The sequence below is a fragment of the Ptychodera flava genome, chromosome 14 (assembly GCF_041260155.1).
Source record: "Ptychodera flava strain L36383 chromosome 14, AS_Pfla_20210202, whole genome shotgun sequence".
NCBI lineage: Eukaryota > Metazoa > Hemichordata > Enteropneusta > Ptychoderidae > Ptychodera > Ptychodera flava.
In genome coordinates this window covers 16,066,882-16,194,355 of record NC_091941.1, presented here as the reverse complement: position 1 = coordinate 16,194,355, position 127,474 = coordinate 16,066,882, and the positions used below count along the sequence as shown (strand labels likewise).

Sequence of the window (127,474 nt, the reverse complement as noted above, 5' to 3'; positions counted from 1 at the left end):
GTATTTCACCTTGCCTTGTAGACTTAATCAAGAATGTCAAAGAGCATGCATTCCTACACGAGTCCCATGGGAAATCATTAATGAGTCTTCACAGGCCACGCTTGCTGATCAGAGGTAAAAGGCGCTCCCGGGCCGATCCGAAGAAAAAGTAACAGCGATTGGGGAATCACTGCCCATCTCTCTTCGGTAGAGTGTCGCAGCCAACATCATCATGACAAACACGAGGGTTAGACATGACTTGAAATTTGCTGAGGTAGTCGCATACATCTGGCAATAGGGAATCTCTTAATCGTTTGCTCTTCAAACGGTAACTCCTGTCGGTAAAAACTAAAAGGAATTACATAGAAGGACGGCGAAGGACAAAGAAGGCTGAACAGAGAAACCTAATTCAGTGCTGAAATATTCTATCTCTGTACGTAATTAGGCGAACGACAACAATTTCAGCGCAGGATAAAATGCAGAACAGTATTATCACCCTATTCTGTTAAGAAAATGCTGTCATTCAACATATTCTACCCTCATAACATTGCCCTTCGCCCTTTTTTGCAGTGCAAATGCTGTACAGTCTTTTTCAACCAGAATTTCTCAAGGACAGTCGTCTTTGTCCCGTTCTTGATCGATGTGCTTCCAGATGTTGGTCGCGGTCGGAGCTCTTGATATTTGATTTGTATGTGGATTTCATCACCATCATGTCGACGTAACGATGGCCTGTTTTGCTTCTTTTTGGACCTCTAATTTCCAAATCCGGATGAATATTTATTATCGCACATTACTGAGAGAATGGTGACGTCACTTGAAATCTGCCCCAATGGAATACCCACCAAGGGTTCAGATTTCCTTCAATGTAGTACATCACCTAGAACTTTAAGCTTTGAAGTACTGCAACAAAAATGAAAAGTTGATATACGTAACTCAAGACCACATTTTTCAGATAGATACAATTTCGCCCGTTTCTATGATAATATTATCCGCTACATCATCGGCGGTAATCCGGTAAATCCACTGATCATGGCGTGACGTCACGGGTATACCATTTCAATGATCTCTTGGTAATGGTCTCGTGTTCCACGTCACCCCACGCCACCTCATTCGCCCGACAGAGAGGAAAAAATTAACCCTTGCACTTATAGAGTCATCTTCTCCACGTACATTACATTAAAATGTGTTAAGGATACATAATAATGCAAGGAAAATATTTTAGGCATGAAAATTGTCCCTGGCGGTTGTAAACTGAGAAAGATTGAACAATTTGTTAGTAAAACAGCCTCCGTTCAAAGGATACTTTCATATACAACAAACACAATAGCAGATGTGTAAAAAACTGGCTTCGACTGACTTTGCGGGGATTCGTCTTCTATTTTCAATGGCGCTCTGCATTGTCGGAGTATTCCGCCAAACTCCAGAAGATGTTACCCAAGATGTAAAAACTCACTCTTTAATCGTCTCGGTCACACCAGATTCGCTCAAGGCAACACGCCTCCTTGCACAGTCGGAGGTTTCTTTACAACTGTCACTCGATTAAAAACTCTCAGGGACAGATCCTAGAGCTAGGGGACGTTACATTAAAGATAGACACGGTGCAAGTTCCCAAGGATAATCGATATTACACTCGTGAAAACATCGAGCGCGTATACAAAGGGTTTTGCAGGCGCGAGTACTGATGGGACGGTTTGTAAATTAGAATTGAGGTCTTAAGTAAAAGAATAGCCATGAGCCAATTTCTTTGCAACACGGCTCAGTAAACGCTCTAAGTAGGGGTATCTATTTAAGCACATTCTATTGCATGGGCGGATAGATGACCACACGTATTGGCGGTTGTGTGGATGGATGGATGGATGGATGGAGTGATGGACAGATGGATGGACGGATGGATGGATTGATAGACGGGTGAATAGATGGATGGATGGAAGGATGAGAGCGGTGGATGGATGGATGGATGGATGGATGGATGGATGGAGTGATGGATGGACGGATGGATGGATTGATAGACGGGTGAATAGACGGATGGATGGAAGGATGAGAGCGGTGGATGGGGATGGATGGATGGATGGATGGACGGATGGATGGATTGATAGACGGGTGAATAGACGGATGGATGGAAGGATGAGAGCGGTGGATGGATGGATGGATGGATGGATGGATGGATGGATGGATGGAGGGATGGACGGATGGATGGACGGATGGATGGATTGATAGACGGGTGAATAGACGGATGGATGGAAGGATGAGAGCGGTGGATGGATGGATGGATGGATGGATGGATGGATGGATGGATGGATGGATGGATGGATGGATGGATGGATGGATGGATGGATGGATGGATGGATGGATGGATGGATAGACGGGTGACTAGACGGATGGATGGAAGGATGAGAGCGGTGGATGGATGGATGGATGGATGGATGGATGGATGGATGGATGGATGAAATGAAGAAGGCAGGAATGAAGAGATCAATAGAGGGGAATGGAGGGAAGGAAAGGAGAGGGGTGTAATGGAATGAAATATAACATCTTGTATCTATAGTGTCCATCTGTGTAACCCTACGTTTGTCCATACATCGACCCATTTATCTATCTATCTATTTATCCGCATATCGATCGATCCATGTGTGCATGCACTATGTTCATATGACTGTCGGGTCGCGCTTCTCCCTTCAGAAATGCACCGTCCTGTGTACTTTGTGAATTGCCGTCAAGGAATTCAACCGTACGTGAGCCAACGAAGATAATTTAACTAATTATAAATCTATAAATACTTCTGTACACATGATAATTTCACCGCAGGATGTCCATGGTCTTTCACTGGGAGGCAAACGGCATAGTCACGTCAAACTATCAACCTTGCCAGTACAACGAGCACGAACTTGTACATCGCTCCGAGGATTAAAGAATACTAGGCGAGATAAAGTTTTAGGTTTTTGTCACAACTTTAGAACAATTAGGAGTATCAGTAACAATCTTGACAATACCACCTTTACAGGTATATATTGCAATACTATATTGTCGGCAAGGGAATGATGTCCTCTCGAACTTTGGGTTCGGTGATACATTTACAAAGTTGAACTGGCATGCATTCCAAATAATGCTCAGTCAAAGTCGATGGGACTTTTGGGATTGAGCAACCAATATAGTGTCTGCCTGTGTCTCATGGTTAGAAACCCAATAAACGAAGACTGGTAAGCTCCCCTCGCGTTTTAAGGCACATTGCAATATTTTGAAAGCTTTCCGTATTAAATCAAGGTCATCAAATCAGAAGCCAGTTTATTTAGCACTTAGTTCCATCTTTTTTCGAATTGCAGACGGCTCTGTAGTTTCTAAACTTCCTAGGCAAAATATGACGTCCATGCGACAGATATGTTCATGAAAAAATTTCATTTACGCGAGTTTCATGTAATATTAGAATCAGATAATAGAGTTATTTAAAGCTTTGAAACTAACGAATAATTACCACCAACATTATAGTTGCCGTCTACAACAAAGCTAAATCAAAGAGAAATTAATTACCAATGTGCATAATATTGAAAGAAATTTACAAAGCGCCAAGCCTTCAACCTTTCCCTATCGAACCGAAAATAGTCGATGATGATGATGTTTTTGTAAGTCAAGATATTAGATATTTTTGTCGTTATCTCATTTTTTCATCCATTGTTCGCTTTATTGATATTTAGTCAGCAATCTCCCCTGAAATATTTAAAGAGCTGCAGTTTATCATTGCAACCGGCCATTATCTGTTTGCCATTTTCCTTGTCGTCCTTTGAGACAGACGACATTTTCTGTTTACAATTACCCAAACTTCAGCGATTAAAATTCTGCCAGTGCGACAGCGCTTTTTCCGCTGACTGGCAAACTCCATCTTAAAAAGGGGAGCAGGCTCAGAAACGATGCCACTATGAAAAATTAAAACTACTTCGCGAACGTGTTTTCAGTAACGTTTGAAAGATGCAGTGTCACCTTCATGAACAAAAATGTATCCATTCTCGGCGCATCAAAACTGAGACATGCATTTCTAACAAAACAAGTCTTGCCTATAGCGCCTCCAGACCCTGTTTCCGTAATGCATCTTACAGGAAACGCGCCCTTCATTGCTTTGAGTCACTCCTGTACGAAGGTTTCTGGCGTACCGACAAATTTGTCACGTCTCGATTTTCCAAGTTACCGTCCTAGCCTTGCAAAATAATAACCAATGAATATATTTTCCGTTCAGCATGATCAAAAACTGTGCTAGTCGAAAACGTTGATATATCCTAGTAAAAAAATAAAACTTAGTGAACATTGAAATCTTCAAACACGATTTAACACCATTTTAGACCGTGAGGCGATGAAGCTGTATACCGACTTCGCTAACTTTGCGTCGCATATTGCAATCCGGAGCGGATTTTGTAACCGCGATTAGTGAAAAAATGCCTCAACCACCCGTTTCTTTTTCTGTGTTGATCCGTGTCCGATATGGTTTTGCCTGGACCAAAATGATGTAAAATCATTTATTAGCGAATCACTGGATGCCAATTCTACTTAACTTTACTTTCTGCCAAGTTATTCAATATATTCAGTTTCATGAATAGCATTTGTACAGCACTAGATATATTAAGCAATTTATGAACCGTCAAAATCAATAAGTGAAAAGCTTTCAGAAAAACTCCTCCATGCCAATACATGCAACGTGTCCTTCAATGAGCAAGAAAACAACGTGACTCCTAAGCAATTATGGCAGTACCACCTTTAAATTAAAATATTTTGATTTTTCTCAAACTTTCAGTGGGGAAACTTAAGCCACCCATAAACTGTTAGCCACTTCTTTCGAAATCAAGAGTGAAAAATCAGGGGTCACTTTGCCAAAGTTGGTACTACAGAAACAAAGTATCAAATATTTAACTACACTTCAACTGGGCTAACTATATGTGGGGAGAGGGGGGATAAAATTTTCCATTTTTAAAAAAATAAGCTGGTAAAACCTTTACTTACTCCATAAGCTTTAAAATGAACCAATACAAGTGGAAAACCAAGTATTGTAAAACAAGTAAAGTTTTGAGAGTCCGAAAATCTCTCACCAAGGCGAATTCTACCTTTGTCTGGTACCCAAAAACACAACCCAAAATTTTTTAATCCGCAATGGTTCATCCATTTTTCGGCTATCTTTGATATTCGGTGGCCATTTTGGATGAATAATTTATATAACGAATTATACAAATTCTTCAACCCTTTAAACCAATAAGGTAGTTTTTAAGATGCATTTTAAGTTAAGATATACATATACCCCGATATTTGTTGTGGAAACCATTTTGACGGCCATCTTGAATTGTCGGTATCCATTTTTGATTTTCATGGTAACGCCGTTGATTTGTACATTTAATATAACAAAGATACCAATTTTTTACCTCTAAAACCTGTCCAAAGACACCATAATCAGTCGCATAGTTACAGAGAAATGACTGACATATACTGAAACAGGTATTATGGTCGCTTGGATTTTACAGAAATTAAGGATTATACATGTCAGCCAATGAGAGATATTAATTCTTTGACCTCATTTACCTCTCACAGCATCTCATATGGCTGAGATATGACCTTTTACCTGTCACGGCGGTTATCTCAGCAGCCATCTTGTATTTTGACACAAATTAAAGATTGCACATGTCAGGCAATAAAAAAAATGAATTCCTTGACCCTGTACATCTAGCATATGACACAAAAACTACTCTCATATCATTTCATCATAGAGCTGAGATATTACCATTTACATGTATTGGCTGCAATCTTAGCGGCCATCTTGATAATTTCAAAATGCCCAAGGGTGCCAGGATGGCATCATGCAGATCTCGATTCCGTAGACTTTGAAGGCACAGAAACCACCAGGAGCTATTGCGTGGTAAACATTTTCGGGTTCGACCAAAATCAGGGCTTCAGCACCAGACTGTAAGTAGCAGCGTGTCACCATGCAGGCTACAAATGAAAGCTCGGTCGAAAAATGAATTTTTCGACAAATATTCTTATTTAACTTTAACACGATTGGAACTAATTTGGGATAATTGGATCTTCGTATTTTTCAAATTACTCAAAAGTTTTACGTTCCCTATAGCTAAATGTTGCAATATTAAAAATTACTCATAAAAAGTGTGTAACTTCAAAAGAAAAGCAGATGAGCTTACGTTTGCGGATTAAATTGACATTACATCACTATCTAATTATCCCAAATTAGTTCCAATCATGTTAAATTTTACATTCTCTTTCTTAATGGTGTATTTTTCACGACACGGGGCATGGGCGAAACTTTTGTTTCGCGAGACATTTGTGAACGGCTATTCACCACAAGTAAACTTCCACAAAAACTATGCGGGGTCATTTAGCTTGCTTCCCGTCAATGAAGTATCTGAATTACTGAATCTTCCTGCTAAATTAAGCACGTATACGCCGCTGCTTAAAAGAGCGTCTTTGTACTGGTTTCCTTTTTGATTTTTCCTCGCAAATTTCTCTTTGTAATTGAAGCTACGCTAACCTCGGGGATTTTTCGTGTCACACATTGTGGGTTTTCTCTCGACTGCGCAATTGCGCAAGTTGCGCATTTCGAACCATTTTCTGCCCTTTAAAAGTTACTGAAATCGCGCACAAAACACAGCAAGCAAATACGCCCATATGATGGTGACCCGAGAGTATAGTGTAGTGACCTTTGAATTTGCTGTTGTTTCTGCCCCTAAAATGTTAAGTCTGCCCCCCTGATTTTGATGAATGGGGCAGAAATTGCCCGATTCAGTGAACATGCAGAGAAAACATTGCACATTTGTGCGCATGCGGAGCACGAAGCTTATTGTGCGGTGATGGGGCATCCTTATTGCGTTCAATTTGCTTTTTGTGATCTTTGCAAGAGTAGACACTGAATTTGGCGGAGAGAGTATCTCCAACTAAATCCGCTGAATCTGGTCCTTGACTTTCTAAAATTACTCGAGTGGCGCATCATCTAAGACTCAATACTAGTTGCTGACGGTCAAGGTGAAAAGTAACAACTTCTACATGAAAATGAGGTGGAAATAATGAGGTCAACTGGAAGGTGTATTCAAAGAAGCACGTTTCGTGAATGGGTATAGAATGAAGAGGTTGTCAACTTTCAATTCAACCATTTCACTCCCGGTCATGACAAATTTACATGTCCGTTATCATCAATAGTCAACTAAAAATTATCAAATTTAGTCTTTGAAGGGGGGGCAGGCTTGGAGGTGACTCGAACGAAGACTCGACGCCAACATTATAAACGATTAAAAGTGACAATAGTGTGGATGCGGTAGGCCTATATACGTATAATTTTATAATATACGTATAACTTACTTAATTGCGACCGAAAATCTGTTTTGCCTGGGTAAACCATATGAGACAGTTCCGATTGGCTGTAGTGATGAACAGAGTAATTCAAATGTATTTCAATTGAAGATTTAAAATGCAAATCAGCACTTACGGCTCTGACTGAAGCCTCCGAGCTCGCTATAGTGCGAAGAATCATCTAAAGGAAAATGAGAATTCAAAGAAAATCAGATTATTTGTCCAGGACACTCCACAGTAATGCTAAATTGTCCCACGCTTTGAAATTTTGCACTCTGGTCAATTTTGGAATTCCTTTGAAATTTGCCCGAGCCCAGAACACATAACGTGTCGGGGGATAATTTTGAGTTAGTTGTCCATCAAACGGGCTCAGAAGGCATTCTGACAACAATCAGAAAGGTTTGAATTTACTTCTTTAAAGACCTTTATGTGAAGGTGTGAACCTTCGCACATCACGCCAGCAGTGCACTGACGCTTCTAGGCCCCTAAAATATATCAGGAAAGAGGGTAGGCCGGTCGGTCGGGAATTTTTTCATTTTCTTTCATTTTGTAATTGAGTGCGATACATCAAGAAAACAATAAAAATTGGCAAAATCGAGCTTGATTTACCTAAATGCATGTTAAAACTAGGGTAGGGGTGTTGAAGTAGGGCAGGTTAGATTACGGTAAACACACCTACTAGTATTTGCGTTATATGCCTGGCTCTAGAGGTTGATGTTTCATTAGCTATGTCATTTTCATTCGGTAGCTATAACCCGTTTGATGACATGATACCACCAATGTCGTTCATCTGTGAAGAGATATGTCCGGGCCAGACGCGCTTGAAATTTCCGAGCACATTGATCGTTCCTAAGATTTTGATGGGGGCTTTTCCGTAAGGTTGGGGCTGTTATCAGTGTTAACGATAGACGTGACGCCTGCCTGTCACCATTTTAACCATTAATTTCTATTCTAAAGCATCTTGTGAGTCACTAGTGATAAAAAAATTCCAGAATTGAAATACAGGGAATTGAAATACATTGTACCGTATCCATGAGATGAAATGCCAAGAGGATTTGACCGGTTCTTAAGAAGGGCTTGACACCGCGATTTCTGCGTAGTGAAGATTCATTACGTATTCATGGTAACCCCTGGCCAGCTGTCAATATCTTTGGGGGCTTTTGTCTTTGGGCCTGCTTTGCATATGACGTCGTTGGACACGACCTGCTAATCACCCAGGTAGTCAATTAAACTATGAATTGACTGTTCGCCGACCCAATTAACACTATCCACTAACAGTATCAGTCATATTTTAATCGCGTGGCCAGGCTGGGCACAACCAGGCACAACGTAGGAACGCGTGTATTTCTATGTGTACGTTTCACTTGTGGTGTTGTTTGTACCATCGTGCGTTTGAAGTCCTCGTTTTACCTACAGTATTACCTTCAAGGTGACAGGCTTACTATTAATGTTCAGTATCATGGCACCGAGTTCTGCCCACGGTAAAAACGACCTGTTTTGCCTACTAATTACTGCCCGTCGCTGCCCGTCCTGAGCTACAGTAATCAGTCAATATATAATACCCCGCGCCTTATACTTTTTATATAAATTTATAAAATCATAGTCCGAGCCGTAAAAATGTTGACGGTTTGTAGTTGACATACCCGTTGTTGGAAGAGCGCAAGTTAGCGTGTCCCCCCAAAATGAAACATGTCACTCAAGACATTTGCTCTTCAGACCCGACCCTTGGATTGTAAGAAATTTCTATCAACGTTTGACTTTAGAATGGCATGTATATACTGCAACCGTGGAGGAATGGAGCTCAACGTTTAAACCACAGAGGAACATGGACAGAGTGGCAACGGGTATTGTTTAAGGCGTGAAGCGGTTACGTAACCCATCCATGTTCGCCTCGCCTCAGGTTGCTCTCGCCTCTCTTTTCCGAAGAGTGCCGACCATGCATCCTTCGGTAATTTTCGGATTTTCGCCAATTGTTAAGCGAAAGTATATTCGGCAAAGTTTGTGTTGTTGTTGTCGTGTGGTGCTGAGCGGAATTGACGTGCTGGCGAAAACGGGAGTGTTTTGAGCTTCAGGAAAGTGAGTTTTACCGTTTTAAAAATTCCTCTCATAATTTTATGAATATATAATGAGTGTGTTTGAACCAAATTTGAAAGTCTTTTATCGATACTGTCTGGTTTTACTCAATGGTTTACGGTCAGTCATACCGTCTTTTACACGTACGTGCGTCAAGGAAGGACATGTTTATGAAACTGCTGGCGTGTTATGTTTTGATTGGCGTGAAGCAGTGTTTCTGGCCTGAGAGCTCACAAAGTAACTATGGTTGCTACGCGACTGGCAGTACGATGCCATCTCGTCGTATTTTTCGCATAATCTCGTGTAATTATCAACCACAAACAAAGCCTCCAAAAAGTTTAACACCTTTGAAGCTCATTTTAATATGAAAAGCCAATAGTCTACCGAGACGACCATGGAACAAAAGGCATGCAAGCGTTGCCACTCTGCCCATGTTTCTCTGTGTTTAAACACACATTTATTCTCAGTGAACGCGCGAGATAGGTTATCCAATACGTTTGTCAACTTTTTTATGCGGTGGCAGTCTTTCTTTCGCAAACTCGGTTCTCACTTCGGCCATTCACCGTCATTGAAATTGCATGGAATACAAAGTCAAGCCGTCTGTCCTAGGCATAGCACACATTCAAAAATTGCAAAGTTTCTCGAGCATTGACGGAGATTTCGGCGCGCAGCGATATCAGAGATTTGCCATTTGATACCGTCTCGAACGAGCGGACTGAAATCAATTTTCATGTACGGAAAACCCGCCTTCCGGCAAAAGGCGCAAAATCATCTTCCTTGCCCTTTTAATTCGCCCAGATCTACGTGAGAGTTGTTCTGCGCAAGCTCAAGCGGAAATTCGAGCCAAGTGCTCCCAATCTCCAAAGAACGGCACACTGAGCGCAATACATGTATTTTGTAATTGTACAAACACTGCTGAGTTTTTGTATCATGTTTTGGATATCTTCATGATCCTGCAATCGGTAAGGGGCGAGCTTAGACTTTACAATGACGGTTTCTAAAGTCGCTGAATATCATGCTTGGATGTTTTGCTATAAAAACGCTGTGCTCACAAATTTCACGCTTTGGGAAACGGGGGATGTTTTAATGACCCCTTTACCTGCTTCTAATAACGAGGCTGAAGTCTGTTTCCTTATAACCTTGCCCGGTATTTCCACGTACGTTAACATCTTCTCATCGTTTTCTATGGATTCAAGCCAGTCAGTAATCATTCATCTGTTATGGCTTCAGGCTGAATTTCTGAATTCATACATGTCATACCACACACGTGTTCAAGCCGTCTGTATATGTGAGGCGCAACGTATTGTCGTCGAATACAATCACTTTCACATTCATGTCTATGGAAATAGACAGTCCATGCCAGTTTCGTCAAAAAATGATCATTTCATCTCTCTCTTCGTTGTATGACACACATACCTATCCATGACGTCTACACTTAATCTGTCTCCAGGGACGGACTTTGCCTTCAGCTTCAACAATCGCCGGAAAGTCAGGCTTATGACGCTGACTGTTGACCTGCATGAAATGTCGCGTATTCGACTTATTTTGACTCCGTCTTCACACACACACAACTAGGATGAACTCTGTAAGATTTGATGTATTTCAATTTCCGCTCTGTTCTGTTATTATATTTTTCGTGTTGCTCCCACTCTATAAGTGAATGCTAATCTTGAAATCATATCAAATTTCCCGATGTTCCAGTTGTCAGTACAGCCAGCATAATTGCATGGCTATGTGTATCATAGTATGGCTTCGAATTCGTAAGCAAATATGAAATTAATACTTGTTTACTGGAGCAAAAATCAAAATGAAAATAACAAGTTACAATATTTTCTCTTCAAATTTCGACATTGTCTTCGAAGTTAGGCAACAAACATAATACTTTTGTGATAATTCTCTATCCATCTTAATAAAGAAATACCTTCTCTCAGAGATTTCTTTACTGATTGGTTTAGAATTTTGAGTGTGGTTTTAAAATTTCTCTGCGGAACAGCTGAATAGCCGTTACCATATCTCGGTAAACCACAGATAACACCGCAATGGAATGGAAGTGGTACACACGGAACGTGTCCCTGCCAGCTGGCGTCAACAGGTCAGGCGACCAGGTCAACTTGTAGGAGGGTTCGACGGGATCGAAGTGACTGGAAGGATACGGAGGTAAGCTTGGAGATGACGTTGAACAGGGTGACGACTGACTATGGAACACACGGGGCATGCCGGGAAATTCAAAGCTGGTTTGAGTGGAATCACTGTGAGAGTGACCAGTGTCGACTATACATCGGAGGTCGTTGTAGAACTGTCAGCGAATCGCGAATAAATCTGGACATGGGTATCTCTCAGTTTCAGCAACCTCTACACTATCGTTCCCGTACACGTTGATACCTAAACCAGAACTGATAAGAAAAAAACTGCAAATAAGCGCTGACGATGTACTTCACGGAGTGAATATGCCTACCGTTACATTCGATCTTTGATATTAGCACAGACTATCGTCCGCTCCACTGTCTGATATAAGTGTATCATTTTAAAGAGCTTTTGACATTCTAAATATAAGGGACATAAATAGATACGACAATACTACCCAAGGAAATTCACACCTTGCCCTTGTGCTCGATTTTTTTTATCCGCCCTCGGATGATTGCGTGTTAACGAAGTGAGCGGTTTCATATTAGAACACTACGAATAATTTTACCTGTACCTATTTAGCGGTAAGACAAACTATAGTCCCTCCCCACACGTGTATGGAGGGACTGTGGACAAGGCAATTCAGCTGTTTTCTTTACAAATGTAAAAGGGTAAAACAACAGGTAGGCCCAAATATAGCGACCTTGAAAATGTGACCAGATAATAAAAAGTGTTTGCAATGGTATTTTACGTACAACTCTTTCTGAGGTGCGTCAGCACCCTCGTCAATACGACCCTCAATGCTGAACAACTCCACCGCCTAAACACTTTATCTCTTCAAATCATTTTTGACTGATACCCACTTGTGCTGGAAAGTTATTCCGTTTCTTCTTATCATATTATGCACGGACCACATTCGTATCCTCTGTTAGCCTACAACAAAGCTGTAAGCACAGCGCCGCAAGGTTGCTGAATGCAAACCTATATCATCACCACGCTAGTTCGGTACAAAGCGCATTCTATCCTTATTTTAGGGCTTACTTGTACAAATTTCACCGATTTGTCGTGTTTACTTGCATCTAAATTGTTCGCCTGTGCGATGAGAGTCAAGAGTTTGAAGGGGTTGTTTTTGATTTACGTTCATCACGTCCCAGAGGGTCACCGTAAGTAGGGGATCATAACCTCCAAAGTAAACCTGTCGCGAGTGAAATTGCTCAGGGCTAGGGTACTTGAGCAAAAATATATTTTAGAATCCAGTTAACTTGGGCGAGCGGTCTAGTTGAGTTGAGCTATGGGGCCTAGTTGACCGGGGTCCAGTTGACCAGATACCATCGAGAATAAAGCAAAACAACAATCCCTAACAGCAGTCTTTGTAGAGACTGCACTATAAACTTTGAGAGCTTCTTAAATGACGCTATCACTCAGTAAACGTCAAATTACCATCTGAATTCAACCGAAAGAGATGGAACTTGCATTATCATAAATGACACGAAATATTAGTTGTGCAAAGACAACTGGAAGTAAATGCATTGATATGAGAGCTCTTAGGCGATATCTTCCATCGCTGATTGTATATGTATGCTGACATCTATCTCTACTTGCAACAGTAGGAAATATTGCGAGAAAATCGCGAGGGATGGACACTTTCTCGATTTTTTACGAGAATGCAGCGAGATTTCATTTTTTGTCGCTTTCAATGGGTGAGAATTTATTTTCTCGCCATGAATCTGCGAGAAGCACAATTCTCGCAATCACAGCCAGAATTTGCTTTTCTCGCTGTTAATCTGCGAGAAAAAAATTCACGCAAATATAAATTCTCACTGATTGATTGCGAGCGGTCGCTTGTGGTGCTTCCGCACCACATCTTCGCCCTCTTGTAAAAAACTCCTACGGAGAACACTGCATGTCATCAGAGCACTGGATACAGACCTGTACATCAGCCCCTGTCACAGCAATGGAACCTCTTTCCGACACAGACCTGTACCACAGGGTTTAATCAGGGTCTGTACAGGGTCTGTCGTAGCAGCAATCCATTTTACTGTATAGATATTTAACTTTCCCAATTTTTTCTTTTTTTTGGGGGGGGGGGGTCACTCAAAATTTCTGTAGCAGAGAGGGGGGGTTACTCAAACACGTCATGGTTGGCAGGGGGGGTTACTCGAAATTTTGGAGTTTCTAAAGCAAAATTATTCCTCCGACCCCACTTAGGCCGTAAATAATGACGGCTACCTAAATGGGACCTCATCATGCATGCAAGGACGGCTTCCAAAGATTGAATAGCCAGTCTGTGATGAACACACAACGGGCTTTTCACACCTCCAGTGAACTTCTACCGACGCACAGTCCTTCCACACACGTGTGTGTGGAGGAACTGTGACCGAGGTAAAAACAGTCGCCGTGCGTGCAACCATTGATCCGTTTGTGTTTAATTAGTGTCACCGCTTTCCTAATGAACATCCTATTGTCATAAAGACACAGGTTATCACAACTATCTGCCTTCGACGATACCTAATGACTATGGTGACACCTTCACACATCAACAAAAACAAACTTTATCTGACGGAAAGATGAAAGTTGGGGTGTTCATAAAAAGCGATTGAAGACTGGTGCAAATAACACTCTCTTTTTTGCGTTTGATTGGAGAACATTAAAATGAAAGCAGGTTACAACATGATCAGCGCTTGAAGTGATCACTTATATCCCGAGCGATTCTCACAGTGTCCTTTGGTAAGTTTGGTACCGGAGTTGTTCCGTAGACGTCAGCGACATAGCAGCCGCGTGTACGTCACCGACCAACATAAGAGGAACACCTGCTGAGGCAGCCTACACAGCGCCACCAGCCGGTCAACAAAGTGCAAACGCTGCTGCGTTGAGGACCGAAGGTAAATTGTAAAACTATGATTCGATACCGTAACTGAAATAACTTGACTTGAAATTTTGAGGGAAGCGAATACAGTATATTGATCATCATTGATAATACACTGACATTCTTCCCAACCCATCACTAAGTGCAGTCTATATTTCAGGGCAGTTCGCGTATGACTTTATTGAATACATAATATTAAAAAGGCAGAGACGCTGATATTATTGCACTGTTGTAATTAAAACCAATTGTAACCATTCTAAATTTGGTTTACTCTCACTTACAGATTTACCAAGAAGATGCAGGGAAAGCCGACTTTGTCCATTCGCCAGTGCTACGCAAGACGTGAGTCAGCGTGTTCCCGTCGACGTTTGCAGGGAAAGAACGCTGGATGAAGTTTTCAACTCACCAACACAGCATTCCTCTCACAGCCTTTGTCACCTGCTGGCGGCTTTGACAGATCTTCCCGAAGAAACTATCATGGTAATGGCGGTTACCCAGTCAAACTATTATCCGTCTTTTTATTTGCCCCCATCAAATATAGTGGTGTTTCTTTTTTTGGGGCAATTGTTTCTAAACATATCGAGTTTCATGTCTATGAACAAAAGCAAAAGTTGAGGGAAGCAGAAATACCGAAATGATGTCTTCCGTGTAACTCGTTTAGATTTAGTGATTATTTTCATTCAGATTAAGATTGCCCGTGCCATTGACGTCCATATACAGATTATTCAAAATCGATATTGTGTTCAAGAGATTTAAGCAAAATGAGTGTGATTGCCTAATTTCAAGTTTTCATTTCTCTTGCAAAGATGAATACTTAGTGCACGTCACAAACCATGACAACCTTAACAGAGCGATGTGTGCCCTCTACGGCAAGTCTTGCCAACGTGAAAGCGTGCAACAGCTATTACACAACTCGTAGCCTTTTGCTTCAGCTTGATACCAAGCCCAACAAGATTGCAGCCCCATCCTCGTCTCCGACAACTTCCCGGTTTCCGGGCAACCCGTGCAGATTCGCATCGCCATCTTCATCACCCATCACAACATCAACGCCAGTATCGGTTACATCAACACCTCATCCAGGTCGTCTTCCAACGCGTCAGTTCATTTCAGCAGATCACAATTTTCTCCGTTATTTCCTGACAGTCAGGGTAGTCATTCTATTCACTATGAAGTTCATTGATATGTTTGATCAGAAGGAGACACTTCAAAACATTTAGACTGGGGCATGTACTTTTGCATTCTCATTTTAGCCTGTACAATATATGAACATACAATTTTTTGTGGAATAAGAATTTTGTGATGTAATTCAATGAAATAATTTCTGTGAACTGATATGCCTTATGGTAGACGTGCCTCGTTTTCGAACGTTTCGTTGTCGACAGATTTATTTTATGCCAATAATGAATAATTTATACAATGATTAAGAGTCACTTTGTGGTCTTATCATCATCTGAAAGTAATAACGACCATTCGAAATAAAATTTGTGATATCAATCAACAAAAGAACAATAATTACGAAATATATCCTCTCATTTAGAGTTACATTTTGATGGAGACGTCACCTGAGCTTGTGCTCATGTCAAAGCAAAATAGACGTATTTTGGATGTCAACTCAGTTCAGTTTCAAAATGTGTATGCTATCAGTCAAACCGTATGTTCGCAAAAAAGCGCTTTACTTAACCGCTGTTGGGAATTTTATCCATAAGACTTTTTTAAACCATTTCCTATTCGTGACTTCGTATTGAAGTCAGCGACAGGTGCCCCTCACCGTGTTGACAACTGAGCTGACTCACATTACTTTCAAAAATCCCCAGGTTTTAAAACCACTTTCAAAACCTCCAGTTTCCTAAATTAAAGATGGAAGCCGAGACATCTATTGAGTAAGAGTAAATATCATCCTTCTCCGGTTATTGACAGTTGAGTGGCAGCATTCAACAATAGTTTCCCTCGTGAGAAAACTTACTCCAAGAAGTGTTCATCCCCCATTGCTGTTGAATATACAAACCTTCGTGTTCAGATTATAATGAAGTCCCCTAACCCCAAAGAAGATCGGTTATTATCTAGGCTTGTGTTAATACAATGATCGCATGCTTTTATATGTATACAACATAGAACACGGAAAACGTTTCAGGCTTATTAATTCTAATGGAAACATTAGAATCATGATTCGATACCAACAATCTGATAATGAGAAACTGAAAGAATTAACTACTCTCCGATAGTTTGAAGTTGACGAAATGGAAACAGTCTCACTCGATCGAATTTTTTTTTGAAATTTAATTGGCAGGTGTAACCTACATAATCGTTATACCATTTCAATTTCAAACTTGACGATTATCAGATCTATATGTCTATACTTCTTTCGGAAAAGTCACTCCGTACATCCACGGTAGATTGTTATAAAGTGGATCAAGTGTTGTAAAAACAGGTGTACATTTGTTTACGACTGTCGGTAAAATGGTTTTCGGTTACACAAAGTAGGCGTCGCCAAAACTGCAGTCACCCTACTGTTTATCCATAAAATTTGCACAAATTAAAATGGAAAACATGGTCTATTCCAAGTTCTGCTTGAAGATGGTTGGGCTCCACTTATCACATCACATCGTGTCGGTTGACTAGTTTGCACATTAAATCTACAATCATGACGTTTTGTTGCAACCACACATGCATCTTTCACTGAACGGGTCACTCAAACCCCAGAAAACGACAGAAAAGTTGGCCAAGTCAGCTCAAACGATCGAGGTAAGCATGGAACCATAGTTGTATAGGTCACGGCCCCTATGTTACCGGTGATTGAGGGACCGAGCATGGGCATGCAAGTACATCAGTGTGTTACGCGATTTGGTTTTCTTTGAAAAGAAAGAGCTGTAGACGGGGAGTTGACAAGTAAAATTTTTCCTAAAGTCGTCTAAGATTTTGAAATCAACCGTCCCCTCTCAGATCATTTCAAGAAATTCACGCTGATCGCACATATTAACACGGTTTTCACGGTTCAGTGTTTTAGTATTTGTATTAAAACACTACACTACGCCTTTTCTACACTGAACTGATATCATTATCAAGCACAGTTAATGCCAATCCAACGAGTGGGTATGTTCGTTAAGTTCTTATTTTTCTGCTGCAAAAACGGCAATTCAAATGTAAAAGTGAAGTACAAGTTTTCGAGTTTCTGAAATGGCAAAATCTGTGGTAATTTTAGTTAGGTAATGTATCATAGATGTTCAATAAGAGTCCACTTAGTCTAAATCTCCAGCGCCTCGCTATACTAATTGACACTACAGGAAAAGTCAACGATGTTTCTCAAAGCGTGACAAGTTTGTCGGCGCACCCTTTGTCATAATTACCTGCGAATACCCTAGTCTCCTTTGCAATTGCTGCAGCATTAAAGTGCTTTGAGATGGCCGAAAACGTTGTGTTCGACATCTGTAACTTGACACCTTCGTTGTTGTCGCCGCACCGCTTCATTTTCCAACTCATAGTAAGATCGAATGGTAAAATTGTAAATGATGACATGAACTTTTGAACAGTACTCTGTCGGTAATCACAGAAAAAACCCATAAAAATCCGGAAATTAGGGACTATTTCGCTTTTATGGTTAAGTATCTTTGAAGGCAACTAATGAAATGTGCATCAAGATCTATTAAACAAAACGATAGTAAATTTCAAAACGGACATGCTTTGGGGTCACAACGTTCACATTTCAAAACGTGTGCAAAATGCTAATGATCGCTTGAAGAACTTGTCAAAACAAGAAACACGGATTTGCATGTCGATTTCTATCGTTTACTGGTATACAGAAGAGTGCTGTAGCGATTCAGGCTTGCAGCCGTAATTCAAAGTCGGATTGCTCGCTTGATCAAAGGCGTGAAGCCTATTGTTTTCACGAATTCAGAAACCGATTGATAAATCTTCCTATTGTCTTAGGCGAGAAGTACTCGTCAGTATAGTGTCTGCCCGATGTGTCCAGGAGGCGGTACAACTCTATTAAGCTAATCACACAGTTTGATAAATGCACCGGATATACGCCAGAGATCAAAGATCATCTGATCATGTGATTTTGGAAAGGGAAAGGGTTGACGCTGTCATCTTGCAATAGTTTTGAAATGGAACAGCGCCATCACAGTGTGGCTGATCTACAGTTGTTTCATTCTTGAGTTAACTACCTCCATGGTATCAATGATTAAATATTGCTTATCATCCCTTGCAATTTGGAACATAGCGCGAATGAAGCTACTTTCAAAGAGGTCACATGTTGCTTTATCATTACTGGTACCAAACAGCCTGGAAGTACGTAGAGCACGTCGACCGACATTAAAAATGGGTCATAGCATTGTGGAATAGTTACTACGAACTTTGTAGGATATTTCAGTGAATATGTGTGCTTTGACACATTAAATTATCATAAAATCATATGATCTGTTGTCGGTCATAACAGAAATCGCCTTCCCTTTGTGGTCTTTTGACAGAGTTGACAAGTTTGTCACTTTCAAGAATAATGACGGACCATTGTAAAGTGCCATTTGCCGCACTCAAATCTTGAAGAAAAGGTGGCCGAGTACGACGCGGTCCACTCATCGGATTTGTCAATCATGCCGTCGTCGCGGCAACGCTTTTGTTCAAAAGTCACTACCATTTGAACAAAACTTGGCGGCAAATCAAAAGATGCGCACTCTGATAAATAGTGGCTCCGAGTTACCCTCGGCACACTCGTCCAACATCCGTTGAGAGTTGAACATCGTCTACAGAGCCAGTAGTCCAACAACGTTTCGTTCAGTCTGAGTCATTTTTGTCAGAGAAAACAGTCCATTGGAGAAGTCCTTCAAGTGACGACAACATGAGAAATCAACAAGACTTATCCACAGTGAACTCGTCAACAGTCCCTGTGACAGTAGATCTCACGTCCAATTCTCCAAAGAAAGGTAAGCGTTTTTCATCCATAACAGAGCTTGGACACCAACGATCCACAAGCGCTTATAAATGAGAAGCGATTTTATGAAAGAAATGCGATAACCTTACACGTCTTACACCCCAGGGAGGTCACAGACTATAAACCACTTGTCGTGCACATCATTACAACAAAGTTGAAGATGTCACAGTTTTGTTGCTATGGGACACTGTGGTTTATCTCATTAAAAGGAAGTGGAATTTTACGATTTATGAGTTACCATCAGACAACGAAGGTTAACACGAATTCTCAATCCCACAGGTACAAAGAAGTTGAGATACAGGCATCGGTATTTGAAGACAGAAGCTGGGCAGCCATCTTGTTTTCGAGGACCAGCGTTCAGTAGAGACAGAGTGACTGCATTGTTGCAGGTTTATAACGATTACACCAAGTATCCCGACTCAGAGCAAGTTAAGAAAACAGCGGAATTGCTCGGTCTGACCGCCAAACAAGTAAAGGTAAGGAAAACGTATGTTTTGTTGTTGTTGGTGGTGGTGGTGGTGTGAAAGCAAGGAATGGACGCGTTAAGTTGCCATCGATTCTTGCAATCGCCGGAAGAAAATGGAAAATATATAAATTTGTAGGATACTTGTTAGACATGTTAATTTGGCAACCGAGGAGTCGCAGTTGACTAACTTTATGAAAAAAAACCGGAATATTTCAATGTATACGCTCTGTCTATTCCAGGATTGATGTTTCCATATCATCCCCCTAAACACCCTTCACTGAATGCTCCTCACTGTAACACTCGCAACGTCATTTCTGGGAACACCTGATTTTTTGCCTGGTAAAGCCACTATTTATCCACCTTGACAAGAGCTATTTCAAAATGCTAGAAACGTTTAATTAGGGATTACGGATAATTGAAAACAACGGGGTAAATATCACTAACGATTCGTAATAAAGTGTTGCACTCACAGCCTATTTAACATTTTGTTTATATTTTCAGTGTTGGTTTCGGAATCGACGCGCACGGGAGCGACAACAGAGGAATTATATGCAGCGTCTGGAGCTGAAAGATACCTTTTTACAGTCATGTTCGCCACACGTCAGCAGCCCACAGTCCACCGACATTCATTCAACGGCGAATGCCACTCCGTATGATTCCAACCAAACCAGCTTTGAATTTCCCAGCATCTTTGTGTTCCAGTCTTCACCCGATTCAGCACTCTCTCCGAGCTTACCTCCGTCTCCGCCCAGTTACTTTAATCCCGTCGAACCCTCCTACAACTTGACCTGGTCACCTGACGCCGTTGACTACTGCTGGCCGGGACACGTTCCATGTGTACCACTTCCATTCCATTGCGGTGTTATCTGTGGTTTACCGAGATATGGTAACGGCTATTCAGCTGTTCCGCAGTTTCCAACTCCACCGCAGTCTCGCAGATATCTTCCTTAGAACTGTCAGTAGGGGACCCTAAATACTATAGGAGCTATCGTGCAATTGTTAACTTTCACTTTATTTTCAATGTTAATGACTAATGGATATGCGTCTCTTAACGTTTAGTTTTAGTAGAGATTTCATCAGCATAAATATTCCACTTGCTTCATACTTCTCTCTAATTCTGCGAAAATTGTAAATATCATTTTGTGTGTTCTTTAAAATAAATAAAACGTGGTTACAAAACGAGAATCTTGCACAGCAGTGTTGTTGTAATTTTTGAGTGTTAGGTGTGTGGGTCGATGCAACTGAAAAGCAGTGATATCAAGAAAATGTTACCAACAAATTCATCTCCATTACTTTGTAGGCCCTATCACTGAGCCAGAACACGACGATTTCTTTAAAGACGCTGACATCGCTTATCTGTCAGGACATTGACTCTGTGTAAAAAAGCCATGATCAAAAGTTTCGTCAGAAAAACTAAGCCCGTGAGAACAAAATATGTTACCAACGCTGTGTACTCTGTGCGCTTAAGGTAGTATGCACCTTGAAAGTAAAAGACTTAAACTTTTGCTCTAAATCATCAAGGAATCTTTCAATCATTTTCTTTCAAAATCAAGATTAAAAATAGGGAGTCACCGTGCAAATTTTAGTACTAGAGAAACAAATTACCCAAGATTTACCGATATTAGAAGTTCAAAATGGCCGCCATCCCTGTGTTAATTCTATGGAGAAAAATAAAAATATTCGAATTTCGAAAAACTAAGCCGGCAAAAAGTTTTCATTCACCAAGAGCTTTAACATGAACCTCCACATGTTGTTATACCAGAAGAAAATTGTAAAAGTTTGAGAGTCCGAAAATCTGTTCCCGAGGTGCGTTCTACCTTAGGCAATGGCATAGGCAGTGAAGTCTTCTACTGTCTATCTCTATGTGTCACGATGATGTCACTGATATTTACAAATGTCGTGAATTGGTATCAAATAATTGTTCCGGGGTTTTTGACTAACAAAACCCTCTAAAAGGTGCAGAGCAATTTACAGGAGCCTCTCAATCAGATTCCTTGACAGTGACCCTAGATACGTTGTTAGAAAGACGCTGTGGCACCACAGCCTCATCCAACATATCTGTCATACTTCCTGTAAAGATGAAAACTGGCGAATTGGCTAATATGTCTGCCACTTTTGTCATCTGTAATACCTCAATAGAAAATAAAATGCTTTACACTCAAAGACTTGCATAAGGGATTCGGTAGAACTGACGCAATATACACTAAACGTCTTGCAATACAGCTAATATTTTAAGTTTTAATGAAAACTTAGGATTGTAAAGACAGCGGTAAGTGTTCTACACACAGTGTTATGTAGTCCTTACCAGTGTCGTGAAGTATTGATACACTTGATATGTTTAACACAGAGTCGTCTGTTTCCCTAAAATTTCGCTCTGCACCTATTCGCCCTATAGACGTGTGTGTTATACGCGTGCAGGCGTACCGGGCAATATATACTCACGTCCATGCGGCGCGTAGGAGCAGAGCTGAATTTAGAAAACAGGCGACTGTGGTTTAAGGTAGTGTGCGCCTCGAAGCTGACAGACTTAAGACTTTTGCTCAAAATTTCCTGAGTGAAATTTTCAACCATTCTCTTACTAAATCAATGATAAAAATCGGAGCTAGCGAAACAAATTACCCAACATTTTGTAATATTTGAAATTCAAAATGGCCGCCATTCATGTGTTTACTCTATGGAGGGTGGGAATTAAATTTTGTATTTTCGAAAAACTAAGGTGGTCATACCGCATTGTTCGTCATTTCCTTCGGACGATACATAGTTTTTAGTAAGCTCCTGCTATTCTCTTGTGATAAGGATAATGGGAATGTAGAGCAAGAACATGACCCTACAGCACTCATTCGGCGTAATCTCAGTGGTAATTAAAAGTGTAGATGTGAAAAAGCAAAGTTAGGATCCTCCCTATGACATCATGACTATGTGATTGCCTGCAATTCATCCGCTGCTCACCATCCTCTCATGCACAATGATTTACGCATGCGCTGCCCACCAACTCTGGCAAAATGATTGACGCGTGCGCAAAGAGTACTTCGGACGGTGGGTAGCGATCAAGATCATCCACAACATGGATTCAAGAAGATACGTTTTCACCTCGGGTATAATCATTTATAAAAACGTCGAATAATTTTGAAAGAAGAAAAAACGGACAATCTGAGAAAGGGATTCATTTTCATTTTGTCGAAATCAAACAATCTTTCACTAACTTATTTTACCTGAAGAGATTCTTCTAAAACAGAACTGTACGCCTTTCCTTTGGCGTTCATAATTCTAAATGAGACTTCTACACATGACGTCGCTACACATGACGTCCAGAGACTACGTTGTGAAAGAAGATCCTCCGCGAAATAGTGACACCATTTGGGTAAAAGTGTTGCTGGTCCAACATAAACATGGACACTTGGGAATTTGTTTCAGCCAGAACCAAAATAGGGAAATCTGTAATGTGCTTAAAAAAACAAATTGGTATTCAAGGCGTTATTGAAATCAAAGAACTTCATCGAAAATTGGGAAATGACAGTTCATACATAGAACTCGGGCAGTCAAATACAATGTCTTATTTTACTACGTGTGGGACGGCTGTGGTGTTGACTTAGTCACTTAATCAGCCGATGTGGACAGACTTGAAACAAGGCTAATGAAGTGAAGGTAAAATTACAACGTAAGCCTGTGTAACTTTGTACAAAATACCATATGTGTGTTATTTCAAATATTTGTGACATTTAATTTTGAAAGAATAATTGATGGTTGATTTTATAACTATACATGTTTTGAAACAATCGGCTTATCGATGGCAAATTTAATTTACAGCTGAGACTGGTGCTTTCATTCAAAAATTGTTGTTGTGACAGATGAGTAATTTCGACTTTAACCCAAGAAAATACAATTAGTCTTTTTCTCCTTCGTTACTTTGACAGTAAAAGGGCGCGTAGAAAAGTGTACATGTACAGCACGTGTTAAAAATATAATATCGGTGTGAACGTTTCACACACACACACACACACACACACACACACACACACACACACACACAACGCACTCCCGACCGTCTGACCGCCACTCAAGAGCGACAACAACACCTACAAGATTCTTGTTTCGTGACCATATGTTTCATTTATTTATAACTCAAGAAAATCATATGTACATTCTTCGCAAAACTCTATAGAAGTATGAAGGTAATATTTACATACAAATGATGAATTCTCTGAAACTATACATAAACATGTATAAACTCCACTTAAGTAATGAACATTCAAAAACAAGTGAAAGTTCTCAATTTTTACCGTCGACAGTTCTAAGGAAGATATCTGTGAGACTGCGGTGGAGTTGGAAACTGCAGAACAGCTGAATAGCCGTTACCATATCTCGGTAAACCACAGATAACACCGCAATGGAATGGAAGTGGTACACGCGGAACGTGTCCCTGCCAGCAGGAGTCAACAGCGTCAGGTGACCAGGTCAAGTTGTAGGAGGGTTTGACGGGATCGAAGTGACTTGGCGGAGACGGAGGTAAGCTCGGAGACAGTGCTGAATCAGATGACGACTTGAACACACAGGGCATGCCGGGAAATTCAAAGCTGGACTGGGTGAATTCACTTGGAGTGGCACTCATCGTTGAATCACTGTGGATGGACTGTGGGCTGCTGACACACGGCGAATATGGCTGTAAAAGGGTATCTCTCAGCTCCAGATACTGCATATACCTCCTCTGTCGTCGCTCTCGTGCACGTCGATTTCTAAACCAACACTGAAATAAAAAAAAGAGAAAACGTTAAACAGGCTGAAGCTGCCGCATATAGTCATCATACTGTCAGACAACTGACGTTTATCTATTCCACTTGTTTCATCAGTCCTGAACATCTGTCTCTGTCATAAAATCTTGATACTTTTAGAAGAGTACGTACTAAGAGACATTTTGTAACCTAACCATGCAATAATGTAAGAGTTCCTAAGTAATGCATTTTCAACGCACTATAAATCTCCAGGTAATTTATATAAACACTGCATGACTGGAACTTTTAGGGATTGAACATTCAAGGGAGGTTGTTCAGAAGAAGGAGATCCCCGCCTTTAAAGATTTTGTTTGATAACATTCGTACGTCCAAAATTCAAATTCCAGGAATTAGAATTTCTTTTGCAAAATGAAAGTATTAAACAAAATTTTAATCATCACATTTTGATTGTCCATCGTGTATTGGTCTACATACTTTGTCGGCCATTGATACACTTTGTTACAAAACCTAACCAGTTCATTCTCTTTACAAACGACAACAAAATCATGTATTTTTCTTACCTGTACTTGTTTGGCTGTCAGACCGAGCAATTCAGCCGTTTGCTTGATTTGCGTCGGGTCAGGATACTTGGTGTAGTTTTCATAAACCTGCAACAATGCAGTCACTTTGTCTTTCGTAAACGCTGGTCCACGAAAGCAAGATGGCTGCCCAGCTTCTGTCTCCAAATACCGATGGTTGTCTGTCATCTTCATTGTATCTGTTGGATTGGGAAAGATGTATTAAAATCAACTGTCGAAATCGTAAAATCTCGCTTTTAAGCTAGTATGCACCTCGAAAGTGAAATGCGTAAACTTTTGCTCAAACTTTCCTCAATGAATTTTTCAACCATTCTCTTTCAAAATAAAAATAAAAATCGGGAGTCAAGATTTAACGACATTTGAAATTCAAAATGGCCGCCATCCCTGTGTTTACTATATACATAACAGTAAAATTTAAGATTTTCGAAAATCTTAAGAGGAAAAAAGTTTCCTTAAAGCGAGAGCTTTTAAATGAACCCCCACAAGTGGTAGATCAGATAAGAATTGTAAAAGTTTGAGAGTCCGAATATCTGTCCCCGAGGCGCATTCTACCTTAATGAGCGACGCGTGAAGAGGTTCAGTCTGTGATCTCTCTGAGGTATGAGTCGCTTCTTCTAGAATATCAGTAAATGTATTTGGTTTCTGTGAGGAAAGCACTTCACATTTAGAAGCGCCTGGTATATCGTTGGTGCCAATATTGGAATTTTTTGTTTACATGGTAACACTTACCTTTCCTTTGAGTTGGTGAAGTGAGAACTATTAATACTGAAACTGTTGACGGTTGCACTGCGGATAAGTCCAGTTGATTCTTCTTACTATCGTTAGTTGAAGGACTTCTAGAATGGCTGTCGGTACTTCTCTGGCAATAAGTGACACTGACCGAAAGAAACGATGTTTGGCGACTCTCAGGACGATGTTCAACTCACGACGAATGCTGGACGAGTGTGCCGAGGGTAACTCAGAGCTACTATTTATCAGAATGCCAATCTTTGATTTTGCCGCCAACTTTTGTTCAACAGGTAGAGCGATTTTTGAACAAAAGCGTTGCCGCGACAACGGCATGATTGACAAGTCCGATGTGTGGACCGCGTCACGTTCGGCCCCTTTCCTTCCGTAGAAGGAAATGGTCCGCCATTGTTCGTGACAGCGACAAACTTGTCAACCAAGGACAAGGGGGACTTCTTTGATCACCGACAAATAAGGGAGAAGTCTGACAATATCCCGTACTGTACCAATTCTGTGTGACAAGGTATTGTACACGTGACATCACTGAATAAGAAAGTGCGTAGCAACTACTCCGTGCTTCATGACCCTATCTATAAACATAGTAATTAAAATCACTTTACCGTAAAAAGTTAAGTTGGTTTAAAGGATTTACAGGAAATAACTGCTTAAATAATATCCTTATCTTAAAAATACTGACACATAACATGTAGCCCTATAGAAGTGTACATGTCCGTCATCTCTACTACGTCATATCATGGATGTATACTCATGGTCACGTGAATGATATATCAGGTACACTGGTACTTTAATAGAAGAATGGTGATGAGGCAACATTTGACTGCAATGTATAATTTCATTCTTCGCTACAAGGAATACGCAATGTTTAATCATTAATACTGCGACAAAAACCCGAAGAACCACAGTACCTTAACTTCAACCTTGTCTGATTTTATTGTTTCAAAAATGTCTAAAAGGGTCGTACTTTATGCTGTCGTTTAATATGGACCATTGCAAGGTGAAAAAAACATCATATAATCAACACTACCCTTTTCCACAGTCAGACGATAATCTTTGCTCCCTGGCGTACATCCAGTGCAATTAACAAACCGTTTGATTGGTTTGATAGATCTGTACCGCCCTCTCAACAAGTCGGGTAAATAGTACGCTGACAGGTATTTGACGTGAAACACAAAAGGGAAGAACTTATCAATCGGTTTGTCAATTCACAAAAACAATAGGCTACATTCCTTTGATCAAGCAATCAATCCGACTTTGAATTTCTGCGAAAACACCTGAATCAGAAGTGAAAGCTGATACTGCATTTCTGTAGCAGTTTGAAAACAGTGATTTCACTCAAAATAAATGCTATAGTACATCTCGGCGCTAGTAAAAGTCGATACTAGTTGAACTGGTGAGACACAGAACTACGATTTTAGAGATATTTTCACAGAAAACAACATGATCTACACGACACTACAAGTTCCGGCTGGAGAAATATTTGCAGCGATCTTGATTTGTTGCAAGGCTTTGATGAAACTTACGACTAGTTTACTTTTCACTTTTAAAGTTAAAACTACAGTCGGAAAATAGAGATTTTTCCGAATTACAGGCTTGTCGTGATTTTATAGGTAATTAAAAGTGTATCTTTCAAGAGTTCATGTCTCCATTTACCATTTACCATTGTCGTGAAGTTTGATCTAATAATTTTCTGGGATATAAAGCGACAGCGACGAAATAGACACGTTACAAATATTGAGCACAACAATTTCGGCCTTCTCAAGGTACACTTCACTGCGGCAAGGGAAAAAGAGACTCGGACATTCACAGGTAATTAAGCCGAAAGGTTCGGCGACAAACTTGTCAATCGTTGCGAAACGTCGGTGACTCTTTAAGTTAAGTAAAAGTGTGACTGAGTCTCAGAAAGATATACTGCGATGGATTTCGTTTTGATATTTATAACAAAGTATACTTAGAATTCGTAATGATATCAAAATTATAACGGTTTTGCTCTCAACTCAGTGTATTCACGTAAGTGCCGTGTGATGGTTGGTCCAACCAACCCAATTTGACATGAAAGGACATTATCGTGAACCTTTAACGCAAAATCAGCGGTTGTGTTGGCATCTTCAAACTCGCTATATTTTCCTTTTGACTGCTGTTTTGCGGCGAGACAGTTTCAGCTTATCCAAAATCCCCGTTTTTTAATTCAGAGGTATCCCTTCTCAGGCAGATAGCGTTTGATCGCTTGATAGGTACATGTGTATGGAGATTCAAATGTGCATGCATGTCAATCACTTGTCGACCAAAGAGGCATGGTTTGTTTTGATGCACACTTTCTACAACAGAAGTATGAGCAGCGATAGTTTTCCTGAAATGATCTGAGAAGTGACACTTGATCACTAATTCTCAGATCACTTTGCGGAAAATTGCCGCCCAAACTTGTTAAAACGCCCTGTTAACATTTCGTTTTGTTGTCAAAGAAAACCATAGACCCCAAACCAAGTCGCGTGCCACACCGAGGTAAATGGCATGAAATATTCATGTAAAAGCGTGGTTCATAATCACCTCGTTTATGTTCTGAACTACTGTAAAATATATACGGCAGTCACTGGCGACTGAATGCAGTCGAATTCTTTTGATCAAAAGAGTAAGCCGACAGGCTGTCATGAGATATGTAAACACCAACAGTCTTCTTGCAAAACAGAAAATAGAACTGATCACTTTCTCTTGTCCAGGTTTTATGAACATACATTGCGGCGATTGCCTGAGGCGAAGTCCATATTGTGAAATTGAAAACCATTTTACCTTCTATCATTAACACAAGTACATATATTTGATCAGAGATTGTCTACTTTCTCACTGGTGACCACATACGAAGTGGAGTGATAAAAATCGTAAAAGAAATTATGTTAAATGAGTTGAAGCTGATGACACAAACCATACCCGCCAATCGAAGTTTTATATGTAGGTACTCTGATCTTTACTATTACAGTATATACACAGCGAGTCAAATAACTTTGACACGGTGTTCAACACTTTAGGTTGTCACGCCCGCTGACCTTTGACCTCATAACACTTCTACGTCCTCACAGAGAAACCGCTAGAACATTTTATGTTTTTTTCCACAAAATATATTCATCTAAACATTTAGTACTTCGCAATGAATAATGGTCTGTCCAAAACTTGTGAATTTGAGTGAAATTATGCTGCTGAACTAAAATTTCTACCACATGCAGTTCGCTGCGCGTGTTGGAGTTTCGGTCTCACTGTCAGCAGACGCGCTGGACGTTCCTAGTCTGCTAGTGATCGTGCGACGGGTATCCTCAAAACGCTATAACTTCGACTTTATTCTGGTTAAATTGACGGAAAAGGTGTAAAATATTAAATTTATTCACAAAATGAGGGCATTTTGTCCTCGTACATCGCACGTTTCGGCATTGTCCTCGGACGCTAAGCGTCACGGACGATTCCTCCGCTGCACGATGTACTCGGACATAAATTCGGTATTTCGTAAGTAACGTTGTATTCTTAATTATATTACTATGCTCTGTCCGTCGCATTTTAATTGGTCGAGCTGAACCATGTGACCGACAAAAATACGGAATAACTGTTTGTTTATGTGCCCGTCAATATGAATAATATCGTAAACATCGTTACTTTTCAGCAAACGTGAATTTTAATTTGCAAAAAGATCACAATCAATCACAAAATAAAATGGAACACTTGTGGGCCAAGTTTAGACACTTTTTTGAAAAATCTCCGGATCTGCAAAATTTTTACAGCGCGCGCACAACTCACTGACGAGTTTGGGGCCCCGTTGTCGTTCGCATGGGAAATTTTCGTAAATTTTGACGGTTTTGGGGGTTCGTTGATAATATAATGGAAATGACAGACTCGGCGCTGACCATAATGTTTATTTACGGGCACGGGAGAGAGGAAAGCCAAAATTAACGTGCTCGGCAAGCCTCGCCCGTTAATTTTTGGCTTTCCTCTCGCTCTTGCCATAAATAAACGTTAATGGTCAGCGCGTCGCCCGTTATTTCTTAGTATTAGTAGAAATTAGAGTTTTTAGAGGGAACTTCATCATGTGTCATGTGAACACGAAGGTTTGTATACTAGGCTAGAGAATAACAATTCTTGAAGTGGGTTTATTGGTTATTGTTAAGGGTCTCTCAATGATAAGGGAAAGTGTGACGGGCAACTGTCGAAATATTCACTGGAATGATATTTATATAAACTGAGCAAAATTTTTGGTTCCTGGAACTTTTGGTAAAACTGGGAACTTTTGAAAGAAGTAACTATTTAACAATCTGCAAATTTGAATATCACCTCCCGTCAAATGACGAGGTAGCACACGACTTGAGGAGTTACCGCCTTGCATTGTTAAAACGAATTCGAGGGAACTCTCTGAGAATCTTCTGACGATGGACCTCCTGACTCACATAACAGTGCATTAAGCGTTATTTGTTTTTGGGGTTTTTTTTTACATTCGTTTTGACTGCTGGTTTACAAATCTTCAACCCGAGTTGATTTTAAGTCAGTTTTATGGGCATATTTTGCCGTTTGACAAGTTGAAATAATTTCTCCTTGAAAATTTAACACCTAAGGAAATTAATCATGTGTCGAAAATGTATCTTTGGTGAATAATTGTAAAAAAAAATTTAAAAAAATTGTCATTAGTACTTTCAGGTAGCAAAAAAATAACACAGGGTGACTCCTATTATTGTATATGATTTATTTTTTATTCTTTATTTACTAGAAATAAATCACTTGGAAATAAAAGTTCAAAATGAGGTATATCCTACATATAGAGAAGAGTAGTTCAAAATATTGAATAACATCTCACAAAAAAATTAGTTTATAAATTACACAGGTCACAGGTATAGGCTGAAAGGTGAATCGAAATTACTGCACATATATGAAATCCGATTGTAAATATTGCGAAGCGTCTAGTTCCCATCAAAACATATCAATGGACTCTCTATCTAGAAAGCAAGGAACTGAAGAGGTCTGACTATCAGCGATGGGATATGCTATGAACTGGCCTTCATAGTGAATAGAATGACTACCCTGACTGTCAGGAAAAAACGGAGAAAACTGCGTTCTGCTGAAATGAACCGACGCGTTTGAAGACGTTCCTTGGTGAGGTGTTGATGTAACCGGTACTGGCGTTGATGTTATGATGGATGATGAAGATGGCGATGCGAATCTGCACGGGTTGCCCGGAAACCGGAAAGTTGTCGGACACGAGGATTGGGCAGCAGCGTTGCAAGTTCGATGTCAAACTGGAGCAAGGGACTAGCAGGTGTGTGATAGTTATTGCACGCTTGTCTATTGGCAGGATTTGCCGTAGAGGGCATAGATCGATGTTCGGGTTGTCTTGGTTGGAGACCTGCACGGCGCCACAGTATCCATCTCTAGAAGAGAAAAAAACGAAATGTAAATCAGGCAAGCACAAACATGAATCTCTTGACCAAACTATAGAATTTGAAAAATATATGTAGACAATGGCAGGAGAGATCGGAATCTCTGAATTTAAGAGTAAATAACTTGAAACAAGTCACACGACTTCATTTCGACGTTTTCTTTTTCCGTCAACTTTTTTTTCATAGACATGAAATAGATAACTTTGCTAAATACGAAAAATTAATATTTTAAGTGGGACAAATAAAAAGACTGATAATAGTTTGACTGGGTTACCGCCATTACCATGATAATTTCTTCAGGAAGATCTGTCAAAGCCGCCAGCAGGTGACAAAGGCTGTGAGAGGAATGCTGTGTTGGTGAGTTGAAAACTTCATCCAGCGTTCTTTCCCTGCAAACGTCGACGGAAACACGCTGACTCACGTCTTGCGTACCACTGGTGAATGGACAAAGTCGTCTTTCCTCTGCACCTTCTCGGTAAATCTGTGAATGAGAGTAAATCAAATAATTAAAATGTATTAAAGCGTATGTATGGTGTAATATTTACAACAGTGGCAATGCCGGCAGCTCTCGTTGCCTTTGAAATGACGATCCACGTACTATGGTCACTTCACTCTAAATTTCAAATTAAATCAGTTGTTATAGTAATTATTGTGTCGAGTCATATTTACCTTCGGCAGTCGACGACGCAGTAAATCTTGGACCATTTGCAGAGTCTACTGCTATCGCTGCACTTCGTTGAGTGGTTGGTGGCGCCGTGTAGGTTGCCTTAGCAGGTGACCCACTGGTGTTGGCCGGTGACGTACAGCTGCTCTGTCGCTGACTTCTACGGAACAACTCCGGTACCAAACTTGCCAATGGACACTGTGAGAATCGCTCGGGATAGAAGTAAACTTCTAAAGCGCTGATCATGTTGTAACCTGCTTCCATTCTGATGTTCTCCAATCAAACGCAAACCAGAGAGTGATGTACGCACCAGTCCTTCATCGCTTTTTATGAAGACGGTAACTTTCATCTTTCCGACAGATGAAGTTTGTTTTGTTGACGTGTGAAGGTGTTACCATGGTAATTAGTTATCGTTGAAGACAGATCGGTGTGACAATCTCTGTCTTAACAACCAAAGAGTGTTCAATAGGAAAGCGGTGACATCAATTAAACACAAACGGTCAATGGCGGAAAGTATAGCAACTGGTTATGCCGGTACACTTTCACTTGAGATGAACGCAAGTTGGACACCCCGAACTGGTTATTCTCTCTTTGAAGTCAAACTTTGCCGTCTGTGCATGCATGAAAAGGCCCCGTTCATAAAAACACCTCGGAATGGAGAGACCATGAAGCGAGTAAACTTGTAAAATTCCGAGTATATTTGTTTGTTCATGACGAAGTCTGAAACAAAAATGCCATTTTTCATTTATTTTAAGATGTAATGCAAGTGATACAAAACATACAAACACATATTAATTCTTTAATTTGTACGCACATTAGTTTGAAAACAAAAAGAAAAGAAAAGGCCTTTACATCATATACAATTCTCCGGTAGTCCTATTCTGGTGAATATCGTCGCCCGACTGTCCGTGTTTCAAGTAGATAGCAAAGGAATCAAATTCGTCCTGTGCTTCACACCACAAAACTTAACCAGAAAGTACGTGATCGTCTCAGAATCCGAGTGAATAAATGTCACAGGATCGAAATTTGAATTGCTGCACACAAACACGGTCCCTCTATCACCGTGACACAAACTAGCACCCTCTTTCGTTGTCACAGGTATATTGTCATGGCGAGTTACAACTTATGAAATCTGACCCGATGTGTTCAGGAGGCAGGACAGATCATTTTAGTTTATCAAACCTTGATACACCGGATACAGGTCAGTCAGCAGAGAGTATCAATCATGTAATCCCGAAAAACGAAATTGTCAAGTGTACGTATGTTTGTATTTCGATCACCCCGTAAACTGAAAGCATCGGACACAAATATGCATGCAAGTGTTTTGATGGCAAAGCAGTATTGGTTTTACAGTATATAAAACATTTACTTGAAGGAAATCTGGCAGGAAGTTGATCTTGAACTTCATCCAAATATCCCTTGTCTTGCGAATGTAACGATTTTCCAGCCTCCCTTTTCCTTCACAATGTCGATGTAATGTATGTGATATCTTTTACATTTAAAACAAGTCATGCATAAAAACACACCTCGAGATAATTTAAAATCATAGCTCACTTTATTTCTAAGAAATTTTTCTATCAACATTAGAAGTCGACACCTTTTTTGTCTTCTGATGACCTTAAAAAAGAATTACAATCTCTAACTTTTTAGGGGAAGAATAGACTTATGGAATGAGATATTTTGTACTGCGGAACACTGATTCATTTGATCATGATTAACTTGATGACATGCACGTAGATGTTACGATCAATTTCAGGTGAGCGATTAATTTCAGCGGAGAGAAAGTCATGTGATCTTGTGATTATCTTTTTTCTTTGTCAGCCATCAAAGAAATCCCGATCGTTTATGCCCTTTTGACAGTCTTGACAAGTTTGTCATTTAGAAAGATGATGATGGACCAACAGTGTACTTGTATAGCACCGATCCACCAATCCGCACATGGAGCATCCCGAAATCTCTGACCTGTCAATCACGCCGTTGTCGCGGCAACGCTTTTGTAGGAAAGAACCCCAGTAGTCTAACAAAAGCTGACGACAAAATCAAAAGTTGCGGTCACTCATGAAATGTAGTTCTGATATACCCTCAGCAAATTAAATGTAATTAAATTCTATCATTTACTAGAAACTTGGTTAAGGAAAACCCGGGAGAAGACTGCTATCTACCTTAACTTGAACAGTCTTGTACAGGTAAATAAACGGTGGGATGCTCCCCTTATCAGACGCAAGTTGACAATTGACAGGTTCAGAAACATCGCATATGCTGCCTTTCGTTTCCAGCGATGTCCTTGTCGGTAGACCAATAGTCGGACATTTTTAAAGCGTATATTAGAATTCCGACGACTAATAGTAATATTTATCTCATTTCGGATCACTTCAGATAAATCTACCGCAGATCCCTTTCAATGATTCAATGTCCGTGTCCACCGTTTGTTCTCAAAGCCTAATATTGTAAAGGTATCGAACCATGCTGGACAGGTAGGAAAGAAAGCGTCAAATGATAGACGCCGTGTCTACAGGATAAAAACCTGTGACTTATAATGGGTTTTAGTTGAGTAAAAACTGTCATGCCATAAATCGCTGATTGATCGGAAAACTGAAGTTTAATTGATTTGAGGCATCGTCTTTTTCGCGTCTATAGAATGGCAGGAACAGTGAGTTTTAGACTAACAATGATGGGACTGACATTTGCCGTAAAGTTATAAGCATTGGATACCGTCCCTTTAATAAGTTATCTGTGAGGGTTGAGTTAATCAATGACAATAGTTTAATACAATTTCATCAGGTATTCTTTCATTAAAGACCAGTGCTTTACTTGTAAATCGAAAGACCCTCAACTCCAAAGAAGTCCAACATTTCCAAGGCCTTCAAGTCAAAAAGTGTTACCGATGCGTTATGATGCTTGACAAGCTTCATCTATACAGTTTGTCAAACTAGTCAAATAGCGTATCATAGACATGATATGTGTGAATGGCCAATAATCCTTTGTACAATGCGAGGGCTTGCCGAACGTTACAGTCTGCTAAGAGAAAGCCGAAAACGCCGCGTTAAACAAATGAAACTTTATGAATCTCATCGTTGTCACTGTGCAAACGGAGTAAAAGCGAAGTCAGCCAAAATGTTGCTTAGATAAATGCTGGCACGAACTTTATCAATGCAATACAATATAAAAGACCAAGAAAGTGTGATTGATAAGGCAGCAATTAGAGATAACCATGATTTGTCGTTTTATCTTTTTAAACGTACCATACTCAACGAAATGAAATCATCCTTTGAGATCGTCATATTCTGTAACATTTCTGTTTTTGTTATTTATCTTCCTATAATTACTGATAACCCTTTCGCCGGACATCCAAACACACGACCGTTTTCCCTTAGCAACCACTGCCTTAACGATTTATTTAACGCGTTATTAGTATATCGTTCACATGCAAAGCGATGTATAAAAGACAAGTTTACTTTACGGACATTGCAATTTCACTTTGCCAACGATAAAAATGTCACACTGTATCATTTTCTGAGTATCTGTTGAAGGTTAGTCTAGTAGTGAAGTACAAGGAATGCATCTACCTAAACCTCGAATTCATTCTTGCTACCAACAATCACACTCAGATTGCTTGGCTGATCAAAAGGAAGAAAACCACCGCTGTACGAATTTCAAAAAAGATTGACAAGCTTCCTTGTCTTTCTGAAGGTACTCGTCAATATACCAATGGTCTAACGCGTTCAGAAGGCAGTGTACATCTATAAGTATTTGATCAATAATAACAATAATCACTTAAATTCCCCAACCAATTAATGGAACCGTGCAGCCGATCCCTGTCAACATGCCGCCGTTGACGACTCGTTTGCGGTAGAAAATTTGAACAAAGCCTTGTCGCATGCCCTACTCGAATAATGACGTACGGTAGCCAATTTGAACGAATTTAGAAACAGATTGACAAGCTCTTCTTATCGTTTTCGTGAAAGGTGACTGTTAATATATCAATTGTCCGGTGTGTTCACAAGGCGGTGTTGATCGATTAGGTTTATCACAGTTAATGATACCAATTATCACCTCCCCAACCACTCCAAAGGAACTTGCCGACTGAACTTGTCAACATCAACAAGCCCCATTTACGCCCCCTCCGTTATCAGAACAAACCAAAGTCGCGTGCCACATTGGCTTACAGACCGAAGCAACTGTGGATGGTTTACCGATTATCAGTTGCGTCTACTTTTCAAATGTAAAATCCCGTGGAGAACAACTAAAAATATATCGTCAAAATAGTTATGATTTTACTAACCTGGTTTACGGTCTCTAACATAAGATTTCATCGAATGATTTCACCATTCCATGCCTGTTTGTAAAGTGCAGACTTGCATTCGTGCGGTATCCCGAAAGAAATCCGAAAATGGCGCGCGTTGTTTACACCTGTCACGTGTCAATCACTCTCTTGTCGCGGCAACGTTTACTTCAAAAGTCACTCATCGTTTAGCAAAACTTGGCGGCAAAATCAAAAGATGCACACTTCGATAAATAGTGGATCTGAGTCTACTCGGCACATTTGTACAACATCCGTTGAGAGTTGAACATTGTCTTCAGAGTTGCCAAACATCGTTTCCTTACGTCGAAGTCAATAAGTGGCCAACAATCACTGAAGACCAGCGAAGCAGTTCTTCCAGTGACGACAGTAAGAAGAATCAACTAGACTTATCCACAGTGCAACCTTCTACAGTTCCAGTAACGACAGATCTCACTTCACCAACTCTAAGGAAAGGTAAGTAGCAAATACAAATAAATCGCTTGTTACAAAAAGACACTTTTCCGGGATGTTACAGTGTTTAACGAGTCGCTTTCGTTACGAAAAATGGGAAGTTTCCACAAGCCAAATTTGTTCAGAAAACTGAATCGAATCGACTACACTTTATCACCCAGTACACTCGTCACTTGCCCCCTACAAAGCTATGCTAAAATATCCTGGGGATATACGACCTATAAGATACCTTATATTGGATGAAAACAGAACGCTGAAACCGTGAATGTTTTGTGTCATTACAAGCCGTCTAACATGTACAAAACTTTTTTTTTGAACAGGTACGGTCAAGATGACGAGTAAGAATCTTTATCAGCAGATTAGGACTTGGCAGCCATCTTTTTTCCGTAGTCCATCGTTGATGAGAGTTAGAGAGAAAGCACTGCTTACGGTTTATGATGATTACACCAAGTACCCCAACCCGACGCAAGTCAAGAAAACAGCTGAATTGCTTGGTATGACCACTAAACAAGTACAGGTAAGGAATATGAATTGCTTTCAGCACTCATGAAATGCACTTCATTTTTGGAATACTTTAACGACGTGCTGAGAGTAGAATATATTAAAACTAACATCAGATGGCGCTTTGCTTGAAAAGTGTTGTCATATCTGTTTGTAGATGGTTACGATGTCAGAAAACTCACAAACTATACACTGATATTAAAAGACGGAATGTGATAGTAAGTCTCTTATCGTAGATTACATCGTCAGCACTTATAAACGGTATTTTATTTCTATGTTTCAGTTCTGGTTTAGGGATCGACGTGCACGGGAACGACGACAGAGGAGATACACGCGCAGCGTCTGAAATGAGAGATACCCTAATGCAATTTTGTTCATCGTCCATTGACAGTGATACAACGAACTCCGATGTATCGTCAACACCGGCCACTCCCTCTGAATCAACCCAGTCCGGCTTTGAGTTTCCCGACATGCCATGTATGTACCATTCGTCACCTTATTCAACACCATCTCCAAGCGTATCTCCGTCTCCGTCCGGTCACTTTGATCCCATCGAACCTTCCTGGACACCTGACGCTTTTCACTCCTGTTGGCAGGGACACGTTCCGTGTGTACCTCTTCCATTCCATCGCCGTGTTATCTGTAGTTTACCAAGATATGGTAACGGCTATTCAGCTGTTCCGCAGTTTCCAACCACATCCCAGTCTCACAGATATCTTCCTTAGAACTGTCAGTAACGTCATTTACCGGTAATAGGTTTATTAACACGGACTGGAATATTTATCTGTTATGGTTAAAGTTATTTAATCGCTATTTCAAAGTTACTGTATATCATTTACATCCTGGTTTTCCTTTTGTTTGTATGTTCTACGTAACAGCAGGCTATATAGACAATGTCGAGTGTTCGATTGTAACTTCTCAATAAATCAATTACTTGTAAAATATAATAAACATGTTGTCTGTTGCAGTTCTTTTCACCCAACTTCAATTTTCTACTGTATTTAAATATCACACTCTTAATTCGCAACGGATTACAAAAAAAAACGATCGGCTTGTAGGCGTTAATTGTACAGGGTCATGACGTTTGATTCGGCAGAGTGAAAATCTCGTTAAATTGAGGTCATAAATTTGTCTTATGGTACCTGTATCAACTTTATCACCAATCTGATTAGAATCAGATGTAGAGTATACGGCGACGTCTCGCGTACGCGGCATTCTCTTTCTGTCGCCTCTCACTACGGGCGACAGCAAGAGAATACCGCGTACGCGTAACTCGACGTCGCCGTACTCTACATCTGATTTTACCAGATTGCTTTATCACTATCCATAGAGCGTCACTTCATACCTTTGTTAGCTGTTGTCCTAAATCGCCGGTTCTCTCATGAGTCTTCTTGATATTGACTATCCACGTGATGTGAGTCCTTTGCTTTCATTTGAATGTTGTGTGCAGTTAAGGTAGTACGCGCCTCGAAAGTTAAAGACTTAAACTTTTGCTCAAACTTTCCTCAATGAATATATCGACCATTCTCTTTCAAAATCAAGAATAAAAAATTATGGTCACACACCGTGCAAATTTTGGTACTAGAGAAACAAATAACCCGAGATTGACCGATATTTAAAATCCAAAATGGCCTCCATCCCTGTGTTAACTCTATGGAGAAAAATAAAAATTCCGTTATAAAGTGGATGAAGTGTTGTGAACACATGTGTACATTTGTTTAAGAATGTTGGTAAAATGGTTTTCGGTTACTAAAAGTAGGCGTGGCCTAAACTGCGTTCGCCCTACTGTTTATCATTAGACTTGCACAAATTAGAAAAAAAAATCATGATCTATTCCAAGTTCTGCTTTGAGAAGTTTAGTTAGAGTTCGTCACGCTGATGTCGGTTCTACTCGGTTTTCTTTGACAAAATGAGCCGTTAACAGGGAGTAGACATGTACAAGTTTCCTAAAATGGTCTGAGATTTTGTAAACTGTCCCTTCTCAGATCGTTTCAAGAAATTCATGCCGATCGTACATGTTAACACGCCATTTTCACGGTTCTGTGTGAGTATTTGTATTAAAACACTACATGCCTTTCCACACAGAACCGATATTGTCATGCGTTGCTAAATACCTATCTAACGGATACGATCCAAGCATTTCTGGCAATTTCTGCGACAGTTATGAAGGTATTTTTAAGGTATTTTTAATACTTCCAACTTTCTCGCCGCAAAACGGTAGTTCAAATGTAAAAGTGAAATACAAGTTGTCTAGTTTCTAAAATGGCAAAGCCTGTAATATTTTGTTTTCTCGCAGAGTTGGCGACAGTAACCTTTTGTGTCAATAGTGATTGGTTGAATCTATTGTCACAGAGCAATATAGATACCAATTAGTAAATGTTTAAGGGACTCGAAGTTAACTCGTGTCACATATATTCAATGAAAGTCCATTCTTCAAAGGACTTTGTTACACTTTCACATGACAGGAAAAGTCACCGATGTTCCTCAAAGCGAGACAAGTTTGTCGGCGCACCCTTTGCCATAATTACCTGTGAATACCCTAGTCTCCTCTGCACTTGCTGCAGCATTAAGTATATGCGTTAAGTGGGCCGAAAACCTTGTGATCGACATCTGTAACTTGTCACTTCCGTCGTTGTCGCCACACCGCTTCATTTTCCAACTCATAGTGAGATCGAAGTTGACGACAATGATAAAATGGAAGGGAGGTGACAGTAACTGTTAAACAGTATTCTGTCAGTAATCACAGAAATAAACCCCACAAAATCGGTAAATTAGGGACTCTTTTGCTTTTTATGGTTTGAAAATTGCCTCCGAATACCAGTAGTGAATTCAATGTACATCAAGATTTATCAAACAAAACGTAAGTATCAAAACTAACTTGTTTTGGGGTCAAAACATTAACAATTTCCATTCCGTTTACGTACCAAAACGGGTGAAAAATTATAATGATCGCTTTAAGGACTTGTAAAAAAAGAAACAAACATAGGCATGTCGATTTCTGTGGTTTACTAGTAACTAAGTATACAGAAGAGTGCTGTAGCGATTCAGGCTTGTAGCCGAAAGTCAAAGTCGGATTGCTCACTTGATCAAAGGCATGAAGGCTATTGTTTTCACGAATTCAGAAACCGATTGATAAATCTTCCTATTGTCTTAGGCGAGAAGTACTCGTCAGTATAGTATCTGCCCAACGTGTCGAGGAGGCGGTACAACTCTATTAAGCTAATCACAATGTGCTAAATGCACCGGATATACGCCCGAGATCAAAGATCATCTCATCATGTGATTTTGGAAAGGGAAAGTGTTGACGCTGTCACCTTGCAATAGTTTTGAAATGGAACAGCGCCATCACAGTGTGGCTGATCTACAGTTGTTTCATTCTTGTGTTAGTATCAATAATTAAATATTGCTTATCATTCCTTGCAATTTGGAACATAGCGTGAATGAAGCTACTTTCAAGGAGGTCACATGTTGCCTTATCATTTCTGGTACCAAACAGCATGGGGTTGAACACGTCGACAGACATTATAAGCGTCATAGACCGTCTTTCTATTTGTCAGTATCTTTAAAGCAATGCTAGGAAAACAATAAATGGGTTAATCAAAATTAAGACGTTTTCCATTGCTCACATTGTTTACTTTGTTCAAAAGATAATGTGATAGAAGCGTGCAATAGTTACTATACGCACTTTCTAGGATATTTCTGTGATTATGTGTGCTTTGACAAATTAAATTATCATAAAATCATGTGATCCGTTGTCGGTCATCGGTCATAACATAAGCCGCCTTCCTTTGTGGTCTTCTGACAGAGTTGACAAGTTTATCACTTTCACACACAATGTCAGACCATTGCCGTTTGTACAGTGCCATTTTGCCGCACTCAACTCTTGAAGAAAAGAGGGGCCGAGTACGACATCGGACTTGTCAATCATGCTGTTGTCACGGCAACGCTTTTGTTCAAAAGTCACTACTATTTAAATAAAACTTGGCGGCAAAATCAAAAGATGCGAACTCTGATAAATAGTGGCTCCGAGTTACGGTCGGCACACTCGGCCAGCATCCGTTGAAAGGTGAACATCGTCTACAGAGCTGGTCGCCCAACATCGTTTCGTTCAGTCCGAGTCATTTATTGTCAGAGAAAACAGTCCATTGGAGAAGTCCTTCAGGAGACGACAACATGAGAAATCAACAAGACCTATCCACAGTGAACACGTCTACAGTCCCTGTGACGGTAGATCTCACTTCCAATTCTCCAAAGAAAGGTAAGCGTTTTCATCCATAACAGAGCTTGGACACCACAGATCCACAGTCGCTCATAAATTAGAAGCGATTTTATTTAAGTCACATTACGCGTCTTATGCCCCAGGGAGGTCACAGACTATAAACCACGTGTCCTGCACATCATTAAAGCAAAGTTGAAGATATCATAGATTTGTAGCTCTGAGTTGTGTGTTACCCTTAGACAACTGATGTTAACATGAATTCCCAAACCCACAGGTACAATGAAGATGAGAGACAGGCATCGGTATTTCAAGACACAAGCTGGGCAACCATCGTGTTTTCGTGGTCCAGCGTTCAGCAGAGACAAGGTGACCGCATTATTGAGGGTTTATAACGATTACACCAAGTATCCCGACTCAGCGCAAGTACGGAAAACAGCTGAATTGCTCGGTCTGACAGCTAAACAAGTAAAGGTAAGGAAAATGTATGTTTTCTTCTTGTTGTTGTGACAGCAAGGTATGAACGCGTTAAATCACCATCGATTCTTGCGATCGCCAGAAAAAAATGGAAAATATACGGAGTAAATTTGTTGGATACTTGTTAGACATGTTACTTTGGCAACCGAGGATTCGCAGTTACTAAGCAAGCAGAATATTTCAACGTATATACGCTCTGTCTATTACTAGATGGATGTTATTTATTAAAAGGGGATGATTTCCATCTCATCCCCCCGAACACCCTTCACTGAATGTTCCATCCCTTAAAGCTCCCCACTGTTACTCTCGCAACGTTATTTGGTTACACCTGAATTTTTGCCTGGTAAAGCCACTACTTATCCACCTTGACGAAAGCTATTTCAAAATGCTTAAAACGTTTTTATTAGGGATTCCCCATAAATGAAAACAACGGGGTAATTATCACTTGCGATTCGTAATGAAGTGTTGCACTCGCAGTCTATTTTACAGTTTGTTTATATCTTCAGTGTTGGTTTCGGAATCGACGCGCACGGGAGCGACAACAGAGGAAGTATATGCAGTGTCTGGAGCTGAGAGATACCCTTTTACAGTCATGTTCGCCACACGTCAGCAGCCCACAGTCCGTCGACACTCATTCAACGGAGAGTGCCACTCTGTGTGATTCCAACCATACCAGCTTTGAATTTCCCAGCATGCCCTATGTGTTCCAGTCGTCACCCGATTCAGCGCTGTCTCCGAGCTTACCTCCGTCTCCGCCCAGTCACTTCAATCCCGTCGAACCCTCCTACAACCTGACCTGGTCACCTGACGCTGTTGACTACTGCTGGCCGGGACACGTTCCATGTGTACCACTTCCATTCCATTGCGGTGTTATCTGTGGTTTACCGAGATATGGTAACGGCTATTCAGCTGTTCCGCAGTTTCCAACTCCACCGCAGTCTCGCAGATATCTTCCTCAGAACTGTCAGTAAATACGAGGAGCTATCGTACAATTGTTAACTTTCAGTTTATTTTCACGTGTAGTTTTAGTAGAGATTTCATCATCATATATATTCCATTTGCTTCATACTTCTCTCTAATTCTGAGAAAATTGTACATATCATTTTTGTGTGTTCTTTAAAATAAATACAACATAGCAAAACGAGAATCTTGCACACCAGTGTTGTTGTCACTTTTGAGTGTTAGGTGTGTGGGTCGATGCGACTGAAAAAAAGTGATATCAAGAAAATGTCACCAAAAAATTCATCTCCGTTACTTTGTAGGCCCTATCACTGAGCAAGAACACGACGATTTCTTTGAAGACACTGACATCGCTTATCTGTCAGGACGTTCATTCTGTGTGAAAAAGCCATGATCAAAAGTTTCGTCAGAAAAACTAAGCCCGTGCGAACAAAATATGTTGCCAACGCTGTGTACTCTGCGCGCTTAAGGTAGTATGCACCTCCAAAGTGAAAGACTTAAACTTTTGCTCTAAATTTCCTCAAGGAATCTTTCAATCATTCTCTTTCAAAATCAAGAATAAAAATAGGGGTAACCGTGCCAATTTTGGTACTAGAGAAACAAATTACCCAAGATTTACCGATATTAGAAGTTCAAAATGGCCACCAATCCTGTGTTAATTCTATGGAGAAAAATAAAATATTCGAATTTCGAAAACTAAACCGTAAAAAGTTTCATTCACCAAGAGCTTTAAAATGAACCCCCACATGTTGTTATATCAGAAGAGAATTGTAAAAGTTTGAGAGTCCGAAAATCTGTTCCCGAAGTGCGTTCTACCTTTAGCAATGGCATTGGCAGTAAAGTCTTCTACTGTCTAGTTTAGAGGTGTCACGATGATGTCACTGATATTTGCAAATGTCGTGAATTGGTGTAAAATTATTGTTCCGGGATTTTTGACTAACAAAACCCTCTAAAAGGTGCAGAGCAATTTACAGGAGCCTCTCAATAAGATTCCTTGGCAGTGAGCCTCGTTACGTTGTTAGAAAGACGCTGTGGTACCACAGCCTCGTCCAACACATCAGTAATACTTCCTGTAAAGATGAAAACTGGCGAATTGGCTAATATGTCTGCCACTGTTGTCAGCTGTTATACCTCATCAGAAAATAAATGGTTTACACTCAAAGACTTGCATAAGGGATTCGGTTCAACTGACGCAAAATACACTACACAGCGTTATGTAGTCCTTACCAGTGTCGTGAAGCATGGGGACAGCTGATATGTTTAACACAGAGTCGTCTGTTTCCCTAAAATTTCGCTCTGCACCTATGCGCCCCATAGACATCTGTATATACGCGTGCAGGCGTACCGGGGGTAATAAGCTTACTCCCGTCCATGCGGCGCGTAGGAGCAGAGCTGAATTTAGAAAACAGGCGACTGTGGTTTAAGGTAGTATGCGCCTCGAGAGTGAAAGACTTAAACTTTTGCTCAAACTTTCCTTAAGGAATCTTTCAACCATTCATTTTCAAAATCAAGAATAAAAATCGGGGGTCACCGTACAAATTTTGGTACTAGAGAAACAAATTACCCAATATTTACCGATATTTGAAATTCAAAATGGCCACCATCCCTATGATAACTCTATGCAGAAAAATAAATTTTCAGATTTTCGAAAAAGTAAGACCGTTTGAAAAGTTTTCTTACATCATGCGCTTTAAAATGAACCCCCACAAGTGGTATATCAGAGAAGAATTGTAGAAGTTTGAGAGTCCGAATATCGTCACCGAGGTGCGTTCTACCTTAATTAAGGTAGTGTGCGCTCGAAACGACAGACTTAAGACTTTTGCTTAACATTTCCTGAATGAAACTTTCAACCATTCTATTACCAAATCAATGATAAAAATTGGAGCTAGCGAACAAATTACCCAACATTTTGCGATATTTGAAATTCAAAATGGCCGCCATTCATGTGTATACTCCATGGAGGTGGGGAATTAAATTTTGTATTTTTGAAAAACTAAGCTGGTCATACTGCATTGTTCGTCATTTCCATCGGACGATACATAATTTTTAGTAAGCTACTGGTTCTATTCGCCTGTGATAAGGATCATGACACATGTAGAGCAAGAACATGACCCTACAGCACTCATTCTACGTAATCTCAGTGGTAATTAAAAGTGTAGATGTCAAAAAGCAAAGTTAGGATCCTCCCTATGACATCATGACTATGTGATTGCCTGCAATTCATCCGCTGCTCACCATCCTCTCATGCACAATGATTTACGCATGCGCTGCCCACCAACTCTGGCAAAATGATTGACGCGTGCGCAAAGAGTACTTCGGACGGTGGGTAGCGATCAAGATCATCCACAACATGGATTCAAGAAGATACGTTTTCACCTCGGGTATAATCATTTATAAAAACGTCGAATAATTTTGAAAGAAGAAAAAACGGACAATCTGAGAAAGGGATTCATTTTCATTTTGTCGAAATCAAACAATCTTTCACTAACTTATTTTACCTGAAGAGATTCTTCTAAAACAGAACTGTACGCCTTTCCTTTGGCGTTCATAATTCTAAATGAGACTTCTACACATGACGTCGAGTCACTACGTTGTGAAACAAGTTCCTTCGCGAAATAGTGACACCATTTGGGTAAAAGTGTTGCTGGTCTAACATAAACATGGACACTTGGGAATTTGTTTCAGCCAGAACCAAAAAAGGGAAATCTGTAATGTGTTTAAAAAACAAATCCGTATTCAAGGCGTTAGTGAAATAAAAGAACTTAAACGAAAATTGGGAAATGACAGTTCATACATAGAACTCGGGCAGTCAGATACAATGTCTTATTTCACTACGTGTAGGACGGGTGTGGTGTTGACTTAATCAATTAAGGATGATAAATACCTTTTAGACACTTTCAGATTTTTATTTTTTCTCAATTGAACATGTCCCAAACCCCAATAAAGTATACATTTTCTGAAAGCCCTGATATAGAGCTATCCGACCAAGCACAGTGCACGGTCATTATTTGCATAAGAGTCACGTGACAAGCGTTTTGCTGAACCTTCCAAAAACCGGTTTTCCCGGCCTTATGCGAACACGCTGCGAGATTTCCGGTTGGAATTTCTTCATTGACAAGCCTTGACAATATCCTTCAAAACCGTGTCTGCGATTTTTTCTCGGAGGCTCCATTCAAATTATATGGCGTGATAATTAAAATTCCTTGAAAAGCACCTTCGTCCAACACCTTTAAGAGCGCATTAAAAAATAACAAAGGCATATAAAGGAAATCCCAGACACGGATTTTGAGTTCATTATGTTTCCAATGGACGGTGTGAATTTCAAGCAGCTAGTGTTTGTGAGCGCGAATTGACGAGGTGCCAAAGAAGGGTACTTCATTCACACATTGAATTCGAGAAAAACGCAAAAAACATGTTTTGATACTTCTACGCTACGGCATTAGATAATTAGACGTGCACGAGCCTCAACATGGGCATACTTTGTTACCAAGTGATGATGTCGGCCGGGAATGACAGTTGTTCAGAGAAAAAGTCCCAGGAAAATAAAATAAATCGCGGAAAACTACCAATTTTTGGAGCCTTGCGTGTCGACACATCGCCACAGCGAATGGCTTCAGTGGGCAAAACAATGACGTCAGCAGTCATTACTGATGGCGGGCGTGTCCCAAATTCATATGCAGATAAGCTTGTTTGCGTTCCCCAGATAACACTCCCCTCACACGCTATATAGACATTGCAGAACCGTAGACTTGATAGCGTACTATCGCACTAATTGCAAAGGTAATTCTAGGACGCGCCATTGCGCAATAAAATCTCGAATGGCCCTCATTTCTACGTTTGACGCGCCACTAAGGGCGCAACATTATATGAATGGGTCGATCACGCAGAGTTCACGTAGTTCATACATTCGCGTATCTCCCCGAAGGTCATTACCTCAGTCATAGTGTGACATGTAAAACGATTCAGTTACCTATCAACCTTTGCAATTAAATACCCACTACAGCTAGCATATATGGTGGTACATAGGAAGCTGGGTAGAAAGGACTGATGTAGGGGCAACGGTGTTTTGGAGCTGTACGCATGTGGCATGGTCGATGAATATAAAACAACGGCACTGGCCGCTGCGTAAAGGTGGAAAGCTAGTCGACACTCGGATTTTTAACGCCGGTATAGTTGACGAACCCAGGATGATCGGGCAGTCCCTTACATTGACGCGTTTGCAACGTCTACCGTCAATACAAACGAAACGTTGAACACTGCAAGGAAAACATCCATGATCGTTTTGAAGAGCAACACATTTTAGGTCGGACACATCTCGTTTTCCAGAGTAGCCAGGTCTTTTCATAGAACAACACCGCTGTGTAAAAGCCTTTGGCCAGAACCAATGATCGTAAATTTGCTAATACATACGAGTTATGTTTAAAAGTTGATGTATCGATCACTTTATTTAGGTCGTACGCGTTACAGTCTCGTGGTATATATCAGTGTATGAGTAGCCTAATTGTCGGTGCGTGCAAATCGAGGGCCACTCTCGGAGAAATCCTACCGGTGCGCTATTAAGCTTTGATCATGATCGTTTCCACAGTCAAAATCACAGTCCTTAGCAATTTGTTCAGTTGTTAAAGTCCGACATATCAATAATTCATCACATAAGTTACGTAAACAATTGAATCAAACCACAGTCCCTCTATCCAGTCCCTCTATAGAGGGACTGTGATCAAACCAAACGGTTTGCTGTTGCCATTATTAATATTGGGCCTGTTGCGTACGTACAAGGGACAACTTTGCAGTAGGCTTGGTTGGTTACGGGGCGCCCGATCTCCAGTATTTTCCTTTTCTTAACTTGATAGACTACTGTATTTTCTGCAGAAAATTCAAGGTTTTTACATGTGTGATGATGATGGCCCCCGATTTTCTAAAATGGCCCCCTTGGGACAGGAGATGGGGCCAACAGTGGCCCGTTGTTTTTAAATCCTAGAATGAACAGTGTGTAAATTTTGTTTATCTAACATTGCGAAAAAGACGTCAACCACCGTAAAGCGGCGTGTGCAGGCTCCGACCAACCCTAAGCAAAAAGTGATAAAACGTCGCACTGCTGAGAAATCGTCGTTGACACGATGTCTTGACCACACAAAGAAAAATGACTTGCTCTCTGGTGTAGACTGTGTCTGGAACTGTACGAATACTTGTTTATTGGACTAGGCTTCGACAAACATTTAATTACGGTTTATTGTTTACAGACGGAAGTAATCCTGGTGTTTGGAGAAGTCACAGCACGTATTATGTAAATTAGCTAGTGCAACGCAACGTTGTGTCACTCAAGATGGATTATGGAAATAGCAATGCAAATGTGTCCACAATGTTTACAAAAGCTCCCCGATTTAACCGGGATAGCCACGTGCATTTGTTATGATTTTTAAAAATCGTGAATTACATGGAAACCATTCCTTATCTTGAACTGGCGACACATCTCAATTCTGGGTCTTACTTCAAGGCATATTCTCAGAGAATTTTGAAAATTTGACAGAAAAATGAATGATTTGGTATTTATCATCCTTAATCAGCCGATGTGGACAGCCAATTAGCCAGTTGGCAATGTTAGCAGCCAGTCGCTTAGCGGAGAGGCAACAGACAGAACCACTTGGCAAACTTCCCATTCTCGAAAACAGTGGTATTATTTCATACAAAACGAAGTTAGCGGAGCAATTAAAGTGGTGTGTACACGGGTTGAAGAGAAGATAAGGACTTGTAGGTGATAAAGGAAGCAGTCAGTTTGGAGTCGAAATCTGTATTTGAAATATCACAGTCAAAATTAACATAATAAAATGACTTGTAGGTAATAACTAAAGCAGTCGGGCGGTTTGTAGTCGAAATTTTTATTTGAAATATTACAGTCAAAATTTGTAAAATGAAATAAAGTAAACCATTGAACAAAGAACTCCATCCCTCCCCAGCCCAGGGGACTGACTCCTGTCCCCTGAGGTTGTGCCAGAGAAAACGTAGACCCCAGTATAGTACAAAATGCTTACAATTCGATTACAAAAATAATGATATTAAGCAATCAAAGTGGTATGTTTTTTTTGCAATACTTTTATGAAGCGAACAATATCTCATTGCGAACGTTATCAGACATTCTAGAGACTGTTTTACTTGAGCAATTTGATAAGCCACTTAATTACAAAGGCTGAGTAAACTGTGTGTGCCATCATATATTACGAGTATAGCCACCCGAATGCTCTCTTTTATTTCATTCAAACCTATTTTAAAGGTTGAAGCCCAAGTCCATCCCACTCCATCCCAATCTGATTAAAATTAGATGTAGAGTACGGCGACATCTACTTACACAATTTGTCTTTTTCTCCTTTGTTACGATTACAGTAAAAGGGCGCGTAGAAAAGTACATTATAGTACGTGTTAAAAATATATCATCGGTGTGAACGTTTCACACACACACACACACACACAACGCACATAACTCCCGACCGTCTGACCGCCTCTCGAGAGCGACAACAACACCTACAAGAATCTTGTTTCGTGACCATATGTTTCATTTATTTATAACTCAAGAAAATGATCGATATGTACATTCTTCGCAGAACTAGATAGAAGTATGAAGGTAATATTTACATCCAAATGATGAATTCACTGAAACTATACATAAACATGTATAAACTCATCTTAAGCAATGAAAATTCAAAGACAAGTGAAAGTTCTCAAATTTTACTGACAGTTCTAAGGAAGATATCTGTGAGACTGGGGTGGAGTTGGAAACTGCGGAACAGCTGAATAGCCGTTACCATATCTCGGTAAATTACAGATAACACCGCAATGGAATGGAAGTGGTACACACGGAACGTGTCCCGACCAGCAGGAGTCAACAGCGTCAGGTGTCCAGGTCAAGTTGTAGCAGGGATCGACGGGATGGAAGTGACTGGGCGGAGACGGAGGTAAGCTCGGAGACAACGCTGAATCAGGTGACGACTGGAACTCACAGGGCATGCCGGGAAATTCAAAGCTGGACTGGGTGGATTCACTAAGAGTTGCACTCATCGTTGAATCACTGTGGGTGGACTGTGGGCTGCTGACACACGGCGAATATGGCCGTAAAAGGGTATCTCTCAGCTCCAGATACTGCATATACCTCCTCTGTCGTCGCTCTCGTGCACGTCGATTTCTAAACCAACACTGAAATAAAAAAAAGAAAACGTTTAATAGGCTGAAGCTGCCGCATATAGTCATAATACTGACGTTTATCTACTCTACATGCTTTTCATCAGTCCTGAACAGCTGTCATAAAATCTTGGTACTTTTAAAAGAGTACGTACTAAGAGACATTTAGTAATCTACCAGGCAATAATTTAAGAGTTCCTAAATAATGCACTTACAACCCACTATAGAGACATCTTGTACAAACACTTGACTGGAACTTTTAGGGATTGAACATTCAGTGGAGGTTGTTCAAGACTTTGATAAAATACGTCCAAAATTCAAATTTCCAGGAATCAGAATCTCTTTTGCAAGAGCAACAGGCAGGAAAGTATTAAGGGAGCCTTCAGTAATTACAGGGGGGTGGGCCGGGGGAATCGGGGGGAGGGTCACTTTTTAGAAAACAGTTCAAGGGGGAGGGTCACTTTTTATAAACCTATCTTGGGGGGAGGGTCACTTTTGACAGAAGCTGATTTTATGGCCAAAACTTTGATTGTCCATGTGATATTTCCTGAATAGGAAATCACCAACAAATGCATAGTGAATTGACATTTCGGTGAAATCCCAAAATCAAATTTCTTACACAACTATGGACTTGTAACCACTCTAGTCTAATCAAGAACAATAATGTGAATAATCAAGCATACATAAATGCACAGATTTATCTAATTTTGTACTGAAAAAAAATTATTCATAGTTTCATCATAGACCCCAATGCATAGTGTATGAACATTTTGGTGAAATTCCGAAATCATATTTCTTGCACAACCATTGACTTGAAACCACTGTAGTCTAATCAAGAACAATAATCTAAATAATCAAGCATGCATAAATGCACAGATTTATCTAATTTTGTACTGAAAAAAATTATTCATAGTTTCATCATAGACCCCAATGCATAGTGTATTGAATGACATTTGGTGAAATTCCAAAATCAAATTTCTTACACAACCATAGACTTGTAACCACTCTAGTCTAATCAAGAAAATTAATATCAATAATCAAGAGTACACAAATGCAAAGATTTACCTTTTTTTGTATTGGAAAAAACTATTCATAATTTCATCATTAACACCATGGATAGTGAACCAACTTTTTAGATGAAATTCAGAAATCAATTTCTTGTACACAAATGTTCATTTTACTTCCCTATTCAAGCAAAGTACATTTAAATACATTATCAAACATATATAAAATACAGATATAGCATGTTTTGTGGGGGTAAATTGTCAATAATTTGCCTGATAGACTCCCATGTATTATGATTTGATATTTTTGGATGAAGCACTAAATCAGCTACATCTTGCCTTCTTATAGTTGCAAAAATATGGTGACCCTCCCTAAACTGTATGAAAACCATTATCTCTTCAAAAATTCTTGCGTGATAAATTGCGACTGTCCCTCCAAAAAACACAAGCCCTCCCCTCTGTAATTTGTCCCTAACATAACAATTGAACCAATTGTTATGTAAATTAGCTGATACTGTTTTAGTTATTCCCGGGGAGAATACCGCAGTGGTTTGGGGGGAGGGTCAAGTTTTAGAATGTCGGACAAGGGGAAGGGTCACATTTTAGACAGGAGGATTGGGGGGAGGGTCACATTTTACGGTACAGGTGTTCGCGAAATTCCCCCGGCCCATCCCCCCTGTAATTACTGAAGGCTCCCTAAACAAAATTTTAATCATCACAATTTCCCGTTTGACTGTCCATCGTGTATGGGTCCATATACTTTGCCGGTCATTGAAACAATTGGTTACAAAATCTAACTAGTTCATTCTCTTTATAAACAACAACAAAATCATGAAATTTTCTTACCTGTACTTGTTTGGCGGTCAGACCGAGCAGTTCAGCCGTTTGCTTGATTTGCGTCGGGTCGGGATACTTTGTGTAGTTGTCATAAACCTGCAACAACACCTTAACTTTGTCTTTCGTAAACGCTGGACCACGAAAGCAAGATGGCTGCCCAGCTTCTGTCTCCAAATACCGATGGCTGTCTGTCATCTTCATTGTATCTGTTGGATTGGGTATAAGGAGTATTAGAATAAGTTGTCGAAATCGTAAAATCTCGTTTCCAAGAGGTAAACTGTGTGAGTCTTGCAAATCTATGACATCTCCCACTTAGCTTTTAAGGTGGCATTAACTTTAAACTTTTGCTCAAACTTTCCTCCAGGAATTTTTCAACCATTCTCTTTCAAAATCAGAATAAAAATCGGTTTGGTACGGTACCTGAGAAACAAATTACCCAAGATTTGAAATTCATAATGGCCGCCATCCCTGTGTTTACTCTATACATAACAGTAAAATTTCTGATTTTCGAAGAACGTAATAGGACAGAAAGTTTCCTTAAAGCAAGAGCTTTTAAATGAACCCCCACAAGTGGTAGATCAGATAAGAATTGTAAAAGTTTGAGAGTCCGAATATCTACCCCGAGGCGCATTCTACCTTAATGAGCGACGCGTAAAGAGGTTCAGTCTGTGATCTCTCTGAGGAGTGAGTCGCTTCTGCCTTACTTTCAGTAAATGTGTTTGGTTTCTTTATAGACCCTCGAGAAAAAACTCGAGGATCTATGGTTTCTTGGAGGAAACAACTTCAAATTTAGAAGCGCCTGGTATATCGTCGGTGCCCATATTGGAAACTTTTTTGTTTACATGATAACACTTACCTTTCCTTGGAGATGGTGAAGTGAGATCTATCGTTACTGAAACTGTTGACAGCTGCACTGTGGATAAGTCTAGTTGATTCTTCTTACTATCGTTAGTTGAAGGACTTCTAGAATGGCTTTCGGTGCTTCTCTGGCAATAAGTGACACTGACCGAAAGAAACGATGTTTGGCGACTCTCAGCAGGACGATGTTCAACTCTCAACGGATGCTTGACGAGTGTGCCGAGGGTAACACGGAGCCACTGTTTATCAGAATGCTCATCGTTTGATTTTGCCGCCAACTTTTGTTCAACTGGTAGAGCGACTTTTGAACAAAAGCGTTGCCGCGACAACGACTTGATTGACAAATCCGACGTGTGGACCGCGTCATGTTCGGCCACCTTTCCTTCCGTAGAAGGCGATGATCCGCCATTGTTCGTGAAAGTGACAAACTTGTCAACCAAGGACAAGGGGGACTTCTTTGATCACCGACAAATAAGGAAAAAGTCTGACAATATCCCGTGCTGTACCAATTCTGTGTGACAAAGTACTGTACACGTGACATCACTGAATAAGAAAGTGCGTAGCAACTACTCCGTGCTTCATGACCCTATCTATAAACATAGTAAACAACCTAAACGTAAAAAGTTAAGTTTTGTTTCAAGGAATTACAGGAAATGCTTATCTGAAAATACTGACAAATAACATGTAACCCTATGGAACTGTATATGTTCGTCATTTCAGCTACGTCATATCATGGATGTACACCAATGGTCACATGGACGATATCTGGTACACTGGTACTTTAATAGAAGAATGGTGATGAGGCAACATTTGACTGCAATGTATAATTTCATTCTTCGGTACAAGGAATAAGCAGTGTTGCAGCATGAAATTTTAGATCAGGGGACACTGTGTCCCACCACCATTTTTTTTGGGGCATTTTGTACATTTTAGGGACAACAAGCAGTTGTCAATCAAATTTTGCATTATTTCGTAACACATCAGTTTCACTGAATAAAATTCAAGATACCGGGACCGCGTCGGTATGCTTTAATTTCAGGCATATCTGCCGCAAATCAGAGCTCAGACGGACTACAGTCAAGCAAATTATGATATCAAGTGCAGCGTTTTAATTACTTTTAATCATAGCTAGCTCCGAAAGTACGTTGTGTAAGCCTCAAAATAATTATGCAAAATACAGATCATCGGCAGTAACAGATATTAGTTGTAGACTACACCCAACCATAGATCCTCGAGAAAAACGGGACAGGCAACTGCGATAGAGAACAAAGGGTCTATGGGATTAGCAGCTTGCGATCTATCTTTGAATAATTAAGAGGTGTTAATGGGTCGGGGACTGCACAAGGTCCGGTTCATAGACACGTGCATGCGGGTATACGGTAATAATGTTTTCGGATTACAAGTTACTTCGGATTACCCGCAACTCCATTTTTAGAAATAAAAGTGTTACAACTACTTTGAGAAGAATTCGTCAAAATGGTTTTAAAGTACTTTTTACATATTGGTAGCGAGATTCGACGCAACTAGAAGTCTGCAGGGAGTCAGTATGTTGCTGTAAAGTGACAAAGTTTCGAATAGAAATCCGAAACACATACCGCTGCAGTTCCAGACTTGACAGCAGTTGACATCACAGAGTTGTTTACATTCCGCAATCGTCCGTGTATCTTCGAATTTTCCCTCGTTTTTGCAGTTTTTTAACCGTCGGAATATTTTCTGTGCGAGGAGTGCTCCATGATTCGGTAAAGTATGTATGTTAACTACTGAAATGTTGTTGTTTGAAAACTGTGAACGGCCAAATTTACGAGGACAGCGTTCAACTTTGTGTAAATGCATGTCTACCTTACTGCTTCTGAATCCATCAACCGATGGATAGTACCGATTTATCACGAAGTTTCTCCTGACAGCGAAAGTCAGTGTTACAAATGTATTTTCTAGTACTTGGCGGATGTAAACATGTGTAGCTTATCCGAACTTTGGTGTTTCTTTAGGCTAAAACAGTACAAAATGTTAGAGGTCGTGTATTTGAGCTCCGATGGAGTAGTCATTTTTTGTGTTCCCTGATTTTCGTCAAATGTTGCGTGACAGATGAAATAAAGGTCAGATTTTCGTTTCGCAGGACTGGGGAAGTGTAAACCTGTCTAACTTGTAAATGTTTCTTGTTATCGGTGATTTTTATGGTAGGGAATGTAAACTTATATTGTAGATATCTAGCAAGAGTTTTCTGTAGCGTCTATGGCTAAATGTACACAGTTTTTATCGTCTAGTTTTTTCCCGTTGGCTTCGGCTTGAATCCAAAATGTGATCTTCATCGTTACCAGAACATTCACCATGACTAGTATCAAAAAACCCTCAAAATTCTCTGTGTCATTACTCGGAACGTGCCATGCAAGAGCAAAGTGTACATATTCAGAACGTCAGTTTGATCGTTAATGAGATTCAGTGTTAAGTACGAAGTATTGTTGTCAGGGACCGCTTGGCAAATAAACTTTAATGTATTCAAAGATAGATCGAACAAAGAAACCTCAGCAGTTGCCTGTCCCGTTTTTCTCGAGGGTCTATGACCCAACACAGTCGACTCACGAGTGCGCCCGAGGTGCCCCGCTCTTGCGGGACAACGGGGTCCGTTTGGGGATATGTCGCAAGGGCGCGTCCTGGCGGCAACACTGGAATAAGCAATGTTTAATCATTAATACTGAGACAAAAACCCGGCGAACCACAGTACCTCAACTTCAACCTTGTCTGATTTTATTGTTTCAAAATTGTCTAAAAGGGTCGTACTTTATGCTGTCGGTTAATATGGACCATTGCAAGGTGAAAAACACATCATATAATCAACACTACCCTTTTCCACAGTCACACGATGATCTTTGCTCTCTGGCGTATATCCGGTGCAATGAACAAATCGTTTGATTGGTTTGATAGATCTGTACCGCCCTCTCAACAAGTCGGGTCAATTGTACGCTGACAGGTATTTGACGTGAAACACAAAAGGGAAGAACTTATCAATCGGTTTGTCAATTCACAAAAACAATAGGCTACATTCCTTTGATCAAGCAATCAATCCGACTTTGAATTTCGGCGAAAACACCTGAATCAGAAGTGAAAGCTGATACTGCATTTCTGTAGGGAAAACAGTGATTTCACTCAAAATAAATATTATAGTACATCTCGGCGCTAGTAAAAGTCGCACTGGTGAGACACAGAATTGCGATTTTAGAGATATTTTCACAGAAAACAACATGATCTACATGAGCAAAATGATGTTAGAACACTACAAGTTCCGACTGGAGAAATATTTGCAGCGATCTTGATTTGACGCAAGGCTTTGATGAAACTTACGACTAGTTTACTTTTCGCTTTTAAAGTTAAAACTACAGAGGGAAAATAGAGATTTTCCGCGATTACAGGCTTGTCGTGTTTTCATGGGCTATCAAACGTGTACGGTTCAAGAGTTCATGTCTCAATTTACCATTTTTCCTTTGTCGTCAAGTTTGATCTAACAATTTTCTGGAATATAAAGCGACAACGACGAAAAGGACAAGTTACAAATGTTGAGCACAATAGTTTCGGCCTTTTCAAGGCACACTTTACTGCGGCAAGGGCAAAAGACACTGACATTCACAGATAATTAAGCCGAAGGGTTCGGCGACAAACTTGTCAATCGTTGCGAAACGTCGGTGACTCTTTAAGTTGGGTAACAGCGAGACTGGGTCTCATAATAAAGATCCACTGTAATGGACTTTCTTTTTAATATTTATAACATGGTTAACTTAGAATTCGTAATTATTTCCCAGTTGTATCGATTTTGCTCTCCACTCAGTGTATTCACGTAAGTGCCGTGTGATGGCTGGCTCCAACCAACCCCTTTTGATATGAAAAGGACAAAATCGCGAACCCATAACGCAAACCGGTTCTGGCATTCTTGAAACTCGCTATATTTCACTATGAACTGCTGTTTTGCGGCGAGAAAGCTAATTTAACATCTCACAGTCATCCCATCTCAGGGCAGATAGCGTTTGATACGCTTGATAAGTATATGGGGACTCAAATGAGCATACACATCAATCACTTGTCAACCCAAGGGACATGGTTTGTTTTGATGCACACTCTCTACAACAGACCCGTTAATTGGGCGTGTTGACAAGTATGTGCAGCGAGAGTTTTCCTGAAATGATCTGAGAAGTGACACTTGATCACTAATTCTCGGATCACTTTGCGGAAAGTTGCCGCCCCTACTTGTCAAAACGCCCTGTTAACATTTCGTTTTGTTGTCAAAGAAAACCAAGTCGCGTGCCACACTGAGGTAAATGGCATGCATATATTCATGTAAAAGGCTTAGTTCTGAATTATCTGCTATTATAAAATCTATATGGCAGTCACCTACGACTGAATGCAGTCGAATTCTTTTGATCAAAGGGGTATGCCGACAGGCTGTCATGAGATAAGTAAGCACCGACCATCTTCTGGCAAAACAGACAATTGAATGATCACTTTCTATACTTGTCCAGGTTTTATGAATAAACATTGCAGCGATTGCCTTAGGCAAAGTCTACGTTGTTAAATTGGAAACCATTTTACCTTCTATCATTAACACAAGATTTGATCAGAGATTGTCTACTTTCACACAAGTGACCACATACAAAGTGGATTTTCTCCAAACAAGCAGGCAGCTTTAAAAAATAGTGTTGAAAATCGTAAAATAAATTATGTTAAATGTGTTTAGGAAGCAAATCTTTCCCGCCAATCAAAGTTCTATAAGTCGGGTCTCTCAGTATCAGCGAAGGCGGAGTCCAATCTTTAGGTAGTCACGCCAGCTGACCTTTGACCTCATAACACTTTTATAAAACGAGAAAACATTTTACATTTTTTTAAAAAAATATGTTCATCTAAACAATTTTTAATTTGCAATGAATAATGTTCAGTCAAAAACCTGTGAATTTGAGTGAAATTATGCCGCTGAACTAAAATTTCTAACACCTGCAGTGTGCTGCTCGGATATATAAGAGTTTCGTTCTGTGCAATGAGCGGACGCGCTGAACGTTTCCCAGTCTGCGATCGCGGTCGCGCGACGAGCATCCTCCAAACGCTAGAATTTCGACTTTTTCTGGTTATAATGATGAAAAAAGGTGTATAATGATAAATTCATTCACAAAATGAGAACACTTATGTCCTTGTTCATAATATGCTCGGCACTGTCTTCGACGCTACGCGTTTTGGACAATACCTCCGCTGCAATGTACTCGGACATAAGTTGCGGTATTTTGTAAATAACGCTGTATTATTAGATAGTATTAAGGTGTTAATAATAATTTTGGATGGAAATTCGTCATGATGTGAACTGGAAGATTCGTATCCTGGGCTGGAGAATAATAATTCTTGAAGTGGGTTTTCTTATTGGTTATTGTTAACGGTCTGTCGATGGCAACAACGGGAAAGTGTGACTGGCCACTGTCGAAATATTCCCTGGTGCCACACGACTTATCAATGAATTACATACAGTGAATTCAGCGTTTCTTGTTTTTGCACATTCGGCTTGACCGCTGGAATACAAACCTTCAACCCAAGTGGATTTGACGTCTTTCAGTTATTTGGGTTTTTTTTGGTATTTTGGCCGTTTGACAAGTTGAAATAATTTCTCCGTGAAACTTTAAGGCCAAACGAAATAAAGTATTATATAATGTATTTTTGTTGATTCATAATACAATATGTACTAGAATTCTCATTATTACTTACAGGTTGCAAAAATTACACAAAATGACTCTTATTATTGTATCTTGCATCATTTATTCTTTATTTACAAAAATAAATCCCTTGGTAACAAAAGCTTGAAAATGATGTATATCCTACATAGAGAATATAGTGGTTCAAAAATTTTGAATAACATCTCAAAAACTTATAGTTTATAAATTAGATAGTCTAGTTCCCATCAAAACATATCAATGAACTCTGTATCTAGAGAGCAAGGAACTGAAGAGGTCTGACTATCAGCGATGGGATATGCTATGAACTGGCCTTCATAGTGAATAGAATGACTACCCTGACTGTCAGGAAATAACGGAGAAAATTGTGATCTGCTGAAATGAACCGACGCGTTGGAAGACGTTCCTGGGTGAGGTGTTGATGTAACCGGTACTGGCGTTGATGTTGTGATGGGTGATGAAGACGGCGATGCGAATCTGCACGGGTTGCCCGGAAACCGGAAAGTTGTTGGAGACGAGGATGGGGCAGCAGCGTTGCAAGGTTCGATGTCAAACTGGAGCAAGGGACTAGCAGGTGTGTGATTGTTGTTGCACGCTTGTCCGTTGTCAGGATTTGCCGTAGAGGGCACAGATCGATGTTCGGGTTGTCTTGGTTGGAGACCTGCACGGCGCCACTGAATCCATCTCTGCAATTGAAAAATAAACGAAATTTAAAACAGGCAAGCTCCTATATGAATCTCTTAACCAAAATATCCATTTGGAATAATTTATATGGACGTCAATGGCATGGGAAATCTGAATCCCCCGAATGTACGAACATTGACGTACGTCCGTGGTATGAAACAAATGACTGTAAACAAGTCACATGAAAAGACATGACTTCGACATTTCTTTTTCCGTAAACTTTATTTTTTCATAGACGTGGAACTCGACATGTTTTGATAAATTTGCCAAACAAGAAACACTATTATGAAAAATGGACAAATAAAAAGACTGATTGTAGTTTGACTGAGTAACCGCCATACCATGATAGTTTCTTCAGGAAGATCTGTCAAAGCCGCCAGCAGGTGACAAAGGCTGTGAGAGGAATGCTGTGTTGGTGAGTTGAAAACTTCATCCAGCGTTCTTTCCCTGCAAACGTCGACGGGAACACGCTGACTCACGTCTTGCGTAGCACTGGCGAATGGACAAAGTCGGCTTTCCCTGCACCTTCTCGGTAAATCTGTAATGAGAGTAAACCAAATAAGTATAGAAACATTACAGCGTACGATGGTGTAATATTTACAAGAGTGGAATGCCGGCAGGTCTCGTTGCCTTTGCACTAATCTAATAATTGATTATGTAAAGTGCCCCGAAATTTAGAGTGCATATGATGATTGGTACCATAGTTTTTTGGAAGGTCTATGTTGGTTCCAATGACGATCAACGTACTATTGTAACTTCACTCTAAATATCAAATTAAATCAGTTCAATAACGGCATCAGGTCATAGTCTTACCTTCGGTAGTCGACGCAGTAAATCTTGGACCATTTGCAGAGTCTACTGCTATCGCTGCACTTCGTTTAGTGGTTGGTGGCGCCGTGTAGGTTGCCTGAGCAGGTGGCCCGCTTGTGTTGGTCGATGCCGTACAGCTGCTATGTCGCTGACTTCTACGGAACAACTCTGGTACCAAACTTGCCAATGGACACTGTGAGAATCGCTCGGGATAGAAGTAAACTTCTAAAGCGCTGATCATGTTGTAACCTGCTTCCATTCTGATGTTCTCCAATCAAACGCAAACCAGAGAGTGATGTACGCACCAGTCCTTCATCGCTTTTTATGAAGACGGTAACTTTCATCTTTCCGACAGATGAAGTTTGTTTTGTTGACGTGTGAAGGTGTTACCATGGTAATTAGTTATCGTTGAAGACAGATCGGTGTGACAATCTCTGTCTTAACAACCAAAGAGTGTTCAATAGGAAAGCGGTGACCTCAATTAAACACAAACGGTCAATGGCGGAAAGTATAGCAACTGGTTATGCCGGTACACTTTCACTTGAGATGAACGCAAGTTGGACTCCCCGAACTGGTTACTCTCTCTTTGAAGTCAAACTTTGCCGTCTGTACATGTATGAAAAAAGCCCCGTTAACAAAGACACCTTAGAATGGAGAGACCATAAAGCGAGTGAACTTCCGAGTTTATTGTTTGTTCATGACGAAGTCTGAAACAAAAATGTCATTTTTCATTTATTTTAAGATGTAATGCAAGTGATACAAAACATACAAACACATATTAATTCTTTAATTTGTACGCACATTAGTTTGAAAACAAAGAGAAAAGAAAAGGCCTTCACATCATATACAATTCTCCGGCAGTCCTATTCTGGTGAATATCGTTGCCAGACTGTCCGTGTTTCAAATAGATAGCTTCACACCACAAAACTTAACCAGAAAGCACGTTATCGTCTCAGACTCCGAGTGAATAAATGTGATAGGATCGAAATTTGAATTGCTGCACACAAACACGGTCCCTCTATCACCGTGACACAAACTAGCACACTCCTTCGTTGTCACAGGCATATTGTCATGGCGAGTTACAACTTACGAAATCTGACCCGGTGTGTTCAGGAGGCGGGACAGATCTTTTTAGTTTATCAAAACTTGATACACCGGATACACGCCAGTCAGCAGAGAGTACCTATCATGCAATCCTGAAAAACGAAATTGTCAAGTGTTCGTATGTTTGTATTTCGATCACCCCGTAAACTGAAAGCATCGGACACAAATATGCATGCAAGTGTTTTGATGGAAAAGCAGTATTGGTTTAACAGTATATAAAACATTTACTTGAAGGAAATCTGGCAGGAAGTTGATCTTGAACTTCATCCAAATATCCCCTCGTCTTGCGAATGTAACGATTTTCTGGCCTCCCTTTTCCTTCACAATGTCGATGTAATCTATGTGATATCTTTTACATTTAAAACAAGTCATGCATAAAACACAACTCGAGATGATTTAAAATTATAGCTCATTCTTATTCTAAGAAATCTTTCCATCAACATTAGAAGTCGACACCTTTTTTGTCTTCTGATGACCTTAAAAACGAATTACAGTCTCTAACTTTTTAGGGGAAGAATAGACTTATGGAATGAGATATTTTGTACTGCGGAACACTGATTCATTTGATCATGATTAACTTGATGACATGCACGTAGATGTTACGATCAATTTCAGGTGAGCGATTAATTTCAGCGGAGAGAAAGTCATGTGATCTTGTGATTATCTTTTTTCTTTGTCAGCCATCAAAGAAATCCCGATCGTTTACGCTCTTTTGACAGTCTTGACAAGTTTATCATTTAGAAAGACGGTGATGGACCAACAAAGTACTTGTATGGCACCAATCCACCAATCCGGAAACGGAGCATCCCGAAATCTCTGACCTGTCAATCACGCCGTTGTCGCGGCAACACTTTTGTAGGAAAGAACCCGTGTAGTCTAAGAAAAGCTGACGACAAAATCAAAAGTTGCTGTCACTTATGAAATGTAGTTCTGATATTCCCTTAGCAAATTAAATGTTTTAAATTCTATCATTTACTAGAAACTTGGTAAAAGAAAACCGGGAGAAGACTTTCATCTACCTTCACTTGAAATTCAGCCTTGAACAAGTAAATAAACAGTGGGATGCTCCCCTGATCAGACGCAAGTTGACAATTGGTAGGTTCAGAAACATCGCAGATGCTGCCTTTTGTTCCCAGCGATAAGTCCTTGTCGGTAGACCAATAGCCGGATATTTTTAAGGCGTATATTAAGTTTTGGACGACTAATAGTAATATATATCTCATGTAAGATCACTTCAGATAAATCTGCCGCAGTTTCCTTTCAATGATTCAATGTCCGTGTCCACCGTTTGTTCTCAAAGCCTAATATTGTAAAGGTATCGAACCATGCTGGACATGTAGGAAAGAAAGCGTCACATGATAGACGCCGTGTCTTTAGGATAATAACCTGTGATTTATAATGGGTTTTAGTTGAGTAAAAACTGTCATGCCATAACTCGCTGACTGATCGGAAAACTAAAGTTAATTGCTTTGAGGCATCGTCTTTTTTGCGTCTATAGAATGGCAGGAACAGTGAGTTTTAGACTAACAATGATAGGACTGATATTTGCCATAGAGTTATAAGCATTAGATACCGTCCCTTTAATAAGTTATCTGTGAGGGTTGAGTCAATCAATTACCATAGTTTAATACAATTTCAGTGACTTCTTCATAAAAGACCAGTGCTTTACTTGTAAATCGAAAGACCCTCAACTCCAAAAAGGTTCAACATTTCCAAGGCCTTCAAGTCAAAAAGTGTTACTTATTCGTTATGATGCTTGACAAACTTCATCTATACCGTTTGTCAAACTAGTCAAATAGCGTATCATAGACATGATATGTGTGAACGGCCAATATTCCTTTGTACAATGCGAGGGCTTGCCGAACGTTACAGTCTGCTATGAAAAAGCCGAAAACGTCGCGTTAAACAAATGAAACTTTATGAATCTCATCGTTGTCACTGTTCAAACGGAGTAAAAGCGAAGTCAGCCAAAATGTTGCGTAGATAAATGTTGGCACTAACTTTATCAATGGTGTAGTATAATAGATCAAGAAAGTGTGATTGATGAGACAGCAATTAGAGAAAACCACGCTTTGTAGTTTTATCTTTTTAGACGTATCATACTCAAAATGAAGTATCATACTTTGAGATCGTTTTTGTGATTTACCTTCCTATAATTACCGATAACCTTTTCGCCGGACATCAAAACACAGTACCGTTTTCCCTAAGCAAAAGATTTTTAACACGTTACTAGTATATCGTTTACATGCGTTGTATAAAAGTTGATTTTACTTTACAGAAATTCCAATTTCTCTTTACCAAATATAAGATGTCACATTATCGTTTTCTGAGTATCTGCTGAAGGGGAGTCCACCAGTGAAGTACAGCAATGCATCTACTTACTGTTCGAATTTAACCTTCTTACAAACGGTCAGTCAGATTATTTGTCCATTCATAAGGAAGAAAACTACTGCTGTACAAGTTTTGAAAGAGATTGACAAGCTTCCTTATTTTTGTGAATGTACTCGTTTATATATCAATTGTCTAACGCGTTCAGAAGGCGGTGTAGATCTATAAGTATTTGATCAATGATAAAAATTATCATTTAAATTCCCCAATCAGTTCATCGAACTTTGCCGTAGATCCCTGTCAACATGTCGCGTTGACGACTCGTTTGTTTTAGAAAATTTCAACAATGCTAGCCCTACTTGAATGATGAAGTAAGGTAGTCACTCTGCACGAATTTAGAAACAGATTGACAAGCTCTTCTTATTGTTTACGTGAATGGTGACTGTTAATGTATCAATTGTCCGGTATGTTCACAAGGCGGTGTTGATCGACTAGGTTTATCACAGTTAATGATACCAATTATCACCTTCCCAACCACTCCAAAGGAACTTGCCGACTGAACTTGTCAACATCAACAAGCCCCATTTACGCTCCCTCCATTATCAGAACAAACCTAATCGCGTGCCACATTGGCTTTCAGACCGAAGCAACTGTGGATGGTTTACCGATTTTCAGTTGCATCTACTTTTCAAGTGTAAAATCCCGCGGAGAACGGCTAAAAATATATCGTCAAAATAGTTGTGATTTAACTAACTTAATGTTCTGATTGGCCATTGCTTATCGAAAGCAAAACGCAGTACTTTCGTATAAAGATGGATTTCGCAAGACCTGTAAGATAGGAGGACATAACAAATAAAAATGATAATAAAATAACACATTTCATAATAAGATTTTTTGTGAAAGACTAACACGTATATGCGAAAAGGAAAGTTTCAGTGATTTTTTACTGGTGCCCACAGTCCCTCTTCACGTCTTCATAGCGCCAGAAGTTTTTGTATTGTCTTTGTTGGTGTTAAAATTGAAGACAGTGGCAGACACCTTAGCTCTTTTGACTAGTTTTCATCTTAAAAAAAAAATAACCGATGTGTTTGACAAGTCTGCAGCAGCACGCAGCACGTGTACTACACCAGTGAATGCTTTTCCAACATACCAAGACTCACTGTTATGAATCTTTTCAAAACACAGGTATCGATATTTGTCGGTCAAACAATACGGCGGAACAAGCGTTGGACGACATTACAGTACGGCTTATCAGTGACATTGTCGTGGTACCTCGCAAAGGCGCAGAAAACGAGCAGCGTCAACCACTGTTCCGGCTTGGCTGGCTTTTCGGTGATTTTAAACTTCTTGATATAAAAACCGGTTGCTATAAACATAAGTTTGATTCAGGGAAGGTAGCTTCCGTGCAATGGTGTTGTACAAGTTTGCTTGTTTGTGCGTTGTGGAAGAGGAGTGGCCGTGGCAGAACCAATGTTACCTGTTTATTGTAATTTTGATTGGACCGAAGAAGTAGAAACACGATTTTCTATATGGTGAAGTGTAATTTTCGAGTATGGGGTTTTCTCTATGTGTTTGACGTTCTGTTAAGGTGCCTATACCACCCGTTCTGAAATATTCAATTTTAAAAATTAAAGTTTACTGTCTGTAAAGAGTTCTAGAAATAATTTCAAATTATTCTTGAAGATCAAAGTCAGGCAATAGCTGTCGTGATTGTTTGAAAAATAGACCATCAATGCAAGACCTTGGCCGAAGGAATGCACGGTACGCTATTGCAACATCTACGTAAGCATGGTTACTCAACTCTAACCGTGTCGGAAGGTAGAAGTTATGCAATCTGTCGGTGACGGCATGTGTTGTGTCTTTTTTTCTCCTCGTCGTTCTTGACAGAAATCACCTGGTTTATGGTCTCTAACATTAGATTCCACGAATTTCATTGAAGGATTACACCGTTTCATGCCTGTTTGTAAAGCGCAGACTTGCTTTCGTGCGGTATCCCGAAAGATATCTGAAAATGGCGCGCGTTGTTTACACCTGTCACGTGTCAATCACTCTCTTGTCGCGGCAACCTTTACTTCAAAAGTCACTCATCGTTTAGCAAAACTTGGCGGCAAAATCAAAAGATGCACACTTCGATAAATAGTGGATCTGAGTCTACTCGGCACATTTGTACAACATCCGTTGCGAGTTGAACATTGTCTTCAGAGTTGCCAAACATCGTTTCCTTACGTCGAAGTCAGTTAGTCGTGGCCAACAATCACTGAAGACCAGCGGAGTAGTTCTTCCAGTGACAACAGTAAGAAACATTAATTATACACCTATCTACAGTGCAACTGTCAACAGGTCCAGTAACGACAGATCTCACTTCACCAACTCTAAGGAAAGGTAAGTAGCAAATACAAATAAATCGCTTGTTACAAAAAGACACTTTTCCGGGATGTTACAGGGTTTAACGAGTCGTTTTCGTTACGGGAAATGGGAAGTTTCCACAAGCCAAATTGGTTCAGAAAACTGAATCGAATCGACTACACTTTATCACCCAGTACACTCGTCACTTGCCCCCTACAAAGCTATGCTAAAATATCCTGGGAATATACGACCTATAAGATACCTCATATAGGATGAAAACAGAACGCTGACCCCGTGAATGTTTTGGTCATTACAAGCCGTCTAACATGTAATAAAACTCTCTTTTTTTGAACAGGTACGGTCAAGATGACGAGTAAGAATCTTTATCAGCAGATTAAGACTTGGCAGCCATCTTTTTTCCGTAGTCCATCGTTGATGAGAGTTAGAGAGAAAGCACTGCTTACGGTTTATGATGATTACACCAAGTATCCCAACCCGACGCAAGTCAAGAAAACAGTTGAATTGCTTGGTATGACCACTAAACAAGTACAGGTAAGGAATGTGAATTTCTGTAAGCACTCATGAAATGCACTTCATTTTTGGAATACTAGTACTTTAACGACGTGCTGAGAGTAGAATATATTAAAACTAACATCAGATGGCGTTTTGCTTGAAAAGTGTTGTCATATCTGTTTGTACATGGTTACGCTGTCAGAAAACTCACAAACTATACACTGATGTCAAAGACCGAATGTGATAGTAAGTATACTCCTATCGTAGATTACATCGTCAGCACTTATAAACGGTATTTTATTTCTATGTTTCAGTTCTGGTTTAGAGATCGACGTGCACGGGAACGGCGACAGAGGAGATACATGCAGCGTCTGAAATTAAGAGATACCCGCGTCCAGCTTTGTTCATCGTCCGTTAACAGTGATGCAACGACCTCCGATGTATCGTCAACACCGGGCACGCCCTCTGAATCAGCCCAGCCCAGCTTTGAATTTCCCGACATGCCATGTATGTTCCAGTCATCACCTTATTCAACGCCATCTCCAAGCCTATCTCCGTCTCCGTCCTATCCCATCGAACCCTCCTGGTCAGCCGACGCTGTTGACTCCTGCTGGCCGGGACACGTTCCGTGTGTACCACATTCATGCCATTGCGGTGTTATCTGTGGTTTACGGAGATATGGTAACGGCTATTCAGCTGTTCCGCAGTTTCCAACCCCACCCCAGTCTCACAGATATCTTCCTTAGAACTGTCAGTAACGTCATTTACCGGCAATGAGTTTCTTAACGCGGACTGGAATATTTATCTGTTATGGTTAAAGTTATTTAATCGCTATTTGTAAAGTTACTGTATATTTTATTCATTTATATCGTAGTTTTCCTCTTTTGTTTATATGTTCTACGTACCAGCAGGCAATATAGACAATGTCGAGTGTTCGATTGTAACTTCACAATAAATCGATTACATGTAAAAATAATAAACATGTTGTCTGTTGCTGTTCTTTTCACCCAACTTCAATTTTGGACGGTATATAAATATCACACGCTAAATTCGCCACAGATGAAAAAATAAACGATCGGGGTGTAGGCGTTAATTGTACAAGCTAACGTCGTTTGAATCGGCAAAGAATCTCGTTAAATCGAGGTCATAAATTTGTCTCATGGAACCTGTATTAGCTTTATCACTATCCATAGAGCGTCATTTCATACCTTTTAAAGCTGTTGTCCTAAATTGCCGGTTCTCGCATAAGTCTTCTTGATATTGACTATCCACGTGATGTGAGTCCTTTGCTTTCATTTGAATGTTGTGAGCAGTTAAGGTAGTATGCGCCTCGAAAGTTCAAACTTGAGCTTTTGCACAAACTTTCCTAAATGAATATATCGACCATTCTCTTTCAAAATCAAGAATAAAATTTTTGTCACACACCGTGCAAATTTTGGTACAAGAGAAACAAATAACCCGAGATTGACCGATATTAAAATCCAAATGGCCGCCATCCCTGTGTTAACTCTGTGGAGAAAAACAAAAGTTCCGTTATAAAGTGGATGAAGTGTTGTGAACACACGTGTACATTTGTTTAAGAGTGTTGGTAAAATGGTTTTCGGTTACTAAAAGTAGGCGTGGCCTAAACTGCGTTCGCCCTACTGTTTACCCTTAAACTTGCACAAATTAGAAAAGAAAATCCATGATCTATTCCAAGTTCTGCTTTGAGAAGGTTAGTTAGAGTTCATCACGCTTATGTCGGTTCTACTTTGTTTTCTTTGACAAAATGAGCCTTTAAAAGGGAGTAGACATGTACAAGTTTTCTAAAATGGTCTGAGATTTCGTAAACTGTCCCTTCTCAGATCGTTTCAAGAAATTCATGCTGATTGTACATGTTAACACGGCCTTTTCACGGTTCTGTGTGAGTATTTGTATTAAAACACTGCATGCCTTTCCACACAGAAACGATACTGTCATGCGTTGCTAAATACCTATCTATCGGATACGATCCAAAGACTTCTGGCAATTTCTGCGACAGTTATGAAGGTACTTTTTAAGGTATTTTTTAATACTTCCAACTTTCTCGCCGCAAAACGGTAGTTCAAATGTAAAAGTTAAATACAAGTTGTCTAGTTTCTAAAATGGCAAAGCCTGTAATATGTTTGTTTTCTCGCAGAGTTGGCGACAGTAACCTTTTGTGTCAATAGTGATTGGTTGAATCTATTATCACAGAGCAATATAGATACCAATTAGTAAATGTTTAAGGGACTCGAAGTTAACTCGTGTCACATATATTCAATGAAAGTCTACTCAGTCTCATTCTTCAAAGGACTCTTGTTACACTTTCACACGACAGGAAAAGTCATCGATGTTTCTCAAATCGTTGAGGAGGCGGTACAACTCTATTAAGCTAATTACACAGTGACCTTGTCATTGTTCTCCCTGATGCAGTCTGTCAAGCAAGTCACAAGCATTCTAACGTTTCCGTATTTGCAACTTTGTAACTCTGTGGTGTAAGTTCTTCATGAACATGTACTTACGAAGAATAATCCATGATTGTATGTTTACAGACAACATAGAGTTAATTTAAGGTAGAATGCGCTTCGGGGGTCAGATATTTGGACTCTCAAACTTTGACAATGCGTTTCTGATCTAAACGCTTGTGGGGATTCATTTTGAAGCTCTTAGTGTAGGAAACATTTTCACCGTCTTACTTTTTCGAAAATCGAAAAGTTTGTTTTCCTCCATAGTGTTAACACAGGGATAGCGGCCATTTTCAAATATCGGTAAATCTTGGATAGTTTGTTTCTCCAGAACCAAAATTTGCACGGTGACCCCCGATTTTTATTCTCAATTTTGAATAAGAAACGCTAAAAGATTCCTTGGGGAAAGTTAAAGCAAAAGTTTAAGTCTTCCCTTTCGAGGCCCACACTACCTTGAAAAGGACGGATATACATCAATATGTTGATCGGTCGGATCACGTTGTATCAGTATATCACAAAATTCAATCGTCAACAATATTTTGACATAACACACACAGAGAAACTGCATTTGAGGTTGACCACTACATGTCCGTTTGATTTGGAACTAAAGAAGATAATGTTTTAATTTTTTTTGTTTTTGTTTTCTCTTTTAGACTTTCATTTCTTTCTTTTTCTTGATTTTATCCGAACTTTATTATAGTCGTATAACATACTGTGCACACCACACGTGTCAGGTAATACTACCCACATATTTTAAATTAAAGGGTACTCTAAATTCAAAGTTACAACAAATGACTGGGGTACTATTTTCGTCCTTTTCTCCTTCATTCTCATGGCAGTGAAAGGCGTGTGGAGAAATATATGCACATTAAAATATTTCCTAGATGTCGACGTTTTTAGCCAAACCGATCAACGCACACACAACTCTCTCTCTCGACTAACCACAACTCAATGGCTACAAAGATCCTTATAATTCGGACAATATGCTTTATTTATTTATACCTCAGGAAAATGACATGTACAGGCTTCGCAGAACTAGAGATAAGTGTGAAAAAATGGAATATTTACATACAAATGATGAAATCTTTGACTGTACACTTAAAACATTAACATTGAAAACCAAGTAACACTAAACAATTGCACGATAGCTCCTCGTATTTACTGACAGTTCTAAGGAAGATATCTGTGAGACTGCGGTGGAGTTGGAAACTGCGGAACAGCTGAATAGCCGTTACCATATCTCGGTAAACCACATATAACACCGCAATGGAATGGAAGTGGTACACACGGAACGTGTCCCCACCAGCAGGAGTCAACGGCGTCAGGTGACCAGGTCAAGTTGTAGGAGGGTTCGATGGGATCGAAGTGACCGGGTGGAGACGGGGGTAAGCTCGGAGACAGTGCTGAATTGAGTGACGACTTGAACACGCAGGGCATGCCGGGAAATTCAAAGCTGGACTGGTTGGATTCACTGGGAGTTGCACTCATCGTTGAATCACTGTGGATGGACTGTGGGCTGCTGACACACGGCGAATATGGCTGTAAAAGGGTATCTCTCAGCTCCAGATACTGCATATACCTCCTCTGTCGTCGCTCTCGTGCACGTCGATTTCTAAACCAACACTGAAATAAAAAAGAAAACGTTAAACAGGCTGAAGCTGCCGCATATAGTCATCATACAGTAAGACAACTGACGTTTTATCTACTCTACTTGCTTTTCATCAGTCAGAAGGATAAAGAGGAGATCCTAGCCTTTCAAGGTTACGATTGATGAAATTCGTACGTCCAAAATTCAAATTTCCAGGAATTAGAATTCCCTTTGCGAGAGTAACAGGCGAGAAAGTATTAAACAAATATCCCGTTTGGTTGTCCATCGTGCATGGGTCCATATACTTTACCGGTCATTGAAACAATTTGTTACAAACTAGTTCATTATCTTTTATAAACAACAGCAAAATCATGAAATTTTTTTACCTGTACTTGTTTTGCGGTCAGACCGAGCAGTTCAGCCGTTTGTTTGATTTGTGTCGGGTCGGGATACTTGGTGTAGTTGTCATAAACCTGCAACAATGCAGCAACTTTGTCTTTCGTAATCGCTGGACCACGAAAGCAAGATGGCTGCCCAGCTTCTGTTTTCGAATACCGATGCCCGTCTGTCATCTTCATTGTATCTGTTGGATTGGGTAAGGTATATTAAAATAAGTTGTCGAAATCGTAAAATATCGTTACGAAGAGGTAAGCCAGTGTTTCAGTCTTGCAAATCTATGACATCGCCAACTTAGCTTTTAAGGTAGTATGCGCCTCGAAAGTGAAAAACTTTACTCAAACTTTCCTCAAGGAATTTTTCAACCATTCGCTTTCAAAATAAAATAAAATCGGGGATCACCGTGCAAAGTTTGGTACCAAGAAACAAATTACCAGAGATTTACCGATATATGAAATTCAAAATGGCCGCTATCTCTATATTTACTTTATATAACAGTAAAATTCATGATTTTCGAAAAACTAAAGAGGAAAAGTTTCCTTAAAGCAAGAGCTTTTAAATGAACCTGCACAAGTTGTAGATCAGATAAGAATTGTAAAAGTTTGAGAGTCCGAATATCTACCCCTGAGGCGCATTCTACCTTAATGAGCGACGCGTGAAGAGGTTGAGTCTGTGGTCTCTCTGAGGTGTTAGTCGCTTCTCGCTGACTTTCAGTAAATGTGTTTGGCTTCTTTAAGGAAACAACTTCAAATTCAGTAGCGCCTGGTATATGATTGGTACCCAAGCTATTTTTATGTACATGAAAACACTTACCTTTCCTGGATATGGTGAAATGAGATCTATTGTTACTGAAACTGTTGACGGTTGCACTATGGATAAGTCTAGTTGATTCTTCTGTTGTCACTTGGAGAACTTCTATAGAATGGCGTTCTCTGGCAAAACACTGACCCAAAGAAACGATGTTTGGCGACTCTCAGGACGATGTTCAACTCTCAACGGATGCTGTACGAGTGTGCCGAGGGTAACACGGAGCCACTATTTATCAGAATGCTCATCGTTTGATTTTGCCGCCAACTTTATTCTACTGATACAGTGACTTTTGAACAAAAGCGTTGCCGCGACAACGGCATGATTGACAAATCAGATGTGTCGACCGCGTCATGTTCGGCCCCCTTTCCTTTCCTAAACAGCAATGATCCGCCATTGTTCGTGAAAGTGACAAACTTGTCAACCAATGATAAAAGCTATTTCTTTGTTGACCGACAAACAAGGGGAAATCTGGCAATATCGCATGCTGTAACAATGATGCATGACAAGGTATGGTTCACGTGACATCACTGAATTAATCTAGAAAATGCGTAGCAAATACTCTACGCTTCTATGGACCTATCTATAAACATAGTAAATCACTTATGGGAAAAAAAAGTTAATTTTATTGTAACGATCTACAGGAAATAACTGCTTATCCTTATATGAAAGATACTGACAATTAATCTTTAGGCCTATGGAACTTTGTATGTCCGTCATCTCTACTGCGTCATATGACTGATGTATACCCATGGTCACGTGGATGATATAGCAGGTATACTGGTACTTAAGTAGAAGAATGATCGTGGTGAGGCAACATTTGACTAATGTAGTTTTCATTCTTCGGTACAAGGAATAAGCGATGTTTAATCACTGATACTGCGACAGAAATCGGACGAACCACAGTACGTCAACTTCAACCTTGTCTGATTTTATCGTTTCAAACATGTCTAATATTTTTAAAAATGTTTGTCAATATAAACCATTGTAAGGCTAAAAACGTCTTATGGTCAACACTTTCCCTTTTCACAGTCACACGATAATCTTTGCTCTCTGGCGTATATCCTGTGCAATTAACAAGTCGTTTGATTGGTTTGATAGATCTGTACCGCCCTCTCAACAAGTCGGGTAAATAGTACGCTGACAGGTATTTGACGTGAAACACAAAAGGGAAGAACTTATCAATCGGATGCTCAATTCACAAAAACAATAGGCTCCTTTGATCAAGCAATCAATCCGACTTTGAATTTCGGCGAAAACACCTGGATCAGAAGTGAAAGCTGATACTGCATTTCTGTAGCAGTTTGAAAACAGTGATTTCACTCAAAATAAATGCTATAGTACATCTCGGGAATAGTGAAAGTCGATACGACCGCTACTCTCAATTTGATATTACTGATTGGACACAGCACTACGATTTCAGAGACATTTTCACAGTAACACATGATCTACATGAGCAAAATGATATTAGAACACTACAAGTTCCGGCTGGACAAATATTTGCAACGAACTCGATTTGATGAAACTAACGACTAGCTATAGTTTACTTTTCACTTATAAAGTTAAAAGTACTGACGGAAAATAGAGATTTTCCCCAATTACAGGCTTGCCGTGATTTTACAGGTAATTAACAGTGTATCTTTCAAGAGTTCATGTCTCAATTTACCATTTTCCCGTTGTCTTCAAGTTTGCTCTAACAATTTTCTGGAATATAAAGAGACAACGACGAGTTTTCCTGAAATGATCTGAGAAGTGACACTTAATCACTAATTATCAGATCACTTTGCGGAACTGTTGTCAAAAAAAAAAACCATAGACCCTAAACCAAGTCGCGTGCCACACCGAGGTAAATGCAATGGCATGAAATATTCATGTTAAAAGCACATGGTTCCATAATCACCTCGTTTACGTTCTGAACTACTGTAAAACAAATACGGCAGTCACTGACGACTAAATACAGTCGAATTCTTTTGATCAAAAGGGTAAGCCGACAGACTGTTACGAGATATGTAAACACTGACCATCTTCTGGGAAAACAGATAATAGAACTGATCGCTTACTATACTTGTCCAGGTTTTATGAATAAACATTGCAGCGATTACCGGAGGCGAGGTCTACGTTGTGAAATTGAAAACCATTTTACCTTCTATTATTAACACACGTGAATACGAAGTTGAATTGTTGAAAATCGTAAAAGAAATTACGTTAAATGTGTTGAAGGTTATGACACAAACCATACCCGCCAATCGAAGTTCTATATGTCGGTACTCTCATAATCTTTACTATATCAGTATCGGAGGACGCGTGGTCCAATAACTTTGACGCAGGGTTCAAAATCTTTAGGTGGTCACGCCAGCTGACCTTTGACCTCATAACTCCTTACGTCCACACAGGGAAAACGCGAGAACATTTTACATTTTTTTCAAAATATATTAATCTAAACATTTAGCTCCGCAATGAATAATGACCAGAATTTGAGTGAAATTATGCAGCTGAACTAAAATTTCTACCACATGCACTGCGCTGCGCGGGTTGAAGTTTCGCGTTTCTGCTCTTACTATTAGACGCGCTAAACGTTCCCAGTCTCAGCAGTCTGCTCGCAATCGCGCGACGGGCATCCTCAGAAGCTCTAATTTCGACTTTTTCTAATTAAAGTGACTGAAAAGGTATACAATTATAAGTTTATTCACAAAAATGAGGGGTTTTATTTCCTCGTACACGCTTCGGCATTGCCCTCGACGCTTAGCGTTAACTCGCACCCTTTTCAACCCGCCCGGATCCAACTCGCCGTACACCAGCTCGCCGATTCTAACCCGTCCGAAACCAATTTGTGATTATTATGACAACCTCATCCTGACAAATCATCGACTCTTATTAACGTCCGACCACAGTCTCCATGTGTATATATAGTCTCTTAGACGCGATGTAATATTCACGACACAACTGACACAAGATACTTGGAATCGACAACGAAAATTGGGCAAAATCATGCAGAACACGTAAGCTTATACAAGACATTGCTAATGCAATGCTATTGCTCGGATGATAAGGTACCTCGAAAGACGGCTTTCGCTACTGCGTACAAATTGTTGGCTATATGACTTACTTGAATTTATTTAGTAATTTTTACATAGTAGAACAATGTCACGGTGTTCTTCATTTAAGAGGAAAAAGAGCAGTTTATTTCGCTAAAATATGGTGAATTTTGGCGAAAAACGTCCCAACTGTCAATAGCCTATTTTTAGCAGGTGCCTGTCAACTCAGTAAAACCTTTAACAACGCAAATTTACAACAGCAGAATTATGATATTTATATAAACTTAGCAAAATTTTTGTCTCTTAGTACTTTTGGTAAAACTAGGAACTATTAAAGAAGTAAGTTTATTTATCAATCTGCAAATTTGAATATCGCCTATCCGTCAAAATGGTGAGGTGGCACACGACTTTGGGAGTTATCGACTTGTATTGTTAAAACAGGTTCGAGGGAATATCCTCTCTAAGATAAGTGAATCTTCTGACGATGGACCGTCTGGCTTACACAACAGTGCATTGAGCGTTGTTTATGTACATTCGGCTTAACTGTTGGTATACAAACATTCAGCCCAAATGGATTTGACGTCCGATTTTTGTTTTGTTGGTTTTTTTGTTGTTTTTTTTTGTTTTGTTTTTTTGCCGTTGGACAAGGACTTAACGCCAAAGGAATTAATTATGTATACAATTATGTATTTTGTTGATTAATAGTACATAGAGTTGTAGAATTGTCATTATTACTTTCAGGTAGCAAAAAACACACAAAATGACTCTTGTTATTGTATCTTGTATCATTTATTCTTTATCCTTTATTTACTAAATATAAATCCATCGGTAGCAAAAGTTCGAAAATAAGGTACATGTATATCTTGCATAGAGAATAGTGCTTCAAAAATAATGAATAACATTACAATAACTTTAAGTTTATAAATTACATATATCACAGATATAGGCTAAAAGGTGAATTCAAATTACACTATACATACATGAAATACGAGCCGAGTCTAAACATTGCGAATCGTCTAGTTCCTATCAGAACATATCAATTAATTCTGAATTTGGAAAGCAAGGAACTGAAGAGGTCTGACTGTCAGCGATGGGATATGCTATGAACTGGCCTTCATAGTGAATAGAATGACTACCCTGACTGTCAGGAAATAACGGAGAAAACTGCGTTCTGCTGAAATGAACCGACGCGTTTGAAGACGGTTGAAGACCGACGTGGGTGAGGTGTTGATGTAACCGGTAATGGCGTTGATGTTATGATGGATGATGAAGACGGTGATGCGAATCTGCACGGGTTGCCCGGAAACCGGAAAGTTGTCGGAGACGAGGATTGGGCAGCAGCGTTGCAAGGCTCGATGTCAAACTGGAGCAAGGGACTAGTAGGTGTGTGAGAGTTGTTGCACGCTTGTCTATTGGCAGGATTTGCCGTAGAGGGCACAGATCGGTGTTCGGTTTGTCTTGGTTGGAGACATGCACGGCGCCACTGTATCCATCTCTGCAAGGATAAAAAAACGAAATGTAAATCAGGCAAGCACAAACATGAATCTCTTGACCAAACTATAGAATTTGAACAATATATGTAGACAATGGTATGAGAGATCTGAATCTCTGAATTTAGAGTAAATAACTTGAAACAAGTCACACGACTTCATTTCGACGTTTTCTTTTTCCGTCAACTTTTATACGAAAAATCAATATTTTCAGTGGGACAAATGAAAAGACTGATAATAGTTTGACTGGGTAACCGCCATTACCATGATAATTTCTTCAGGAAGATCTGTCAAAGCCGCCAGCAGGTGACAAAGGCTGTGAGAGGAATGCTGTGTTGGTGAGTTGAAAGCTTCATCCAGTGTTCTTTCACTGCAAACGTCAATGGAAACACGCTGACTCACGTCTTGCGTACCACTGGCGAATGGACAAAGTCGGCTTTCCCTGCACCTTCTTGGCAAATCTATGAGTGAGAGTATAAACCAAATAATTAAAATGTATTAAAGCGTATGTATGGTGTAATATTTACAATAGTGGAAATGCAGGCAGCTCTCGTTGCCCTTGAAATGCTCACTATGGTCACTTTACTCTAAATTTCAAATTAAATCAGTTCAATTATGGCATCGAGTCATAGTCATACCTTCGGTGGTCGACGCAGTAAATCTTGGACCATTTGCAGAGTCTACTGCTTTCGCTGCACTTTGTCGAATGGTTGGTGGCGCTGTGTAGGTTGCCTCAGCAGGTGACCCACTCGTGTTGGTTGGTGACGTACAGCTGCTATGTCGCTGACTTCTATGGAACAACTCTGGTACCAAACTTGCCAATGGACACTGTGAGAATCTCTCGGGATAGAAGTAAACTTCTAAAGCTCTGATCATGTTGTAACCTGCTTCCATTTTGATGTTCTCCACTCAAACGCAAACCAGAGAGTGATGTACGCACAAGTCTTCCATTTTTTCCTTTTTATGGAGACGGTAACTTTCATCTTTCCGACGAATGAAGTTTTTTAGTTGACGTGTGAAGGTGTTACCATGGTAATTAGTTATCGTTGAAGACAGATCGGTGTGACAGTCTCTGTCTTAACAATCAAAGAGTGTTCAATAGGAAAGCGGTGACATCAATTAAACACAAACGGTCACTGGCGGAAAGTGTAGCAACTGGTTAAGCGAGTACACTTTCACTTGAGGTGTGAAACGCAAGTTGAACACCCCGAACTGGTTATTCTCTCTTTGAAGTCAATCTTTGCCGTTATAATGCTTGACAAGCTTCATCTATACGTTTGTCAAACTAGTCAAATAGCGTATCATAGACATGATATGTGTGAATGGCCAATATTCCTTTTTACAATGCGAGGGCTTGCCGAACGTTACAGTCTGCTTTGAGAAAGCCGAAAACGTTGCGTTAAACAAATGAAACTTTATGAATCTCATCGTCGTCACTGTTCAAACAGAGTAAAAACGAAGTCAGCCACAATGTTGCGTAGATAAATGTTGACACGAACTTTATCAATGGTGTAGTATAATAGATCAAGAAAGTGTGATTGATGAGACAGCAATGAGAGACAACCACGATTTGTTGTTTTATCTTTATAGACGTACCATACTCAACAACATGAAAATCATCCTTGGAGATCGTCATATTCTGTAACAATTGTGTTTTTTTATTTATCTTCCTATAATTACTGATAACCTTTTCGCCGGACATCCAAACACACGACCGTTTTCCCTAAGCAACCACTGCCTAAAAGGTTTATTTAACACGGCACTAGTATATCGTTCACATGCAAAGCGTTGTATAAAAGACGAGTTTACTTTACTGAAATTGCAATTTCACTTTGCCGAAGATAAAAATGTCACACTATCATTTTCTGAGTATCTGCTTAATGTCAGTCCAGTAGTGAAGTACAAAGGATGCATCTACCCTAGGCCTCGAATTCAGTCTTGCTACCAACAATCACAGTCAGATTGCTTGCCTGATCAAAATGAAGAAAACTACCTCTGTACAAATTTCGGAAGAGATTGACAAACTTCCTTGTCTTTTTGAAGGTACTCGTTAATATATCAATTGTCTAACGCGTTCAGAAGGCAGTGTACATCTATAAGTATTTGATCAATGATAACAATCATCACTTGAATTCCCCAATCATTAATGGAACCGTGCAGCCGATCCCTGTCAACATGTCGCCGTTGACGACTCGTTTGTGGTAGAAAATTTGAACCACGGAGGAACGAAGCTAACCCAACTTGAATGATGACGTAAGGTAGTCACTCTGTACGAATTTAGAAACAGATTGACAAGCTCTTCTTATTGTTTTCGTGAAGGGTGACTGTTAATATATCAATTGTCCGGTGTGTTTAGAAGGCGGTGTTGATCGATTAGGTTTATCACAGTTAATGATACCACTTATCACCTCCCCAACCACTTCAAAGGAACTTGCCGACCGAACTTGTCAACATCAACAAGCCCTATTTACGCCCCTCCATTATCAGAACAAACCAAAGTCGCGTGCCACATTGGCTTACAGACCGAAGCAACTTTGGATGGTTTACCGATTTTCAGTTGCGTCTACTTTTCAAATGTAAAATCCCGCGGAGAGCGACTAAAAATATGTCGTCAAAATAGTTATAATGTTCTGTTAATGTTTTGATCGCCGTTGAATATCGAAAGTATTAAAACTCAGTAACTTCGTGTAAAGATGGATTTCACAAGACCTGTAAGATAGGAGGACATAACAAATAAAAATGATAATGAAACAACACATTTCATAATATGAGTGTTTTTGTGAAAGACTAACACTTATATGAAAAGGATATTTTCAGTGATTTCTACTGGTGCCCACAGTCCCTCTTCACGTCTTCATACACCGCCAGAAGTTTTTGTATTGTCTTGGGTGGTGTAAAAATTGAAGACATTTGCAGACGCCTTAGCTCTTTTGACTAGTTTTCATCTTAACAGAAAGAGTAACCGATGTGTTTGACGAGTTTTTTTTTCCAACATACCAAGACTCACTGTTATGAATCTGTTCAAAACACGTGTATCGATATTTGTCGGTCAAACAATACGGCGGAACAAACGTTGGACGACATTACAGCAGGCTGATCAGTGACATTGTCGTGGTACCTCGCAGTAAAGCGCAGAAAACGAGCAGCGTCAACAACTGTTCCGGCTTGGCTGGCTTTTCGGTGAGTTTAAACTTCTTGAAATAAAAATCGCTTGCTATAAACATAACAGTTTGATTCAGGGAAGGTAGCTTCCGTACAATGGTGTTGTACATGTTTGCTTGTTTGTGCGTTGTGGAAGAGGAGTGGCCGTGGCAGAACCAATGTTACCTTTTTATTGTAATCTTGATTGGACCGAAGAAGTAGAAACACGATTTTCTATATGGTGAAGTGTAATTTTCGAGTATTGGGTTTTCTCTATGTGTTTGACGTTCTGTTAAGGTGCCTATACCACCCGTTCTGAAATATTCAATTTTAAAAATTAAAGTTTACTGTCTGTAACACATTCTAGAAATAATTTCAAATTATTCTTGAAGATCACAGTCAGGCAATAGCTGTCGTGATTGTTTGAAAAATAGACCATCAATGCAAGACCTTGGCCGAAGGAATGCACCGTACGCTATTGCAACATCTAAACGTAAGCATGGTTACTCAAACTCCAACCGTGACGTAAGGTAGAAGTTATGCAATCTGTCGGTGTCGACATGTGTTGTGTCTTTTTCTCCTCGTCGTTCATGACAAAGTCACCCGGTTTATGGTCTCTAACATAAGATTTTACGAATTTCATCGAATGATTGCATCATTCCATGCCTGTTTGTAAAGTGCAGACTTGCATTCGTGCGGTATCCCGAAAGAAATCCGAAAATGGCGCACGTTGTTTACACCTGCCACGTGTCAATCACTCTCTTGTCGCGGCAACGTTTACTTCAAAAGTCACTCATCGTTTAGCAAAACTTGGCGGCAAAATCAAAAGATGCACACTTCGATAAATAGTGGATCTGAGTCTACACGGCACATTTGTACAGCATCCGTTGAGAGTTGAACATTGTCTTCAGAGTCGCCAAACATCGTTTCCTTAAGTCGAAGTCAATAAGTGGCCAACAATCGCTGAAGACCAGCGAAGCAGTTCTTCCAGTGACGACAGTAAGAAGAATCAACTAGACTTATCCACAGTGCAACCTTCTACAGTTCCAGTAACGACAGATCTCACTTCACCAACTCTAAGGAAAGGTAAGTAGCAAATACAAATAAATCGCTTGTCACAAAAAGACACTTTTCCGGGATGTTATAGGGTTTAACGAGTCATTTTCGTTACGGGAAATGGGAAGTTTCCACAAGCCAAATTTTTCGGAAAACTGAATTAAATCTACTTCACTGTATTGCCCAGTACACTCGTCACTTGCTCCCTACAAAGCTAAGCTTAAATATCCTGGGGTTATACGACCTATAAGATACCTCATATTGGATGAAAACAGAACGCTGAAACCGTGAATGTTTTGGTCATTACAAGCCGTCTAACATATACAAAACTTTTTTTTTGAACAGGTACGGTCAAGATGACGAGTAAGAATCTTTATCAGCAGATTAGGACTTGGCAGCCATCTTTTTTCTGTAGTCCATCGTTGATGAGAGTTAGAGAGAAAGCACTGGTTACGGTTTATGATGATTACACCAAGTATCCCGACCCAACGCAAGTCAAGAAAACAGCTGAATTACTTGGTATGACCACTGAACAAGTACAGGTAAGGAATGTGAAGTGCTGTAAGCACTTATGAAATGCACTTCATTTTTGGAATACGTTAACAACATGCTGAGAGTAGAATATATTAAAACTAACATCAGATGGCGCTTTGCTTGGAAAGTGTTGTCATATCTGTTTGTACAATGGTAACGATGTCATAAAACTCACAAACTATACACTGATGTCAAAGACCGAATGTGATAGTAAGTATACTCCTATCGTAGATTACATCGTCAGCACTTATAAACGGTATTTTATTTCTATGTTTCAGTTCTGGTTTAGGGATCGACGTGCACGGGAACGACGACCACGGAGATACATGCAGCGTCTGAAATTAAGAGATACCCGCGTCCAGCTTTGTTCATCTTCCGTTGACAGTGATACAACGACCTCCGATGTATCGTCAACACCGGCCACTCCCACTGAATTAGCCAAGCCCAGCTTTGAATTTCCCGACATGCCATGTATGTTCCAGTCGTCACCTTATTCAACGCCATCACAAAGCCTATCTCCGTCTCCGTCCGCCGGTCACTTCGATCCCATCGAAACCTCCTGGTCAGCCGACACTGTTGACTCCTGCTGGCCGGGACACGTTCCGTGTGTACCTCTTCCATTCCATCGCCGTGTTATCTGTAGTTTACCGAGATATGGTAACGGCTATTCAGCTGTTCCGCAGTTTCCAACCCCACCCCAGTCTCACAGATATCTTCCTCAGAACTGTCAGTAACGTCATTTACCGGTAATGAGTTTCTTAACGCGGACTGGAATATTTATCTGTTATGGTTAAAGTTATTTAATCGCTATTTCAAAAGTTATATTTTAATCATCTAAATGCTAGTTTTCCTTTTTTGGTTCTACATAGACAATATCGAGTTTTAACAATAAATCGATTACTTGTTGAAATAATAAACATGTTGTCTGTCGTGTTCTTTTCACCCAGAGTGTAGGCATTAATTGTACAAGCTAATGTTGTTTGAATCGGCAAAGAAATAATCTCGTTAAATTGAGACCATTACTTTAACGGAACCTGTATTAGCTTTATCACTGTCCATAGGGCGTCATTTCATACTTTTTAAAGCGGCTGTCCTGAATTGCCGGTTCACGCATGTCTACTTGATATTGACTATCCACGTGATGTGAGTCCTTTGCTTTCATTTGAATGTTGTGTTCAGTTAAGGTAGTATGCGCCTCGAAAGTTAAAGACTTAAACTTTTGCCATAACTTTCCTCAATGAATAAATCGACCATTCTCTTTCAAAATCAAGAATAAAAGTTCACCGTGCAAATTTTGGTACTAGAGAAACAAATAACCCGAGATTGTCCGATATTTAAAATCCAAAATGACCGCCACCCCTGTGTTAACTCTGTGGAGAAAAATAAAAATTCCGTTATAAAGTGGATGAAGTGTTGTGAACACACGTGTACATTTGTTTAAGAATGTTGGTAAAATGGTTTTCGGTTACGGAAAGTAGGCGTGGCCTAAACTGCGTTCGCCCTACTGTTTATCCTTATTAAGCTTGCACAAAGTAGAAAGAAAATCGTGATCTATTCCATGTTTTGCTTTAAGAAGGTTAGTTAGAGTTCATCACGCTGATGTCCGTTCGACTTGATTTTCTCTGACAAAAATGAGCCGTTGACAGGGAGTACATAAAATAACTACTATGCCTTTCCACACAGGACCGATATTGTCATGCGTTGCTAAATACCTATCCGACGGATACGATCCAACCACTTCAGGCAATTTCTGTCACTCGTACTTTGTAAGGTACAAGTATTTAATACTTCCAACTTTCTCGCAACAAAACGATAGTTCAAATGTAATAGTGAAATTCAAGTTGTCAAGTTTCTAAAATGGCAAAGCCTGTTTTATTTTCGTTTTCTTGAAGAGTTGGCAACACTAACCTTTTGTGTCAATAGTGATTGGTTGAATCTACTATCACAGAGCAATATAGATACTATTTAGGTAATGATTAAAGGGACAAAGTCGGCCATTTTTTCTCGAATTTGTTTGATACGAGGTACTACTTATATTGTTCGACATGTTGAAAGATACTGAATAAATGGGTGACTATGCATATATTCGACCCTGGTTTTAGACACACACATGAAACTATCGCGAAAATGAAGTAATGGTCATGACCCTTGATTCATTTTTGCAATGGTTTCATTTAATTTGTCTAAAACCGGGGTTGAATATATGCATAGTCACCCATTCATTCAGTATCTATTAAAATGTCGAACAATATAAGTAGTACCTCGTATCAACAAAATGGCCGACTTTGTCCCTTTAAGGGACTCAAAGTTAACTCTGTCACATATATTCAATGGAAGTCCAATATTAGTCTCATTCTTCAAAGGACTCTTGTTACACATTCAAACGACAGGAAAAGACAGCTATGTTCCTCAACGTGTGACAAGTTTGTCGGCGCACCCTTTGTCATAATTACCTGTGAATACCCTAGTCTCCCCTGCACTTGCTGAAACATTAAGAGTGCTTTGAGATTGCCGAAAGTGCTGTGGTAGACATCTGTAACTCGTCACCTTCGTTGTTGTCGCCGCATCACTTCATTTTCCAACTCACTAGTAAGATCGAAGTTGACAACAATGATAAAATGGAAGAGAGGTGACAGTAACTGTTGAACAGTATTCTGTTAGTAATCACAGAAAGTCGGATTGCTCACTTGATCAAAGGCATGAAACCTATTGTTTTCACGAATTCAGAAACCAATTGATAAATCTTCCTATTGTCTTAGGCGAGAAGTACTCGTCAGTATACTAGTAGTATCTGCCCAACGTGTCCTGGAGGCGGTACAACTCTATTAAGCTAATCACACAGTTTGATAAATGCACCGGATATACGCCAGAGATCAAAGATCATCTGATCATGTGATTTGGAAAGGGAAAGTGTTGACGCTGTCACCTTGCAATAGTTTTGAAATGGAACAGCGCCATCACAGTGTGGCTGATCTACAGTTGTTTCATTCTTGTGTTAGTATCAATGATTAAATATTGCTTATCATTCCTTGCAATTTGGAACATAGCGCGAATGAAGCTACTTTCAAAGAGGTCACATGTTGCTTTATCATTTCTGGTACCAAACAGCATGGAGGTAGAGCACGTCGACCGACATTAAAAGTGTCATGGACCGTCTTTCTATTTGTCGTATCTTTAAAGCAATGCTAGGGAAACACTGTAAATGGGTAAAACAAAATTAAGACGTTTTCCATTGCTCACATTGTTTACTTTGTTCAACAGATAGGGTCATAGCATTGTAGAATAGTCACTACGCACTTTCTGGGATATTTCTGTGATTATGTATGCTTTGACACATTAAATTATCATAAAATTATGTGATCTGTTGTCGGTCATCGGTCACAACACAAGTCGCCTCCCTTTGTGGCTTTTTGACAGAGTTGACAAGTTTGTCACTTTCACACACAATGTCGGACCATTGCCGTTTGTAAAGTGCCATTTTGCCGCACTCAAATCTTGAAGAAAAGGAGGCCAAGTATGACGCGGTCCACACATCGGACTTGTCAATTATGACGTTGTCGCGGCAACGCTTTTGTTCAAGAGTCACTACTATTTTAAAAAACTTGGCGGCAAAATCAAAAGATGCGCACACTGATAAATAGTGGCTCTGAGTTACCGTCGGCACACCGGTCCAACATCCGTTCACAGTTGAACATCGTCTGCAGAGCTGGTCGCCCAACATTGTTTCGTTCAGTCCTCATTCATTTATTATCAGAGAAAACAGTCCATTGGAGCAGTCCTTCAAATGACGACAACATGAGAATTCAACAAGACTTATCCACAGTGCACTCGTCAACAGTTCCTGTGACGGTAGATCTCACGTCCAATTCTCCACAGAAAGGTAAGCGTTTTCATCCATAACAGAGATTGGACACCATCGCTCCTCAAGCGCTTATACATTAGAAGCGATTTTATGAAACAAATGCGATAACCTCAACAAGAAGACATATTACGCGTCTTACACCCCAGGGAGGTCACAGACCATAAACCACTTGCCGTGCACATCATTATAGCAAAATTGAAGAGGTCATAGATTTGTAGCTCTGAGACACTGTGGTTTTATCTCATTAAAAAGATGTTGCCTTTTTTTTAAAGTTGTGTGTTACCATTACATAAGTGACGTATTCCCAATCCCACAGGTACAACGAAGATGAGAGACAGGCGTCGGTATTTGAAGACAAAAGCTGGGCAGCCATCCTGTTTTCGTGGACCAGCGTTTACGAAAGACAAAGTGACTGCATTGTTGAGGGTTTACAGCGATTATGCCAAGTATCCCGACCCGGCGCGAGTTAAGAAAACAGCTGAATTGCTCGGTCTGACCGTTAAACAAGTAAAGGTAAGGAAAATGTATGTTAAGGTGTTGTTGTTTTTGTTTTGTTGTTGCTGTGAAAGCAAAGAGAACGCGTTAGGTCACCATCGATTCTTGCAATCGCCGGTAAAAATCGGAAAATATGCGGAGTAAATTTGTTGGATGCTTGGTAGACACGTTACTTTGGCAACCAAGAATTCGCAGTACTAAAATGAAAGAAAGCGGAATTGTTCAATATACGTTGCTCTGTCTATTCCTGGATGGGTGTTCTATTTTAAAAGGGGATGATTTCCATGCCAGCACTCTTAACACCCTCCACTAAATGTCCCATCCCTTAAAACTCCCCATTTTTACGTCCTTGTTAGATTATGTGTGTGTTATTTGGGAACGCCTTAATTTTTGCCTGGTAAAGTCATTACTTATTCGCCTTGAAAAGTGCTACTTGAAAATGATTAAAATGTTTTTATTAGGGATTCCGGATAAATGAAAACAACGCGGTAAATGTCAGCAGAGAATCGTAATAATACGTTGCACCCAAAGCGATTTAACATTATGTTTCTATTTTCAGTGTTGGTTTCGGAATCGACGTGCACGGGAGCGACAACAAAGGAAGTATATGCAGTATATGGAGCTGAAAGATACCCTTTTACAGTCTTTTTCGCCATGTGTCAGCAGCCCAGAGTCCACCGACACTCGTTCAACGACAAGTGCCACTCCTTGTGATTCCAACCAGATCTGCTTTGAATTTCCCAGCATGCCCCGGGCGTTCCAGTCATCACCCGATTCAGCACTGTCTCCGAGCTTACCCCCGTCTCCACCCAGTCACTTCGATCCCATCAAACCCTCCTACAACTTGACCTGGTCACCTGACGCTGTTGACTCCTGCTGGCAGGGACACGTTCCGTGTGTACCACTTCCATTCCATTGCGCTGTTATCTGTGGTTTGCCGAGATATGGTAACGGCTATTCAGCTGTTCCGCAGTTTCCAACTCCACCCCAGTCTCACAGATATCTTCCTCAGAACTGTCAGTAAATACGAGGAACTATCGTGCAATTGTTAACTTTCGCTTGTTTTTCAATGTTGGTTACTAGTGGATATGCGTCAGTTAACGTGTAGTTTTAGTAGAGATTTCGTCATTTGCATGCAAATAAATAAATATTCCATTTGCTTCATACTTCTCTCTAGTTCTTGTGTCTTTTTTAAATAAATAAATAGAAAAAGAATCTTGCACAGCAGTGTTGTTGTCAATTTTGAGTGTTAAGTGTGTGTGTCGATTCTATTAAAAAGTAGTGATATCAAGGAAATTTTACCGAGAAATTCATCTCCATTACTCTGCAGGCCCCAGCACTGAGCCAGAAAATTACGATTTCTTTAAAGACACTAACATTGCTTATCTGTCATGACAGTGGCCACAATCAAACGTTTCATCCGAAAAGAGAGAAAAGACTCACGTCACGGAAAGAAAATATCATTCTTCAAGTTGCCGATTCAGCGTACTTAGTGCGCTTATATTATAGCATGGACTGTGGAATCTTCTACTGTCTATGTTAAAGGAGTCACGATGGTGTCACTGATCTTTGCAAATGTCTTACATTGATGTCAAATTATGATTGTTCTTTGACTGACAAAAACCTCAAAAAATTGCTGAACAATTTACAGGAGCCCCGATCAGATTTCGTTACGTTGATTAAACTTTGCTGTGCTATACTACCACAGCCTCGTCCAACACATCATTAATACTTCCTGTAAAGTTGAAAACTAGAGAATTGGCTAATATGCCTGCCAGTGTTGTCACCTTTTAATACCTCATCAGAAAATAAAATGTCTGGCACTTCAAGACGTACGAAAGTGTTTCGGTAAAAAGAACGCAAAATACGCTAAATGTCTTGCAACACAGCTAATGTTTTACATATTTCAATGAAAATTACAATCGTAAAGACAGATGTAAGGGTTCTACACACAGTATTATGTATTCCGATTACCAGTGTCGTGGGGCATGGGTACAGTTGATATGTTTAACACAGAGCTATGTGTTTCCTAAAATTTCGCTCTGCACCTAAGACATGCGAAAGTGTTTCGGTAAAAAGAACGCAAAATACGCTAAATGTCTTGCAACACAGCTAATGTTTTACATATTTCAATGAAAATTACAATCGTAAAGACAGATGTAAGGGTTCTACACACAGTATTATGTATTCCGATTACCAGTGTCGTGGGGCATGGGTACAGTTGATATGTTTAACACAGAGTTATGTGTTTCCTAAAATTTCGCTCTGCACCTATGCGCCCCATAGACGTGTGTGTTATACGCGTGCAGGCGCATATACACACGTCCGTGCGGCGCGTAGGTGCAGAGCGGAACTCGAGAAAACAGGCGAATGTGTTTTAAGGTAGCATGCACCTCGAAAAAACTTTCGCTCAAAATTTCCTGAACGAAACGTTCAACCATTCTCTTACCAAATCAACGATAAAAATCGGGGATCACCGTGCAAAGTTTGGAGCTAGCGAGACAAATTACCCAACATTTTGAGACATTTGAAATTCAAAATGGATAAATCGGACGATACATATAGTTTTTAGTAAGCTACTGCTTCTATTCGCCTGTGATAAGGGTCATGACACATGTAGTGCAAGAAAGTGACCCTACAGCACTCATTCGGCGTAATCTCAATGGTAATTAAAGGTGTAGATGTCAAATAGCAAAGTTAGGATCCTCCTTATGACATCATGACTATGTGATTGCTTAAAATTCGTTCGAAGTAATTCCGCTGCTCACCATGCGCTGCTCACCAACACAGGCAAAATGATTCACGCATGCCCAAAAAAGTACTTCGGACGGTAGTTGGCGATCATCCGTTACATGAATTCAAGAAAATAAGTTTTCACTTCACGTCTAATTATCAACATAAACGTCGGATAATTTTGAAAGAAAAAAAGGAAAGTCTGTGAGAAAGGGGATTCATTTTCATTTTGACGAAATCAAAACAAACACGTTTTGAACTAATTTGGGATAATTGGATGGTGAAGTTGTCTTTAAAATCTACAAATGTTAGCTCATCTGCGTTTCTTTTGATATTACACACTTGTTTTTATGAGTAATATGCGATATTGCAACATTCAGCTATATGGCACCTAACACTTTTGAGAAATTTGCAAAATATGAAAATCCAGTTATCCCAAATTAGTTCCTTTCGTGTTAACAATCTAAGTTCACTAACTTATTTTTGCTGAAGAGATTTTTCTAAAACAGACCTGTACGCTCTTCGTTTGGCGTTCATAATACTATATGAGACTTGTACACATGTCAAATGACGTAAAGTCACTACATTGTGGAAGTTCCGCCGCGCAACTGCAGTTTAGGTAAAAATGTTACAGGTCCAATATGAATATAGACATTGAGAATTTATTTTAGCCAGCACGAAAATAGGGAAATCTGTAAAGTGTTTAAATCGGTATTTAAGGCGTTAGTGAAAATATTTTGACTCCCAACATTTTGATGTCGTCCAATGGTTCTAATATTAGTAATAATTGAACAAAATCCAGAACCGTTTTGTCCCATATTATGTCTTTAATCTCAAAAAAAATCTAAAAATGAATGAATGCCATTAAATTTTCGTAAAACAAGTTGGCCTTGTAATGGGGCAGGAGCTACAACTGTTGATAATTTTTCAATATTTCTATGCAATGTAGCAAACACAGTTTCTTGGTGTCTCTCTACAGCATGCTGCTGAAAAACACAATATTCAGTTTATCAACAAATCCCGTTTGTCTAAATATTAGTGATAATTGAATGATGCAAATGCACGGTACACTTAGGCTGTGTTTGCAAGCTGAATATTGGATAGCTCAACATGCTGTAGGGAGTAGAACAAGAACGCAATTGTATAAACTGAACAAAAATATTTTCAAAATAAAAGTTAATACAGCTACTGCCCTGCTACTACATACTGGCAGTGACAGTGATACATGTAGCTCTGACTCTGATGTAGTTTAAGAAGAGTTTCGGTCATAGGACACTCGATTGACAGTGAAACATACATCTACTTGTACACAAGATCCAGCCAGAGAGCAACACATAGAAGACTAAGGGACTAACAGTTACCATGGATTTTTGAATTCTGGCATATGAGAACAATCAAATATTAGAGAAAAAAGATGGGGTCACCATACTTGATCTTATACAAATGTACGATGAAAAGTCAGTTTTTCTAAAATAATTTAAAATCAATATAAAACCATTCATTTCAAGTTCATGCTACACGTAATATGTAAAGTACATATCAGGGTTTTCAAACCGGATCATCGTTAAGTGTGGTTTTTGTATTGTTGTGATGATAATAGTGGCGATAGTGAATACAAATGCCATGATACGATCGTGCCACAAAGGTGAATGTGTACCTTAATATCCAAACCACAGCGATAGTGTCATTAGTTTCTGTAGAATTGATTGACTGGCCGGTGGATATATTACTTCAGCAGGCCGAAAAGGGAAACAATCTGTCTGTCTGTCTCCCTCCCTCCCTCTCTCTCTCCCTCCCTCCCCCCCTCTCTCTCTCTCTCTCTCTCTCTCTCTCTCCTCTCTCTCTCTCTCTCTCTCTCTCTCTCCTCTCTCTCTCTCTCTCTCTCTCTCTCTCTCTCTCTCTCTCTCTCTCTCTCTCTCTCTCTCTCTCTCCTCTCTCTCTCTCTCTCTCTCTCTCTCTCTCAGTCATTGACAAGCAAATACAGGGCACAATTATTTAAATATTTCCTTATTTGCATCCCTGTAACTTTGTGTTGTCAGTTCTACCTAAACATTTACGGATATTAATCCAGTTTATGCATAAATGTTTACGGAACACATAGACTAGAGCTAATTTCAATAATGAACCCCCTGATAAGAACGGAGATACATCGAGATATTGACCGATCAGCTCACGTGCTAACGGTATATCGCTAAATTCAATGGTCAACAATATTTTGACATAGTACACATTTATGGACAGTATGTAAGGTTGGCCACTAAACGTTAACATATCTGTATGCATGATTTGGCGTGAAACAAGATATTGATTTAATTAGTTTTTGTTTTCACCTTTAGGCTTTTATCTTTGATTTCTTTCTTTATCATAATTCAATCCAAATTTTATTTCCATCGCATATAGACATAGCTATTCTCAGCTGGATAGATCCTCACATACGGAACTGTTAGATAATACTGCCCATATATATTTTTAATTAAGGTAGCATGCGCCTCGAAAGTAAAAGACTTAAACTTTCCCTCAAAGAACCTTTCAGTCATTCTGTTTTAAAATAAAGAATAAAAACGGGAGCAACGTGCAAATTTTGGTTCTGGAGAGACAAATTACCCAAGGGTTACTGATGAAATTTGAAAATGGACGCCATCGCTGTGTTAACTCTATGGAGCAAAAGAAGATTTCTATTTTCAAAAAAGACTAAGACGGTGAAACTTTCTTCTTGCTCAAAGACCTTCAAAATGACACCCACAAGTAGTAGATTAGAGAAATGAAAAATTGAAACATTTGGCTCACCGATGGCAAATTAAAATTTCAGCTGAGACAGACTAGTTGTTATGACAGAGCAATTTCTACTTTAAGCGGGGAACACTTTTGATAGATTACGTCCTTTTCTCCTTCATTACGATGACAGTGAAAGGGAACGTAGAGCAACCAGTGTACATCACGTGTTAAAAAAAAAATCCCCAGTGTCAACGTTTTAAGCCGAATCGATTCACAAACACACACACGGACACTCTCGCGCACGCACACTCACCTCCCAAACGCATAACCAAATTCAAGAGCGATAACAGTAATTAAAAGATTCTTATTTCGTGACCATGTTTTATTTTTTTATTACTCATGAAAATGATATTTACAGTCTTCGCAAAATTGTAAAGGAATATGAAGAAAATGAAATATACAAATGATGAAATCTCTGAAACCATACTTAAACACAATAATCTCAGCTGAAGTTATGAACATTAACTACAAGTGAAAGTTAACAATTGCACGATAGTTCCTCGTATTTACTGACAGTTCTAAGGAAGGCATCTGTGAGACTGCGGTGGAGTTGGAAACTGCGGAACAGCTGAATAGCCGTTACCATATCTCGGTAAACCACAGATAACACCGCAATGGAATGGAAGTGGTACACACGGAACGTGTCCCTGCCAGCAGGAGTCAACAGCGTCAGGTGACCAGGTCAAGTTGTAGGAGGGTTCGATGGGATCGAAGTGACCGGGTGGAGACGGAGGTAAGCTAGGAGACAGTGCTGAATCGGGTGACGACTTGAACACACAGGGCATGCCGGGAAATTCAAAGCTGGACTGGTTGGATTCACTAGGAGTTGCACTCATCGTTGAATCACTGTGGACGGACTGTGGGCTGCTGACACACGGCGAATATGGCTGTAAAAGAGTATCTCTTAGCTCCAGATACTGCATATACCTCCTCTGTCGTCGCTCTCGTGCACGTCGATTTCTAAACCAACACTGAAATAAAAAAAAGAAAACGTTTAATAGGCTGAAGCTGCCGCATATAGTCATCATACTGTCAGATAACTGACGTTTATCTACTCTACTTGCTTTCATCAGTCCTGAACAGCTGTCATAAAATCTTGTTACTTTTAAAAGAGTACGTACTAAGAGACATTTAGTAATCTACCAGGCAATAATGTAAGAGTTCCTAAATAATGCACTTACAACCCACTATAGAGACATCTTGTACAAACACTTGACTGGAACTTTTAGGGATTGAACATTCAGTTGAGGTTGTTCAAGACTTTGATAAAATAAGTCCAAAATTTCCAGGAATCAGAATCTCTTTTGCAAGAGCAACAGGCAGGAAAGTATGAAACAAAATTTTAATCATTACATTTTCCCGTTTGACTGTCCATCGTGTATGGGTCCATATACTTTGCCATTGAAACAATTGGTTACAAAATCTACCTAGTTCATTCTCTTTATAAACAACAGCAAAATCATGAAATTTTCTTACCTGTACTTGTTTGGCGGTCAGACCGAGCAGTTCAGCCGTTTTCTTGATTTGTGTCGGGTCGGGATACTTGGTGTAGTTGTCATAAACCTGCAACAATGCAGTCACTTTGTCTTTCGTAAACGCTGGACCACGAAAGCAAGATGGCTGCCCAGCCTCTGTCTCCAAATACCGATGGCTGTCTGTCATCTTCATTGTATCTGTTGGATTGGGTAAGGAGTATTAGAAGAATTTGTCGAAATCGTAAAATCTCGTTTCTAAGAGGTAAGCCAGTGTGTGAGTCTTGCAAATCTATGACATCTCCCACTTAGCTTTTAAGGTGGCATTAACTTTTCAACTTTTGCTCAAACTTTCCTCCAGGAATTTTCCAACCATTCTCTTTCAAAATCAGAATAAAAATCGGTTTGGTACGATACCTGAGAAACAAATTACCCAAGATTCACCGCTATTTGAAATTCATAATGGCCGCCATCCCTGTGTTTACTCTATACATGACAGTAAAATTTCTGATTTTCGAAGAACGTAATAGGACAGAAAGTTTCCTTAAAGCAAGAGCTTTTAAATGAACCCCCACAAGTGGTAGATCAGATAAGAATTGCAAAAGTTTGAGAGTCCGAATATCTATCTACCCCCGAGGCACATTAGGGGTTCAGTCTGTGATCTCTCTGAGGTGTGAGTCGCTTCTGCCTTACTTTCAGTAAATGTTTTTGGTTTCTTGAAGGAAACAACTTCAAATTTAGAAGCGCCAGGTATATCGTTGATGCCCATATTTGAAACTTTTTTGTCTACATGATAACACTTACCTTTCCTTGGAGTTGGTGAAGTGAGATCTATCGTTACTGAAACTGTTGACAGCTGCACTATGGAATAAGTCTAGTTGATTCTTCTTACTGTCGTTAGTTGAAGGACTTCTAGAATGGTTTTCGGGGATTCTCTGGCAATAAGTGACACTGACCGAAAGAAACGATGTTTGGCGACTCTCAGCAGGACGATGTTCAACTCTCAACGGATGCTTTACGAGTATGCCGAGGGTAACACGGAGCCACTGTTTATCAGAATGCTCATCGTTTGATTTTGCCGTCAACTTTTGTTCAACTGGTCGAGCGACTTTTGAACAAAAGCGTTGCCGCGACAACGGCATGATTGACAAGTCCGACGTGTGGACCGCGTCATGTTCGGCCGCCTTTCCTTCCGTAGAAGGCGATGATCCGCCTTTGTTCGTGAAAGTGACAAACTTGTCAACGAATTACAAGGGGACTTCTTTGATCACCGACAAATAAGGAAAAGTCTGACAATATCCCGTGCTGTACCAATTCTGTGTGACAAGGTATTGTACACATGACATCACTGAATAAGAAAGTGCGTAGCAACTACTCCGTGCTTCATGACCCTATCTATAAACAAAGTAAATCACACCCAACACAGTCGACTCAAGAGTGCGCCGAGGTGACCCGCTCTTGCGGGACAACGGGGTCAGTTTTGGGGATATGTCGCAAGGGCGCGTCTTGGCGGCAAACACTGGAATAAGCAATGTTTAATCATTAATACTGCGACAAAAAACCCGGCGAACCACAGTACCTCAACTTCAACCTTGCCTGATTTTATTGTTTCAAAAATGTCTAAAAGGGCCATACTTTATTCTGTCGTTTAATATGGACCATTCCAAGGTGAAAAACACATCATATAATCAACACTACCCTTTTCCACAGTCACACGGTGATCTTTGCTCTCTGGCGTATATCCTGTGCAATTAACAAACTGTTTAATTGGTTTGATAGATCTGTACCGCCCTCCAACAAGTCGGGTCAATTGTACGCTGACAGGTATTTGACGTGAAACACAAAAGGGAAGAACTTATCAATCGGTTTGTCAATTCACAAAAACATAGCTTACGCTCACTCCTTTTGATCAAGCAAGCAATCCGACTTTTACTTTCGGCGAAAACACCTGAATCAGAAGTGAAAGCTGATACTGCATTTCTGTGGCAGCTTGCAAACTGATTTCACTCAAAATAATGCTATTGTACATCTCGGCGCTAGTGAAAGTCGCACTGGTGAGACACAGAACTACGATTTTAGAGATATTTTCACAGAAAACATCATGATCTACATGAGCAAAATGATGTTAGAACACTACAGGTTCCGGCTGGAGAAATATTTGCAGCGATCTTGATTTGACCCAAGGCTTTGATGAAACTTACGACGAGTTTACTTTTCGCTTTTAAAGTTAAAAACTAAAGAGGGAAAACAGAGATTTTCCGCTATTACAGGCTAGTCATGATATCTTTCAAGAGTCCATATCTATATTTACCATTCACCAGTTGTCGTCAACATTGCTCTATAACAATTTTCTGGAATATAAAGAGACAACGACGAAAAAGACAAGTTACAAATGTCGAGCACAACAATTTCGGCCTTCTCAGAGCACAGTTCGCGGCGGCAAGGGCAAAAGACACTCGAGCGTTCACAGGTAATTAAGCCGAAGGGTTCGGCGACAAACTTGTCAATCGTTGCGAAACGCCGGCGACCTTTTAAGTTAAGTAAAAGCGTGACTGGGCCTCAGAAAGATATACTGTAGTGGACTTTTTTTTTAATATTTAAAACATACTTAACTTAGAATAATAATTTCCCAATTGTATCGATTTTGCTCTTCATTCAGTGTATTCACGTAAGTACCGTGTGATTGCGGGCTCCAACCAACCCTTTTGATAATTATGAAAGGATAATATCGCGAACCCATAACGCAAAATCAACGGTGGTTCTGCCATTTTTGAAACTGCGGTTTTGCGGCGAGACATCTAACTTTTAACTCACAGTCATCCGTTTTCAGGGCAGATAGCGCTTGATACGCTTGATAAGTATATGGAGATTCAAATGTGCATGCATGTCAATCACTTGTCGACCCAAGAGACATGGTTTGTTTTGATGCACACTTTCTACAACAGAGCCGTTAATTGGGCGTGTTGACAAGTATGAGCAGCGATAGTGTTCCTGAAATGACCTGAGAAGTGACACTTGATCACTAATTCTCGGATCACTTTGCGGAAAGTTGCCGCCCCTACTTGCCAAAACGCCCTGTTAACATTTCGTTTTGTTGTCAAAGAAAACGAAGTCGCGTGCCACACTGAGGTAAATGGCATGCATATATTCATATTAAAAGGCTTAGTTCTGAATTATCTACTATTATAAAATCTATACGGGAGTCAACTACGACTGAATGCAGTCAAATTCTTTTGATCAAAGGGGTATGCCGACAGGCTGTCATGAGATATGTAAGCACCGACAATCTTCTGGCAAAACAGACAATTGAACTGATCACTTTCTATACTTGTCCAGGTTTTATGAATAAACATTGCAGCGATTGCCCTAGGCAAAGTCTACGTTGTGAAATTGTAAACCATATTACCTTCTATCATTAACACAAGATTTGATCAGAGATTGTCTACTTTCACACAAGTGACCACACACAAAGTGAATTTTCTCCAAACAAGCAGACAGCTTTAAAAAATAGTGTTGAAAATCGTAAAAGAAATTACGTTAAATGTGTTGAGGAAGCAAATCTTTCCCGCCAATCAAAGTTCTATAAGTCGGGTCTCTCAGTATCAGCGAAGGCGGAGTCCAATCTTTAGGTAGTCACGCCAGCTGACCTTTGACCTCATAACACTTTTATAAAACGAGAAAACATTTTACTTTTTTTTTTCAAAATATGTTCATCTAAACAATTTTTACTTTGCAATGAATAATGTTCAGTAAAAAACCTGTGAATTTGAGTGAAATTATGCTGCTAAACTAAATTTTCTAACACCTGCACTGCGCTGCGCGGATTGGAGTTTCGTTCTGTGCTATGAGCGGACGCGCTGAACGTTCCCATTCTGCGATCGCGTGACGTGCATCCTCAAAACGCTAGAATTTCGACTTTTTCTGGTTATATTGATGAAAAAAGGTGTATAGTAATAAATTTTTCACAAAATGAGAGCAGTTATGTCCTTATACATAATATGCTTCGGCAATGTCTTCGACGCTACGCGTTTTGGACAATACCTCCGCTGCAAAGTACTCGGACATAAGTTCCGGTATTTTGTAAATAACGCTATATATTAGATGGTATTAAGATGTCAATAGTAATTTTGGAGGGAAATTCGTAATGATGTGAACTAAAAGATTTGTATCCTGGGCTGGAGAATAGCAATGCTTGAAGTGGGTTTTCTTATTGGTTATTGTTAAGGGTCTCTCGATGGCAACAACGGGAAAGTGTGACTGGCCACTGTCGAAATATTCACTGGTGCCACATGACTAATCAATGAATTACATACAGTGAATTCAGCGTTTCTTGTTTTTGCACATTCGGCTTGACTGCTGGAATACAAAACCTTCAACCCGAGTGGATTTGACGTATTTCAGTTATTTGGGTTTTTTTGGTATTTTGTCCGTTTGACAAGTTGAAATTTCTCCGTGAAACTTTAACGCCAAACGAAATAAAGTATGTACATTTAATGTATTTTTGTTGATTAATAATACAATATATACTAGAATTCTCATTATTACTTTCAGGTAGAAAAAATTACACAAAATGACTCTTATTGTTGTATCTTGCATCATTTATTCTTTATTTACAAAAAATAAATCCCTTGGTAACAAAAGTTGGAAAATAAGGTATATCCTACATAGAGAATAGTGGTTCAAAAATTTTGAATAACATCGAAAAAAACTTATAGTTTATACATTAGATAGTCTAGTTCCCATCAAAACATATCAATGGACACTGTATCGAGAGAGCAAGGAACTGAAGAGGTCTGACTATCAGCGATGGGATATGCTATGAACTGGCCTTCATAGTGAATAGAGTGGCTACCCTGACTGTCAGAAAATAACGGAGAAAACTGCGTTCTGCTGAATGAACCGACGCGTTTGAAGACCGACCTTGGTGAGGTGTTGATGTAACCGGTACTGGCGTTGATGTTGTGATGGATGATGAAGACGGTGATGCGAATCTGCACGGGTTGCCCGGAAACCTGAAAGTTGTTGGAGACGGGGATTGGGCAGCAGCGTTGCAAGGTTCGATGTCAAACTGGAACAAGGGACTAGTAGGTGTGTGGTAGTTGTTGCACGCTTGTCCGTTGGCAGGATTTCCCACAGATCGCTGTTCGGGTTGTCTCAGTTGGAGACCTGCACGGCGCCACTGAATCCATCTCTGCAATTGAAAAAAAAAACGAAATTTAAAACAGGCAAGCTCTGATATGAATCTCTTAACCAAAATATCCATTTGGAATAATTATATGGACGTCAATGGCACGGGAAATCTGAATCCCCCGAATGTACGAACATTGACGTACGTCCGTGGTATGAAACAAATGACTATAAACAAGTCACATGGAAAGACATGACTTCGACATTTCTTTTTCCGTAAACTTTATTTTTTCATAGACGTGAAACTCGACATGTTTTGATAAATTTGCCAAAGAAGAAACACTACTATGTTAAGTGGGGCAAATAAAAAACCCTCTGATAATATTTTGACCGGGTAAACGCTATTACCATGATAGTTTCTTCGGGAAGATCTGTCAAAGCCGCCAGCAGGTGACAAAGGCTGTGAGAGGAATGCTGTGTTGGTGAGTTGAAAACTTCATCCAGCGTTCTTTCTCTGCAAACGTCGACGGAAACACGCTGACTCACGTCTTGCGTACCACTGGCGAATGGACAAAGTCGGCTTTCCCTGCATCTTCTTGGTAAATCTATGAGTGAGAGTAAACCAAATAATTAAAATGTAGTTAGCGTATGTATGTTGTAATATTACAACAGTGGCAATGCCGGCAGCTCTCGTTGCCCTTGAAATGACGCTCCACGTACTATGGTCACTTCACTCTAAATTTCCCTTGAAATGACGCTCCACGTACTATGGTCACTTCACTCTAAATTTCAAATTAAATCAGTTAAATTATTGTGTCGAGTCATATCTTACCTTCGGTAGTCGACGCAGTAAATCTTGGACCATTTGCAGAGTCTACTGCTATCGCTGCACTTTGTTAACTGGTTGGTGGCGCCCTGTAGGTTGCCTTAGCAGGTGACCCACCGGTGTTGGCCGGTGACGTACAGCTGCTATGTCGCTGACTTCTACGGAACAACTCCGGTACCAAACTTGCCAGTAGACACTGTGAGAATCGCTCGGGATAGAAGTAAACTTCTAAAGCGCTGATCATGTTGTAACCTGCTTCCATTCTGATGTTCTCCAATCAAACGCAAACCAGAGAGTGATGTACGCACCAGTCTCACTGTCGCTTTTTATGGAGACGGTAACTTTCATCTTTCCGACGGATGAAGTTTGTTTTGTTGACGTGTGAAGGTGTTACCATGGTAATTAGTTATCGTTGAAGACAGATCGGTGTGACAATCTCTGTCTTAACAACCAAAGAGTGTTCAATAGGAAAGCGGTGACATCACTTAAACACAAAGGGTCAATGGCGGAAAGTATAGCAACTGGTTAAGCCGGTACACTTTCACTTGAGGTGTGAAACGCAAGTTGAACACCCCGAAGTGGTTATACTCTCTTTGAAGTCAAACTTTGCCGTCAGTGCATGCATGAAAAGGCCCCGTTCATAAAAACACCTCGGAATGGAGAGACCATGAAGCGAGTGAACTTGTAAAATTCCGATTATATTTGTTTGTTCATGACGAAGTCTGAAACAAAAATGCCATTTTCATTTATTTTAAGATGTAATGCAAGTGATACAAAACATACAAACACATATTAATATTTTAATTTATACGCACATTAGCTTGAAAACAAAAAGAAAAGAAAAGGCCTTTACATCATATACAATTCTCCGGCAGTCCTATTTCGGTGAATATCGTCGCCAGACTGTCCGTGTTTCAAGTAGATAGCAAAGGAATCAAATTCGTACCATGCTTCACACCACGAAACTTAACCAGAAAGTACGTGATCGTCTCAGACTCCGGGTGAATACATGTGATAGGGTCGAAATTTGAATTGCTGCACACAAACACGGTCTCTCTATCACCGTGACACAAACTAGCACCCTCTTTCGTTATCACAGGTATATTGTCATGGCGGGTTACAACTTATGGAATCTGACCCGATGTGTTCAGGAGGCAGGACAGATCATTTTAGTTTATCAAACCTTGATACACCGGATACAGGTCAGTCAGCAGGGAGTATCAATCATGTAATCCCGAAAAACGAAATTGTCCAGTGTACGTATGTTTGTATTTCGATCACCCCGTAAACTGAAAGCATCGGACACAGATATGCATGCAAGTGGTTTGATGAAAAAGCAGTATTGGTTTTACAGTATATAAAACATTTACTTGAAGGAAATCTGGCAGGAAGTTGATCTTGAACTTCATCCAAATATCCCCTTGTCTTGCGAATGTAATGATTTTCCAGCCCCCCTTTTCCTTCACAATGTCGATAATCTATGTGATATCTTTTACATTTAAAACAAGTCATGCATAAAAACACACCTTGAGATGATTTAAAATCATAGCTCATTCTTATTCTAAGAAATCTTTCTATCGACTTTAGAAGTCGACACCTTTTTTGTCTTCTGATGACCTTAAAAAAGAATTACAATCTCTAACTTTTTAGGGGAAGAGTAGACTTATGGAATGAGATATTTTGTACTGCGGAACACAGATTCATTTGATCATGATTAACTTGATGACATGCACGTAGATGTTACGATCAATTTCAGGTGAGCGATTAATTTCAGCGGAGAGAAAGTCATGTGATCTTGTGATTAGCATTTTTCTTTGTTAGCCATCAAAGAAATCCCGATCGTTTATGCCCTTTTGACAGTCTTGACAAGTTTGTCATTTAGAAAGATGATGATGGACTACATGTCAACAGTGTACTTGTATGGCAGCGATCAACAATCCGAAAACGGAGCATCCCGAAATCTCTGACCTGTCAATCACGCCGTTGTCGCGGCAACGCTTTTGTAGAAAAAAAACTGTAGTCTAACAAAACTGACGACAAAATCAAAAGTTGCGGTCGCTCATGAAATCTAGTTCTGTATACCCTCAGCAAATTAAATGTAATAATTCTATCATTTATTCTATCAACTTTGTTAAGGAAAACTCGGGATAAGACTGCTATCTACCTTAACTTGAACAGTCTTGTACAGGTAAATAAACGGTGGGATGCTTCCCTTATCAGACGCAAGTTGACAATTGATAGGTTCAGAAAGAGATGCTGCCTTTCGTTTCCAGCGATAAGTCCTTGTCGGTAGACCAATAGTAGGACATTTTTATAAGGCGTAGATTACGTTTCCGTCGACTAATAGTAATATTTATCTCATGTCGGATCCCTTCAGATAAATCTGCCGCAGATCCTTTCAATGATTCAATGTCCGTGTCCACCGTTTGTTCTCAAAGCCTAATATTGTAAAGTTATCGAACATTGCTTGACATGTAGGAAAGAAAGCGTCAAATAATAAGACGCCGTGTCTTAAGGATAAAAACAAGTGACTTATAAATTGGTTTTAGTTGAGTAAAAACTGTTGTGCCATAAATCGCTGATTGATCGGAAAACTGAAGTTTAATTGATTTGAGGCATCGTCTTTTTCGCATCTATAGAATGGCAGGAACAGTGAGTTTTAGACCAACAATGGTGGACTGACATTTGCGTAAAGTTATAAGCATTGGATACCGCCCCTTTAATAAGTTATCTGTGAGGTTGAGTTAATCAATTACCATAGTTTAATACAATTTCGTCAGTGACTTCTTCATTAAAGACCAGTGCTTTACTTGTTAATCGAAAGACCATAAACTCCAAGGAGGTCAAAGATTTCCAAGGCCTTCAACTTGTCAAATAGCGTATCCAGGACATAATATGTGTGAATGGCCAATATTCTTTTGTACGATGCGAGGGCTTGCCGCGCGTTACAGTCAGCTCTGAGAAAGTCGGTAACGTCGCGTTCAACAGATGAAAAGTTATCAATCTCATTGTTGTTACGGTTCAAGCAGAGTTAAGTCAAAGTCGGCCACAACGTTGCGTAGATAAATGCTGGGACGAACTTTATCAATGGTGTAATATAAAAGATTAAGGAGGTGTGATTGATGAGGCAGCAAATAGAGACAACCACGATTTGTAGTTTTATTTTTTTAGACGTATCATACTCAACTAATCAAATTCTGTTTTTGTTATTTATCTCCTATAATTACTGATAACCTTTTCGCCATACATCCAAACACAAAACCGTTTTCCCTAAGCAACCACTGCCTAAAAGATTTATTTAACACGTTGGAAGTATATCGTTCACATGCAAAGCAATGTATAAAAGACGAGCTTACTTTACGGCAATTGCAATTTCACTTTGCCAACGATAAAATGTCACACTATCATTTTCTGAGTATCTGCTGAAGGGAGTCAAGTAGTGAAGTACAAGGAACGCATCTAAACCTCGAATTCAGTCTTGCTACCAACAATCACAGTCAGGTTATTTGCCCAATCAAAAGGAAGAAAACTACCCCTGTCAAAATTTCGAAACAGATTGACAAGCTTCCTTGTCTTTTTGAAGGTACTCGTTAATATATCAATTGTCTAACGCGTTCAGAAGGCAGTGTACATCTATAAGTATTTGATCAATAATAACAATTATCACTTAAATTCCCCAACCAATTAATGGAACCGTGCAGCGGATCCCTGTCAACATGCCGCCGTTGACGACTCGTTTGCGGTAGAAAATTTGAACAAAGCCTTGTCGCATGCCCTACTCGAATAATGACGTACGGTAGCCAATCTGAACGAATTTAGAAACAGATTGACAAGCTCTTCTTATCGTTTTCGTGAAAGGTGAGATTGACAAGCTCTTCTTATCGTTTTCGTGAAAGGTGACTGTTAATATATCAATTGTCCGGTGTGTTCACAAGGCGGTGTTGATCGATTAGGTTTATCACAGTTAATGATACCAATTATCACCTCCCCAACCACTCCAAAGGAACTTGCCGACTGAACTTGTCAACATCAACAAGCCCCATTTACGCCCCCTCCGTTATCAGAACAAACCAAAGTCACGTGCCACATTGGCTTACAGACCGAAGCAACTGTGGATGGTTTACCGATTTTCAGTTGCGTCTACTTTTCAAATGTAAAATCCCGCGGAGAGCGACTAAAAATATATCGTCAAAATAGTTGTGATTCTACTAACTTAATGTTCTGATTCGCCGTTGCTTATCGAAAGCAAAACGCAGTAATTTCGTATAAAGATGGATTTCGCAAGACCTGTAAGATAGGAGGACATAACAAATAAAAATGATAATGAAACAACACATTTCATAATATGAGTGTTTTTGTAAAAGACTAACACGTGTATGTGAAAAGGATATTTTCAGTGATTTTTACTGGTGCCCACAGTCCCTCTTCACGTCTTCATAGCGCCAGAATTTTTGTTTTGTCTTTGTTGGTGTTAAAATTGAAGACAGTGGCAGACGCCTTAGCTCTTTTGACTAGTTTTCATCTTAACAGAAAGAGTAACCGATGTGTTTGACGAGTCTGCAGCAGCACGCAGCACGTGTACTACACCAGTGAATGCTTTTCCAACATACCAAGACTCACTGTTATGAATCTGTTAAAAACACTGTATTGATATTTTGTCGGTCAAACAATATGGCGGAACAAGCGTGGGACGACAGTGCAGCACAGCATATCAGTGACATTTGTAACCTCCATAAATGTAATAATCTCCAAAAATGTAATATCAACCACAATTGTAATAAAATCAACCACAAATGTAATAAAATAGTCAACCATTAATGTAACAACCCGCAACCACAAATGTAATAAACAAATTAACCATAAATGTAATAAAACTCAACCATAAATGTAATAAACTTGAACTTGCATATGTGATCATTTGTTTATCAATGCCTTGAGTAAATAATAACTTTAATAAGACTAATGTAATGTTATTGCATACTTTCGTGAAACTAGGTTTCCTTTCCGAAACACAGAATAGAATACTTTGAGAACGCTATCAGAAAACGGCGAGGTACTGATCAAACCGTTAGATAACGGAAGTGGAACAGCAGTTCTGGACACTGATAATTACATGATAAGGAAGCGTCAAAATAACTCGTCAACCAGTGACACAAAGTTTATGACAGATGACTCAGAACAAATAACAGAGAAATATAAAACCTTATAACAGAAACTTACGACACAAAACATGTTGACGAGAACATATATTTCAATCTAGTAAAAAAACAATACGAACACTACCTTGAACACAGTAGAACAAAATTAGACATCCTGGCATCCCTAGTGAAGGAACAAACTTCAAGTGGGACAACATAGGAATACAGACAATCTATCGATTATTCCACACAATTTATCCACTGAAGACGAATTTGAGGAGATTGATTAAGAAAGTACGGCAATTTTCGAAAAAACGGCGTTAAAGGATCGTAGTGTTATACAGTCTTCCCCACTCTGGAGTAGAGACTGCACTGACACTCAGATTACATCTGTGTCTAGCCATGGCCAGTCAGTTCTGTACACAAACAGGAAACGTAAAATACACTTTCAAATATGCAAAACACACTAAACGCAAACAATTTAGAAATGAATAATGAGTGGAGTTGCTTTCCTTATCACATAGATCAATATTTAAAGGCTAATTCCTCAATTGCAATGACAAAATAGATTTATTACATTTATGGTTGACAAGTATTAAATTTTGGGTGATTTTTTTATTACATTTATGGTTACAATTTATCACATTTGTGGTTGGTGTTTTTATTACATTCATGGTTGATTTTTGTTACATTTATGGGCGATATTACATTTATGGGTGCATTTTATTACAATTGTTGTTGATATTACATTTGTGGAGATTATTATATTTGTGGAGATTACAACATTGTCGTGGTACCTCGCGAAAGCCAGAAAACGAGCAGCGTCAACCATTGTTCCGGCTTGGCTGGCTTTTCGGTGATATTTAAACTTCTTGAAATAAAAACCGGTTGCTATAAACATAGCTTAACAGTTTGATTCAGGGAAGGTAGCTGCCGTGCAATGGTGTTGTACAAGTTGGCTTGTTTGTGCGTTGTGGAAGAGGAGTGGCCGTGGCAGAACCAATGTTAACTTTTTATTATATCTTTGATTGGACCGATGAAGTAGAAACACGATTTTCTATATGATGAAGTGTAATTTTCGAGTATGGGCTTTCCTGTATGCATTCGACTTCCTCCTGTTACGGTGCCTATACCACCCGTTCTTGAAAGTTGACTGTCCGTAAAGAATTCTAGAAATAATTTCAAATTATCCTTGAAGATTACAGTCAGGCAATAGCTGTCGTGATTGTTTGAAAAATAGACCATCAATGCAAGACCTTGGCCGAAGGAATGCACCGTATGCTATTGCAACATCTGCTACGTAAGCATGGTTACTCAAACTCAAACCGTGACGTAAGGTAGAAGTTATGCGATCTGTCGGTGACGGCATGTGTTGTGTCTTTTTCTCCTCCTCGTCGTTCATGACAGAAGTCACCTGGTTTATGGTCTCTAACATAAATTTCCACGAATTTCATCGAATGATTTTACCATTCCATGCCTGTTTGTAAAGTGCAGACTTGCATTCATGCGGTATCCCGAAAGAAATCCAAAAATGGCGCGCATTGTTTACACCTGTCATGTGTCAATCACTCTCTTGTCGCGGCAACCGTTTACTTCAAAGTCCACTCATCGTTTAGCAAAACTTGGCGGCAAAATCAAAAGATGCACACTTCGATAAATAGTGGATCTGAGTCTACTCGGCACATTTGTACAACATCCGTTGCGAGTTGAACATTGTCTTCAGAGTTGCCAAACATCGTTTCCTTACGTCGAAGTCATTAGCGTGGCCAACAATCACTGAAGACCAGCGGAGTAGTTCTTCCAGTGACAAGAGTAAGAAACATTAATTATACACCTATCCACAGTGCAACCGTCAACAGTTCCAGTAACGACAGATCTCACTTCACCAACTCCAAGGAAAGGTAAGTAGCAAATACAAATAAATCGCTTGTTACAAAAAGACACTTTTCCGGGATGTTTAAAATACAGGGTTTAATGAGTCGTTTTCGTTACGGCATAGAGGTAAATGGGAAGTTTCCACAAGCCAAATTTGTTCAGAAAACTGAATCAAATCAACTGCACTGTATTGTCCAGTACACCCGTCACTTGCTCCCTATGCTAAAATATCCTGGGGATATACGACCTATAAGATACCTCATATTGGATGAAAACAGAACGTTGAAACCGTGAATGTTTTTGGACTTTACAAGCCGTCTAACATGTACAAAACTCTTTTTTTTTGAACAGGTACGGTCAAGATGACGAGTAAGAATCTTTATCAGCAGATTAGGACTTGGCAGCCATCTTTTTTCCGTAGTCCATCGTTGATGAGAGTTAGAGAGAAAGCACTGCTTACGGTTTATGATGATTACACCAAGTACCCCAACCCGACGCAAGTCAAGAAAACAGCTGAATTGCTTGGTATGACCACTACACAAGTACAGGTAAGGAATGTGAAGTGCTGTAAGCACTCATGAAATGCACTTCATTTTTGGAATACGTTAACGACGTGCTGAGAGTAGAATATATTAAAACTAACATCAGATGGCGCTTTGCTTGAAAAGTGTTGTCATATCTGTTTGTACATGGTTACGCTGTAAGAAACCTCACAAACTATACACTGATGTCAAACACCGAATGTGATAGTAAGTATACTCCTATCGTAGATTACATCGTCAGCACTTATAAACGGTATTTTATTTCTATGTTTCAGTTCTGGTTTAGAGATCGACGTGCACGGGAACGACGACAGAGGAGATACATGCAGCGTCTGAAATTAAGAGATACCCGCGTCCAGCTTTGTTCATCTTCCGTTGACAGTGATGCAACGACCTCCGATGTATCGTCAACACCGGCCACTCCCTCTGAATCAGCCCAGCACAGCTTTGAATTTCCCGACATGCCATGTATGTTCCAGTCGTCACCTTATTCAACGCCATCACCAAACCTATCTCCGTCTCAGTCCGGTCGCTTCCATCCCATCGAAACCTCCTGGTCAGCCGACGCTGTTGACTCCTGCTGGCCGGACACGTTCCGTGTGTACCACTTCCATTCCATCGCCGTGTTACCTGTAGTTTACCGAGATATGGTAACGGCTATTCAGCTGTTCCGCAGTTTCCAACCCCACCGCAGTCTCACAGATATGTTCCTTAGAACTGCCAGTAACGTCATTTACTGGTAATGAGTTTCTTCACACGGACTGGAATATTTATATGTTATGGTTAAAGTTATTTAATCGCTATTTGTAAAGTTACAGTATATTTTATTCATTAATGTCCTAGTTTTTCTCTTTTGTTTTTATGTTCTACATACCAGCAGGCAATATAGACAATGTCGAGTGTTCGATTGTAACATCACAATAAATCAATTACATGTAAAAATAATAAACATGTTGTCTGTTGCTGTTCTTTTCACCCAACTTCAATTTTGGACGGTATTTAAATATCACACGCTAAATTCGCCACAGATTAAAAAATAAACGATCGGGGTGTAGGCGTTAATTGTACAAGCTAACGTCGTTTGAATCGGCAAAGAATCTCGTTAAATCGAGGTCATAAATTTGTCTCATGGAACCTGTATTAGCTTTATCACTATCCATAGAGCGTCATTTCATACCTTTTAAAGCTGTTGTCCTAAATTGCCGGTTCTCGCATAAGTCTTCTTGATATTGACTATCCACGTGATGTGAGTCCTTTGCTTTCATTTGAATGTTGTGAGCAGTTAAGGTAGTATGCGCCTCGAAAGTTCAAACTTGAGCTTTTGCACAAACTTTCCTAAATGAATATATCGACCATTCTCTTTCAAAATCAAGAATAAAAATTTTTGTCACACACCGTGCAAATTTTGGTACAAGAGAAACAAATAACCCGAGATTGACCGATATTTAAAATCCAAAATGGCCGCCATCCCTGTGTTAACTCTGTGGAGAAAAACAAAAGTTCCGTTATAAAGTGGATGAAGTGTTGTGAACACACGTGTACATTTGTTTAAGAGTGTTGGTAAAATGGTTTTCGGTTACTAAAGTAGGCGTGGCCTAAACTGCGTTCGCCCTACTGTTTACCCTTAAACTTGCACAAATTAGAAAAGAAAATCCATGATCTATTCCAAGTTCTGCTTTGAGAAGGTTAGTTAGAGTTCATCACGCTTATGTCGGTTCTACTTTGTTTTCTTTGACAAAATGAGCCTTTAAAAGGGAGTAGACATGTACAAGTTTTCTAAAATGGTCTGAGATTTCGTAAACTGTCCCTTCTCAGATCGTTTCAAGAAATTCATGCCGATTGTACATGTTAACACGGCCTTTTCACGGTTCTGTGTGAGTATTTGTATTAAAACACTACATGCCTTTCCACACAGAAACGATACTGTCATGCGTTGCTAAATACCTATCTAACGGATACGATCCAAGGACTTCTGGCAATTTCTGCGACAGTTATGAAGGTATTTTTAAGGTATTTTTAATACTTCCAACTTTCTCGCCGCAAAACGGTAGTTCAAATGTAAAAGTGAAATACAAGTTGTCTAGTTTCAAAAATGGCAAAGCCTGTAATATTTTTGTTTTCGCGCAGAGTTGGCGACAGTAACTTTTGTGTCAATAGTGATTGGTTGAATCTATTATCACAGAGCAATATAGATACCAATTAGTAAATGTTTAAGGGACTCGAAGTTAACTCGTGTCACATATATTCAATGAAAGTCTACTCAGTCTCATTCTTCAAAGGACTCTTGTTACACTTTCACACGACAGGAAAAGTCATCGATGTTTCTCAAATCGTTGAGGAGGCGGTACAACTCTATTAAGCTAATTACACAGTGACCTTGTCATTGTTCTCCCTGATGCAGTCTGTCAAGCAAGTCACAAGCATTCTAACGTTTCCGTATTTGCAACTTTGTAAGTCTGTGTTGTGTAAGTTCTTCATGAACATGTACTTACGAAGAATAATCCATGATTGTATGTTTACAGACAACATAGAGTTAATTTAAGGTATATAGAATGCGCTTCGGGGTCAGATATTTGGACTCTCTCAAACTTTGACAATGCGTTTCTGATCTAAACGCTTGTGGGGGTTCATTTTGAAGCTCTTAGTGTAGGAAACATTTTCACGGTCTTACTTTTTCGAAAAATCGAAAAGTTTATTTTTCTCTAGAGTGTTAACACAGGGATAGCGGCCATTTTCAAATATCGGTAAAGCTTGGATAGTTTGTTTCTCCAGAACCAAAATTTGCACGGTGACCCCCCGATTTTTATCCTTAATTTTAAATAAGAAACGCTAAAAGATTCCTTGGGGAAAGTTAAATCAAAAGTTGAAGTCTTCCCTTTCGAGGCCCACACTACCTTGAAAAGGACGGATATACATCAAGATGTTGACCGACCGGGTCACGTTGAATAAGTATATCACAAAATTCAATCGTCAACAATATTTTGACATAACACACACAGAGAAACTGCATTTGAGGTTGACCACTACATGTCCGTTTGATTTGGAACTAAAGAAGATAATGTTTTAATTTTTTTGTTTTTGTTTTCTCTTTTAGACTTTCATTTCTTTCTTTTTCTTGATTTTATCCGAACTTTATTATAGTCGTATAAACATACTGTGCACACCACACGTGTCAGGTAATACTACCCACATATTTTAAATTAAAGGGTACTCTAAATTCAAAGTTACAACAAATGACTGGGGTACTATTTTCGTCCTTTTCTCCTTCATTCTCATGGCAGTGAAAGGCGTGTGGAGAAATATATGCACATTAAAATATTTCCTAGATGTCGACGTTTTTAGCCAAACCGATCAACGCACACACAACTCTCTCTCTCGACTAACCACAACTCAATGGCTACAAAGATCCTTATAATTCGGACAATATGCTTCATTTATTTATAACTCAGGAAAATGATATGTACAGGCTTCGCAGAACTAGAGATAAGTGTGAAAAAATGGAATATTTACATACAAATGATGAAATCTTTGACTGTACACTTAAAACATTAACATTGAAAACCAAGTAACACTAAACAATTGCACGATAGCTCCTCGTATTTACTGACAGTTCTAAGGAAGATATCTGTGAGACTGCGGTGGAGTTGGAAACTGCGGAACAGCTGAATAGCCGTTACCATATCTCGGTAAACCACATATAACACCGCAATGGAATGGAAGTGGTACACACGGAACGTGTCCCCACCAGCAGGAGTCAACGGCGTCAGGTGACCAGGTCAAGTTGTAGGAGGGTTCGATGGGATCGAAGTGACCGGGTGGAGACGGGGGTAAGCTCGGAGACAGTGCTGAATTGAGTGACGACTTGAACACGCAGGGCATGCCGGGAAATTCAAAGCTGGACTGGTTGGATTCACTGGGAGTTGCACTCATCGTTGAATCACTGTGGATGGACTGTGGGCTGCTGACACACGGCGAATATGGCTGTAAAAGGGTATCTCTCAGCTCCAGATACTGCATATACCTCCTCTGTCGTCGCTCTCGTGCACGTCGATTTCTAAACCAACACTGAAATAAAAAAAGAAAACGTTAAACAGGCTGAAGCTGCCGCATATAGTCATCATACAGTAAGACAACTGACGTTTTATCTACTCTACTTGCTTTTCATCAGTCCTGAAAACATGTCATAAAACTTTTAGGGATTGACTATTCAGAAGGATAAAGTGGAGATCCTAGCCTTTCAAGATTTCGATTGATGAAATTCGTACGTCCAAAATTCAAATTTCCAGGAATTAGAATTCCCTTTGCGAGAGTAACAGGCGAGAAAGTATTAAACAAATATCCCGTTTGGTTGTCCATCGTGCATGGGTCCATATACTTTACCGGTCATTGAAACAATTTGTTACAAACTAGTTCATTATCTTTTATAAACAACAGCAAAATCATGAAATTTTTTTACCTGTACTTGTTTTGCGGTCAGACCGAGCAGTTCAGCCGTTTGTTTGATTTGTGTCGGGTCGGGATACTTGGTGTAGTTGTCATAAACCTGCAACAATGCAGCAACTTTGTCTTTCGTAATCGCTGGACCACGAAAGCAAGATGGCTGCCCAGCTTCTGTTTTCGAATACCGATGCCCGTCTGTCATCTTCATTGTATCTGTTGGATTGGGTAAGGTATATTAAAATAAGTTGTCGAAATCGTAAAATATCGTTACGAAGAGGTAAGCCAGTGTTTCAGTCTTGCAAATCTATGACATCGCCAACTTAGCTTTTAAGGTAGTATGCGCCTCGAAAGTGAAAAACTTTACTCAAACTTTCCTCAAGGAATTTTTCAACCATTCGCTTTCAAAATAAAAATAAAATCGGGGATCACCGTGCAAAGTTTGGTACCAAAGAAACAAATTACCAGAGATTTACCGATATATGAAATTCAAAATGGCCGCTATCTCTATATTTACTTTATATAACAGTAAAATTCATGATTTTCGAAAAACTAAAGAGGAAAAGTTTCCTTAAAGCAAGAGCTTTTAAATGAACCTGCACAAGTTGTAGATCAGATAAGAATTGTAAAAGTTTGAGAGTCCGAATATCTACCCCTGAGGCGCATTCTACCTTAATGAGCGACGCGTGAAGAGGTTGAGTCTGTGGTCTCTCTGAGGTGTTAGTCGCTTCTCGCTGACTTTCAGTAAATGTGTTTGGCTTCTTTAAGGAAACAACTTCAAATTCAGTAGCGCCTGGTATATGATTGGTACCCAAGCTATTTTTATGTACATGAAAACACTTACCTTTCCTTGGATATGGTGAAATGAGATCTATTGTTACTGAAACTGTTGACGGTTGCACTATGGATAAGTCTAGTTGATTCTTCTGTTGTCACTTGGAGAACTTCTATAGAATGGCGTTCTCTGGCAAAACACTGACCCAAAGAAACGATGTTTGGCGACTCTCAGGACGATGTTCAACTCTCAACGGATGCTGTACGAGTGTGCCGAGGGTAACACGGAGCCACTATTTATCAGAATGCTCATCGTTTGATTTTGCCGCCAACTTTATTCTACTGATACAGTGACTTTTGAACAAAAGCGTTGCCGCGACAACGGCATGATTGACAAATCAGATGTGTCGACCGCGTCATGTTCGGCCCCCTTTCCTTTCCTAAACAGCAATGATCCGCCATTGTTCGTGAAAGTGACAAACTTGTCAACCAATGATAAAAGCTATGTCTTTGATGACCGAAAAACAAGGGGAAATCTGGCAATATCGCATGCTGTAACAATTATGTATGACAAGGTACAGTTCACGTGACATCACTGAATTAATCTAGAAAGTGCGTAGCAAATACTCTACGCTTCTATGGACCTATCTATAAACATAGTAAATCACTTATGGGAAAAAAGTTAATTTTATTGTAACGATCTACAGGAAATAACTGCTTATCCTTATCTGAAAGATACTGAATATTAATCTTTAGGCCTATGGAACTTTGTATGTCCGTCATCTCTACTGCGTCATATGACTGATGTATACCCATGGTCACGTGGATGATATAGCAGGTATACTGGTACTTAAGTAGAAGAATGATCGTGGTGAGGCAACATTTGACTAATGTAGTTTTCATTCTTCGGTACAAGGAATAAGTGATGTTTAATCACTGATACTGCGACAGAAACCCGACGAACCACAGTACGTCAACTTCAACCTTGTCTGATTTTATCGTTTCAAACATGTCTAATATTTTAAAAATGTTTGTCAATATAAACCATTGCAAGGCTAAAAGCATCTTATAGTCAACACTTTCCCTTTTCACAGTCACACGATGATCTTTGCTCTCTGGCGTATATCCTGTGCAATTAACAAGTCGTTTGATTGGTTTGATAGATCTGTACCGCCCTCTCAACAAGTCGGGTAAATTGTACGCTGACAGGTATTTGACGTGAAACACAAAAGGGAAGAACTTATCAATCGGATGCTCAATTCACAAAAACAATAGGCTCCTTTGATCAAGCAATCAATCCGACTTTGAATTTCGGCGAAAACACCTGGATCAGAAGTGAAAGCTGATACTGCATTTCTGTAGCAGTTTGAAAACAGTGATTTCACTCAAAATAAATGCTATAGTACATCTCGGGAATAGTGAAAGTCGATACGACCGCTACTCTCAATTTGATATTACTGATTGGACACAGCACTACGATTTCAGAGACATTTTCACAGTAACACATGATCTACATGAGCAAAATGATATTAGAACACTACAAGTTCCGGCTGGAAAAATATTTGCAACGAACTCGAGTTGATGAAACTAACGACTAGCTATAGTTTACCTTTCACTTTTAAAGTAAGAACTACTGGCGGAAAATAGAGATTTTCCCCAATTACAGGCTTGTCGTGATTTCATAGGTAATTAACAGTGTATCTTTCAGAGTTCATGTCTCAATTTACCATTTTCCCGTTGTCTTCAAGTTTGCTCTAACAATTTTCTGGAATATAAAGAGACAACGACGAGTTTTCCTGAAATGATCTGAGAAGTGACACTAATCACTAATTATCAGATCACTTTGCGGAACTGTTGTCAAAAAAAAAACCATAGACCCTAAACCAAGTCGCGTGCCACACCGAGGAAAATGCAATAGCATGAAATATTCATGCAAAAGCACATCGTTCCATAATCACCTCGTTTACGTTCTGAACTACTGTAAAACAAATACGGCAGTCACTGACGACTAAATACAGTCGAATTCTTTTGATCAAAAGGGTAAGCCGACAGACTGTTACGAGATATGTAAACACTGACCATCTTCTGGGAAAACAGATAATAGAACTGATCGCTTACTATACTTGTCCAGGTTTTATGAATAAACATTGCAGCGATTACCGGAGGCGAGGTCTACGTTGTGAAATTGAAAACCATTTTACCTTCTATTATTAACACACGTGAATACGAAGTTGAATTGTTGAAAATCGTAAAAGAAATTACGTTAAATGTGTTGAAGGTTATGACACAAACCATACCCGCCAATCGAAGTTCTATATGTCGGTACTCTCATAATCTTTACTATATCAGTATCGGAGGACGCGTGGTCCAATAACTTTGACGCAGGGTTCAAAATCTTTAGGTGGTCACGCCAGCTGACCTTTGACCTCATAACTCCTTACGTCCACACAGGGAAAACGCGAGAACATTTTACATTTTTTTTCAAAATATATTAATCTAAACATTTAGCTCCGCAATGAATAATGACCAGAATTTGAGTGAAATTATGCAGCTGAACTAAAATTTCTACCACATGCACTGCGCTGCGCGGGTTGAAGTTTCGCGTTTCTGCTCTTACTATTAGACGCGCTAAACGTTCCCAGTCTCAGCAGTCTGCTCGCAATCGCGCGACGGGCATCCTCAGAAGCTCTAATTTCGACTTTTTCTAATTAAAGTGACTGAAAAGGTATACAATTATAAGTTTATTCACAAAAATGAGGGGTTTTATTTCCTCGTACACGCTTCGGCATTGCCCTCGACGCTTAGCGTTAACTCGCACCCTTTTCAACCCGCCCGGATCCAACTCGCCGTACACCAGCTCGCCGATTCTAACCCGTCCGAAACCATTTGTGATTATTATGACAACCTCATCCTGACAAATCATCGACTCTTATTAACGTCCGACCACAGTCTCCATGTGTATATATAGTCTCTTAGACGCGATGTAATATTCACGACACAACTGACACAAGATACTTGGAATCGACAACGAAAATTGGGCAAAATCATGCAGAACACGTAAGCTTATACAAGACATTGCTAATGCAATGCTATTGCTCGGATGATAAGGTACCTCGAAAGACGGCTTTCGCTACTGCGTACAAATTGTTGGCTATATGACTTACTTGAATTTATTTAGTAATTTTTACATAGTAGAACAATGTCACGGTGTTCTTCATTTAAGAGGAAAAAGAGCAGTTTATTTCGCTAAAATATGGTGAATTTTGGCGAAAAACGTCCCAACTGTCAATAGCCTATTTTTAGCAGGTGCCTGTCAACTCAGTAAAACCTTTAACAACGCAAATTTACAACAGCAGAATTATGATATTTATATAAACTTAGCAAAATTTTTGTCTCTTAGTACTTTTGGTAAAACTAGGAACTATTTAAAGAAGTAAGTTTATTTATCAATCTGCAAATTTGAATATCGCCTATCCGTCAAAATGGTGAGGTGGCACACGACTTTGGGAGTTATCGACTTGTATTGTTAAAACAGGTTCGAGGGAATATCCTCTCTAAGATAAGTGAATCTTCTGACGATGGACCGTCTGGCTTACACAACAGTGCATTGAGCGTTGTTTATGTACATTCGGCTTAACTGTTGGTATACAAACATTCAGCCCAAATGGATTTGACGTCCGATTTTTGTTTTGTTGGTTTTTTTGTTGTTTTTTTTTGTTTTGTTTTTTTGCCGTTGGACAAGGACTTAACGCCAAAGGAAATTAATTATGTATACAATTATGTATTTTGTTGATTAATAGTACATAGAGTTGTAGAATTGTCATTATTACTTTCAGGTAGCAAAAAACACACAAAATGACTCTTGTTATTGTATCTTGTATCATTTATTCTTTATCCTTTATTTACTAAATATAAATCCATCGGTAGCAAAAGTTCGAAAATAAGGTACATGTATATCTTGCATAGAGAATAGTGCTTCAAAAATAATGAATAACATTACAATAACTTTAAGTTTATAAATTACATATATCCCAGACATAGGCTATACATACATGAAATACTAGCCGAGTCTAAATATTGCGAATCGTCTAGTTCCTATCAGAACATATCAATTAATTCTGAATTTGGAAAGCAAGGAACTGAAGAGGTCTGACTATCTGCGATGGGATATGCTATGAACTGACCTTCATAGTGAATAGAATGACTACCCTGACTGTCAGGAAATAACGGAGAAAACTGCGTTCTGCTGAAATGAACCGACGCGTTTGAAGACCGACGTGGGTGAGGTGTTGATGTAACCGGTAATGGCGTTGATGTTATGATGGATGATGAAGACGGTGATGCGAATCTGCACGGGTTGCCCGGAAACCGGAAAGTTGTCGGACACGAGGATTGGGTAGCAGCGTTGCAAGGTTCGATGTCAAACTGAAGCAAGGGACTAGTAGGTGTGTGAGAGTTGTTGCACGCTTGTCTATTGGCAGGATTTGCCGTAGAGGGCACAGATCGGTGTTCGGTTTGTCTTGGTTGGAGACATGCACGGCGCCACTGTATCCATCTCTGCAAGGATAAAAAAACGAAATGTAAATCAGGCAAGCACAAACATGAATCTCTTGACCAAACTATAGAATTTGAACAATATATGTAGACAATGGTATGAGAGATCTGAATCTCTGAATTTAGAGTAAATAACTTGAAACAAGTCACACGACTTCATTTCGACGTTTTCTTTTTCCGTCAACTTTTATACGAAAAATCAATATTTTCAGTGGGACAAATGAAAAGACTGATAATAGTTTGACTGGGTAACCGCCATTACCATGATAATTTCTTCAGGAAGATCTGTCAAAGCCGCCAGCAGGTGACAAAGGCTGTGAGAGGAATGCTGTGTTGGTGAGTTGAAAGCTTCATCCAGTGTTCTTTCACTGCAAACGTCAATGGAAACACGCTGACTCACGTCTTGCGTACCACTGGCGAATGGACAAAGTCGGCTTTCCCTGCACCTTCTTGGCAAATCTATGAGTGAGAGTATAAACCAAATAATTAAAATGTATTAAAGCGTATGTATGGTGTAATATTTACAATAGTGGAAATGCAGGCAGCTCTCGTTGCCCTTGAAATGCTCACTATGGTCACTTTACTCTAAATTTCAAATTAAATCAGTTCAATTATGGCATCGAGTCATAGTCATACCTTCGGTGGTCGACGCAGTAAATCTTGGACCATTTGCAGAGTCTACTGCTTTCGCTGCACTTTGTCGAATGGTTGGTGGCGCTGTGTAGGTTGCCTCAGCAGGTGACCCACTCGTGTTGGTTGGTGACGTACAGCTGCTATGTCGCTGACTTCTATGGAACAACTCTGGTACCAAACTTGCCAATGGACACTGTGAGAATCTCTCGGGATAGAAGTAAACTTCTAAAGCTCTGATCATGTTGTAACCTGCTTCCATTTTGATGTTCTCCACTCAAACGCAAACCAGAGAGTGATGTACGCACAAGTCTTCCATTTTTTCCTTTTTATGGAGACGGTAACTTTCATCTTTCCGACGAATGAAGTTTTTTAGTTGACGTGTGAAGGTGTTACCATGGTAATTAGTTATCGTTGAAGACAGATCGGTGTGACAGTCTCTGTCTTAACAATCAAAGAGTGTTCAATAGGAAAGCGGTGACATCAATTAAACACAAACGGTCACTGGCGGAAAGTGTAGCAACTGGTTAAGCGAGTACACTTTCACTTGAGGTGTGAAACGCAAGTTGAACACCCCGAACTGGTTATTCTCTCTTTGAAGTCAATCTTTGCCGTTATAATGCTTGACAAGCTTCATCTATACCGTTTGTCAAACTAGTCAAATAGCGTATCATAGACATGATATGTGTGAATGGCCAATATTCCTTTTTACAATGCGAGGGCTTGCCGAACGTTACAGTCTGCTTTGAGAAAGCCGAAAACGTTGCGTTAAACAAATGAAACTTTATGAATCTCATCGTCGTCACTGTTCAAACAGAGTAAAAACGAAGTCAGCCACAATGTTGCGTAGATAAATGTTGACACGAACTTTATCAATGGTGTAGTATAATAGATCAAGAAAGTGTGATTGATGAGACAGCAATGAGAGACAACCACGATTTGTTGTTTTATCTTTATAGACGTACCATACTCAACAACATGAAAATCATCCTTGGAGATCGTCATATTCTGTAACAATTGTGTTTTTTTATTTATCTTCCTATAATTACTGATAACCTTTTCGCCGACATCCAAACACACGACCGTTTTCCCTAAGCAACCACTGCCTAAAAGGTTTATTTAACACGGCACTAGTATATCGTTCACATGCAAGCGTTGTATAAAAGACGAGTTTACTTTACTGAAATTGCAATTTCACTTTGCCGAAGATAAAAATGTCACACTATCATTTTCTGAGTATCTGCTTAATGTCAGTCCAGTAGTGAAGTACAAAGGATGCATCTACCCTAGGCCTCGAATTCAGTCTTGCTACCAACAATCACAGTCAGATTGCTTGCCTGATCAAAATGAAGAAAACTACCTCTGTACAAATTTCGGAAGAGATTGACAAACTTCCTTGTCTTTTTGAAGGTACTCGTTAATATATCAATTGTCTAACGCGTTCAGAAGGCAGTGTACATCTATAAGTATTTGATCAATGATAACAATCATCACTTGAATTCCCCAATCAATTAATGGAACCGTGCAGCCGATCCCTGTCAACATGTCGCCGTTGACGACTCGTTTGTGGTAGAAAATTTGAACCACGGAGGAACGAAGCTAACCCAACTTGAATGATGACGTAAGGTAGTCACTCTGTACGAATTTAGAAACAGATTGACAAGCTCTTCTTATTGTTTTCGTGAAGGGTGACTGTTAATATATCAATTGTCCGGTGTGTTTAGAAGGCGGTGTTGATCGATTAGGTTTATCACAGTTAATGATACCACTTATCACCTCCCCAACCACTTCAAAGGAACTTGCCGACCGAACTTGTCAACATCAACAAGCCCTATTTACGCCCCTCCATTATCAGAACAAACCAAAGTCGCGTGCCACATTGGCTTACAGACCGAAGCAACTTTGGATGGTTTACCGATTTTCAGTTGCGTCTACTTTTCAAATGTAAAATCCCGCGGAGAGCGACTAAAAATATGTCGTCAAAATAGTTATAATGTTCTGTTAATGTTTTGATCGCCGTTGAATATCGAAAGTATTAAAACTCAGTAACTTCGTGTAAAGATGGATTTCACAAGACCTGTAAGATAGGAGGACATAACAAATAAAAATGATAATGAAACAACACATTTCATAATATGAGTGTTTTTGTGAAAGACTAACACTTATATGAAAAGGATATTTTCAGTGATTTCTACTGGTGCCCACAGTCCCTCTTCACGTCTTCATACACCGCCAGAAGTTTTTGTATTGTCTTGGGTGGTGTAAAAATTGAAGACATTTGCAGACGCCTTAGCTCTTTTGACTAGTTTTCATCTTAACAGAAAGAGTAACCGATGTGTTTGACGAGTTTTTTTTCCAACATACCAAGACTCACTGTTATGAATCTGTTCAAAACACGTGTATCGATATTTGTCGGTCAAACAATACGGCGGAACAAACGTTGGACGACATTACAGCAGGCTGATCAGTGACATTGTCGTGGTACCTCGCAGTAAAGCGCAGAAAACGAGCAGCGTCAACAACTGTTCCGGCTTGGCTGGCTTTTCGGTGAGTTTAAACTTCTTGAAATAAAAATCGCTTGCTATAAACATAACAGTTTGATTCAGGGAAGGTAGCTTCCGTACAATGGTGTTGTACATGTTTGCTTGTTTGTGCGTTGTGGAAGAGGAGTGGCCGTGGCAGAACCAATGTTACCTTTTTATTGTAATCTTGATTGGACCGAAGAAGTAGAAACACGATTTTCTATATGGTGAAGTGTAATTTTCGAGTATTGGGTTTTCTCTATGTGTTTGACGTTCTGTTAAGGTGCCTATACCACCCGTTCTGAAATATTCAATTTTAAAAATTAAAGTTTACTGTCTGTAAACAATTCTAGAAATAATTTCAAATTATTCTTGAAGATCACAGTCAGGCAATAGCTGTCGTGATTGTTTGAAAAATAGACCATCAATGCAAGACCTTGGCCGAAGGAATGCACCGTACGCTATTGCAACATCTAAACGTAAGCATGGTTACTCAAACTCCAACCGTGACGTAAGGTAGAAGTTATGCAATCTGTCGGTGTCGACATGTGTTGTGTCTTTTTCTCCTCGTCGTTCATGACAAAGTCACCCGGTTTATGGTCTCTAACATAAGATTTTACGAATTTCATCGAATGATTGCATCATTCCATGCCTGTTTGTAAAGTGCAGACTTGCATTCGTGCGGTATCCCGAAAGAAATCCGAAAATGGCGCACGTTGTTTACACCTGCCACGTGTCAATCACTCTCTTGTCGCGGCAACGTTTACTTCAAAAGTCACTCATCGTTTAGCAAAACTTGGCGGCAAAATCAAAAGATGCACACTTCGATAAATAGTGGATCTGAGTCTACACGGCACATTTGTACAGCATCCGTTGAGAGTTGAACATTGTCTTCAGAGTCGCCAAACATCGTTTCCTTAAGTCGAAGTCAATAAGTGGCCAACAATCGCTGAAGACCAGCGAAGCAGTTCTTCCAGTGACGACAGTAAGAAGAATCAACTAGACTTATCCACAGTGCAACCTTCTACAGTTCCAGTAACGACAGATCTCACTTCACCAACTCTAAGGAAAGGTAAGTAGCAAATACAAATAAATCGCTTGTCACAAAAAGACACTTTTCCGGGATGTTATAGGGTTTAACGAGTCATTTTCGTTACGGGAAATGGGAAGTTTCCACAAGCAAATTTTTCGGAAAACTGAATTAAATCTACTTCACTGTATTGCCCAGTACACTCGTCACTTGCTCCCTACAAAGCTAAGCTTAAATATCCTGGGGTTATACGACCTATAAGATACCTCATATTGGATGAAAACAGAACGCTGAAACCGTGAATGTTTTGGTCATACAAGCCGTCTAACATATACAAACTTTTTTTTTGAACAGGTACGGTCAAGATGACGAGTAAGAATCTTTATCAGCAGATTAGGACTTGGCAGCCATCTTTTTTCTGTAGTCCATCGTTGATGAGAGTTAGAGAGAAAGCACTGGTTACGGTTTATGATGATTACACCAAGTATCCCGACCCAACGCAAGTCAAGAAAACAGCTGAATTACTTGGTATGACCACTGAACAAGTACAGGTAAGGAATGTGAAGTGCTGTAAGCACTTATGAAATGCACTTCATTTTTGGAATACGTTAACAACATGCTGAGAGTAGAATATATTAAAACTAACATCAGATGGCGCTTTGCTTGGAAAGTGTTGTCATATCTGTTTGTACAATGGTAACGATGTCATAAAACTCACAAACTATACACTGATGTCAAAGACCGAATGTGATAGTAAGTATACTCCTATCGTAGATTACATCGTCAGCACTTATAAACGGTATTTTATTTCTATGTTTCAGTTCTGGTTTAGGGATCGACGTGCACGGGAACGACGACAGAGGAGATACATGCAGCGTCTGAAATTAAGAGATACCCGCGTCCAGCTTTGTTCATCTTCCGTTGACAGTGATACAACGACCTCCGATGTATCGTCAACACCGGCCACTCCCACTGAATTAGCCAAGCCCAGCTTTGAATTTCCCGACATGCCATGTATGTTCCAGTCGTCACCTTATTCAACGCCATCTCCAAGCCTATCTCCGTCTCCGTCCGGTCACTTCGATCCCATCGAACCCTCCTGGTCAGCCGACGCTGTTGACTCCTGCTGGCCGGGACACGTTCCGTGTGTACCTCTTCCATTCCATCGCCGTGTTATCTGTAGTTTACCGAGATATGGTAACGGCTATTCAGCTGTTCCGCAGTTTCCAACCCCACCCCAGTCTCACAGATATCTTCCTTAGAACTGGCAGTAACGTCATTTACTGGTAATGAGTTTCTTAACGCGGACTGGAATATTTATCTGTTATGGTTAAAGTTATTTAATCGCTATTTCAAAAGTTATATTTTAATCATCTACATGCTAGTTTTCCTTTTTTGGTTCTACATAGACAATGTCGAGTTTTAACAATAAATCGATTACTTGTTGAAATAATAAACATGTTGTCTGTCGTGTTCTTTTCACCCAGAGTGTAGGCATTAATTGTACAAGCTAATGTTGTTTGAATCGGCAAAGAAATAATCTCGTTAAATTGAGACCATTACTTTAACGGAACCTGTATTAGCTTTATCACTGTCCATAGGGCGTCATTTCATACTTTTTAAAGCGGCTGTCCTGAATCGCCGGTTCACGCATGTCTACTTGATATTGACTATCCACGTGATGTGAGTCCTTTGCTTTCATTTGAATGTTGTGTGCAGTTAAGGTAGTATGCGTCTCGAAAGTTAAAGACTTAAACTTTTGCCATAACTTTCCTCAATGAATAAATCGACCATTCTCTTTCAAATCAAGAATAAAAGTTCACCGTGCAAATTTTGGTACTAGAGAAACAAATAACCCGAGATTGTCCGATATTTAAAATTCAAAATGACCGCCACCCTGTGTTAACTCTGTGGAGAAAAAAAAAATTCCGTTAAAGTGGATGAAGTGTTGTGAACACACGTGTACATTTGTTTAAGAATGTTGGTAAAATGGTTTTCGGTTACGAAAAGTAGGCGTGGCCTAAACTGCGTTCGCCCTACTGTTTATCCTTATTAAGCTTGCACAAAGTAGAAAGAAAATCGTGATCTATTCCATGTTTTGCTTTAAGAAGGTTAGTTAGAGTTCATCACGCTGATGTCCGTTCGACTTGATTTTCTCTGACAAAAATGAGCCGTTGACAGGGAGTACATAAAATAACTACTATGCCTTTCCACACAGGACCGATATTGTCATGCGTTGCTAAATACCTATCCGACGGATACGATCCAACCACTTCAGGCAATTTCTGTCACTCGTACTTTGTAAGGTACAAGTATTTAATACTTCCAACTTTCTCGCAACAAAACGATAGTTCAAATGTAATAGTGAAATTCAAGTTGTCAAGTTTCTAAAATGGCAAAGCCTGTTTTATTTTCGTTTTCTTGAAGAGTTGGCAACACTAACCTTTTGTGTCAATAGTGATTGGTTGAATCTACTATCACAGAGCAATATAGATACTATTTAGGTAATGATTAAAGGGACAAAGTCGGCCATTTTTTCTCGAATTTGTTTGATACGAGGTACTACTTATATTGTTCGACATGTTGAAAGATACTGAATAAATGGGTGACTATGCATATATTCGACCCTGGTTTTAGACACACACATGAAACTATCGCGAAAATGAAGTAATGGTCATGACCCTTGATTCATTTTTGCAATGGTTTCATTTAATTTGTCTAAAACCGGGGTTGAATATATGCATAGTCACCCATTCATTCAGTATCTATTAAAATGTCGAACAATATAAGTAGTACCTCGTATCAACAAAATGGCCGACTTTGTCCCTTTAAGGGACTCAAGTTAACTCTGTCACATATATTCAATGGAAGTCCAATATTAGTCTCATTCTTCAAAGGACTCTTGTTACACATTCAAACGACAGGAAAAGACAGCTATGTTCCTCAACGTGTGACAAGTTTGTCGGCGCACCCTTTGTCATAATTACCTGTGAATACCCTAGTCTCCCCTGCACTTGCTGAAACATTAAGAGTGCTTTGAGATTGCCGAAAGTGCTGTGGTAGACATCTGTAACTCGTCACCTTCGTTGTTGTCGCCGCATCACTTCATTTTCCAACTCACTAGTAAGATCGAAGTTGACAACAATGATAAAATGGAAGAGAGGTGACAGTAACTGTTGAACAGTATTCTGTTAGTAATCACAGAAAGTCGGATTGCTCACTTGATCAAAGGCATGAAACCTATTGTTTTCACGAATTCAGAAACCAATTGATAAATCTTCCTATTGTCTTAGGCGAGAAGTACTCGTCAGTATACTAGTAGTATCTGCCCAACGTGTCCTGGAGGCGGTACAACTCTATTAAGCTAATCACACAGTTTGATAAATGCACCGGATATACGCCAGAGATCAAAGATCATCTGATCATGTGATTTTGGAAAGGGAAAGTGTTGACGCTGTCACCTTGCAATAGTTTTGAAATGGAACAGCGCCATCACAGTGTGGCTGATCTACAGTTGTTTCATTCTTGTGTTAGTATCAATGATTAAATATTGCTTATCATTCCTTGCAATTTGGAACATAGCGCGAATGAAGCTACTTTCAAAGAGGTCACATGTTGCTTTATCATTTCTGGTACCAAACAGCATGGAGGTAGAGCACGTCGACCGACATTAAAAGTGTCATGGACCGTCTTTCTATTTGTCGTATCTTTAAAGCAATGCTAGGGAAACACTGTAAATGGGTAAAACAAAATTAAGACGTTTTCCATTGCTCACATTGTTTACTTTGTTCAACAGATAGGGTCATAGCATTGTAGAATAGTCACTACGCACTTTCTGGGATATTTCTGTGATTATGTATGCTTTGACACATTAAATTATCATAAAATTATGTGATCTGTTGTCGGTCATCGGTCACAACACAAGTCGCCTCCCTTTGTGGCTTTTTGACAGAGTTGACAAGTTTGTCACTTTCACACACAATGTCGGACCATTGCCGTTTGTAAAGTGCCATTTTGCCGCACTCAAATCTTGAAGAAAAGGAGGCCAAGTATGACGCGGTCCACACATCGGACTTGTCAATTATGACGTTGTCGCGGCAACGCTTTTGTTCAAGAGTCACTACTATTTTAAAAAACTTGGCGGCAAAATCAAAAGATGCGCACACTGATAAATAGTGGCTCTGAGTTACCGTCGGCACACCGGTCCAACATCCGTTCACAGTTGAACATCGTCTGCAGAGCTGGTCGCCCAACATTGTTTCGTTCAGTCCTCATTCATTTATTATCAGAGAAAACAGTCCATTGGAGAAGTCCTTCAAGTGACGACAACATGAGAAATCAACAAGACTTATCCACAGTGCACTCGTCAACAGTCCCTGTGACGGTAGATCTCACGTCCAATTCTCCACAGAAAGGTAAGCGTTTTCATCCATAACAGAGATTGGACACCATCGCTCCTCAAGCGCTTATACATTAGAAGCGATTTTATGAAACAAATGCGATAACCTCAACAAGAAGACATATTACGCGTCTTACACCCCAGGGAGGTCACAGACCATAAACCACTTGCCGTGCACATCATTATAGCAAAATTGAAGAGGTCATAGATTTGTAGCTCTGAGACACTGTGGTTTTATCTCATTAAAAAGATGTTGCCTTTTTTTTAAAGTTGTGTGTTACCATTACATAAGTGACGTATTCCCAATCCCACAGGTACAACGAAGATGAGAGACAGGCGTCGGTATTTGAAGACAAAGCTGGGCAGCCATCCTGTTTTCGTGGACCAGCGTTTACGAAAGACAAAGTGACTGCATTGTTGAGGGTTTACAGCGATTATGCCAAGTATCCCGACCCGGCGCGAGTTAAGAAAACAGCTGAATTGCTCGGTCTGACCGTTAAACAAGTAAAGGTAAGGAAAATGTATGTTAAGGTGTTGTTGTTTTTGTTTTGTTGTTGCTGTGAAAGCAAAGAGAACGCGTTAGGTCACCATCGATTCTTGCAATCGCCGGTAAAAATCGGAAAATATGCGGAGTAAATTTGTTGGATGCTTGGTAGACACGTTACTTTGGCAACCAAGAATTCGCAGTACTAAAATGAAAGAAAGCGGAATTGTTCAATATACGTTGCTCTGTCTATTCCTGGATGGGTGTTCTATTTTAAAAGGGGATGATTTCCATGCCAGCACTCTTAACACCCTCCACTAAATGTCCCATCCCTTAAAACTCCCCATTTTTACGTCCTTGTTAGATTATGTGTGTGTTATTTGGGAACGCCTTAATTTTTGCCTGGTAAAGTCATTACTTATTCGCCTTGAAAAGTGCTACTTGAAAATGATTAAAATGTTTTTATTAGGGATTCCGGATAATGAAAACAACGCGGTAAATGTCAGCAGAGAATCGTAATAATACGTTGCACCCAAAGCGATTTAACATTATGTTTCTATTTTCAGTGTTGGTTTCGGAATCGACGTGCACGGGAGCGACAACAAAGGAAGTATATGCAGTATATGGAGCTGAAAGATACCCTTTTACAGTCTTTTTCGCCATGTGTCAGCAGCCCAGAGTCCACCGACACTCGTTCAACGACAAGTGCCACTCCTTGTGATTCCAACCAGATCTGCTTTGAATTTCCCAGCATGCCCCGGGCGTTCCAGTCATCACCCGATTCAGCACTGTCTCCGAGCTTACCCCCGTCTCCACCCGGTCACTTCGATCCCATCAAACCCTCCTACAACTTGACCTGGTCACCTGACGCTGTTGACTCCTGCTGGCAGGGACACGTTCCGTGTGTACCACTTCCATTCCATTGCGCTGTTATCTGTGGTTTGCCGAGATATGGTAACGGCTATTCAGCTGTTCCGCAGTTTCCAACTCCACCCCAGTCTCACAGATATCTTCCTCAGAACTGTCAGTAAATACGAGGAACTATCGTGCAATTGTTAACTTTCGCTTGTTTTTCAATGTTGGTTACTAGTGGATATGCGTCAGTTAACGTGTAGTTTTAGTAGAGATTTCGTCATTTGCATGCAAATAAATAAATATTCCATTTGCTTCATACTTCTCTCTAGTTCTTGTGTCTTTTTTAAATAAATAAATAGAAAAAGAATCTTGCACAGCAGTGTTGTTGTCAATTTTGAGTGTTAAGTGTGTGTGTCGATTCTATTAAAAAGTAGTGATATCAAGGAAATTTTACCGAGAAATTCATCTCCATTACTCTGCAGGCCCCAGCACTGAGCCAGAAAATTACGATTTCTTTAAAGACACTAACATTGCTTATCTGTCATGACAGTGGCCACAATCAAACGTTTCATCCGAAAAGAGAGAAAAGACTCACGTCACGGAAAGAAAATATCATTCTTCAAGTTGCCGATTCAGCGTACTTAGTGCGCTTATATTATAGCATGGACTGTGGAATCTTCTACTGTCTATGTTAAAGGAGTCACGATGGTGTCACTGATCTTTGCAAATGTCTTACATTGATGTCAAATTATGATTGTTCTTTGACTGACAAAAACCTCAAAAAATTGCTGAACAATTTACAGGAGCCCCGATCAGATTTCGTTACGTTGATTAAACTTTGCTGTGCTATACTACCACAGCCTCGTCCGACACATCACTAATATACTTACTGTAAAGTTGAAAACTAGAGAATTGGCTAATATGCCTGCCAGTGTTGTCACCTTTTAATACCTCATCAGAAAATAAAATGTCTGGCACTTCAAGACGTACGAAAGTGTTTCGGTAAAAAGAACGCAAAATACGCTAAATGTCTTGCAACACAGCTAATGTTTTACATATTTCAATGAAAATTACAATCGTAAAGACAGATGTAAGGGTTCTACACACAGTATTATGTATTCCGATTACCAGTGTCGTGGGGCATGGGTACAGTTGATATGTTTAACACAGAGTTATGTGTTTCCTAAAATTTCGCTTTGCACCTAAGACATGCGAAAGTGTTTCGGTAAAAAGAACGCAAAATACGCTAAATGTCTTGCAACACAGCTAATGTTTTACATATTTCAATGAAAATTACAATCGTAAAGACAGATGTAAGGGTTCTACACACAGTATTATGTATTCCGATTACCAGTGTCGTGGGGCATGGGTACAGTTGATATGTTTAACACAGAGTTATGTGTTTCCTAAAATTTCGCTCTGCACCTATGCGCCCCATAGACGTGTGTGTTATACGCGTGCAGGCGCATATACACACGTCCGTGCGGCGCGTAGGTGCAGAGCGGAACTCGAGAAAACAGGCGAATGTGTTTTAAGGTAGCATGCACCTCGAAAAAACTTTCGCTCAAAATTTCCTGAACGAAACGTTCAACCATTCTCTTACCAAATCAACGATGGGGAACACCGTGCAAAGTTTGGAGCTAGCGAGACAAATTACCCAACATTTTGAGACATTTGAAATTCAAAATGGATAAATCGGACGATACATATAGTTTTTAGTAAGCTACTGCTTCTATTCGCCTGTGATAAGGGTCATGACACATGTAGTGCAAGAAAGTGACCCTACAGCACTCATTCGGCGTAATCTCAATGGTAATTAAAGGTGTAGATGTCAAATAGCAAAGTTAGGATCCTCCTTATGACATCATGACTATGTGATTGCTTAAAATTCGTTCGAAGTAATTCCGCTGCTCACCATGCGCTGCTCACCAACACAGGCAAAATGATTCACGCATGCCCAAAAAAGTACTTCGGACGGTAGTTGGCGATCATCCGTTACATGAATTCAAGAAAATAAGTTTTCACTTCACGTTTAATTATCAACATAAACGTCGAATAATTTTGAAAGAAAAAAGGAAAGTCTGTGAGAAAAGGGATTCATTTTCATTTTGACGAAATCAAAACAAACACGTTTTGAACTAATTTGGGATAATTGGATGGTGAAGTTGTCTTTAAAATCTACAAATGTTAGCTCATCTGCGTTTCTTTTGATATTACACACTTGTTTTTATGAGTAATATGCGATATTGCAACATTCAGCTATATGGCACCTAACACTTTTGAG

General features: G+C 39.8%; 10 protein-coding genes and 2 long non-coding RNA genes across 14 annotated transcripts; 5 read left to right on the top strand and 7 right to left on the bottom strand.

Annotated features, from left to right (window-relative positions):
• The first annotated feature begins 19,013 nt into the window (after positions 1-19,013).
• Positions 19,014-20,719, top strand: LOC139150661 (homeobox protein prophet of Pit-1-like). The gene is made up of 3 exons (XM_070723092.1): positions 19,014-19,290; positions 19,578-19,774; positions 20,266-20,719. Exons 1-3 carry the CDS (start codon positions 19,206-19,208, stop codon positions 20,713-20,715), a joined length of 732 nt encoding a protein of 243 aa, XP_070579193.1. The 5' UTR covers positions 19,014-19,205; the 3' UTR covers positions 20,716-20,719.
• Positions 20,720-23,864: 3,145 nt separating this feature from the next.
• LOC139150660 (homeobox protein aristaless-like 3) lies at positions 23,865-26,028 on the bottom strand. The gene is made up of 3 exons (XM_070723091.1): positions 25,802-26,028; positions 25,055-25,251; positions 23,865-24,508 (listed from the first exon to the last, which is right to left on the bottom strand). Exons 2-3 carry the CDS (start codon positions 25,244-25,246, stop codon positions 24,056-24,058), a joined length of 645 nt encoding a protein of 214 aa, XP_070579192.1. The 5' UTR covers positions 25,247-25,251; positions 25,802-26,028; the 3' UTR covers positions 23,865-24,055.
• Positions 26,029-36,168: 10,140 nt separating this feature from the next.
• Positions 36,169-37,474, top strand: LOC139150659 (uncharacterized). The gene is made up of 3 exons (XR_011556252.1): positions 36,169-36,644; positions 36,962-37,158; positions 37,426-37,474. It is a non-coding gene; the product is annotated as an uncharacterized lncRNA (long non-coding RNA).
• Positions 37,475-41,215: 3,741 nt separating this feature from the next.
• LOC139150657 (homeobox protein prophet of Pit-1-like) lies at positions 41,216-86,192 on the top strand. 2 transcript variants are annotated; one of them, XM_070723089.1, is made up of 3 exons: positions 41,216-41,400; positions 84,839-85,035; positions 85,577-86,192. In XM_070723089.1, the coding sequence occupies exons 1-3, from the start codon at positions 41,316-41,318 to the stop codon at positions 86,039-86,041; spliced, it is 747 nt and encodes a 248-aa protein (XP_070579190.1). In that variant the 5' UTR covers positions 41,216-41,315; the 3' UTR covers positions 86,042-86,192. The 2 variants fall into 2 exon arrangements, with proteins under 2 accessions (XP_070579190.1, XP_070579191.1); XM_070723090.1 differs by lacking the exon at positions 41,216-41,400 and adding an exon at positions 84,341-84,540.
• LOC139150545 (homeobox protein OTX1 A-like) lies at positions 49,528-53,073 on the bottom strand. Its single transcript, XM_070722982.1, has 3 exons — positions 52,944-53,073; positions 51,816-52,012; positions 49,528-49,980 (listed from the first exon to the last, which is right to left on the bottom strand). The coding sequence occupies exons 1-3, from the start codon at positions 53,071-53,073 to the stop codon at positions 49,528-49,530; spliced, it is 780 nt and encodes a 259-aa protein (XP_070579083.1).
• LOC139150656 (uncharacterized) lies at positions 58,482-60,243 on the bottom strand. The gene is made up of 3 exons (XM_070723088.1): positions 59,861-60,243; positions 59,389-59,585; positions 58,482-59,049 (listed from the first exon to the last, which is right to left on the bottom strand). The coding sequence occupies exons 1-3, from the start codon at positions 60,114-60,116 to the stop codon at positions 58,591-58,593; spliced, it is 912 nt and encodes a 303-aa protein (XP_070579189.1). The 5' UTR covers positions 60,117-60,243; the 3' UTR covers positions 58,482-58,590.
• On the top strand, positions 65,374-67,104 carry LOC139150655 (homeobox protein OTX1 A-like). Its single transcript, XM_070723087.1, has 3 exons — positions 65,374-65,671; positions 65,991-66,187; positions 66,463-67,104. The coding sequence occupies exons 2-3, from the start codon at positions 66,002-66,004 to the stop codon at positions 66,892-66,894; spliced, it is 618 nt and encodes a 205-aa protein (XP_070579188.1). The 5' UTR covers positions 65,374-65,671; positions 65,991-66,001; the 3' UTR covers positions 66,895-67,104.
• Positions 69,628-70,773, bottom strand: LOC139150544 (homeobox protein SIX2-like). The gene is made up of 2 exons (XM_070722981.1): positions 70,588-70,773; positions 69,628-70,236 (listed from the first exon to the last, which is right to left on the bottom strand). The coding sequence occupies exons 1-2, from the start codon at positions 70,771-70,773 to the stop codon at positions 69,784-69,786; spliced, it is 639 nt and encodes a 212-aa protein (XP_070579082.1). The 3' UTR covers positions 69,628-69,783.
• LOC139150658 (uncharacterized) lies at positions 75,671-98,261 on the bottom strand. 2 transcript variants are annotated; one of them, XR_011556251.1, is made up of 3 exons: positions 97,957-98,261; positions 97,533-97,729; positions 75,671-75,934 (listed from the first exon to the last, which is right to left on the bottom strand). It is a non-coding gene; the product is annotated as an uncharacterized lncRNA (long non-coding RNA). The 2 variants fall into 2 exon arrangements; XR_011556250.1 differs by lacking the exon at positions 75,671-75,934 and adding an exon at positions 96,923-97,188.
• On the bottom strand, positions 90,859-92,999 carry LOC139150654 (homeobox protein prophet of Pit-1-like). The gene is made up of 3 exons (XM_070723086.1): positions 92,802-92,999; positions 92,002-92,198; positions 90,859-91,496 (listed from the first exon to the last, which is right to left on the bottom strand). The coding sequence occupies exons 2-3, from the start codon at positions 92,191-92,193 to the stop codon at positions 91,044-91,046; spliced, it is 645 nt and encodes a 214-aa protein (XP_070579187.1). The 5' UTR covers positions 92,194-92,198; positions 92,802-92,999; the 3' UTR covers positions 90,859-91,043.
• Positions 98,262-109,085: 10,824 nt separating the features above from the next.
• Positions 109,086-111,111, bottom strand: LOC139150653 (homeobox protein SIX2-like). The gene is made up of 3 exons (XM_070723085.1): positions 110,787-111,111; positions 109,962-110,158; positions 109,086-109,570 (listed from the first exon to the last, which is right to left on the bottom strand). The coding sequence occupies exons 2-3, from the start codon at positions 110,151-110,153 to the stop codon at positions 109,118-109,120; spliced, it is 645 nt and encodes a 214-aa protein (XP_070579186.1). The 5' UTR covers positions 110,154-110,158; positions 110,787-111,111; the 3' UTR covers positions 109,086-109,117.
• Positions 111,112-119,982: 8,871 nt separating this feature from the next.
• On the top strand, positions 119,983-125,517 carry LOC139150601 (oocyte-specific homeobox protein 7-like). The gene is made up of 4 exons (XM_070723037.1): positions 119,983-120,003; positions 120,274-120,554; positions 124,166-124,361; positions 124,902-125,517. The coding sequence occupies exons 1-4, from the start codon at positions 119,983-119,985 to the stop codon at positions 125,364-125,366; spliced, it is 963 nt and encodes a 320-aa protein (XP_070579138.1). The 3' UTR covers positions 125,367-125,517.
• The last annotated feature ends 1,957 nt before the right edge of the window (positions 125,518-127,474 follow it).

What these genes read in the sequence shown, in the direction of transcription:
- LOC139150661 (XM_070723092.1), top strand. Translation starts at nt 19,206, where the DNA reads ATGAGAAATCAACAAGACTTATCCACAGTGAACTCGTCAACAGTCCCT. An exon ending in GTCCAATTCTCCAAAGAAAG is followed by an intron (nt 19,291 to 19,577) that starts GTAAGCGTTTTT and finishes TCAATCCCACAG; the next exon opens with GTACAAAGAAGTTGAGATAC. An exon ending in TGACCGCCAAACAAGTAAAG is followed by an intron (nt 19,775 to 20,265) that starts GTAAGGAAAACG and finishes TTATATTTTCAG; the next exon opens with TGTTGGTTTCGGAATCGACG.
- LOC139150660 (XM_070723091.1), bottom strand. Translation starts at nt 25,246, where the DNA reads ATGAAGATGACAGACAACCATCGGTATTTGGAGACAGAAGCTGGGCAG. An exon ending in TGACAGCCAAACAAGTACAG is followed by an intron (nt 24,509 to 25,054) that starts GTAAGAAAAATA and finishes TTTTTATTTCAG; the next exon opens with TGTTGGTTTAGAAATCGACG.
- LOC139150657 (XM_070723089.1), top strand. Translation starts at nt 41,316, where the DNA reads ATGAGAAATCAACAAGACCTATCCACAGTGAACACGTCTACAGTCCCT. An exon ending in TTCCAATTCTCCAAAGAAAG is followed by an intron (nt 41,401 to 84,838) that starts GTAAGCGTTTTC and finishes CCAATCCCACAG; the next exon opens with GTACAACGAAGATGAGAGAC. An exon ending in TGACCGTTAAACAAGTAAAG is followed by an intron (nt 85,036 to 85,576) that starts GTAAGGAAAATG and finishes TTCTATTTTCAG; the next exon opens with TGTTGGTTTCGGAATCGACG.
- LOC139150545 (XM_070722982.1), bottom strand. Translation starts at nt 53,073, where the DNA reads ATGGCGGATCATCGCCTTCTACGGAAGGAAAGGTGGCCGAACATGACG. An exon ending in GCTCTACCAGTTGAACAAAA is followed by an intron (nt 52,013 to 52,943) that starts GTTGGCGGCAAA and finishes CCAATCCAACAG; the next exon opens with ATACAATGAAGATGACAGAC. An exon ending in TGACCGCCAAACAAGTACAG is followed by an intron (nt 49,981 to 51,815) that starts GTAAGAAAATTT and finishes TTTTTATTTCAG; the next exon opens with TGTTGGTTTAGAAATCGACG.
- LOC139150656 (XM_070723088.1), bottom strand. Translation starts at nt 60,116, where the DNA reads ATGGAAGCAGGTTACAACATGATCAGCGCTTTAGAAGTTTACTTCTAT. An exon ending in TACTGCGTCGACTACCGAAG is followed by an intron (nt 59,586 to 59,860) that starts GTAAGACTATGA and finishes CTCTCATTACAG; the next exon opens with ATTTACCGAGAAGGTGCAGG. An exon ending in TTCCTGAAGAAACTATCATG is followed by an intron (nt 59,050 to 59,388) that starts GTATGGCGGTTA and finishes TTTCAATTGCAG; the next exon opens with AGATGGATTCAGTGGCGCCG.
- LOC139150655 (XM_070723087.1), top strand. Translation starts at nt 66,002, where the DNA reads ATGACGAGTAAGAATCTTTATCAGCAGATTAAGACTTGGCAGCCATCT. An exon ending in TGACCACTAAACAAGTACAG is followed by an intron (nt 66,188 to 66,462) that starts GTAAGGAATGTG and finishes TCTATGTTTCAG; the next exon opens with TTCTGGTTTAGAGATCGACG.
- LOC139150544 (XM_070722981.1), bottom strand. Translation starts at nt 70,773, where the DNA reads ATGACAGACGGGCATCGGTATTCGAAAACAGAAGCTGGGCAGCCATCT. An exon ending in TGACCGCAAAACAAGTACAG is followed by an intron (nt 70,237 to 70,587) that starts GTAAAAAAATTT and finishes TTTTTATTTCAG; the next exon opens with TGTTGGTTTAGAAATCGACG.
- LOC139150654 (XM_070723086.1), bottom strand. Translation starts at nt 92,193, where the DNA reads ATGAAGATGACAGACAGCCATCGGTATTTGGAGACAGAGGCTGGGCAG. An exon ending in TGACCGCCAAACAAGTACAG is followed by an intron (nt 91,497 to 92,001) that starts GTAAGAAAATTT and finishes TTTTTATTTCAG; the next exon opens with TGTTGGTTTAGAAATCGACG.
- LOC139150653 (XM_070723085.1), bottom strand. Translation starts at nt 110,153, where the DNA reads ATGAAGATGACAGACGGGCATCGGTATTCGAAAACAGAAGCTGGGCAG. An exon ending in TGACCGCAAAACAAGTACAG is followed by an intron (nt 109,571 to 109,961) that starts GTAAAAAAATTT and finishes TTTTTATTTCAG; the next exon opens with TGTTGGTTTAGAAATCGACG.
- LOC139150601 (XM_070723037.1), top strand. Translation starts at nt 119,983, where the DNA reads ATGACCACTGAACAAGTACAG. An exon ending in GATCCCATCGAACCCTCCTG is followed by an intron (nt 120,555 to 124,165) that starts GTCAGCCGACGC and finishes CCAATCCCACAG; the next exon opens with GTACAACGAAGATGAGAGAC. An exon ending in TGACCGTTAAACAAGTAAAG is followed by an intron (nt 124,362 to 124,901) that starts GTAAGGAAAATG and finishes TTCTATTTTCAG; the next exon opens with TGTTGGTTTCGGAATCGACG.